This window comes from Clytia hemisphaerica, unplaced genomic scaffold (genome assembly GCF_902728285.1).
Source record: "Clytia hemisphaerica strain Z4C2 unplaced genomic scaffold, Clytia hemisphaerica genome assembly, whole genome shotgun sequence".
Classification (NCBI taxonomy): Eukaryota; Metazoa; Cnidaria; class Hydrozoa; order Leptothecata; family Clytiidae; genus Clytia; species Clytia hemisphaerica.
The window spans coordinates 56,652-200,830 of record NW_027104274.1 but is presented as its reverse complement, the minus strand read 5'-3'; the positions used below and the strand labels follow the sequence as shown (position 1 = coordinate 200,830).

Genomic DNA, 144,179 nt, shown 5'->3' with positions numbered 1-144,179 from the left:
AAAAGCAAAAATCCGTCAGACTAGTGTGATGTATCCAAAATTTCGAACTCATTGGATCCATTGGGATCCTGATAGGGACGTGGGGCTAAAAACTCATAAATGATCCCCGACAGGGTCTCACAGTCCCTGGCTCATAGTGTCCCTTAAACCACCAAAGTCCAAAGTTAGTCTCTCTCATACTCCCCTCATAGCTTTGAACTCTCAATCTCTGGCTCTTGGAAGTTACACTGAACTCTCAACATAATCGGTGGAAAAACGACATAATTTAGAAAGTAACTCAAGCAATAGGTTTTTTTAGCTTTGAGTATATTGAAATTCGAAATCCACAGAAGATTTACTTTTGTATATTGATTAATATTTTCCCCACTGGCTAAAAAATTCTTATAGGCTATTTTGATAAATAATGGAGGGATGGATTACACATTCTATAATTTTACTAAGTAGTATATTGCACTATAGTGGTCTTTTAAATCTAGAGTGCTGCGCTATGACTTCAATCAATTGCTGTAATGATTGGATTCTCTTTTCCTGTCAACACAAACTGAACATAATGTCGCAGGGGGTATTCCCATTTTAACAAGTCATTTAATTTTGTGTTGTCATGGTAATGAATTGGTAACTACTAAATTGACTAACATAAAGAAGATAGCAACTCTCGTATTTCTCGTATGAGAGTCTCGTTCATGTTATGAACTCTCATACATAAGTTCAGATCTTTTCTGAGAAACTTTGCTTGAATCAATGTCAATTGAATATTTCTAGTGACTATGCTTGAATCAAAACAAAATTTCCCGCTAACCTGTGACGTCATGGGCATGCCCGAAGCTTTCGTAAATAAAAAGTGCGCGAAAAACATTCGAATGATCGAACAGTCGAACGTGCGTTCGAAAATTAGAAAGTGGCCAATCAAAACGTTTGTTTTTATGAATGAACATGCCCACAATCCTTTGCTTTATTTACAAATCATACGATTTGAAGAAAAAAAACTGAATAAAAATAAAAATATAGACAGACAGGAATGGTCACAGCGACCGAATCATTGAAAAAATTTCAACGTAAACAAACCGAAGAAAACCGTCCTTCCTGTCAAGGGTATGTGATTGTTTGCGTTCTATACAGGGAACTTTTAAACAAATATTTTGCCAAATTCCTGTTTCGTCTTGCAAGGGAATTTTCTGTCTAAAGTCAAATGGATTTTCCCTGTCTAAATCCCTACTCTATATAAAGTGAATCTCGTACTGCTTGGCTTTGTCAGTCATCTTCTACAGGAAACTTAATACGGTGTTGAACACAAATATTCCAAAACATCTTGCTTAAGATGGCTGACTTCTTAGTCTATTTATTAAATGGGATTCTTTCACAATCTGGCTCAGCTAAAATCGAGAGCTGGAAAGAAGCAAGCTTATTTTGTAAGTTAATCATTTTTAAATAGTTTTTATGCTTTTTTTTGGAGACTCTCAGTGCACTCTGTAAAAATATGATAGGCTAGCCAAAGGCGGACATTGATTTCAAAGCCCGAGCTTCAAACTCGCGAAATCCTTAGCCTTTATGGCATGGTACTTTTCCGGTCATATGATAAGTTCATGGTCAAGTAATATATTCATTTCTTTGTCTTCAGGTAAATCAATCATACTGGAGGTTCAGTGTGTTCGTGGAAAATTGGTCAAGTGTTTACTGCCATTTGCTAAATTCGTGCTACCATGGCCTCTTGTGTTTTTAGCAATTTTTGCACCCAGAGTTTGTTCCTCTGACACAAGTTCTGATAAGGAGGTGAGCGAAGAAAAGAAGAGAAAGTGTCATTTTCTAGACGAACCCATCAGAAAAAAATCGTGCCAGTCCACATCACAGGAACTCCAAATTTGTCGACCTTCGAGTGATGGTTTCAACCTGCTGAGTTTTGACTTTGAGAATGACGAAGTGCTCTTTGAAGAAATAGCTTTAAAGCTTTGCCAAATTGGTGATGACATGATGGAGAAATACAATGCGAAAAGTTGGTACCAGTTTTGGTGATCGAATTAATCTTTTTAGATGCAAGTATAGTTAGAGTTTTTGTATATAGTTTATTTAGAGGAAGAGGTATATTTTAAAAGTTTATTTTATCGAACTAGCTAAATTTGAAATATGAATTTTATCAATTTTGTAACATATTTGAATTATTTTTGTCCTATGATACTCCATGAATTTTATTTTGCAACTCTCTGTTTGTCTTATGGATTTATAAAAAAATAAAGGGAAACATTTTTGCTTTCAAGCTTTTGATTTCTATGAAATTACACATTTTAAATTGTGTTTTTAGGTCTTTTTTAGGATCTGCACCAATCGAAGTAACGAAAGTGCCAAATGATTTTCAAATTTTGAAATTTAAAATGAAGTAAAAATTTTCAAATTTCAAAATTTGAAAAATGAAAAATGGAAAATTTTTAGTATTGCTTAAAATTGGACAAAGCTCGTTGTAATAAAAGTGCCAATTAAAGGTTTAAATTTTAAAAATTATATTTGTCACACTTTTTTCATTTATCTGAAATTTAAGAAGCAAACTAATAGAATTATCTTTGAAAAAACATATTCGTGAAATTGAAGGGACAAAATATCCACCTGTTTTTTGCCTATTGTCTCAGATATTAGGCTATATTAGTCGAAAGTAAACATCGTTCTAAACCCCCATAACGTGGTTTCTTTATTGCCTTATATGGTAAAGTTGATTACCTAAACGTTCTTAAGGTCAAATTATGATGTTACAGTGTGTGCAAATCACACTTCTGTATACTAGGAACAAAAAGTCTATTGACGGGTCACGTGACGTTAATCAACCAATCAATTCTCTCAAAGATAGAATCACTCGAATTGCAGGGCTTTAGGTGATTATTGCACTTTTAGTGTACCTCCTGTTGACGTCAACACAGATTGCTAACCTTCTAATGGGCTATTCTAAAAAAAATTATACAGGGGTATTGACGAACTTTTTTCACTAGCCCCCCTGGAAATATTGAATAGCAAATTATCCCCTGGAAATTGGGATACAAACCTCTGGAAAACTAAATTTTGTGAAAAAGGGCTGGAAAACAACTGATGTCAGTTTATGAGGGGAGAACCCCCTATAAACCTTGAATAACCCCCTTGGAAAAGCTGAAAAAGGAACAAAAACCCCTTGGAAAATCAAGGCTTAGACCCCCCTTGAAAATTTCGTCAATACCCCTGTACAGTTTAAAAATGGAATAGCTCAATTTATTCATACTTAAAATTTAAAAACCTCTTTTGGCACTTTTATTACGTCGATTGGGGTATAAACAATTTTTTTAATTTCAAAATTTGAAAATCAAAATTTTTTTGTATTCTTCATTTTTCAAATTTTGAAATTTGAAAATTTTTACTTCTTTTCAAATTTCTAAATTTGAAATTCATTTGGCACTTTCGTTACTTCGATTTGCACCATTGCCAGTCCTAGGTATTTTTAGTAAATGTTTATTATGCGTTGAATATTTTATTTTTATTCATGAAACACACGGTTCCATTGTTATTTTATTTATTAGACTTTTTATCTTTAAGATTTTACGGTAATGAAATATTTTATGAACTTTGAAAGCTAAAAAATTAAAAGATTTCATCAAAATTCATCAAATTCAATTTAATTCAAAAGCTCAGTAATCAAAACCCAGCCCAACTTGAACATGCAACATACCTTAAAGAAAAGAATATGGTTCTTAAATAGTTAGCATTACTGTCAGAATAATTGATAATTTAAGTAAAAATTCTATTAAAAAATCGGTATTCTTAGGCTCAGCTGCCAAATACTGTAATATCATATGGTAAGATGGTAATTCTTTGGGCATATTCTTGATTTTTTGGCCAGTTTTATCGTGAATAATCTTATAGAAAATACTGTCGTAGTCATTTTGAAACTGCGAGACAGACTTTAATTTGTTTTTTTGGTTTTGAACAATTTATTACCGATTTATTGTGAGGGTAAAGCTTTGAGGTTTTAAGTATTTGATTGAGGATCTATCCCAGCTAGCACACAACGTTCTTTTAACGTTTATCTAACGTTATTTGGACGTTATGAACATTAGAATAACGTTTAAAACAACGTTGTGGGCGGACGATGAAATTAAAGTATGAAATATAAAAGAAAAGATTAGTATCGTTTTTTAAACCACTCAACTAAATTCAAGCAATATAGATAGCAATTTTGTTCAAATAAGATTACTTTAATAGACCACCCACACATGATTTCTTCATCTCTATTCATTATCTATTGAGCGTGAGAAGCATCACGTAGATATTACATTTGATCATAATAAAAAACAGGCTGTATTTATACTGTGATATTAAATGCATTTTAGGTCGAACCCTTGCAACGCCTGTTACAAAAGGTACTCGATTTTTTTTAGATTGGAACAAAAGAAACACTCTTCATACCTGACGACCACTGATGTTAATATACCCTGGAAGAGGCCCCCCAGCGGCACCCCTAATCACGCCATCACGCAAAAAGATTTTCTCCATCACGCCTCACGAAAATCGCTAAAATTTGTCATCACGCAAAAAATAGTGAAAAATAGCCCAAATCACGCCTCAAATTTTTGCCCTATCACGCATCACGTCAAAAATTTGATCACGCCATCGCGCAAGAAAAAAGTCCCAATCACGCCATCATGCAAACCGCTGGGGGGGGGCCTCCTGGAATAAGTTTCTCAATCCTGGCCAAGCAAAATCTTTGATCGAGTTTTTTTGAAAAATGGTAACCTAATGGCGCTACTACTCTTCTCTAACTCTGAACCATAGTAACTCCCAACAAATACCCTTAAACTCCCTTACCCACAATAAAGAAAAGACACAGTGTTTTCTTTAAATGTTGGTGTTCGGGTTCTTTTGTCAGCACTGAGGATACTCTGGACAGCGAATAATATAAAATACAAGGCGTTTGCTCGTTGGGTACAGTATAAAAATTTTCTAGCTTGAATGTCATTGCTGTTTGCGAAGTGATTGCGAACCGGCCGGATGAGCCACAAACCCCTTCACTAGAAGAAAATACATATTCCTCGTCCCAATGCACGGTCGCGTCCTCGAGGGTTAAAGCACTGTTCTTAAGTCTCTTGTAATTACCAATATCTCAATACTTTGTTTAGTGGTAATATTGAACCTCAATTGTCCACATTCCGGTATATTATCGTATCGTTTGGTAAGTTCTGGTTCTTTCCTGGAGTATAAGTTCCGGTGATGACTCGCGTATCGTTTTGTCTCGTATATCCGATTCGCCCAATTTATCATTAGTCGTTTGCTGGATTGGTTACGGGTAGCGTGTCTTGTTGTCTCCGTTTATCGTCGTCACATCGCATGAAAGAAATTATAAAGTATAAGTAAGTAAGGTTACTGTCGGATATACGAGATATACGAGACAAAACGATACGCAAGTCTTCGACCCGAGATAGTAGAGGGCATTTTGTAAAATCGCTCGACTGTTTTGTTAGAACTAGAAGCACTTGTTATACATTTTTGGAAAGCTAAGGGGTAGGGGAATCGAAATTACTATGTTTCCAATCTTTTTTCGGACACTTTGGTGTGATTTTCGGACAAATATTACGGTCCCAGGCAAAAATCATAGGGTTAAAAATTAATGAAAATTTTAGCTCGAGAAAACGGAGACCTGTTGTATATTTTTGGAAAGCTCTCAAAAAATTAGGATTAGAGATATTTTATTATAGGTGATTTCAGTGCCTAACTCGAGATATTGAGCTTCAAAAAGCGCAAAAACTGGACAAAATAGGTGTTTCTGGCTGAAAAACACGGTTTTCAAGGGTTAATATCACGAGTTAGGTACAGAAATAGTTTGTTCTTATAAAAAACGTGTAAACCTTTGTTCCAAGGTGTTAAAAAACAGCGTGAATAACCCCCACATGAACAAATTACGTTACGAACATCACTTACGGTTGTGCCTCATCTTGAAATTATTGCCATGGTGATTAACTCCCAGTGGATTTTATTAAAACTATACTTCCTATTCATAAAATAATCATTTAATGTCTCAAGGAACACAATCACCATGGCAATCGTTTGAATACGAGGCAAGTGATGTTCGTGACGTAATTTATGAAAAGGTCCATTGGGAGTCATCAAATAGAAGTTCTAAGTATCGTTTGGTTTATTAACCTTTTTGTATTTTATAAGTGTCGTGGGGCTTCTTTTTGTGTTTTGATAACTTGTCACCTTACCTTCTAATTTTCGAGAGTATCTTTTTGTTTCAAAAGTTATGAAAAATTGGATTTCTCAAACAAACTAATGTGCACCTTTACATGAGTTGATTGAACTTGTCAAGGTTTGCTGCGGATTTTTTATCGCCTGAAACTTTTCATAGAGTTTCTCTATTTTTCTTCAATTTGTAAACATGGGTTATTTGCTAATGTTAACGAAATCGGACAAGACCAGCTTTGGATGGGTTTTGAGCTTCAAGCTTTCGTTTGAATTAACAAATCTGTGATTTTTGAACCAACACAATCTTATTACTTTTTCTAAAGAACACGTCATCTCTATCACATTAAATGACCAATTAGTGAAGTATCTTGTAAAAACTCCAGCTCATCCTAATTTTAACAGTGCTCCCTTACACAGGCGTTTTGGGGATGAATAAATTGGCATCTAATTTTTGCTAGTTTTGGATAAAATATGTAACTTGACACCGATTTTACTGCCTACTTCTTTGAAAATATAAAATTTTCTCCAGTGAAGTTGAGGGTTTAGGGCTCAGTGTTCTAGCTCTAATGGGTGTGAAAATTTATAAGAATTTATTTGATTTCATATAAAATACTGCTAAATTTTGCTAGCTTTTCCTAGCTTCGCTAAAAATCACTGTTTTAGTAAAAAAAGAAATGGGCGCTGAAATGAATCATCAGGGGAGCCTTAATGTGACCTAAAAATTTGACCCCTAGGGATAAGCCGAATATTTGGGCTGCACGCATCCTCTCTGATATGTTTTGATATAGTGGATGCGTAGCGTGTATAAAATTCCCGTCCGAGAGATGCCCAAAAATTTGGGGTAATTTTGATTTTCTTTAAAAAGGTTTAGAAATCCAATTTTTAATTCAAAGTTTAACTTACTAATCAAGCTAATCAAATTTCTTTTTCAAAAACACAAAGACGGGGGTAAGTACACATCCCCTATATCAAACCATTTCAGAGGGGATGCGGACAGGCGAGCAATTATCTAGTCTACGTCTGTTTTTCTTGTTAAAATATCTTTAAAAACACCGCAAATTTTAGTCGCTTTTGATCCTTAATCATGGAGTCCCTTCTTATTACAAAATTCCAAAATTAGTACAAACTTAACATTTTGTATCAACAAAATAAAACAATAATTTTTACATCATTTGCCAACCTAAAAAGTAGTGCTCTGTGTACGAGATTGCCTCTTTCAAATTTATGTCATCGAAGTTTAAACACAGCTTACTACAAGCAAAGCAAAATTCATATACATAGAGATACATTATTACAACCTTTCCTATACATAATTAATTGAATTTTATTAAAGATACGACTACTAAACTATAATGCGGTGACTACTTTCTATTAAATTAAAGCCTTTCTTCTGACATAGTCCGAGAGAGTCGCAAGGAAGGGAATTTTTTTCAAAAATTCAGATTTTTAGTTGTGCTCCATCAAAGTCATCAATAATTGGAACAGGAACAGGTACAAAAAAAATTTTATTTAGTTTTATACACCCCTGGTTCAGTGACGTTTTGGAGGGTTTCGCGGCAGATAGGGAAATCCAGGGAAATCCCCACAGCAAGGATGAATTTTTTATCAAATTCCCAATTGTGATAGAAATTCAACCTAAAAAATACAATGGTCGGGGTTTAAGTGAGCAATTTTTGCATTGAACTTTAAATGGGTGGACAATTGGGCTGAAATTGTATTTAATTAGGGTATTTTTCCTACTGGGGATGAAACTTTGGCTAAATTTCCCAGAGGGATGGGGGACCCGCTGTCTCTGTGACACATGTGTGTCTATACTTGGTGCCCGTACCAGGCTTATCTTGCATTTATATGGTAATTAATTTTAAAATATCATTATGTCATTATAAATAGGACACTGGCTTACCTCGTTATTTTCAAATTTAATTCTTTTCTATCATCTAGATACATTTTCAAAAATGAAGTTGATATTCTTGGCTGTATCGCTTATAGTGGTTACACTTGATGCTTTACCAAAACACGGTATAATATTATTTTTAGTATCTGTTCTCCTGTTTACCTACTTTAATAGTATAAAATTTCGCAGATATTGAATTTCATTGATTTCGCGGATTTGGGGGCGCCATCCGCGAGATTAAGTCTCAATGGAAATTTAGAAAGTCCTTATCCGCGAAGAATGTTTAAGCTAAACTCAAAACTTGTAAATTAAACTCCTTTTTAAATGTTTACTGGCTTCAATGAAGCGCTAACAATGCGTATTTTGACAACCAACATGCATGATTTGGCAGTAAAGCAACGAAATCATAAAAATATTGTTTTCCAATAATGCCATCCGCGAAATCATACTCCCGCGAAATCTTACGATATATCCCATCTCCTTTGATTTTGTAATACAGGGTCTTGAATAGAATGGTTTCTTTTTACAATAAGTAAGTCTGCGACTCTTTCGATAGCTATCTACCCAGAGGGGAGGGCGCCACTATTTCTCCCTCGATATCTCCACTTACCCTTGATCCATCTCTTAATTGCTGAGCATCAAGCAGAGAGACATCAAGTACCATTTTGAGAATCTTTGGTATGACCCAGCTGGGGGTTGAAACCACAACCTTGCGAACTGTAGCTGGATGCTCTACCACTGAACTACAGTCGCTTTCACAGTAGTACCCAAAATAGGGTAAAGGCTGTCGGTTCACTCTTTTTGTTTCCTAAAAAGGCATCGATCAATAAATATTAGATACACCTTTTTTATAAAAACAATTAATGTTTGATGAGGATCGGGTGCTCTTATCTGTTTTTGGCACTCAAATAATTCGTGTCCTTTTCTTATTTAAAGAACCAAAATGAAGTAATTTAGGTTTAATACCCTATTTGTACTATTTTGACCCTTAATTTGAATAAAAATTTACTCAGCATTGTTCTTAGATTGTTCTTTATTTTGGTGCCTTGCTGTTCTTATAAAATTATTCTTATAAAAAAGGCTATATTTTACTAAATTAGTTTTTTAATCACAGCAGAACCAGTGAGTAATCCTCCGTTTTATGCTGGATACTTCTAAACTTTTGATGAAAATCAAAACGCGGCTTAAAACGCCTAATTTATACTTCATCTTATCTTCGGCCAGACATTTGTTTATACACTTTAAAGGGCGGTTTAACAAGACCCTTTTTAGACTATGACTTTTTTCCATTGTTCAGCGATATTGCAATCTTTTTTCCAGGCGTCTTTCGACCCCCGACGGAAATTGAAGTCAACGAGAATTTTTATCGTAAGTGATAGTACATATGTTTTACACAATGTTATATAAAAAGGTTATTCCCATTTCTTAACCCTTTAAGTACCAAGCCCTCCTGTAATGCCCAGTTTGTGTTAGAAATCGTCATTCTTGGTCTAACTCGTAGGAATTGGATTGGGTTTCATGGTCAAGCAAAAAAAAAATCAAAAGTAAGTCTTTCCAATGAGAAAAAAGAAAGTAAGAAAAATGCAAAGATTTGACAAAAATCAACTTTTTTAAGATTTTGACCGTTTTTGACTATTTTCGGTCAACGAGTAATCCAAGAACTTCCAAAATTAGCCCTGCTGTACTTGATTCTGTCCTCTAGCGAATTAATTTGAATTTTTACTACTGGGCTCCTTTTTATCATTCAGGCAGGTCCGCCTAAATCTCTTAAGCTATCCAACGAACTATAAACGAGCTACAAACTCCTTCTAGATCCGGAGACATAAGCCTTTAAAGTTTGAACTAGCAATTTTCTTCTTGAAAAATTACCGTGGTACTTAAAGGGTTAAGCTGTTAAATTCTTTCTTGATTTAAGTCCACTCAGCCTTTTTCCTTGACACATTTTTTAAACTGAATGATCACGAAATACTATATGATTTATGCTGATATATCCAACTATATCTTAATCTTAATCTATCTTAATCTTCTAAACAGGCCTTTTATTTAATTTTTCTGTTTACTTTAGATCGACATGGAGATATTGAGCGAATCCAACATAATGATGGTAAGACTTTATTCCGGGAGGTTTACGATTTTATTGCAGCCGTTGCAGCTTGGCCTAATTAAGCCCTATTTACATTCTGATTTAGAAGTTGATCAAATTATCTTGGTAACCATGGCTTTGTATACATCTTTAGACATGCCCAGTATTGTCCACATAATCAATAGTTGACTTAAACTATGATTTGAAACTGGACTTCATGGCGTCTCCGTCCCAATCTTCGATCGAAATTAATCTATAGTATTAGGTCTTTTTATGACTCCTTTTAACCACTATCCTAATTTCCTATTCTTCTTTCTCTCCAAACTGTAGTGTCCAACTTCAAACGCCTTGCAAAGAAATTGAAACACATCATTGGAGAGACGAAAGTGTTGAAACGAGTACTTGATACAAGGAAGAAATTTGGTACGTTTCAAAGCTTAACCCGCTTTTTATCAGGGGAGGGGTGATTTCCACCACCTTGGTGGTTGGTGGTTTTTTGTTAATAGCTCACAGAAAAAAACTTTTTTTGACACTGAAACTTTTTGACATTTAACATAATCCTAATATGTATACCAAATGTTATCATCATACACCCACTAGATCAGGTTTTATGACTGAGTATTTTGATTTTGTGTGGGCGTGTCATAAAGTCCAACTAAAACCCTGTAAAATCTCAAAGTTGAAATTTTCGGTAAAAACCGACACTAATTTCATTGTTTTTTAACTTGTCCCCAGGTCACTTGAAAAGCGTAGCTGACGTCAACTACCATAGATACGGTATAATTCTTAGTTTTGATATTTAAATATTTTATATATGTTAACGATTTGACATAAAAAATTTGCACCTTGGGTAGGCTGCTGGCATCTACTAAAGGATATACTACCTGGGGTTTTGTAGAGGTAGGCTATTCAGACTATGCAAGTTGGGTGGAGTGGAAAAACTCAATTTAGTTACCATTCCTGAGTGTTTTTATAAGGTCAGACCATTTCATTCTTATCAATCTTGTTCCTAGGTTATGAAGTCAGTAAGCAAATTAAAGCGGTGCCGGCGGCGTTACTTAATTTTTTTTTCTAACTCGCTTTGACAGGCCGAAAGAACGATATAATAGAAAGTGAAAATCGTAAACGAAACAGCGTCAAAATCAACCTTTGGAATCCAACACAACCCGGAGAACGATTAGTCATACCATACTCTTTCAGGTAAGATGAAATCTTTCTCGTTAATTTTGCATTTAGCTGCAGTCTTTGTTGTGGTATTCTCAAAGTGTTCTCATAATTCAAGACCAATTGTAATTTATTAATGATTTTGTGCCAAGTGCTAATACTTTTTAACGCATTTCCATTTGTAATTTATTAATGATTTTGTGCCAAGTGCTAATACTTTTTAACGCATTTCCATTGGCATCAGACTATATCAAGTTCTTGCTAACCCAATAAAAAACGGATATTCGAACATCTCGTTCTAACCAGGTTATTTTTTCCGCTTTAGATCTGACTATCCAAATAGACTTCGACCATACGTTGAGAAAGCCATAAAATCCATGAATCAACATTTGAGATGTGGTTACGATGTTTGGGTACCTTACAGTAACCAAGCTCATCGTGTTGAGTTTATCAAGGATGGAGGGTTTGTTAATCGATTTACTATTATTAATTTCCGAGTAGATAGAATAGAATAGGAATAAGCAGGGGGGTTTGTACTCTGGGAGAAAATCTATAAAATGGGGGGTCAATATTAAGTGATTTTGGGGTGATTTTCCCAAAACCCCTAGGAAAATTTATGGTCATTTTAAAGTTCTATTGGAGTGTGTTTTCCGACAAAAATGCAAAGTGACAAATAAGGAGTTAGCGCACCGCTTTGATTTTTTCCAGTCAAATTTGGGATGAATATTAAATAAGTTGAAGTTTTCCTTGGAGCAAAATATTTTTATGGGACCCTAAGAGATTTTCCTGAAATTGTGATCAATGCTTAAGCAAATACTAGTGAAACTTCTCGGGATATTTATTTTTGAATGACGGGGGATTTTTCAATTGTCGAAACAAAAAGTTTTTTCTCTTTTCAGTTGTTACAGTTTATTGGGCAAAGACACCAGTGAAGGGAATAAACAACCAATCAGTATCGATGATGGATGCGAAGCAAAACGTGAGTGATATGCACTTTTTTCGACTGTAACCACCAATTGCATTTTATTTTTCGTTTTTTTCCACTAAAACCGTCCCAGTCCTTTTTTCGCACCTATAAACAATAGAAAAATGTATCAAAAAAGGATTGGATCGAGTTTAGGGGGTAATTAAAGGGACATTAAAGTAGTAAAATGTAAACATTGCGCGAACCACGTGTCATTAAAAAAAACAATTAAAATCACGTGTCCAAAACAAACTTGTAAAACAATTGAACAATCAAAATTAGCCATATTTGGTTTGATTTTTTATTTTGACATGTGACATTTGTTTTGATTTTGTATCCGCTGCATACAGTTTGTTTACAAATTTCGCAAGTACTGTTATGTCCCTTTAAATACGCGCGACTACGGTCGAAAAGGTGTATTTTTATGTTATCGTATTTTTCTGATTTACAGTCGAGAAGTAAGCTTGTTACTCTTCACTTTTTACTCACAGACCCGGTGGGGGTAAATATAACAGACCAAAACTAGATGCTTTTTTTATGGCTTGGGATTTGGATTTGTTTTCGAATTTAGAATATGATTTTGATATTTTGATACCAATTTTTCCAATCGGAAGGAGTCGAATCTATGAGAAAGGGGTGTATAATTCTCTTGTGGTGATGGTGAAAGATGCATTGAAACGGGATTGACACATTCACATTGTTTACTGGTTCAAAAGATTTACAGTCGACATTCAACAACTCGAACATGAAAGGGGAAAGAGGAAAAAATCATTCGAGTAAGGAGGGTTATATCATAGTCACTAGAATTGACATTGGTTAAATTTATAGATAAACTAAATAGCCCTAAGACTTTTTTCATGAGTTCAGGTTCTTCTGTATAAACGTCAAATGAACGTTAAAAAATATTACGTACCAGCACGACTGCTATATCATCATAAAACTTCTTTTCTTTTGCTAGATATTGTTTTGCACGAAATGATGCATGCAATGGGATTCTATCATGAACAGAATCGCTTCGATCGTGATCAATTCATCAAAATCAACTGGAACAATATTCAAGACGGTAAGTTTCTTATCTCTAAATAACTTTTATCCCTGAGGTGATTATTCTGTCCAAAGAGCCTGTGCAGGTTTATCTTTAGGGACATGTCGTAAATACATGGAGGACGAAAAACTAGTCTCTTGTAGGTTGTATTTAATGGAGAAATCATCAGGAAAACATGTAATTTTAGTCCTATCCTCAGGGGTACCTTTGATCACTAATTTTTACAACAAACGATACTATATTGGTTTTATGGATATTCAATACTGTTTTTTCCCGGTAAACTCAAAACCCATCAAAAATAGATAATTAAGAAAATTAGATATCTGAACTGAGTTTTCTCTATTTAGGTATGGCAAGTCAGTTCGACAAAGCATCAAATAACAACATCTTCCAAACTAGCGTGGTAAGAGTTCTCTTTCTTATTGTTCTACGGTTAACTCAAATTCTTTGATTGGATTTCACTTCGCAAATCTTAAACTTTAAAAATTTCATATCTTCATATCGACTGTTTAGCGAATCAACTGAGCATGAGTTCATCTCATTTCATCTCTTTGACTAGTGTTATTTTAATTCATTTTTGGGACTGGAAAAGTTTTTCTCAAAAGGCGAAAATCGGCAAGTCATAAGCAGATATTATACATTTTATACAATTAAATTTAAAATAAATCCGGGTTATGTTAAGGAACATTTCACATTATTATATACCTGTAGGCAAAAACAGCCATTGAATAATTCCTGATATACCATGGCTATTATACCACGGTAGAATTTTTTTTCAAATTTTGCTTTCAAAGTTTGAGTTTTTTTGTTGCTCTTGTTGTTATCAAAGAAATTCATTAAAATAAATCTATTGTCAATTTCATAAACAAATTTTATGACTTAAAGTAATTAAGAAAATCATTAAGAAAGAAAAACATTCGAACGTTCGATTATGGCTGCGTTTAGACAAACTGGCATTTGTAATTTTGCATTTGCTCATGAGGGATTCGATTTTAATAGCTTTTCCATTGTATTTTCTGTCATTGCATTTAAGGAATCGTCTTTTTAGAGTCATTACTGAAAAGGTGATTCCCTCAAGTTCAACTTTGACAGATCAAACAATGAAAAGCATGGAATTTCTCAAAAACTGCAGTCATTAAGACTGAAACTTTTTGCCGTAGGGCTAGGCTATGGCAAATCTTGCAAATTTTACAATCTATAGAAAGAACTGAATAAAAAACGTGCAAATACTTTAAAAAATCAAAAATGTCATTTTTTCTCTTTGTTTTGGTTCCTTTGTTTGATTTGAAATGCCAGAAAAGGGGATTCCTTTGCTCAAAATGGCATTTCAAATGTCAACGAAATGCCAACACGCTGGCATCATTAGGCGTTTGACAAACCGAACAATTGCGCGGAAAAATAGAATTCAAAAGAATACTGCAAGCAATTACAAATGCCAGGCTGGTCTAAACGCAGCCAATGGGAGTGTTTTAAAAGTGAAACGTTTAGCTATTGACATAATTAATGTTTTATTTTTGCCTCTGGGTATATAATAAAACATATATTCAATAGGTTTTCGTTGGTTATTGGATTTATTAACCCTCGGTGATGTATATTTAACTCGGCTTCGCCTGTTGAATATTACATCACCTCGGGTTAATAAATCTCAATAACCAACTTTTACCCATTGAATATCTGCTAATTATCATATATCACCTATAGTAGTGTGTAGTAGCACTTATTATGTCCATCTGCTGACACGTGTTTTGTCCTATTCAGAACTGGCAATGCAGCTCGGTGGATGAATATAGACTACTGACTAAACTCTAAATATTAACTAATGTCTTATCGCTTTTGGTGAACGAACTAGCGTAGCCTTGCTCCTCAACATAATCCAATAATAAGCACTATACATGTTTTTTATAAGCATTGCACTTGTGTAAGCATGTCTAGGCTCAGATATGGTAAAAATTTAAGTCTAATTTAAGCATCACCTTAAGCCTACGAATAAATGTATTTTCCAGATTTTTGCTGTTTTTGGCTGAGATTTTACGGATCTTCGGAATTTCCCTAAAATTTTGCTTGTGATATTAGCATCCTTATAAGCTGTTTTTAGCCTTGTCAAGCCCTCGACCTAAGCATCTTCGAGCCTGTTTTCGAATTTATGCTTATTAAAAAAACATATAAATGCCTCATTTTTTTTGCTATACATTACAGCCATATGATTACATGAGTGTTATGCAATACTCTTTGTCATCATTCTCTAAAAATGGTCAAAACACCATGACGATCTTGAAAAATGCTCAGAGTGCAAAGTTAACGGCGCAGGACTTACGAATCCTTGGAGACGTTCCCGATTTATCTGCAGAGGATTTACAAGAAGTTAGAGCTTATTTCAACTGTAAGTATCTAACACCCCTGTGTCACAGACCCGCTGGGACCCCACCCCAATGAAACTTTCCCACAGCGAAGATAAAATTTTAGAAATCTTTGAAAAGTTAGAGCTTACTTCAAATGTAAGTATCTTTCAAAAAGTTTGTCTAATAGGCCCCGATCCCCGATGAAACTTTCAATCGAAATCCCAATGGTGATAAAAATTCTATTATTCTTCTAAGTCGAAAAATCCAGTGGGGATGTGTTAAGAGTGCAATTTTTTATATTGGGTTTTGGATGGGGTTGAAATCAAAGTCAATTTCCCATTGGGGCCAGGGTTTCAACACGTCTGTGACACAGGGGTGTTATCTTTCAAAAGTTTGTCAAATCTATTCATATTGATATGGAATACCCATGTTTCATTCTGTACTTCAACAAATGTGTTATAATCTCCGACTTTTCTCCCTCATTTTTTCCGAAAGTATTCTTTATCATCCCTCTCTAAATCGATCTTTAAGTGGCCAAGAATTGTCTTCGAAATAGAGAAAGATTCAAATTACAAAGACTGTTTTACACTAATTTCAACCTGAGGGATCAATATTTTAGTTCGAATTACAAAAAGATTTGAATAGGAGAGACTCGAATAAGAGAGTTGACAGTATTTCATTTTTGAAAACGATAACCATTAGGTAATTCTGCCGGTGGCCGAACAACAGCACGACCAGCGCCACGAACAACAGCACGACCAGCGCCACGAACAACCCGAAGACCTGCAACGAATCGTCCACGAACAACCCGAGGAACAACAGAAACAGGAGGTGAAGCTACATGGTCATGGGTATCTGACGGATCAACAGAATCATATGGTACTGATGCTACAGAATCATATGGCACAGAATCATATGGTACGGAGGCTACAGAAATTTATGGTACAGAGGCTACAGATATTTATGGTTCTGAGGGTACAGAATTTTATTGAGGCTCTAAAGGTCCAGAACTCGTCTGGAACTGATAATGGAGCTAATGATGACGCTATATACTGAATGCTCTAAAGAATATTTCATATAAAGATATCTTTCAAAGTAGGGAACAATGGATTTGATGGTTAAAATCTATATATTGCTATTTACTAATTTGAGATATGGATTTTATATAATTTTTTTTTTCAAGCCGAAAATATTTTCAGTTTGTATTTCTATATTTTTGTATCGATCTATTTATTCGCTAATTTATGTAACCTTTTTTTACACGTTATATTTTGAAATTCATTTTTTTTATATTTACATATTCAAACTCAGATTCACTTTTCAAACCTTTTTGCAAATGGACCTTTATTTTTTCGAAAATTGGAAAGGTCCTCTTATAAAAATGCAAAGTATAATTATGTCTGCGACCCGAAAGCTTCTCTTTGTTAGCTAACTGGAGGTAGGGGAGGGTGCCACTTTCTCCCTGGATTGCTCTGATTACCCTTGATCCTTCTCTTTAATCAAACAGTGAGGCACTAAATGCTATTTTTGTATCAAATCAGAAAACAATTGATATACAGGCTTTGTCCGCAAAGGACAACTGTCATGCGGCTCGAGGGACTCTAATTTAGCAAAATTATTAACACTCTTTTTTCTAAAAAGTTCTTTAACTTTCTCTATTTTTGCTTTTGGCTGGCCAAAAGTTTGAAAATAAATGCTAGAATACCAAACGGTTGCATTTATGAAATCTGGTGTGATCAAAAGCATCATTAGACGAATTAGTTCCCGCAAAAATTATTCAAGGTAAAACATTTACTCTTGCTCTTTTTTCTCCTCAAAATGGAAACTGATAACATTTGAAGTTTATTTTTCAAAGTGTTTATTCTTAAAGATTCATTTCAACATTCAATAAATGTTAATCAATCTGACAAATCGATAAGCTCGAACTCTCCAACAGTAGTTTCAGCTTTCGTGGTTTCTCCGAAAGTGATAGAACGAGTTTTTGGTTGGTTTTGTTTATCTGCTGCTTTTCTTTGTCGTGCCGACCGTCTTCGGCTAGCCGACCTTTTTCGTTTTGCCGATGTTGATCGTTTTCGGGAAGAAGATATCTTACGGGAGGTAGAACGTTTTCGTTTTGCCGAGGCTGATCGTTTTCGTGTCGGTGTAGCAGACTTTTGTCGTCTAGCACGTCGCTTTTTGGAAACCGATCTTTTCAGTGTGCAGTATGTTTCTTGGGGAACGTCGGTGGTGGGGGTCGATGTTTTTGCCGACACAAGACTTTTTCGAGAAGCGGACCTTTTTCTCGAGGCTGACCTCTTTCGGGATCCTGATCTTTTCCGGGAGTTCAATTTTTTTGTAGAAGCTGTTGATTGACTTTTCGTTAAAGTTTGAACCAACTTTTTCGTTTCTTGGTTTGTTTGCTTATTAACAACAGCCGCCGACTGGCTTCGTTTGGCAGAACGAGAACGTTTCCGTTTTACCGAACGACTTTTGCGTGCCGATGGTGATCGTCGTCGTGCAATACTCGGTGAACTCTTTCTTCCATAAGTTCTACGTCGACGATTCGATCCCGATCGTTTTCGAGATGTCGAACGTTTTCGGGACACTGCTCTCGGGTTTTGTGAACGAGCACGTTGTCGTGAGATTGAGCGTTGGTTACGTGAGCGGGATCGTTGTTTACGAGACAGGGGACTACGTCTTCGTGATAAAGATCGTAACCTACTACCTGGAGATCGTCCGCGCCGTCCTAAAGATTAACAATAACAAAAAACTTTGTTTAGTTTTATGGTGGAAGATGATAAACTATACTATTATGTATCCGGCATGCATTAACATTAGAATATTTTCAACATCTTCAACATAAGTTTTATACTTACTTAATGCTCTACTTCTGGTTCGCATCTTGAAAAATGTCGGTGCTTTGTGCTTGTGTATGTACTAGATAGCCGGTGTCTCGTTGAATACAGTTGTTAGAAAGTTGTACAAAATTATTTGAACTCTACTGAAATTGACGTCAAAAAGTGTTTAATCTTTCATTTGACGTCAAATTCTTCACACCAAAAAAAACAGGTTTTAAACAGGTTTTGAATTTTGTTTTTGAAATAATGAAAATCATCTTTCTACACCCCCGTCTCACAGAGCCGTAGTTTGTCCCTTGTTATATCGGTAAACATTGAACTAAGAACATTGTAAAACTAATTTAGCTCTTGTTTGGAAAGTAATATTATATTACTTGGAACTTATTTGGAAAATCCCTATCAGATGATGTGGTATGGTGGTGATTGACAACACTTTGAATCGATTTCCACTCACAACGGTTCATTTTTGGTAAATTAACGAACGTCCACCCGGGTCACGGTAGTCAGTACAAGGCTGACGGGGGTGCTCATTGAAAGCGTCTATAGTTGCAATAATGGACATGAGCCTCTTGCCACTCAATAAAATAGAAATAAAAAATAGATTAAAAAAATTTCGAATCTCCACTCATTCAAATAGCTATTAATTTTCCATCCCGATACCTTCTCCCTGACCCATCTAAATTACGTGTCATTATTCTGATACAAGAGTGTATATGAGTATACCGTAGATTGTCGTTGGAGTGGTCATGATGCTTACATTAGTTTCAAAGATTATAATTGTCGATACGCCATTCTCTATGTGATGTGAACTAGGGTTAATGGTGGTAAAATTTTGTAGTTTATTGGTCATTGACCTTCGGGTGCTGCACAGGTGACTAAGGTTCGAAAAAAATTTCTTATAGGCTGGGAGAACAGATCAAAATTTTGATTCTGAAAACTGTGGAAACAGACCAAATTTTCTAGGGAAGATACTTTGAGATTAAAAATCTAGGTTTTGAGGAGAAACAGATCTTAATTTCTAGGAATAAGATTTTTGAAACTTTTGACCAACAGATCAAATTTTCCAGTAAGGCTATGCCTGGGAAACAGATGTTTATAAAAAGGTCCTCGTTGGATGCTTTCGGTAATTAACTACACTAGATGAGTTTGAGTCTCGGAGGAGCGCTTAAAGTCTCATTTTGGAATTGGACAAGTGTATATTGATGAGAAATGCCATTAAATGCTATGAAGAATCATTTTAATGGTACAATCAAAGACATAAATGTTCGAGGAAACCACTTGAAATTACTGAGAAAACATTGGATAAAGGCCCCCCTCCCCCCCCCCCAAGGGCAATGTTCATTGTGTACGGCCGTCTCATCGTTCAGTGAACATTGCCAATGGGGGGGGGGGGGGGGGGAGACAGCTTGTAATCCTTTCTGTCTTACAATTTTTGACCTTGATTGTAGAAGGGCTTGAACATGAGAAATCGGTAAAAATCAGTCAGCTGTTAATCCAGTGTCTATAATAATTTCATGGTCTGAATTGCAACCTCCATGGAGATGCTTTCTATTAGAAACTCTTTTCTCTAGTCTTGAGGATGAGCAGATGGAACACCAGTCTATAAAATCATAGCCGTATGTTTTTGAAGCCTTTTTGTAGTGTTTTTCTTTCGTTAGCGATTTTAACTCTCGCGGAACTTTTATCTCAATTAAAAACAACCCATTCTGGTCCCTGTTATAAATCATCCACGCATCCCAAAGTTAATGAAAAACAGCATTTTCTCCAAACACGTCTTTTTATCATTCTAAACGTGACAAAATCAATATACGTTGTAGCTGTAGGAATAAATGAAATTTTCCCGACTATATTCTACGACCTAATTCTTTTTGTTACTCGAATGGGTACTTAGTAAAAGTCGACGAATGGTGAGAAATACAAATCAGTAAAACGGGTGGTTCGAAAAACTTTAATGATATTGTTTCATTATCTTATTATCTACCCTTATTAAAAAAATCAATGCGTACAAATTAGAAAAATAAAAAATGTTATCTTATAGAGTTATAGAGCATATACTTAATATATCTAAATACATAACATAACCCACATACACATGGCGTTTGGCGTTTGATTACAGAATTATATTTCAACACTTACGAGGAAGGAATAGACATTTTTTGTTTGTCTTTAACCCTTTAATATCTTATTAGTGTCTAATGATTGTTGTCTTTTAGCTATCGTTTTCCAACAAAACGCGAAACAAACAGTAAAAAAAAGTGAGTCATCATTTCCATGAAAGATTATTTCCTCTTTCTTACTTTTTCAGTCTGTTTTTTTGGCTTTCCCGATGGTAAATTGCTTTTATTTTCATTATTCAGTCCTGCTGCAACATTTTCCTCTCGCTCTTTTTCCATTTTACGAAGATAACTGGTAGGTACAAAAATTAGGGCAAGAATACACATTAATTGAAATATAGCAGCAAAGAAAAGTCCATACTTCATGAAAGTGTCGAAATATGTGGTTTTCTCGTCGATTGTTAGCATATTAAGGGTTTTACAACAATTACAAGCAAATGAAAACCAAAAATCAACAGCAAAGAATCGTAAAAAAATACTCGAAAAATAAAATTAGTCACCGAAATCGAAAACGAAAGCGATAACAATAACAAACATGTTCCGATTCGGTATTTATCGGATCTGATTTGAAATCGGGATAATCGGCGTTTTAGGTTTTAAAAACGAAAGTGAAAAAAGTAAAATATTCCAAAATGGCGGATTCATTTTGGAAAATTTTTAAAAATTACAAAATCTGAAGATGCAAATGAACAAGGACAAACAGCCGGAACAACAGCCAAGTTATAATGTTCGATCAATGGTAGTATTAGTCCCGCTGCTGAGGTCGAAAATTGTTTCGTTTCGTGATACATCTCTTAGATCTAACTTTTTTTGGTGGAAACTCGCGAATTAGTATGTGTAGATTACAAAATCGAAAAGTTTCCGCGATTTTCTAGTGCAAGTGTCGAGAAAATCGACTTAAAAGTTGACTTTTATCGAGTTAATCGATTTTAATCGATTTTCATGAACTTAACAGTTTCTAGGTCATGAGTTTTCACTTTTATGATGCATTTTGCTTGTAAATACTAAAAGCCATCAAAATATTACACTAATAATTAATTCAAGCGATGAAAATGTAGGAAAAACGGCTAAAATCGATAAAATCATCGATAAAACATCGAATGTCAACTGAAAAACTCCGAATGAGTCTGTAGACTTCAAAAATTGTCTGATTTGGCTGAAATTTTGCACACTTGGCCCTTGGGTGAATATCTGCAGATCTAAGTTTTCATTTTTTGAAAATTTTGATTTTTGGGGTCTGGGGACGAGTTTTTCGTCAAAACGAGGCTGAAACTTAGGGGCGGCTTGCAGACCTCAACAATGGTCAGATTTTGCTGAAACGTTGCACACTTGGCCCTTGGGTGAATATCTACAGATATAATTTGCCATTTTTTGAAAGTTTGGATTTTTGGGGTCTGGGGACGAGTTCTTCGTCAAAACGAGGCTGAAACTTTAGGGCATACTGTAGACTTAAAAAATGGTCTGATTTGACTGAAATTTCGCATATTTGCTGCGTTAGTGAATATCTGCAAATCTAAACATCCAGTTTTTTAAAAATATTTATATTTGGGGTCCGGAGACGAGTTTCTTGTGAAAACGAGGCTTTGCGTGGGCAGCCTGTAGACTGGACAGGGTTAAATGGATGAAATTTTGCAAACTTTTCCATACTGATTTTCCTTTTTTGAAATTGTTTTGAAAGACCAGAAACATGTTTTCCGTCGACGACACTTAATCCATGGGAAAATTTTTACGTTAGCTCCAAAGAAAATAAAAGTTACTTTGCTGGATCATCTTCAGTTAGCGAAATTTGTAGACGAATGAACAAACAAACTTTGACACGAGGAACAAACACTTAAAAAGATCTTCAAGATCTTTATGTGGAGTTATGATATGAGCGTATAGTGATTGTGTCACTGCCAGGACTGTCTAGAAGCAGCCGGCGAAGCAATTTTTTAGAAATATGTGTTCTTATTTGGGGCCAAATTGAAAAGTCCCGTTCCTGTCACGGAAGGAAATCAGAGCCTTTTTTGGTCTTTTTTTGAAAAATGGTAAAATGAATGAAAATAGTATTAGTCCTGAATTAAAGCCTTCATAGTACTACTACTTCCAAAGCAAAATAAATTTCATAAAAGTTTTTCCTCGTTGAATAATTGAACTTTGAAGGTTCTGTCACGGAAGGAACGCAGCGAAGACATTAAAAAAGACAAAAGTATGCTGACTCAGATTCCTGTGAATTTAAAGAGAATTTTAAAACCAAAATACCACCAGAAGAAACTTATGTCTATCTGCTTGTCATTGAAAAAAGAACTGAGTAAAAAAAATTAATTTCAATGGCTACAGGCCTTTGCAACTGAGAAAGGTCAGTGTCACGGAAGGACACCGTCACGGAAGGAAAAAATTCCTATTTTTCAAAATCAGCAATAGCGTAAGAAATGTTGACTGAAACTAGTGAAGTGACACATCATATCATGAATCATAGCCATTTTTACTATTCAGCTCATTTCAAAACCTTGGAACTGTATTTTTATTGTTCAATTATAATGGTGATAATAATTAGGAAATTTTACAGGAAAGATTATATTTTTTTAAGCAAAAAAACGTAAAAACGCAACCTTGCAAGCCAGTGAGCTACTTCCAAAGGCTCTAATTAGCATATTTCCATGGTGCTGAAGCGATTTTGAGCGTTTAGAACCCGCTGGGAACAGTAGTTTTGCCAGAAAACAGGTTTTTAGGCCTCCAGAGCCGCCTGGGCCTACACTGTAAGCTTACAGCATTGTACTGGAGCCTTAGTTAAGCTTATTCTGAGCTCCATACAGGGTTGAGCTGGTTCCCAATGGTTCTAAACCTTGTAGGACACTCTCCTGCAATAAATTAGACTCATTGAAGTCCAAGATTTCTAAAAATAACAAGATATTTTTAATCCGTCACGGAAGGACAAGGTGAAAGTGTCACGGAAGGACAATAATTTCAGACCTTGTAAGTGAATATGAAGGAGGTTGCTTTGGAATGTAATTTCATTTTTTGTTAGGGGGTACCAATAGTTAGAACTTGCAATAATATCAAGAATAGTGGACTTGCACAAAACTGGTGAAAAAACTTTTTGTCTTGAAATTGTCACGGAAGGAATTCGATATTTGAAAAAAAGTTTCTGCTTGCAGTACTTTTTTGTTGTTCGACTTATTTCAAAATGAATAAACCTATTAAACTAACTAGGGTATGTACTTGTTTTAAAACAACATTTCATTTTTGATTAATCATTTTATTATTCAAAAGAAGGTCCATTATATTTTAACACTTGTCCTTCCGTGACAAACCTCACTAGTTGTGTCTCGATAAAATCACCTGCTTACAGAGTCTAAAAGTGCGACTCGGTTGATTTAAAAGTTGAAATTGGAAAATTTAAGGGTTATTTAAATAAAAAATCACAGTTACTTATTTTGTTTGTAAGATTTTTGATTTTGTCTTTTGGTTGACGACTTTTCAATTTGGCCCTTTGCTAGGAGGGAGCTTTTTATGGTCTTCAAGTTTTTTTATTCAAATGATGTGTTCTAATTTCTAGGAAACCTATGTAGCTATGTCTCCCAAAATTTATCATTATTCCATGGAGGATGTGTTCTGAAATTAAAGGAGAAACCTTTTGCCTACAAATGTCTAATTATTTCCTTGAAAGATGTGTTCTGAAACCTTCTTTAGCTTTCTTTAGCTTTCTAGGGTTACCAGGCAACAAGAACACACCAATTTTTCATAATTTTTCGATACCCCTGTCTCATTGCATCTCAGAACACATCAAGTTTTCTAGCTCCTACATGTGTTCAGAACACCTCCTAAAAAAGATCGCCTCGTCGGCTGCTTTTGACTGTCGTATATATTACTAATCTATAGTCTGAGTAGGTTTAAACGCCGTAGGATTTGTAGATGAGAACAAACGAGCACTCGTTTTAGACCAATATCGCCTTAATCTTGTATATTTCTTGATAGTGGTTGAAGCCTAGTTTTTTATGATGGATTATATTGATATACCTATCTCGTATTGCAATATGAGGGGACCTGGTTCTTTGAGTAAAATAGATCTCAATCGCTTTCTTCACTCTTGAGGTTGAATCAAGGTTGATAAACGTCTTTAAACATTTCTTCATTTTTTATCAGCTCGATAAGACGTAATTAATCCAGGAATATTGAAAAAGTGAAAAAGAATCACCAGAAAACAAAATTGATTTTGTAGATAATGTTTATAATAGCAAGCCTTTAGTTATTACCTCACTTTGTCTCCTTTATTATTCTACACGGGACCAACGTTCGGTATTCTCTATTCAGGAAAGATTCCTAGAGTAATCAGTGCACTACTTTTAATAGCAGCCTAATAAAACCTCCCGTTTCCTGTTCTTCCCCTCAATGAAAGACTGGTTCTAGGTCAGAGATCTCTGCCACTGAATCAAGGGATGGGGAAGTTGATGTTCAAATTATCGACCCTTTTTACGCCGGCTCTTATTGGCGTTATTTTAGAGCTCGCGGCCTAACGGACCGGCGTTAAAAAGGCTGACGTAAAAAGAGCCAAAATTATACATTTTAATCCTAAAAGCGGTGTTTCTTTTTTTTGAACCATTTTTTCGCAATCCAAGTGGCTTTCTGAACAAATTCAAGGTGGAAATTACCGAAATTCTTGCCTCGTATCCAAATAAGTGAATTTCGACGATAAAAATTTTACGCAAATTTTCCTACTCACAGATGGCATTTTGATGAAATATTCTGTCATAATTTTCTGTTTTGAAGCCTAAATTAAATTGCAGTTTTTGCAGGTTTTGGTGTTATTTGCAGCCCTTATTGGCGTAGGCCCAAAAATGGGCAGTGGCGTAAAAAGTACCGATGAGGTAATATGAATTGTCACTGCACTGAATAAAACGAGATATAAATCTTTCTTGAGAGAGAGAGGTACATCCCTGTGTCACGATCTGGTGGGACCACTCTACTCATTGAAAATAGTTGCCGTAAAATCGTCCCCGCTAAGAAAGATATGCTGAAATTCCAATGAAGTACAGTAGTTCATGAGATTTATCTCCAGAAGGAAAAACTAAACTTTTGGGGCTGAATCTCCATCTCTACTTTCAAAGTAGAAACAGTAGGATTTTGCATTATATTTCGCCACATTAAAAATCTTTACCCAGTTATTGAGACAGAGGTGCAATTTTCGATAGATTTTTAATCATCGGGATTGATATATCATCTCAAAAATGGACTTCATTGCTCGTGGTGAGTGCAGGAAATGGTTGTCAAGATCAAGAATTTTCTTCAAGGCAGTAGCATGTTTATTTATTTCTTCAAAACAAAGCTAGGATGCGCGACATTTTAAATAACTGCGGCGGTAGCTAAAGCTTAAGGAATTTAGCAAATCAGAAAAATGAGATTTTCCCTTGAATTTTTAGCATACCTGCCGTACGACTTCTATACCTTTTAAGTTTTACTTTATTTGACACGAAATTCGATCATGATGAAGTTTCAGTCAAATAAAAGACAATTTCATCAAAAAAAGTGAAGACCTTAAAAACATCGCAATCAATATCTTTGAAGAAAAGAAGTTGCATCTGCCCTTTAAAAATTGCGAATTTTTCTTTTAGGACGCTTGCTTTCAGGCCCTTTGTGCCAGAGTTTATGTAATATAAAATGTAAACTGTTGCCCCAAAACATTCAGCCAAGGGAACAAGTCTGCTTCAAAATACTGCCACGCTGCCCCAAAGTTTCAGCCTCGTTTTGACGAGAAACTCGTCCCAAACTCGTCCCCAGGCCCCAAAAATACAAATTTTCAAAAAAAGAAAAATTGGATCTGCAGATATTCACCCAAGGGCCAAGTGTGCAAAATTTTAGACAAATCCAACCATTTTTTAAGTCTGCAGTGTGCCTTAAAGTTTCAGCCTCGTTTTGACGAAGAACTCGTCCCCAGACCCCAAAAATCCAAACTTTCAAAAAATGACAAATTATATCTGTAGATGTTCACCCAAGGGCCAAGTGTGCAAAATTTCAGCAATTCTGACCATTGTTGAGGTCTGCGCAGGCCGCCCCTAAGTTTCAGCCTCGTTTTGACGAAAAACTCGTCCCCAGACCCCAAAAATCAAAATTTTCAAAAAATGAAAACTTAGATCTGCAGATATTCACCCAAGGGCCAAGTGTGCAAAATTTCAGCCAAATCAGACAATTTTTGAAGTCTACAGACTCATTCGGAGTTTTTCAGTTGACATTCGATGTTTTATCGATGATTTTATCGATTTTAGCCGTTTTTCCTACATTTTCATCGCTTGAATTAATTATTAGTGTAATATTTTGATGGCTTTTAGTATTTACAAGCAAAATGCATCATAAAAGTGAAAACTCATGACCTAGAAACTGTTAAGTTCATGAAAATCGATTAAAATCGATTAACTCGATAAAAGTCAACTTTTAAGTCGATTTTCTCGACACTTGCACTAGAAAATCGCGGAAACTTTTCGATTTTGTAATCTACACATACTAATTCGCGAGTTTCCACCAAAAAAAGTTAGATCTAAGAGATGTATCACGAAAATCGTTTTCTAGCCACTTTTTTCGATCTCAGCAGCGGGACTATATAGCTCAAACTATCATACTGGAACAAAAGATTTTTTTTACTGTTTTTTATCTCTTCTATCTCTTCCTGGTTTATAGTCAAAGTAAAGTGAACCACCACGAGAGTGGGTTTTACTTGCATCAGTGGAGGCTAACATGCATACCCCTCAAATTAATGACCTGTCTGGTCATTAAAATAGACCTTTTTTCAAAGAGGCAACCCTGTTGAATAATTATGTAAGCCAGCCATACAAACAATGATACAGCAAAGCATAATTACTGTTTCATGCATATTGCATGCCCCAGCAGAGATCAGACGGTGTCAATCGTACAACTTCGAACAAAAATCGCAATCAAACCAATTGAACGTAATCGAACGTGATCAAATAATTGTGATTCGATTGTCGAGCGTAATTTCCAAAGTTATTCCATAATCAAAACACAAAAAATCACCTTTTCAAAGTTTAATAGTCCAGAATATCTGCTTACTCCCCCCCCCGGCCCAGCGAGAAATATATAATCTTTTGAAAGCACCAAAAATAGCAGATTAAATCTAGCCTTTCACGTGATAGCTAAAAACGAATTTTAGCACTAGAAAGCTGAAAACCTCAGCTTTCAGATGGTGTATACTGCTAACATGAAAAAATCGCAATTTCTTTTATTTTCCAAACAACCTGTAGATTTTCAAATAAAGCAGCATGTGATACCGTGAGTGGTCCTAAATCCGACAGCCCTGCCTAAATCCGATGGGGTCTTTCAAAGATACAAACTAAAAAAAACGAACAACTTCGCTGTGACGCAATGAAGATACCAAAGTGTCAACTAAACTGAGAGATTTGATACACTGAACCAATTGAACCAAAACAATAATTGCTTCTTATACAAAAAATAATTTTTTATTACAAAATTGTTAAACGTTTTAAACACGAACAAAGGATTCAGAAAAATATAAAAGAGGTAATTATTTTTACAACTCACACTTTTTTGATCACATTAATTGACATCTTGACATTATAGTCATCTTGCGTCTTGTTAGATGTTTTGTTTCGAGAGTTCTTTCAATAGTTTATTGTTCAACTTGGAGAGGGAATGTTTGTACACATAGAATTTTTTTTCACAACAGTTATTTGGGGGGTCGAATTTAGGCAGGGCTGTCGGATTTAGGACCACACTCACGATATAGCCTGGGAATCCAAGCTCATAATTTTAGAAAAAACAAAAAATACCTCACCTCACAAAGTTCTAAAATCATAGAGCTTGGTGCAGGTAGATTAGTCAGACACAGAATGTTATAAACAGTCTGTGTGTGAACCCAGGCAAACACACATAATCAACTTACCATAAAACTCCTCCACAATCTATAAAGACTTTCAAAGCTACTAAAAACCAAATAAAAACATCAGCCACATGTATTTAGACTTCCAGCCAACAGCCATTTTGTTTTGAAATGAATCTATTTTTCTATTTTCATTTGGTTTCCTTTTTTCTGCAGAGTCAGCTTTTTCCATAAATTATGCGCGCGCATCGAAATAATCAAAATGCGTGCGAAAGTACTGCTAAGTAATACGCCGAAAGCTGGCCAATCAGGTCGAACCTGCATTGCAGGGAAAAATCTCCCTGCAGGCGAGTTACCTGCGCCAAGCGTTAAACCAGCAGCAAAAATATCATAAACTAGACTGTGAAAAAAGTTTAACGCTTGGATTCCCAGGCTACATGTGATAGATTGTAGCCTAATCCTACCCTTGGTTTACTAAAAAAACTGTGATTGAAAAGATGAACCAGCTCATTAGCGACAGCCATTTGTTTCCATGCAGGTCAGGAATTTTCCGGTGCCGTAAGTCAGCGCTTAGTCATGTTTTCACCTTGACGTCAAAAAACATCAATATCTTTGGAAAGATTCAGTTTTTTTATTTGTTTCCCTGATATGTAATTTCTGATTGATTTAAAAAAAGAATGAAAAGATTTGAACGATTTAAAGGTAAGTATCAGGTAATGCATTGTTAAGTTTATTTTGGTGAATTCTTCCTTGTTCAGCGCCAAAAATCCCGATAAGTGGGCACCCTACCAAATGCTTTAACTGATAACACATCCTTTTGTGTGCCTATTGCCTGATGTGATGAACAAATAACCATTATTGATTTGCTCCGTCGTGTTGCCACCAATTTATTCTTCTTCCTCTCAGTCTGATGATCGAGTGTGCAATCAGAGTGCGCAGGCAGTCCACTATATACAAAGTTTTTTTAACATATTGGGTCATTCAAGATAATTTTCGTTACCCCCGTCAGACGACGTACATTTTAAATTTTTTTCTAGCCTCGGAAATAATTTTTTTTCCTTTGGTTGAATTGCCTTTTCTTCTCTCGCCTTGGAAATTTTGAATTTTGATGAAAACATGTCCTAGTAAATCTCGTGTTGTCCGCCCCCTGTTATAGACAAATTCTGGAATGGCCCATTTTGATTTGAAGCCCACTTGGTGCAAAAGCAAATTTGCTTATTTCATAATTTGCTGTTTGCATTTGATAATCAAATTAAATGACTTTAGTGTTTCGGTAAAATTGTGGCCGAATTGCCATCCCATGTTTTGTCAGGTAGTCCCAAGTTAGAGCCGTTGACGGTAGGAGTTTTAGTCTAATCTGTATGTAGCTACTGCTAAATGTTTGTATTTGGACTTTTAATCTCAACATGCATACGCTTAGTTATTAGTTATATGAAATACAGTATTTGATAAAAATAAAACAGGTTGAAATTGATCTACTATTTAGGCTATTGTGTAGAGTCATTGCGTAATGATGTATTCACCTTTGAAGTCAAAATGGTATAGCGACTAGCTAAAGTCTTTTAGCTATGTCTGCTCATCTAGCCCTTCAAAAAACTATAACATTTGGCAAAATATTCTAAATAAAAAATTAAAAAAGTTAATGTCTTTGAAACTTCTTTCTAGGGTCCTTTGCAAAAGTTTATGCTCACAAAAAATTATTGACAAAATAGAAAATCTAAACGTCTACAATTATGGGATGGAGACCTTATTCAAATCATTTTTGACCAGGGGTTGTTTTTCATAGGGATTTTTTGCTGTCAGATTATAAGAGGCCCCCCCAGCGGACCCTCAATTCACACAATCACGCAATTTTCTTTTGAAATTCATGCATTCACGCAGATTTTCTTCCAGTTTCACGCAATCACCCAATTTTTCAGAAAATCAGAAAATTTTCGGGAAAAATCGGGAAACATTGGAAAATCGGAAACATTGCACACAATCAGTGGGAAAAAAGGGAAAATTCACGTATTCATGCACAAAATAGCCCAGATTCACGCATTCACGCAGTCAAAAAGTGGATTTTCACATTCACGCAAGTTTTTTCAATTTTCACGCATTCGCGCAACCAAAAATGGCCATTCACGCATTCACGCAAACCGCTGGGGGGGGCTTATAATAATATTCTTTCTATCCTTTGCAATTTAGATCACATAAAATCAGGAGTGACCTGTTATCAAGTGATGTTTTTGATTTTTTTGCTATTTACAATTCTGCCAACACTGGATACAACTACATTAATTGAACGTGGTAATCAGAAAGACAATTATGTTACACGCTTTAAAAGCACTGATGAAGCTTGTAGACATACCACATGTTACTCTTATGCAGCTGGATGTGCGATGTATGGTTCTCTACCAGATTGCTGCTTTTGTGTTTGTACAGCAGATTTCACATTTCTAAGCTATAGTGATGGATGTGTATCGCAAGGTTATATATACAGATCTTTCAACATTAAAGGATTCACAGCATGGCAAATTCAATTTGTCAATCATCATGGACCAAGAATACCAACTCTTTTCAACCTTCAATCATTCGAACAATACATGTTCAATATATATAATATACATAATGAAGATAGTTGTAAAGCAGGACCTATCTATTTTGTGGATAATGAAGGAAACATGAAGTCTTATCATCAAAATTATTGTCAAGTTTTACTCAGAGTATTGACTGTTATCAGTAATGGCAAAGAAATGTTGTTGTTTAAGGTATGATTGAGATCATTTTCAAGTAGGCAATTTAGCCGTGTTATGATAAAATAACGGTATGACCCGGGAGGCCACTCAAGGTAAATGACCTACCAGACTATGGCCCTTAAGGGTAGGTTTTTCATAGTTCAGCTAGTGCACTATAAGGGTAGGAAATTACAATTAACTGCACTGAACTGTATGTAAGGGTAGGAAATTGTATTAAAAGGCCAATTTTTTGGTAAAATTGGCACAAAATTGGTCAATTTTGGAGGAAAAATTCCACATTTTCTTGGAAAATTGCTAAACTTTTTCCCATTACGGGCGAGAAATTTTGAAAAAGTGCACTGTAAGGGTATGATTTTTCATGGAAATTCACTGCACTGTAAGGGTCCGATTTTAGAAGCCAAATTTTGGGCCGAACGTATGGTCGTTTTCAGATCGAGTGCCCCCCTCCCGGGCAGTATGAGTAATAATTCCCGAAAGTTTGAGATCTTTAATTATGCTGAGGCTGTCTGAGGGGATTGAGTTGTTTAACTTGAGATTTAGCATTGCCTTTTCAAAAAAAAAGTGCTAAAATTTAGTTGGGGATTTGGGTGTCATCTGTAAAATTAGGTCCCAATGGAAATTTGGAAAGGCCTTATCTGTGAAATATTTTTGGACAAAACTCAAAAAATGTCAAATACACTACTGTTAAATGTTTACTGACATCAAAGATGCACAAATAATGTGTATTTCAAAAACCAATTTGCATGATTTGATAGTATTATATAAAAAGGCACAAAAGTGTGAAAATATTGTCTCTCAGTAGTGCTAACCCCGAAATTAAGTTCCCTCGAAATCTTAAAATTAAAGTAACCCAACATAATGCATTTTTATTAAATTATTAATTTTACTTTAGTGGTCAGAAAAGTATCAAACAAGCTGGAGTAAATTAGCCGGACAGATGATGGTGTTTACTGTGACTTGCAACAAAAACACATATCCAGTATTCTTTCAAATATTTGGTAGCCAAACAGGTAAATTATTCATTCTTTTTGGTGAAATTATGTGACATTTTCCCCTGTCTTGTATTGGAATCCATAAAGAAAGTGCTTTTGATTGTTTTCATGAAATGAAGTTAAACACTCTCTCTGTAAAGTTAATTATAAACGGGAGCCTACATGTTTTTTTTTTATAAGAAAGTGTATGCCCCTTGGTCAGGCTCGTGTATGCTTAAGTTCTCAAAGCATCCAGGCATAGTTTATGCTTATTATATGCTTAAGAATTATGCTTATGATTCACCCCGAGCCAAGTTTTTTAATGAATTCAGAAATTTTGTAAAAAATTTGTTCAGATTTTGGGAGCAGTAGAATGTAGCTAGCCGTGGAATGTCTTATTTTTTACTTGGCCTCTACCAAACCAGATAAAAATGAAACAAAAACAGATAAAAATGACCACTTGAAAAATATTTTAGGCTGACATATATGCTCATGTTATGCTTAGGAATTCTGCAAATCTGAGCCTTCATATGCTTATAAGCGTTATGCTTATAAAAAAAAACATGTAATTGGGTGACCTTAGACCAGAGCTTCACTTCAAGAAAACTTGATCCTGAATATCCTAAAATATTGCAAAGAAAAAACAAACCTGTGAAAAAAGGTGATAGATATTCAAGACAAGAGTAAGAAAATTTCTATAAGAAAAGAGATGATGTGGTTTCCCTGATTGACCCAAAAGCAAAAAGAATTTTCCTTTGCCGCGCTACTCTGTACCAGAATGTATATCATGTTTATCGGTATCGCTTCGTAGTACGGCAACTATTTTTGAAATTAGCTGTAGATACTGGGTCTATGTACAGACAATTGACGCACGTGATGGTGTCTTCTTATTTTTGACAGGTTCTCCAGCAGCCATTGATACAAGATTAGAGGAAAAAAAATCGAATTGTATGAAGGTGAACTATTTTTTTTACTGTTGAGTACTTTTTTACTTATTAGCATGATCAATAGACCTTTTTATAAAGTACGTCACGAACATCACTTGCCTCGTATTCAAAAGATTTCCATGGTGATTATGTCCCTTGAGACATTAAATTATTTTATTATGAATAGGAAGTAGTTTTAATAAAATCCGTTGGGAGTTAATCACCATGGCAATAATTTCAAAACGAGCTAGGTGAACTATTTTTTTTACTGTAGAGCACTTTTTTACTCATAGTGTCAGCCTGGGTTTAGGTCTCAGGCAAAAATTAGGTCCCCCCTGAATTTTAAGTCCCCCCAAAGATTTATGAATTTTTCGTTAGCCTCCAGGATTTTTGACCCTAGACACTTTCAAAAAATTGATGCAGTAAAAAATATTTTTCCAATGTAAATTGCGTTCAGTTCTAAGTTTAAGATAAATAATTTAGCACACTTTCTAAAAAAATATTGGGCCGGAGGCGAAAATTTTTCAGATTCATGAGTTTCAATTTGAGTAATTGAAGCCAACTATTAAGCTGAATTATTTTAGCCCCCACGTTAAGTGATAAGATTTTAGCTCCCCCCAAGTACATAGGTCCCCCCAAAAAAGTGGTGTACTTCCAGCCCCCTCCTCTTTTGGATAAAATTTAGGGTGTAACAGGGGGGGGGGCTGACGCTATGTTACTTATTAGCATGATCAATCGAGGATCATAGGTTTTCGATGACGATATGATTCTGTATGATAGTATATTAGCAAGCGTCTGCCTTGCCTGAGACATAGGAAAGTGAGAATATTACTTATAAAGAGTTCTTTAAAAAGATGATAAATTTTGCCGCATTATAAATTATAGGCTGAAATCAGCCTCAGCCATTCGAATTTTTTTCCAAACTGAACCACAGCACAAAGCCTCAATCACTTCAGGAAAGTTCATCCAATTAAGGTTCAGTTGAAAATCTGATGGGAAAAGAAAACTTTCAGTTATTTCAACTCCCGGTTATTCAAAATAAACTTTTATCCCCCTTGGAGCTTCGAACAACCGGGAGTCTATTGTAGTTAGTTTTATTCAGCAAACGTAGTGAGTCTAATGCAAGCATAAGCTGCTGCTAAATATAACGACCTGATTTACTTGTTTTGTTTGATAGCATCTTAATGTAATTAACTTATTAAAACTACTGACCTTTATATACCCTGGACCAATCCCGGCCAAGCAAAATCTTTGATCGGAGTTTTTTGAAAAGTTGTGGTGGCACCATAGTATAAGAAAGCCGCGGCTGGAATGATAACATCTGAACTTCTGTTGTTCTATCTCTGTCGTATTTGATGACTATTTTTTGATCAAGAGATCAGTAATGTAGCATCTTTAATGGTAAATTTTATTAGTTTGTCGTTAATACTTACTTCTCAGTGTGTTTTAGACATTAATGATATACCCTTGATAATACACTTGCATTATAAAATATTGTAAAGGAAAGATCGACAATAAAAAATTTAAACAAGCACAAAATGGAAAAGAATTGAAAGAACTCAAAAATAAACAAAGTGCCTCGAATGCCTTCGCAATATTTCAGTGAAATCTTTTAGAAATCAATGAAAAAGTACATCTAGATAATACTGTGAAAGTTTCATGCCAGCACCTTCAAAATTTATCATTCAAACTGACAAGAAAGTTGTCATCTTGAATATAGTTCTTATAATTTCAATTTTGGCGAAAAACTATTTTTTCCTCAAAATACCCCTAAAATATGTCCAAATTAGTTCAAGTGTTCTATTGGGTACAGATTCAAAGATACCTAACAATAAAAAAACTTTTTGTGAAGGAAAATAAGAGTAAAATTTCAAAAACTATCTACCAATAATAAACTGAGCATCTTGATGTTCTTATAAAGCTCGGAGACAGAGATAGAACAGCAATTAACTGAGAAGACAATGTGGTACATATTCCAGCCGCGGTTTTCTTATACTATAGTGGTACTACTCAATAGCGGTGTAAATACATCGAGAGCGCTAGATCTACTTTCCCTCCAAAACTTTTGATGATGTAGCGCCGTTAGGCATTAATTTTTAACAATGCAATGGCTTCTTTACGGGTACCAATTCAAAAAAAAACTTCGATCAAAGATGGCGAATATAGCTTGGCCCAGGGATATATAAAAATCAGTGATTAAAACTTACCCAATTTCTCTCAACGCCAGAAGCCTGTCGACAAGCAAAATATCATTGTTATCGTTCTTTGTGTGTTCGGTGCTGTTGGCTTGCTTATATTCATCGCTAAGTTGTATTGCTTTTTCAAGAAGAATAAAAAGTAAGCTTTACCAATATTTTTCTGTCTTAATAGCGCTCCGCAACGCATACGTCATAATTACTACTTTTCACTTTTTTGACGATTGTACGAGTTGCAATCCCACAATTCAAAGCGGCTCAATTAAAGATACGTGCAAGTTGTTATATTTCTTTTGTCAAATGATGCAATTAACATGCAAAAGAGATTAACGCAAAGGTTGATGGGATTGGAACTTGTACAAACACATCGAGAGTAATGATTATGTCAAAAATAAAATCTATTTTTAGACTCAGTGCGGTGCGCTATTTAAAATATTTGCCAAATTAACTAGTTTAAAGTTATTCCTTATGAGGGAAAACTCAATTGCAAATCTAATCTGTCTCCTTTATATTCACAATATGTTTCAAAACTGACTTAAAAATAAAAAAGATTTTTCAAATTTTTTTTTGCAATTTATTTCTACAGGTTTCGAGAAAGTGTAACTTTACGACTTCAACGACAACCTAGAGCACCAGGTATCTATTATAAGCTTGAATCCTCTCTAATGAGAATCGGTTCAAATTACAATTTTGAATCTAGAAAGTATTACACAAGGGCTTTAAGGGATTTGAAGTTTATGGCCTTGTTTTCCAGTGTATCCAGCTTTTTGATGTTCACTAATAGCGTCCGTCCAGCATTAACGTGAATAAAGTATGAGATACACGGGGAATCTGCACCTGATCCTTGTGAACCGTCATCTGCTTCAATCTTCAATCCCTACCATTTTTCTTTCATTTCTAGACAACGATTATGTTCAAGAATCAATGATAAGAAAGCCAACGCCAAACGAAGCAAACGGTATGATTCAAGACTTTTTAATGTTAAGTTAGGTATTGGTGGACCGAATTCTGAAATAGAAATAGAACGACATGATATCTATATTATAATACGCTTAAATCGGAACTCTCCCATTCTCGCATGAGGCTTTTTTTGAATACACGGCAATTTTTTTCGCGCCTTTTTGATTGTATATTCAATTCTATTCGCCAAGTGCACTTCCATTCAAGAGAGCACATTTCTCCTTGATGGAGAAACACAACTGACTGTGCAATAGCACTATTAGCATAATTTATAGTTTTTTAAAAAAAAGTTTATGTCGGTTATGAAATAATTTTGATTCACATGGGAATACGTCGAAGATAAAATTTGAGTTTTCAAAAAGACATCATATTTATGATTACCCTTGAGATTAATAAAGCTCCGATGACATTTCCCTTATATTTGATACTCTGATAAAAACATTTCAATTTAATGGACTTGACAATATGAGAAAAGTTGATGACTTATTCCCAATTCAATTATGAAATTTTTTAATCAATGTTTGCTATTTTTTGTTCTATTGAGATAGCAAAATGAAAACGCTTACGCTTACTTACGCATTGAGTTTAATTGTTAAATAATTGTTGACTCTGTTAAGAGGTATTGAAAAAAGGCACTCTTTATATTCCACCGTAAAGCACTGTGGTCTTTGGAGTGATCGGTGTTGCCAAGTACCTCTAATACTGAATTTGAATTTCTATTTGTTTTTTATCTTCATCCTTGCGTGAGGAAAATAATAGTCTTTCCTCTCCCAAAAACCCAAAAAAAAGCACGTTTAAAGTATGACCGATTTCTCGCGAGAAATTTTTAACTCAATTTTCACCAATATTTACATGAGCATTATTTTTAGCGAGTCAAGAACATTATTGTTTGAAGGTTTTCAACAAAAGAAATTATGACAAATTTATACAATTTAATAAGGAGAAGAAAAATCAAAATTCAACTAAAAATACTTTCACCATATTTTTTAATGTGCATTAATTTTAGTGTCCCCTTAAAAATTTTAAACATCAATTTTTACGAAAAAGGCCTAAATTTAAGAACATTTCTTCTCGCAAAATAAGTACATTTGTATACAAATCCCTACAAGTTTCTGAAAAATAGAAAAGCGAGCGAAGCGAGCGTATTAAAAGGAGTAAGAAGTCGTCTCGGACGACGCCGGGACGGCTAGTTGTAATGAAAGCACAATTTAAATTCTACAAAACAGTCTGGTTGCAATTTAGCTCGGGGGCCACTTAAACTGATAAAAATTTAGATTGAAATCTCAATGGGGAATAAAAATTATATTGTTCCAAGGTTAAAAAATCCAGTGGAGATGGTTTTGGAGTACAGATTCTAAACAAAGAATTTCTCAGTGGGGCTGAAATTCTAGGGTATCTTTCGCACCGGGGACGAAATCTTTGCCTAATTTTCTAGTGGGGCTGGGGCCCCAGCGGGCCTGTGACACAGGGGTGTATGGATTTTATTTAATCTTTCCGTGTTTATTTTTGAACAGGTGATACGTCAGGTGATATGGTTATGGTTCAAGTGGTGTACGATGAAGAGGGTACTGCACCAAGAGTCGTCTTCAGTAACTCAAGAAGGTGATTCTTTCACGCAATATGCTGTGATGACGTTCTATGGTCAAACGGTTGTTTATAAGCTGCATAAAGTGAGGACTTTCAACTGCTTTCAATAGTACTTTCACTCTCCAAAAAAATATCTGTTTGGAAATAGACAAGACTCAAGAAAGAGACTTTTGTGATATGCGTTAAACAGTTGTTGATGAATTACCATTGGTCGTCGACCATGATATTGGACGTATATGTGTTGACGAGATGCATAAAGGAAGGACTTTAATAAGTACTTTCACTCTCCAAATATATATCTGCGTTATTTAGCAATAGACAATAGATTTCAAATCAACCGAAGATCGCGAAGACTATAGCTACACCAAAATAGAAGGGATTCGTGAAAAGGTCTAAGAAACCTCAGGGAAAAGTCTAACGATTCTACGAGATATTCTAATTTCGAATTTTATGACGTTCTCAATAATGACGTCACATCCTATTTTCTCCCTAATTTCTCAAAAGAAGCTAAAGCATGAAAACAAAACTGTCCGTTGAAACATTAATATACTCCAGTGAATTGGGTCCAAACGAGTGTTTGGGGTACAGGGTGTCCCGAAAAAAGAACTTTATCAGACCACTTCCATGAGTAGTAAAAAATGTTTCTTTTTAAATACAACGGCAATTAATATCATTTACAATTCACAATAATGCAATAACCGATAGTCCAAAAATGTTTCTATGAATATTTTTAGTCAAACAATCAAGTAATTAAAAACAGTGCTATTTAGATTTCGTGATACCGGCACATTTTTTTTTTACTTATGGAAGTGGCCTGACACAGGACTTTTTTTCGGGGCACCCTGCTTCATAAATGACGCTTGTTCTCTAGATGAAGGATTTATTGTATATATTTTATTGCATTATCTTCAGTTCTTCTTATTGATATTATGTAAATATTTTTAAAGACATTTAGTTTTTTCCATACATCTTTTGTAAAATACAACAACATTTATATAATGTAAATACTATACTATACAGCATACGTACGAATAGAAAACAAAGAAATTCGTACAAATGTTCATACACAATTTAATTAAAACCAGATTTTTTTGTCCACTTTTTATAATCCTCTCAATTCATACAACTCAACTCCCACATTATTGTATTTCTGATAAATTTTATTCAAATTATGGCGTTTTATATGAAATATTTTTGGGCCAATTTTTTAAAGTTTACTGCAATTTTAAGCTTATAAGGTGATATACACCCCCTTCTTACAGACCCGGTAGGATTTTTTCAGCCAGTGGAGATAAAAATAGCGGACTCAAACTCGATAGGCATGGGAATTATTGATATTCCCATATTTCTTATGACTGGGGATATCAATTCTTTAGTGTTCAAGTCAGAAAATTCAGCGGAGATAGGAAAAATATAAAATATTTTGCAGTGAGGATAGGTTCATTTGATTATTTACAATAGGGGCGAAAATTGGAGGATAATTTTCCAAACGGGGATGATATGTTGGCCAATTTTTTCAGTTGGAAGGGTTCCCAGTGGGTCTGTGAGAAGGGGGTGTCGATTAGGCTGCTGGCATCCACTAACGGATTCGTATGCTCCTTATAGATATATGTATTTTGTAGAGGTCTGCGATTCAGACTAGGTGTCGATATGTTACGTCTTTTACCGTAGCCTAAAGGTGGACGACTCGTACAAAACAAAACAAGCCAGGAAGGAAGGAAGCATCAGTTCTTTAGTCTGAATCGCAGACCTCTACAAAATACATATATCTATAAGGAGCACGAATCCGTTAGTGGATGCCAGCAGCCTACCAGTTCTTAAGTTTGGTTTATCGAACATCCATTTTCTGTTTTTTGGGGATTTGATCGAAATTGTATTTGACGGTTAGAAATTTGCTGAATAAACTCTTCATTCCACATTCAATCTGTCGTTTCTCGATTCTGTCGAAATTCGTTAATCTGCTCCTCGGTCATTTGTGCCGCGTACCACAAACATTAGGAAAGAGTCCTTTTGTTATATCCACGTACCGACATAGAGTTTGCTCATTGTTGCTCATCTAGCCATATTCAATTGGTGATGCTCACTCTACAATCATGGTCGAAATCTATTGAGAATAAAGCTTATTTCCTCGTTTTTCAAAATTTGGAGTTCGGGCGAGAAAGTCGATTTTCTGGATTTTGGGCCATCTCTCAAATTTAATTGGTTATTTCAATTTGGCTCGGGTTTATAGACCTCCAGGCTATATTATGAGCCTTATTGGACCATTTTTGAACATTTTGATCCACAAATCCTAAGGTCCTAAGCTTAGGGTTAAAACTCTACCCTTCCAACCTATTTTAGAGCACTTACAAACCGATAGTGGTTTCAAAACTTCCCGGTGGATTTCCCTTTTTTCTCAAATATTACGACCATGACCATGATTGTAGAGCGGAGGATGTCCGATTTAATCGAACTCAAGTTACATTGCACAATTACAAAATTGAGTTCAGAAATGGCATAAGAATAGGAAATTAATGAAAGTCATAGAAAGTTAACTTGGGTTTTTCCGGACCTTATGAATTCCCACTACCGACATATTTACGGGTCCCTCCGATATACGGTAGGCCCTCTTTCTCATTGCAAGTCCAGTTGGAAGAATTTAATGTAGTGTAAAACCAATTCACTCGAACATTGACTCCCGCTGAGTCTCTAATTGACTTCTTAATTCTCAGTTTTGATATAGCACTGTCGGAAATATGAGCATGAATATGTCATGATGTGTTTACCTAAATATTTAGATATCATTTGATGCTTTGATGCTATTATTTAGTAGAAATAAAGTTTTTTTTAGCCATTTCTGCATTCCACAAACGGAAAGTTGACAGCTCTGAAAAGGTTTTATACTAACCTTTTGAATTGCAAGGTACATCGCAGAGCAAAATAAATATGCAGAAATTCAGAGTAACACTTGGAAAAGAGTTTTTTTAAATGAAATACCATTCTCACAATTGTTCTCACAAATCTCTAGTTTGCCTCTATATTTAGAATCTTACCAGGAAAATCAGGCCATATTTTAGAAAGGCAAGGCAGCATCCATTGTTTGTTGGCCAAAAGGCGCAAGAAGGGCACTTTTATATTTTTCCTCCGTGTGTTGTTATTACCAATATTTTAGTAGGTAATTTCAGGAGGGGCAGCGTCCGATAACAATCATCCAATTTGAGAAATTCGATGATGGACCATGACTTTGATGCGGAAAAAGTATTCGGCAGTAGTGGCTTCTTGTCAGGTACCGTAAGTAGGTCTAATGTCGACATCCGTCTTCTAATTTCGACATCCTTCTTTATAGATAGGAATAATAAGAAGGTCGAAATCACTGATAGACTAGAGATTTTTCCTCTCATCGCGCTAATCAAAGTCAATCAGCGATTCCGACCTTCCTCAGTTTCTATTGTTCCTATCTCTAAAGAAGGGTGTCGAAATTAGAAGACGGATGTCGACATTAGACCAACTTACGGTAGTGAATTGTGAGATAATTGACCAACCAATTGATGTTTAAAATTAGTTTAGTTTTGGTGCATTTTAGTCTAGGACCTTCTTTTGAAAGGAAGTCTCTCCACTTACTTGGAATAATTGGAAGTAGTTCGACGCTCTGTGGCATCCACTCATCTTGTTGATGTCAATCGAACGGAAATCAAACGAAAATTCCAATCGAATCAATCGAACGCAATCGAACGCAATCGAATGATTGCGATTCGATTGCCGAACGCAATCAAATATCAATCGAACGTAAAATTCTGGGTAAAATTCGATTGATATTCGATTACGTTTGATTGATATTCGATTACGTTCCATTGATATTCGATTACGTTTGATTGATATTCGATTACGTTCGATTGATGTTCGATTACGTTCGATTGATGTTTGATTACGTTCGATTGATGTTCGATTACGTTCAACTGCGTTCGACGTGGGCCTGTATGATCTGCATTTTCTAGAATCCAGGCTAAAATGTCTCTATAATATGAAATATCGTGAAATCTTCGTTGTTGAACAAAGTAGATACCGTAAGTTGGTCTAATCTTGACATACATCTTCCAATCTATACACCGGATCCGTAAAATAATCAAAACAAACCTTGAATGAAATTCTTGGTATCATTCTTATCGAACAAGTTCATCCATCAAACTAGAAGTTCAGTAAACATTGCAATCCTTTCAATTAAAAAAAACAGCCAAATTATAAGCAGTTTTACACAACACACGAAACGCATGCAAACTTCCTCGTAACTTTCTCGTGTCCATCATTAAAATTTTACAACTTTATTACGCTTCAAGTCACGTGATAAAAATAATTCGCGCGCCTAGTCGACCTGGTTTCCGTTTCCTTATTATTTATTGCAAGCACGCGCTCTAGGCACTAGGAAGCCGCGTTAAACTTCTAGGCGCCGCACCTAGCACACCCGGTCCCTTTTCAAATTCATAAGGAAACCGGGTTCTTTTAATTATTTTCGGTTCACGGTAAAAAGGTCTACTAAAGAATTCCTCGCGTGCAAAATGTTGTTGTGATTTGGGCATCTTCGTTGAAAGCATGCTAATTAGTTTTTTAGTGATTACTACATCGTTAAAGTGTTCTTTTCAAATTTAAGTAATAACAGTTCACGTTTCTCATATTATATTAACAATCTGTGACGTGATAGAGAGAGAGTACAATTTAGTGATTGATTGATAACTTTGGTATGTATTTGTTTATGTTTGATTTTTTATTTCGAAGACCAGCCTACAGCTATGTCGAGATTGGAAGACGTATGTCAAGATTAGACCAACTTACGGTATAACATCTACTTTGCTACCCTTACTATCTTGCAGAGAAAAGCCCGTTCGTCGCGTTGATTTGTCTTCAATACTTTTAACCTCCTTATTTTCAAACCTCTAATTCTAAGACCTTTAATTTTCGCGCACCTTCTAAAATTTCCGTGTCATGTACGCTTTAATTTTCGCGCGCCTTTGATTTTATCATTTTATCAAAGTAGTGTCATTCTTTCAAATTTTTAAATAAAAAAAGATGAAAGTTAAATTCAGCAAAAACACTTAAAGTGTTTGAAATGGTTTGACTAAACAAAACGATAGGAGAAAGCAAAAAAAAGAGATGGAAAGGATAGAAATCTATATATTAATACGCTTTAAACGTGTGTGTTTACAACATTTTGTAAAAAGTTTTCGAAAATCTAACAAAGCTCTACAAAGTCTCCTCTTCATGGCGTTGAACTATCATCTTTTTGCACCTTAAAGTAGATTTCCTACCACTAGACTAACTTTGAGATCCCAAGATACTATTTTCTATTCACAAAGTTTGGAGCTTGATGGGTTAAAATCAACCTTCATCCCAATCTTTTTTTGTCATTTTAAAGAATTCTTATTCAGATGCTCTTTAAAACTTTCTGTTTACAATAGCGGCTCCCTTTCACTTTCATAACTTTATAAAGTCTTTCAAAGTCACCCTCGAATGTCCAACCACAATGGCCAGCCACAATGGCTAAGAAGATCTAAAATAAACTTTTGCTAAGCCATTTATTTAATTGTGGTTAAAAATTGCAATGCAATGTTATCTTTTTTATCCTTTATTTCCTATTAAACCAAAATCATCAATCGGCGGCTATCTTTCTTCCTTTAGAATTTTTTAGATGTGTAGTGATTCACTGGATCGGGACACGCAGCGTGCGACGCTGCGCATACAGCTAATTAATGTTATTTCATTTGACTTTCTTGTCTCCAAAAGTTTGGTTCTTCTTAAAAGGTATATCATACAATGTATCTACAACATGAAGTTTATAATAGGTGAATGATAAAATCGTTTCAACAAAAAAATAAGCTGGCCGACGATGGCAATATTAGCATAAAAGATGACTCGTCATGAGGGTATGAAGAGAGGGCGTTGATCAAGTCCGCTGATCAAGTCCGCCGCCGCAACCCTTGTCCCGCAAAATCTAGTAGGACACTCAATAAGCTGTTTGAATTGAGTGTTCTCGTTTACATTTCACTGCCGTTCCTCGACTCCCCTTAAAATGTATAGTAACATCACAACAGCCGAAGCTATAATTAGCGAACACCATTGGGAAATCGACTTGGTTTACAATACTTAATTTGAGCAATCCGCCTTGAATGTCACTGACACTGTCAACAGAATCAATTAGTCGAACCAGTCGAATGCATAAGCCAATCGAACATAGTCGAATCAATCGAATACATTAGTCAATCGAATCAATCAAATCAATCGAATCCAGGCACTAATCGAACGCAATCGAATCAATCGAGAAAATCGCGGTAATATTCGATTGGCATTCGATTGCGTTCGGCAATCGAATTTCAATCATTCGATTGCGTGCGATTGCGTTCGATTGATTCAGCGTTCGATTCGTTCAATTGACATCGTCTGGCCATGTGTGCGATACTGTTCTTCTCAGCTCTCCTCAACAAGTTATAGCCTGAAACAAAAGGTTCATCCCGGCAGTTACATCAATATGCCAAAAACATTTTGTTCAACCACCTTCACTTCAAGATAGGCCACCATAGAATGAACTTCCTTTTATAGGATGAACCATATTCATGTGGCTTTCAGCCTTGCACTCCATCGCAGAGGCTAATCAATTTTAATGACTTTTTTGACAAATGACCAAGTTAAAAATTTTTAATTTTTTTATATTTGAGTATTAAAAAGGCATGCATTCAAATAATAAAGGTTTAAAATTTTTCTCTGGGCTAGTTAGTGAAATATCTCAAATAGGCTCTGTGATAGAGTGCAAGGCTAAAAGCCACATGAATATGGTTCATCCTATAAAAGGAAGTTCATTCTATGGTGGCCTATCTTGAAGTGAAGGTGGTTGAACAAAATGTTTTTGGCATATTGATGTAACTGCCGGGACAGTACGCAAGTAACGATCAAGTTGTTTTTTGAAATCAGCTTTTTTACATTTTGTAAGATTCCTCAAATCTTTCAGTTATAGTCACACTAGGAAATTAAGCTTTCAGAAAAAACACCATCAGTCATCTACAGGATGTATTTCAACAACAAGGATGAGAGTTACCTGAATCAAGTTCAAGATCCGAAGACAATCAATTAAAACTTGAAAACTTAAAATGAGACAAAATTACCGATTGCGAACGTGCAGCAGCCAAATATCAACCAACCAAATTTTGTCATTCAATTCCCGAGACAGCGCTTCAATTTTTAAGGCCTTAAGTAAAAATAATTCCGCACATGTAAATGGGTCATTGTTTGAGGTCCGGCAAAATTTCCGGGAAAAAGCCTATCCGGCGGTGCGCAGATCTAGGTGGGTTCCGCCTCCCCCGTAGATCTTTTTCTAGGGAAGTTACTCTTCAAATTAGTTTTCAAGGTTGGCTTGGCTCAAACTTTTTCATCTATGGCTCAAATTTTAGGCAATTTCTCAAAGTTTTTGAAAATGTTATTTTCATTAAAAAGCGCTGGGTTATTTTTTCATGAATCCCTTTAGAAGTTTTGCGGCGCATTTTTTGGTTGAGAGTCAAGTAAACAATATAGCGCTTTCGTAGCATTAATCTTTGATATGCATTTTGGCGGGACGCTAGTGTGACTAACTGTCTTTGAGTAAGCAATTGAACAAGTTTGGTCCCTGCATACGAATGGATGCAAAATAGACTTGGCGTTGAAAGGGAATTCTCCTTATCAGGGGGATGAAGCACTTCCTTCCTTGTCTCTCATTGAAATAGCTGAAGATGCCTCTACTGTCAGTGTAGCTGGAACCTCGATATTCCAGGATTAGAAAAAGCTATACCTGTTATCTTTTTTCTTTAAAGAATCAACAAGCCATCAACATCGATAAATTACAGGTACATTTCCTCAGAAACTTTTAAAATTATCTGCCATTATGACCTTCTTGAAGCCGTTCCGAAATTAACCAATCAGGTTATGTATCGGAATTCCTATGGGAGTTCTTTTCCGAGATTTGTAAAATAGCTAGTAGGCAAAAAAACTTTTCCCGGGGGTTTGAGGAATAAACAGAACTGCCATCATTTGTTTTTTATTTAACCATATATTTAAATTTGCGCTCAAAAATACATAAATAAATGAGTTAATAATATTCAATATACTATTTGTATCTCTCAGAAAAAAAACACAAACAGAATGACATAGTTTATCATTTGAAATACTCCCGTGTTTGGACCATTCTATCGTGGGCGCAAAATAGGGCGGTAACTGAGTAGCACCCTCAGTGCAAGATTCACGCCTCATCTTTATCTAATCTTTTTTTTCTCGCGCGCTCAAGGGGAAAAGGAAAGTGATCGATATTTTTTGAAGGAAAAACGTCAGGAACAAACCCAAAGACCAAAAGATGTATTGTTGTTGAGAATCAATCCTGTGAAGATGAAAAAATTTCTGCTATGCGTTTTTTTCGGAACGCTGAAAAACTCTAATTTCGATCTTCCTTAAGGTAAAGAAGTTGCGAGATTTGGGTTATCGCGGCAAAAATCGCTAAAAAGCTGGTAAAATCGTAATCCTCAAAAATCGAAGTTCCAGCCTCACTGACTGTATTCTCTGTTTCATAATCAATTGCAACTGAAACTAAGCCTTCTAGGATACTCCAAGTATAGATGATAATATATCTTTCCCTCTTTCGTTGCAATGAATACATTCCAAGCTCCTTCAATCTTTCCCAGTAGCTCAATGCTTTGACATTGGTGATTTGCCGTGTAAATGATCTTTAAACAGCCTCAATTCCTTGGATCAGGCCCTTTTCCTGTGGGTTCCAAAGCTGGGGATGGTCCAAATGGAGGATGATTTTTTAAAACGACTTCAGTGTTGTCATCACAAGTTCTGTTGATCATACCATTGATATGCGGCTTGAAGTTGGTATCACACTACACCAAGGTCTTTCACAGCAGATTTTTCATCAATGATTTTCGAGTGATCAATAAAGTAGCTATTGCTAGTAGCTATCTGTTTGTCATAATGAATGTGCTCAAATTTCTTACTTAACCATTTAACATCATGTTGTTATCTAATGCCTATTTATAGACTCTGTTTAAATCTTCTTGAAGTTTGAAGGTGGCTAGCAGGTTCTGGATAGCTTTTTCCATTCTTGTGTCGTCTGCAAAGCTTGACAGTGTTGAATACTCCACATTTTCATCAATGTCACCGATCATGATAATAAACATAATGGACCCAAAACTGAGCCTTGAGGGACACCAGAAATTGTCTCAGCTGCTTCAGAGGTTTCACCATCAACTACAACTACCTGTTTGCGTTTGGTTAGAAAAGACTTTATCCATGTCAGAAGTTTTCGATTTACCCCATCTGCTTTCAGTTTATTCATTAAAATGATGTGGTCCACTTTATCGAAAGCTTTACTGAAGTCAATGTAAATCACGTCAACATCCTTGCCATCCTTCAGTTCTTTCGAGACACTATCAAAAAGTGTAAGAAGTTGGTTCAAACATGTTGAGAAGAATTGAAAAGATTGTTTTCCATTTAAGTGTTAGATGATCGATTTCCTAACAATTTTCTCAAATATTTTGGTTGGGTGAGATGTTAGGGAAACTGGTCGGTAGTTGGATGCTTCTCCTTGGTCTCCTCCTTTGAAGATGGGGGTTATGTTAGTTTGTTTTGTGTAGGTTGATTGTTGTCCCACAATCAATTAAATTATCGATCTTTTTCTTTAGAGAATTCAATAATTCTTTAAATTCTTTATTGGTGGATGGATTTCCATCTGCTTTGTCGTCAGGTTGTGGTTATGGTATTACTTGTTTCAGAATAGATCAACAGTAGTTCATTAACTCCATTAGAAAATGAAAGTTGCTGCAAAGGTTTCTTTCATGTAGATTGCTACTCCTCCACTTGAACGACCAAATCTTGACTTGTGTCCTTTCTTTGTCTGCTCAGAAGATCTTCTATCCATCTATTTGAATTTCTGCGTTTTCGTGCTCTCTGAGCCATGTTTCTGTCAGGATTCCAAAAAGGTTGGTTTTGATTGATAAAAGATCCTTTACATATGATACTTTTGACTGTACAGTTTTTGGTTTTAGTACCTGAACATTAAAAATTGAAAAATAATTTAACATGTTTGAATCAGGTTTTGTCTCATTTCCCAATGTTCCTGTTGGGATTGGATCCACTCTTGTTGTTGTTTTTGAAAAGGGTAAGGTGGATTGTATTGGTATAGCTGATTTTTTTTATTGTGATTTGCTTTGTAGTTGTCGGGGGAGTCATCCGTGCTATTCGTACGTCCATTTCCTGTAGGATGTCTGATTTGAACTTTCCTAACCTGAGATTAGATTGTGGTTGTTTTCTGCACACCACGCTGAAGCTCTAAAGGGATGTGTGAAAACAAACAATCTGACAAATATACAATCTCAAAATCGTAAGGACCGCGTTCGTCTAAAAGGACTGGGAATGACAACAAAGTTGCGCGATTGTGTTTATGAATAGGGCGCCGTATCAGTTTTTATTTTTCCGGCGCACAACAAGATTCTTGTTGTAGAATTTTCCACGGGAGGACTATTTTCCTCAGATGTATAATTTTCAAGAGGTTTACCGTGCGCGTGAGAAAATTATTAACATCTGTTATCAGGTTAAACTTTCCAGAATGGATAAAAAATCCCTCTCCTTGTTTTGGAAATTTTGGAGATGGTGCATTTGAGATTACAGCTCCTTGCCTTTCTTGTAGTAGTATTTGCAAACTAATTATGTTACTTTTTGAGTTCCGATTTTCTTTGATAAAGCTTCAGGTTTATTTGATCTGATTTCTGTAATTCGTCTTCCTTACTCGTTGTGTCCTCTGATGTGAGTTTAGAATGACTATCTAATTTGGAATCTTTTTTTCATGAAGTCAGTTCTCCCAACATATTCAGGTAAAGATTTCTTTTTCTCATTGATGATGACTTTCGGAGTTAGAGGAAGTGCTTTATGAGGTGTAAGGTTGGCTGTTGTTTCTTGGCACGGGTATTTGTCTATGTGGAAAGATACAGCATCAATCTTTACAGGAAAGTTCATAGTCTCTTGTTGGCAAGCAGAACATAAATGACAGATCCCTGGTATATTGAAGTATAATATCTTCTTTTTCCTTATGTTTACCCTTTAGATGACATTTTCTGCCCAGTCTCTTGTTATGGTAACTGAAATACCACAATTGTTCTCAGCATAGTTAAAATTTGGGACAAGCTGTTCTAACAAGGTGTTCTAAGATGCTGCAGGTGTAGATAATCCTGTATCTTCTCTTCACCGCTCCAGGCTGTATTAGTTTAAGCTCTTTTTCTCAAGCGAAGATTACGCAAAGCAATTCTAGCTTTACAATGGTGCCGCATATCATCAGTGGATGTATTAAATGTATATATCATTATCCCTATTATTTTCATTCCTAGAACTTTTGCAAAAAAAGGAAAAATAGAAAAGTTGCATTTTTTACTGTCAGCATTATGTCCTTTTCCAGCCTTTTCAACGTTATGTCCTTTTTCAATGTGATGAATGAGTCGTTCTGTGTGTGATAGTAGTTGGCTAAGACATATCTTCCAGACCTGAATCCATGTTGGTTATCGTTGAAGAGGTTGTTTTCTTCAAGGTGATTTTGTAGCAAGTTATGCAAAGTTAATGTAGCCTTTGTCGAGTATACCTCTCTAATCTGGAGAAACACCAGGTGGCTTCCCTGAAATTTTCTTAAAACAAGTCAAGTCACAGATTGCTGCCCCTCTCTCTCTAATCTGGAGAAATACTATACCTCTCTAATCTGGAAAAATACTTTCTCCAGATTAGAGAGAGAGGGGCTGCAATCTGTGACTTGACATGTCATAGTTGGGTAGTGGTTTCGTAACAAAAGAGGTTTATTGATCTTGCAGAATGTTTGCCATTTTTTGTCTGTAATTTTTCAGTTGATTGTTTTTTTGGCATAATAGGAATTGGGAAGGCACCAGTATTCCAGTATTTTGAAATTTGTACCCCCTAAAGCCCCCTCAATTGGGGTCATCTTAGTTTGGCTTCTGGTACCCCCTCTTTTAATAAAATATAGGGAAAATCATTAAGAGTCATTGTTTTTCTAAGAGTCTTCAGGGTGTGATACCTCACCCTCTTGTATTTTGCTGGAATTTGGACCAAATGATCTATCACACAAGAAAATAAGACTCTGAAAATTTCACCTTGGTATCTCAAGTAGTTTTGAAGATGCAGTGTCTCAAAGATAGGCTACTAAATAAAAATAATTGACCCCTAACATCATAAACTCTGGTGGAGAGCAGATTTTGAAAGCCAATGAATTTTCATTCAAGTACATTAGAAAGCTGATACAGTGGATTTCAATAACTTTTTGTAGGGAATCAAATTGAGTCTCCAAAATGTTCCCCGAAAACCTCTAGCACCTCCTGTAGAGGGATTCAAACTTTGCGTAATCTTGGTTTGGAAGCACTTTTAGCTGTCTGCTGATGGTCCTTGTGACTTTTTTGAAGCAAGTTTTGAGCAAAATCTTAAAAGAGGGTGAGGTATCACACTTTCTTTATTCTGAAGATTTAAAAAAAAAGGCTCTTAATAATTCTTAACCAGAACTCCAAAACTAATTTTAAACAGCTTGCTTTGGTTTTTATAACCCTTAGTTTTTTTTAACAGTAGTTTTTTTTAACAGTAGTTTCAATCTTATGGACTCTGAAGTCATTTCTATCCTTTGGATTTTTATACCATAACAAAATTTTTTATTTTTAGTAACGTGATTTTTGCTACTTTTTGTTCAATCAAATACTTGATTGTTTTATAATTTTCAAAGTGTAAAACTTTTTCAATTCTTTTTTTTTTGTCTCAGTTTGTATCACTTTGTGAATCACTTTCTTTGATAGAGCAATATCAATATTGGGTTTAGTAGAACATTTTTTATAGTTACAGATTCTGTCTCAGTTTCTCTAGAGAGAAAGAAGAAAAACTTGAAACTGATTCAATTATAAAACAGCTATGCAAACATTGTTAAAGGAGTATGTAATCTATTGAGGTTTTAAAAGCACTTTTCTGTAAAAATTAAGTTTTTGCCTTGTCTAAAAAGATATAAGGCTTTAATGGTTAAAAAACACTTTGAGAAAATTGATTTCTTTGAAAAATCGCAGTGTAAAATAACCTTTAGATCTGTCCATGAAAAATGACATCATTTCTAGAATTTGTCAGGAATGAAAAACTCAATTCAATATAATTTATTTGGATAAATTAATAATTACTTGAAAAGGATTTTAACAAAGTGACTTTTTAAAGAACGAAGAACTCATGAAACTTTAAGTTCTGCTTTTGAATTTTTGATTTTTTTTGAAATTATATGAAGCTTTGCAACAATGTCTTTGGATGTTTGCTGCATATTTGTTTATTGATACTTGCACTTATAATTGCAGGGGCCGCGGCTCCACTTTGAAAGTGGTAGGGCCATGGTTTAGTGTCTAAGGAGGTGCCACCATGGTTGGCGCCGACGGGAGAAATCTTCGAAAATTAGCCCTTCTAGACTGCCTAAAACAGGTCTTTTTCAAGGTTTTTACGCAGAATTTAGCGGAATCAGTATATTTTCTTTTTGCTTTGAAAAAATGTGGTCGGGCCAATGCCCGGGTGGCCCCCCCGCTGCCGCGGCCCCTGAATTGAGATTATTGTTTTTTTGCTTCTGTGCTTTTGCTTCTGTGCTTTTGCTTCATGTGCTTTTGCTTCATGTGCTTTTTATTTATTTACATAACATAGCTAGAATTTGCTAGAAACAAAAAGATTATTAAAAATATAATTTGACTATTCTAAGCACTAGTTTATTTGGTTATTAATTATCACTCACATATTACGATTATAAAAGAGTGACCAATTCAAAAGGACTTTTAAAAGAGTAAAGAATGGGGTTTTTAAATTTAAAATTCATTGTTTTTTTATACTTTCACTTCTATTGCAATTATTGTTTTTGTTTCATGTGTTTTTTTAGATCATAGATAAAAATATGATTAACTCAGATTCTTCTTCGGACGAGGAAGAAGTTGACCAGCCTGATCAAAGCCCATCCACCCCTGTTGTCAGTATATCACATGAGAGTTCACCTAAGTCAATCAGAAGTGCTCACGGTACAATCACTGCTAGCCCTACAACAACTACCAATGATAATCAGAATAAAAAGCTATCTACACACAAGCGAAATGGCTCTTTAGATACTGTTAGTATAAGCTCACAAGGATCTCCCAAAATATCATCAAAATTAAGTTTGACGAGACCGTTTAAAGGGAAAAGTAAACAACCAGATACTACACCTACATTTGCTTCTGTATCTCAAAGTACAGACTCACAAAATGGTGACTATCCTGAAGACTCCGAACACAAGCGTAGACTGCAGCTTTATGTATTTGTATCCAGATGTATTGCATATCCTTTCAACGCTAAACAACCAACAGACATGGCTAGAAGACAATCTAAAGTAACTAAGCAAAATTTAGCATCTATTAAAGACAGATTTCTTTCATTTTTGAATGGGAAAACAAGTATAGTGGCTGATGAAGCTTTTAAAAATGCTGTTCAATCATATTATGATACTTTCTTATGTTGTGATAGAGTGCATAAAATGGTCAATTCTGGTGGTTACTCCAGTAATGATTTTCGTGAAATATTTAAAGCAAATATCGAGAAACGTGTTAGAATTTTACCCGATATTGAAGGATTAAGTAAAGAGACTGTTTTAAGTTCTTGGATGGCAAAATTTGATGCTATCTACAGGGGAGATGATGACCAGAAGCGCACACCAGGTGGAAGGCTTGCGGCAACTGCTGCTTCAGAGTTGATTTTATCAAAAGAGCAACTTTATGAAATGTTCCAAACTATACTTGGTGTGAAACATTATGAACATCAAATTCTTTTCAATGCTTGCCAGGTAGGTCATTTTTGAAAAAATAATATCACTTTTACGTGCTTTTACGTGGATACTGTTGATCTGTTAGAGGACATAGCAGTGGTAACTGATTAATGTAAACAAAAGCAAAACGAAAGTTGTCGTCAAATTATCGACAGATACTTCTCTGTCTGCGTTGTTTGGTTTTCACCATATATCAAGAATCTTAAGGAATAATCTTTTGCTTGTAGTACTGCATTGATGAAATATAGAAAGTATCAACAAATTGGAATCTAAAACTGCAATACAGTTGACGCTCTCTAATTCGACGTTCTATAATTTAATAGGCTCCCTTTATATTCGATGAAATTTAAAGTCCCAGTCAACGTCAAAAAGAAACTCTCATAAACAATGCTCGCTTATTTTTTTTAATAAGCTCCCTTATTCAATGAAAATCCAATTCTTCTTGAAGATCGAATTAGAAAGCATCAACTGTATATCTCAATCCTTCTCCTTTCTGAAGAGTTTAATTACTGATAACAATTTTTGATATAAAATTTGTTTATTAATATTTTTAAAGATATTTGTACACATTTTGTACTTATAGTTGGATAATGCAGACGAACAGTCAGCTTTCATTCGAAGAGAACTACATTCAAGGCAAAAGATTTTAACACAACTATCTAAAGAGGTAGGTTTTGAAAATTGCAGCCTGTAAGTAAATCAAGGGCTATCTGGGGAAATCACTCCTAAAAAAAGAGGAAATTTTTTTGACTGCGTTTATAAAAATTGCCCGCACTCTTGGAACTCTGTTTTCACACACTTTGTATAAGTTATAGATTTTTCTCCTGTGCGCAAAATAAAATTTACATTATTAAGCTGTAAAAGGCAAATTCACTTTTCATGTGGACAATCAACACCACAAACTGAACGACTTCATTCATATTTTTGTCTTTTTTTTGTTATGTAGAATATGCCTCGTTTTATTCACAAAAACATGGAAGAAATTTACGTGGAAGAACAGAAAACAATGATCAAACAGTTGATGTCAATCCATTTAGAAGCTTTCCCTGTCACCAAGGGTGGCTTAGACGCCAAATCAGCTTTGTATAAAATGAAAAGGTATACACACTTTCTTATAAGATAAAATATCAGGATGAGGGTTCAGAGTTCAACACAATACACGTTTTTTTTATTAGAACCCAGTTTATAAGAACATTCAGGCTGAAATTCGTCGAAAAATTAATAACATCTTAAGAACATGCCCAGCCTCAGTGTGGAAAAAAATAACAAGGAACTACTATTTTTTCCTCTTTTCAAGCAGTTTTAACCGAACTTAGGGATGGATTTTCTAAAATCGAGAGTCAAATATTGTCCAAATTTTACCAATTACCAATTACCAATTTTATTGTCGATTTAGAGTATAAGAACATAGGCTGAAAATTGCTAAAAAAATAAGCACATCCAGACTCAGCCAAATTTTAGGGGTTCTAATAAAAAACAAACGTGTAGGTCGATTGTGAAAACATAAGACAGTTATAAGAATAATACAAACGCTAGCTCACTCCCTTAGATAAAAACAGTTTGAATTGTGGTTATTATCGTGATGGTCAGATAAAAGTGTATCTTTTTTAATGTACTTTATTTAACCCTATTGATGGAATCTGTGGAACTTTAATTCTAAGGTAAAAGTCAATTCGCCTACCAATCCATCACGGTAATATGTCTGTGTAGGTCTAAAGGAAACCTTTCCCGTCCTCTTGACTTTTGATATGGTAATGTAAAATGAATCAGAAAATAACACTAATGTTCTTTTTGTTTAGAGCACAAAATAATCAAATTTCCATAATGTGAAAAAACTCCCTTAGATAGGTAACAGACAATTTGCATATAATTGTGGCAATTTGTCTGTGTAGCTCTAAGGGAAACCTTCCCCTTTCTCTTGACTTTTGATACGGTAATGTAAAATGAATCAGAAAATAACACCAGTGTTTTCTTTTTAGAGCACAAAACAATCAAATCTCAATAATGGATGTGAATGATGATAATGATGCCATACTAAACAAAGCACTTTCTGGACTCACTTATGAACTAAAGGTTTGCTTAAATTGGTTTCAAAATCTGCTCTTAATTTTCAATAAATTCAATCTAAAATATTTCATCAGTACACTCAATTCAAAATGTGAAAGTTTTGTAAGCCTTGTTCGTTTGCAAACAGAATAGTTATTCAGCATTATTTTTGGACATAAATATGGTATTCCCAATTAGAAAATTTGAATCAAATCGCTAACGTACTAAAATGCTAATTAAGTATAATGATGTGTACAGTAATGTGGCAACTATGTTTTAAAATGAGGCCTGCTGCACTTTTATCAGATTCTGTTGCAGGTCATCTGTTTTTTATCAGATAATCACCTATGATGCAAGTCCTGGCAAGTCATTACATTTAAGTGTATTTGTTTTTGATAATCTCTTTCAGGTGACTGTTGTTGAAGCTTCAGGATTGAAAGTTTTGCCACACAATCGTATCGTCTTCGTTGTCATGGAGGTGAAGCAAATTATATTTGGATTTTTTTATCATACATGAATGAATCAAGCATTTGACATCCATAACAATTGTTTGGAATGTTTCACTTTGTTAGCAACTTAGCTACCTAGGTCACCCGCCAGGGTGCCCTAAATAGATTAAAAAATTAGCCCTAATAGATTCAATGTCTCGATGAAGTGGTTCAATTGAATATTAAACTGCTTTGAAAGGCCATATAGATTCCATAAGGCTGAATATATAAACCTGTTTTATTTTGTTTATATTTTTTAGCTGGATGGAGGTGAAAAACTATCAACCGATCAAGCTGAAGCTGGAAGACCCTTGTAAGTTCAAACAGTACTTATTCCAAAAAGAAATTGTATAAAGATGTCGATATGTCATTTTTTTAAAGCTTTACCCCCTGGAGACACAAATTTAGCTTCCCCTTGGATTTTGACAAGAACAGACCCCTCTGATTATTACTTTATTTATTTGAATTATGGCTCCTGGATTTCACTACCTTGACCAAAATATCCCTTTTTAATGGTTTCCAATATATAGCTCACTTTTCGAAATATCGTTGGCTATTCTTTGATTTTCAGATGGGAAACTCAAGGAGAGTGGGCTACTAATCAGCCTTTATGTTTATTGAAATTACGTTTGATGGCTGAACAGACTGGTATGCTGCATATCTCGGACGATAAAGAGCTGGCATCTGTGAGTATAAAGATTCTAAGATACCCTTCCAAGGCTCGAAATAACGATTTCAAGTGGGTCGGACAAAATGTCCGATCAGGGTTGCTTTAGCTCGAGAATTATGATTTTTGGGTCGGACAAGGAGCAATTTGGCTCGGACAGTGTCTGACGTCCGACCGTTATACGCAAATATTTTATACCGATTTATCATTTTCCACCATAGTTTGTTGGACCTACCTGGAGACGTCCTATAAATTAACCTTTGTCCGTCCGTCCATTCGTCCGTCCGTCTGTTACCAGCTTTTCTCGAGATTGGCTCATTAGTTTTTTCTGATTTTTGGCACAAAGATGAAAAATTTCAATACCTAAAATGTGACGGAGCCTGATTTTCGAAAAACATATTTTTCCGGCCGAAAATGCCGGAAATATGCCGGAAAACCGTTTTTTTGGCATTTTCTCGAGATTTGATCATTAGTTTTTTCTGATTTTTTGCATATAGATGCGTAATAGCAATGCCCAAAACATGGCCGAGTTCGATTTTTGAGAAAAATTCTTTTCTGGTCGAAAATGCCAGAAACATACCGGAAATCGCCGTTTTTGCAGATTTTCATTGGACTTTTTCCTATTATTTCTTTGTTTTTTCACGCAAAATCATTATTGATAACAATGCCAACCATCAAGTATGGTTCAATTGTCAATAAAACTAATTTTTCTTGATGCCGGGACTTTCTAAAAATCGCCGGAACAGCCGAATATCGCCGGAATAACGAATTTTCTTGAATTTCTCGAGCTGTACTTTATATTTTTTCATGAAATTTTGCACACTGATGCCTAAAATGTGACCGAGCCTGATTTTTGAAGAAAAAAAATTTCGGCCAAAAATGCCGATAATATGCCGTCAAAACCGGTTTGTTTTTATTTTCTCGAGATTTCATTAATCATTTTCCCGATTTTTGCACAAAGATGTGTATCAGCAATGCCCTAAGTGTGGCCGATTCGGATTTTTGAGAATCATGTTTTCCGGCCGAAAATGACGGAAGTATGCCGGAAATCGCCGCTTTTGCAGATTTGAATTGGGCTTTTTCCATATATTTCTTTGTTTTTACACTTAAAAAGATATTGATAACAATGCCACCATCAAGCATGATTCAATTGTCAATAAAACTTTTGCAATTTGGCAACCGGAACTTTCTATTTCTTTTTCCCTAAACCCCTCCCCCCATCAAAGATCAATGATGAAATTTAATGCAAAAACATGACATTACAATGTCCAGAGTAAGAGCACAGAAAAGAACATTTTTCTCATACTCTGCACATTTTTTTGTTTATGTTTTTGCTTTTAGCCAATGGAATGGCTTGTTTACTCGAAATTTTGGTGACTTTTTATACGAAACGGCTAACCAGAAAAAGGTGTATTATTTCTAAATATGTATAAAAAGGCGCAAAAATACCGAATTTCGAAATTCACCTTCCCATGTTCTCCCAATTTGCTCGACCCACCAACGCTCCTGCTTTAACTTCTCTATATATTTTTCAGGTTACACTAACACCGTTCTGTGGAATGAGTGAGAACAAATGGTACAAGATGACTCCAAACAAGGGCTGGAATAACAACGAAGAAATCAAACTCAAACTGTCACTTTCTATGGATAAACCGACTAACGTCAAAAAGAGCGGGTAAGAATATTAAATTTTTGAGATTGACTTCATAGGCGTAGTTAGCCTGTACCAGACGACCACGGCTTTTTCCTCGACACCGTATCGTCTGTAACTTTTTACATTTATTCCCCCAGAGATTCGTGGGGGAATAAAAATCCTCGGCTTCAAGCCAAAGGACCGTAGCTTTTGACTGCAGCAAAAACTCTACCAATAAAATTTGTCACCGCGAAGGAGTGTTTTTGTAAACAAAGCTCAAAAACAGAGGCGGGAAGAGTAGGAACTGATGTTTTGCTACATTTCGAACAAAAAACATTCGAAAATGGGGGTCAGTGTACTAGAAGGCGGCATGTATGTGTACTACAAGGTATTTTTCAAAACTTGACACCCACCCACCCCTGAAGTACACCATACTACATGGAAAAATCCCAAAACCACCCCATACCCCCTATTTACTACCCAGGTAGTACCTGGTAAAAAACCAAAACCACCCCATACGCCCCATTTACTACCGGGTACTACCTTGAAAAATCCGGAAAATAGAGAAAGTTTTTTCTCGAAAATCGGAAAATCGGGTAAACATTTTTCCAAAAATCGGGAAATCGGGAAATCAGGAAATTGGGAAAACTTTTTTCCAAAAATCGGAAAAACAGGAAAATTTTTCTCAAAAATCCAAAATGGGTGAGAAATCAAACTTTTCAAAAATTACGTGAGACCATGTAGAAATGCATGAGTCTCACACCCAATGCGTGAGAGTTGGCACCTCTAATGTACGAATGTTGAATGTTTGAATTCAAATGTTCAAATGTTTACATTGACTCGATAAACCTTCATTTCAGTGGGATCTGGTTGGATTTCAATTCATTCCAAGAAGTTTGGAAGAATGATCTTGGACAAACTTGGCTTGATCAATTTATAATAGAACAACTTTACATTTCTATTTTAGCAGATAATTTCTTAACCTTTTTGTTTCCACACTGTTAACATCGATTTTGGACCCAACACCCCTATTTTGGTACACAGGTAGTAAAAATCAAAATCGATTTTGGACCCAACACCCCTATTTTGGTACACAGGTAGTAAAAATCAAAATCAATTTTGGACCCAACACCCCTATTTTGGTACACACTTAGTAAAAATCAAAATCAATTTTGGACCCAACACCCCTATTTTGGTACACAGGTAGTAAAAATCAAAATCGAGTTTGGACCCAACACCCCAATTATAGTACACAGGTAGTACATAACAAATTTTTTCTCAAACACCCACCCACCCCAGGATACATGCCACCTTCTGGTACACTGACCCCCCCCTGGGCTTTTTAGAAACATTCTAAAACGTACCAAGAGAGTTCGAAATGTTGCAGAATGTTGTGTTTTTATTTATTTTGTGCTTTGAACTTTGAAGAGTCACTCTTCAAAAAGTTTTTGGAATGGCTAGTCACTAGTTGTCTAGAATTATCCAGAAATTAATAGATACGAATTTATAAAGGGAAAGAGCAGAAAGATGACTACAAGAAACTTTCTCTGGAGCACTGCTTATGTTGGATTATTTTTGTTACATAAAGACTTTAATTTTGGTAAAATGGGCAAAGATTGACGAATGGTTTTATGAATTTGTCGAAGAATGGACAGTGGTGTGGTGAGACACACAAATTGATCAAACATATCTGTATGCTGGAATGATAGTGGTTGGATTTTTGTTAAAGATTGCTCCATGGATCATCCCTGCTTCGAACAAACTTGGAAGTACTGGAGTATATACTTGGGCTCCTTGTTTTTGTTACCAAAATAAAGCTATTTTTTCATTTCGAAAGATTTGAGTAACATTGTTTTTAATCACTTGTCAGATCGTTTCTATCGTGGACATTTCTATTTCTATTCAGACAGTGGACATACAGAATGCATGGTAGTGTATTTCATAATGAGAAATGTTAACAAAGAGAATATATGTTACGTGGTGTGTGGTGGCAAGCCCAATTCGAGAGGTCCACCAAATAATTTTGATGATGGTCTACAGCTGTGGATTATTTTATTTATAATTTTTAACAGAATTCCTCGAGATAGGAGACCTTTAAAAGATACCTTTTCTTTCCTTTTGTGGATTCTACCGGAGACCACTATGAGTATAGAAATAATTATTTGAAAGTTTCGAAATAATCAAAACATGTTTCAGCTTGATAAATGCGAAGTACAAATCCAGAAATCAAAGTAAATCTTATTTATATATTTTATTATACTCTTTTTACTCTTTTCAAAGGAATTTTGCATATTTTTTTACAAAGTGGTAGGAATCTTTTGTCGTTTTAGGTGCATAACTTTTTTTTTAATTCGTTTTTATGTATGGTGGTAAGCTTTATATTTTCTATTTCAAAAAATTTGAGCAATTTATTTTCAATGCTTTTATTGATAGAGTAGAGGGTTGTTACTTTATCTGCTTTTTACTTTTTAGGCAGTGAAATTTTATAAACAACACTCAATACATTTTTTGTTGTGTTTAATTTTTGTAACATTTTGTACAATCAACACAGCGACACACCTCACAATATTTAAAAAAAATTCTGCCATAAGTCTTAACATTCAAGTTTTTTCTTTTCCTTTCCACCCGCCCTTCTTTGTTTATGTTTTCGGCCGCCATCTTTTTTCGTCGCTAGTGACGTCGAATTTTATAAAAAAAACACGGCGTCGACAAATTCGGTCAGGTTCTCCATCGTACACGCAAAAGTGGTAACAAGTGATAGACCAACAGAGTGATCAAAAAATCGCGTGTTGGGATAGAGATAGGCTAAGGCGTAGTGAGATACCCTGCAAAATTTATGAGGGAGTGCAGACGTTTATGACATATTCATTGTTTTTTGATAAAACAAAGACAATAATTACAGTGTCGTAAAAACCGCTCTCATCCATAAATTTTGCAGGGTATCTCGCTACCCCTATGTTTTCCTTGCCACATTTAATGTTTTTTTTCTTTAAGTAAAAAGTTACCTTAAAAACAGTCCAATAGTCCTGGCCGGCTGAGGACGGTATTTAATTAGCGCTTTTACCGTCCTCGATCGTGGATTGAAATTAACTGGGTTGTCCAAATCGTTTCAATCGTACTTTGTCCTGAAAAGTTTAGCTACAGAAAAAAAGTTAACAGTTTCTTAAATGAGAATGAGAAGTGCCTATTCAGATTCATTTATTTCACTAGACGTTATCTTTATTGAAAAATATTCATCTCTTGAAAATTACGTGTCTGTTTAAACCTTGACCCATCAAACATGACAATACAGGCTTAAATTTATTGACTTTTTTTCGTTTCCTCTTTAGGTTCCTTTACGCTAAAGGTTTGACGTTCTGGAAAACTTGGAAACGGAGATTCTTTATGCTTATACAGGTAAACTTGTTATATAAATTCTTTACATATGAAAAGGTGTTATTTGTGTGATTAGTTGTTTTACGGGCCCAACTGACCCTGAAACTCTAAAAATCAAGATCAAAATAAAATTCATTTCATTTCTATTTTCATTGCTTTACAGACTGCCAAATTTTCAAAACTTTGGTAGTTTTCCAAGGTTTTGAGAATTTTATGTTTAATTTTATCCATGCATTCGAGCTTTTTGTGTCTTTTTATTTTCTACCATGCAGTTTCTACTCCCCATTTTTGGGATTTTATCGGTAAAATTCTACTTTTATTTTTATTTTTTCGCCAACCGATCGACCCTCTTTTTTGGGTAGCTTAGCCCGTAAAACAACAAATTGGATTGGCCTTGCCTTACAAACTATTTTATAAAAACGTATCGTATATCTGAATGGAATATTCCAGAACAGATTTGTTCAGGGTGGTCGAAGAGGCTCGATTTTTATTTTGAATAAACTATTTTTAACTTGAAAATCTCTTTTCAACCAACTCCCTCCGAATTTTTCTCCCTAAAGGTAGACCCCTAAACCAAGGGTTGATGTTGATACAGTAAAATCTCTCTAAATGCCAGTCTCCACTTTCGCGCGACATGAGCGAAAACTTTTGACGTTTTTGTAAGGTCATTGGTCGGTTGAAAAATGAAGCGATTCCATTGGTCGAAATTGATGTAACTGATGAAAAAGGTAGAATTTCCTTCAACTTTTTTTTGTTCGCGCGAAACTTTTTTGTGACGTTATCTTTCCTCCAGGCAAAAAAGGTTAAGAAAAAACTGTCGCCCATTTCGTGCGAAAGTGGAGGCCGGCCTCGAATCTTTCTGTAATTCGATTAAATAAGATTCCCTGTTCGAGTTTGGATTAGCAAGAGTCAAACATCTGTATGTATATTTAGTCTTTTGTGTTATTTTTCAGGTCAGCCAGTATAAGTTTGTTTTGTGTTCATATCGTGTAAAGAAACAATCGCCCAAAGAAGTGATGGTTGTTGAAGGATACACTGCTGATTTTGCCGACAAAATTCGTAAGTGGTCATTTTTTGACATCTCTTTTATTTTTACAGTCTGTTCATTCTTCTAATCCTTATCAGGACCTGTGTAGCTTACAGCTCCCTGTTAGCCGGAAATTTATAATATTCTGAGTCTGACAGGGTTACTTTATTCCTTGCTCGTCTTCATTGTTCAGTGCCCTGAAATAGCCAAAAATACTACCAAAACAAATGGTTAGATCGAAATTAAAATTTAATAGGATCTCGGCTTTTGGCTGTCGAATTTTTTTTAATTTTCCTCTTTAATCGTCTTTTGGTTTTCTGGTTTGCATAAACCTCGAGATTGGTGTTTATCATTAATAATATTATCATCTCATTAGCCGTGTATTCCTTTTGTGAAATACACACTGAAAGTGAGTAAAACTCACTTAAAATCGTCAAAAACACTCAGAAAATATCCCAGAAATTGCAAGATGCGCGAAAATTAAAGGATGCGTGAACGTTCTTTTTTACGAGCTGCGTGAAAATTAAGGGAATTAAGCTAGTCGATTTCGCAACGTATTTGGAGAAAATTGACGAAAAAGTTGCGTTTTGACGTCATTTTGATATTGACTTTCTTTTTTTCCCAGCTGAACTTGAGGGAGGTCGTTTCTTTTTCAATATGGTGAAAGCAGGAGATGAAGTGATGTTTGCTGCTGAAGAAGACCACGACCAAATGAATTGGATTTACAAATTATATACCGCCACTGGTCAATCATACCGCCCTGCCCTCCCTACCAAGATGGGCGGTTCTTCAGGCATTGTTGGCACTGACCCAAGCATTCAAAAAGTCAAAGGAGGTCAGTACATATTTTTAATCCATTAGAATTAGTGTTTTACTTGGAAAATATTTAGATCTCAGATTCTTGAGCCCTTTCATTGATGATTTTATTTTTGCTCGTTAATAAGAAAAATTGAGCATGTACTCTTGAAATTGAAATTGATCCTTTGGCATGTACAAAAGATTCGAAACGATTCGAATTACAATCTTTGTCAATTTCATATTTTGTTCACCCTTTCTTTCTTTTTCTCTCGTTGTTTTGATTTTGTTAATTTATGTATTCTTTGTGCTATCATTTGATTGACTGATTTTTTGTTTTGTTTTTAAACATCCTATTTAATTTTTCGAATTGAAGTAATCTGATTGGCTAAAAGGGTTCTGTAGATTACGTGTACGCTTCTGATTGGTGGATGGTTTTCGAACGTACACGTGGCGGGAATATATCTGAAAGTTTTAGAAACAACTTTCTTTTCCCTTTGTCTCTTGCTTGAAGATGGATCAAGAGATGCACGAAGAAAAGTTGAATTTATGGCTTTTGATTTTAGAAAACAGTGTGCAATGGATTTGGTCTTCTTTAATAAAGAAAGGAGTTTGCCTGCACATACGGTGGTTTTCAGACGAGTCCCTTCCGGGAGACTATGTTAGATTTTTAGAGAACCATTTTTTCGAGAAGTTTCACTAGCCCTTTTTTATCATACAGGGTTTAATATGTATTTTTTTTTACTTTATTCACTCTATAGTTCACAGAAAATCTACTCAAGTACGCTCGATTCGTCGTCTTTTTCATGGCTGTTCTTTCATACAGAAACAGCTGAAAAGGACCGTTTTTTTTGGTAAATAAACAGCAAACTAGCGGCAAACAACGGTTGACATCGAGGTGTTCCCGTAAAAAAAAAATACAGTTCCTAAGTTATGGCTAAAGGCATACATCGATATTCTTTATATTTAGGTCAGTATTAATTATTTTTTCTATTTTTTCTCTCTCCAGACATGGATCGAGCCTTGAAACATGGTTTGGGTGGTATTGTTCAAGCTGATCCTTTCGAACTAAACCAAGCTGCTGATACGTTTTCTACACTCCAACGATTGACTTTGTTGCATCGACTCAATGATTCCTACACTTGTCTGGTAAGAAAGCATATTTTTCCCACCATTTTTCCGGGGGGGGGGACTTACTAATTGAATATGTACGGGTATGTCCCGCCCTTAAGGGTGCCTTTTTGGAACCTGGCAGTCCCTGTAAGGGTCTGAAATTTTTGTTTCATTTTTTTTGAAATAGACACGATACCATGAAATTAAATGAAATTGTCAGTCTGCAGTGGTCGTTCCTGTAGAGGTTTTTCGATTAGAATACGAGGTAGTTTTCGTTCACAAATACTGAATTTTTTTAGGATTGAGTCTGAATTCTCCTTTACTTGCGAATACCTCAGAAATTTGATAAATCCTTTTCATGGTACAGGGTTGGTTCTCACCTGGTCAAGTTTTTGTTTTGGATGAATATTGCGCCCGTTATGGCGTTCGAGGGTGTCACCGCCATTTATGCTATTTGACCGATCTTCTAGAGAGGGCGGAAGCTGGAATTATGATTGACCCAACGTTGCTGCATTACAGTTATGCGTTCTGCTCATCTCACGTTGTTGGTAACAGGTAAGAACATCTGAGAATTGTTAAAAGCACACACATCATGGCTCTACTCATGATATGCACCACTGTAATTATTAAAATGAAATTATCTAACTTTTCTGTTTTTCCTACCCTATTTGAAACTTTTGTCGTGATGTAATCCTGACTTTGCAGATGTGTATTCTTCTAAATTCTGATTCTGAATAATATTTCGAAACGAAATGAAGCTATTCTATTGGTTAGGATTAACGTCAATAAAAATATTTGATTAAACTATATCGGCTGCTAAGATTTTTACATGCTTTTCTCATTTTTTAGCTTGTCCTTGACTTTCGTATAATACTTCTGGGGAGTTGTAAAATTTTAAATGAAACATATATAGACTGCGTTTTCTTTCTATTTTCTTTTTTATTGCTTGTGAGTTAGAACAATGTATGGGTCCATAAATGAATTTGAACCCTTTCTGTGCCGCTGTCGGCATCGCTGTCGGCATATGCCGACAAGAGCATTTTCGATTTCTTTGCCGGTGTCGGCATTTACTGACAAGAGATCTCTCTCATGTGATTGCTCATGTCGGCATATGCTGACATCTGGCAAATAATAGGTCGAGCCTTCACGGCAGTAAAAGGGTTAATAAGCGTTTAATTCGTTTAACTTTCAGACCAGACGGTGTGAATACAGTTACGGTAGACGAGAAAGAACGCTTCGAAGAAATCAAAGACCGGTTACGAGCGTATTTGTCCAATCAAATCACGCATTTCAGATACTGTTTTCCTTTTGGTCGTCCAGAAGGTGCATTGAAAAGCACACTGACTCTCTTTGAAAGGGTAATTCATTTCACCTTATTTTTAATTCATGATATTCATGACGTAATGTTTTCTACGGAAAGACCCCGGCTTTTACCAGTGGCAAATTTTATACAACTCTTGTCTAGTTTGAATTTGCCACTACTGACATGAATATCATAAATGTCAGGAAAATGAAAGCAGCTAGGTGAAAAAAGATGCTGATTCGAGAAACTTTGTCCACGCAAAAATTTTAAAATTTCGATTCGCGAAAAAAGTCCACCTGATAATTTATCCTCTTAATGTATCTTTCATTCGGAAAAACTTGAAAAAATACGCAATTTATAATATTAGTGAAAATACAAGAAAAGTACATTATATTTGGTTTAAAACGCAAAAAGTAAAAACAATCTGACGGTCTTATAAAAGACGTATACATCTTTCATTCTCAAAAGGTCTTATCAAAAGACACCACAATGCCGTCAGCCGACCCTGAAGACAGCGATGACGTCAAAGAAGCCATTCGAACCTGCCTACGGAAAGCCGCTCTGGTCAACTACACAAGGCTGTCAAACTATGCAAAAGTCCCAGGTAATTAATTCAAAGCGGTTTCATTAGATATTTAAACTTCTCAATTCCGCAACTTTTCCGTCAGTAAATGAAGTTCCAAAAAGTGAAAATCATTCCAAGGACTTCCATCAAAAGGGGAAGCATATCGTTGACTGTATAAGTAAAGCATACAGACTAAAGATGAAACTTCTTCTTCTAAATTAGAGAAATTCTTGACATGTTTAATTCAGAAATGTCTTAAATAAATACATTGATTTTAAGGCCTCGATAAGAAGAGGTGTCAATATTTTAGATTTTGAAAAAGAATAGAAAATTGTATTTCAATATTTAATCTATTTGAAATCAGCTCATCGAGAGCGTCATTTTGGTACTTAATACATAAAAGGGTATCTACTGAGAAGTCACACGGTTTTTTTATAAGAACATCCAAAATTTTTATTTGAGTTTTAAAGCCTAAAAATGTTCTTAACATGCTCTTATTTTGACCATTTTGTGAATATTTTTGGCTATTTTCCTAAAAGGAACGTAGTTTTTGAGATAACAAAACCGTAAAATTATTCTTAACTTGTTCTTAACATTTTGGCCATCGAATGTTCTTATAATAGTTTTTTCTTATAAAAAAACATGTATTATGGTTAAATTTTTAACTGTTTTTAATAAGAAATGGTTATCCAAAAATAGTTTTCGAGACTGCGTAGTAATACCAAGCTAGAAAATTCCAACCCATTTCAAGTCCGTCCAAAAAGTACTCCCAGCAATCAAATAAACTTATCAAAAGTAAAGCAATACAACAGACAATTATTAGTTCAGTACGATGTAGCTCCGGTGAATTCCAGACGTGGTACCAATAGTATGATAAATTCTTCTCCTGTTCAACGCAGCATGCCTTTAAGTTCTCAATAGCATGTCCATTATATTTCAGACCCAATAATGCTTTCTTTAGAATCCGCCATTTTGATTCGAATTCGTTTTCGTCCAATCGTGACTGCTCTCTCATTTCCAAATCTAAAAGACTTAACCTGACAACGTGGCTCACTTGGCTATCGTCTGTCTCTTTAGGCCATACTTCCCAACCACTGCTCGGTAGTTTCAACTCGCCGATTTTCCGTAATAAAACCACATACAAACTGAGATCAACATCTTTGAATTGTATTTTATCATCTGGGAGGATTGGGTACAAGACTGCCCATTGTTGATTGGTTATCGTTTTCTTTTGTCTGATTTTCTCCATCTTTCTTTTGATGCTTGGTCTATTCAGTGCTTTTTGTATTTTTTCTTCTGTTTGATATTGTTGAAGTAAAATTTTTCGGACCACATACTTTCCTATGGGGTGTAGAGATAAAAAGTTGATATCACCCTAAACTACCTGTTTGAAACTTTTGTTAAACGTTTTAAAATCTAATAACATCTACAGATATCGTTTCTTGATCTAGAACACATGAAAATGTCCATCGATCTCAACCATTTGTTTATCAGCAAACACGTGTTTTGTTTACTTTCTGGATTAATTTCCACCGTCTACAATCGAAAACTTTTGAAATTTCCGCCCTCTCATTCGTGAAATTCCAAAAATTCTTAAAGCAATTTCAGGAAATGAATCCCCAACATCCCTCAAAACCACGAGATTACTAGTACAAATTCCATGGAATTTCATTACAGTATTTGAACACCCTTACAGGGTATCTATGGGACCTTGAAAACCTTGAAAGCCTTGAAATTGGACTAAGCAACCTTGAAAACATTAAAAGTGAATGTAATGTAAAAGAATTCCTTGAAGACCTTGAAAAAGCATGCTTGTCACAGTATAGTTGTCTTGTTTTGGCTTGGGTCCTCACTGAGGTTTTGGTTAATGCTAAATCTCAAAATATTTTCTTGCTCGCATTGCTAACAATCATTTAGCCTCTCACGCACCACCTCGTCAAGAACGGTGATATCGTACTATTTAAATCAATTTCAGTTCTGAAAACCTTGAAAATACCCAATAAATGGTCCAAAAAACCTTGAAAAATCGCTAAAATATTGCCTAAAAAACCTTAAAAAAGGTGAGAGAAAAAAATCCGTAGACACCCTGCCTTAGGTTATAGATTGCTTGTATCAACTAACAAATTCAGAATTTACCTGCAGTGCGTAAAACCAATTTGATTCTTTTTGCGTTTTCAATGTCTTTCTTCATTTTTACTTTGATGTCACTTTAATCAATATTTTTGTGACTTCAAAAACTCTTGCATTTCAACTACACCAAAGTATGGCTCTTTCTCTCTCTTTCAATTCGAATACCTGTTTGAAGCCATGAAGTATTTACATTATTCAGATTTGAATTATCTACTACTACTTGAATATAGTTATATTGAATAATTAAGGGGTATGAGTATGGACTGAAGATTTTTCAAATTTTGATTGTAAATATTACTTCCCATCTTGCGTTTGTATGAAAATCACGCGGCCGCGCAACTTATTCAGGAAACAAGTGGCTTCAAATCCTACTATATCTTAAAGGCTTGGGGACACGAGAAGTTTTTTTCGCCTTGGTGCTATGCAATATGCTCCATCCCACCAACCTGAGACTGTTTCTCGTGTCTCCGCCCCATTCTTTTTTCTACTAAAAAAAGTGAAATCGACAACACTTTTAATAACATTTGTGTCTCTCACTTTTGTCCCTGGGACAAAATCAGCGTGTCTTTTTGGTATTTCCCTCACTTTTTGTCCTATGAAACAAAAAAAATAAACCATGAAACGCGCACTTTTTTTCTTGTGTTGGTGAGATGGAGCATGTTGCATTGCACCATCGCGAAAAAAATTCTTGTGTACCCAAGCCTTAACTCTAGCTTTTGGTGTTATACTTTATTGACTCAGCCCTATAGTAGAGGCCACTATGTCTTCCCATGTGCAGCAGCTTGTGCAAAGGGATTTTATGATTGAATATTGTTCCTTGAATGTAGAAGATCAAAATTTGAGAGGTGGGGCCGGGTGTGACTACCCGTTGCCATGGAAACTGACGTCATTGGTTACTATGGCAACCAAAATAAAAATTCGTCAAAATTGAAAATTTTTTGTTTCATTCGAAAGAGCATGAAAAACTGATAAAGAAAAAGGTCACAACCTATATCTGAAAATGAATATATCAGGAGATATTAACGAAATAGGGCAAAATGACGTCATAAAACGATGACGTCATCGAAAAATAAAAATTTGCCAAAATTCGAAAATTTTTGTTTTTTTGGAAAGAAGATCCTCCAGTGAACATAAAATATTATTACGAGAACGTTTGAAAATTCGTTAAAAAAAGTCTATTGGCCAAAATTGACAATTTAATTTTTTGCCTTTCGAAGGTTGGAGCTTGCCCAAGCACATTACAGGCAAAATTAAAAAATATCAATTTTGGTTCATAGACTTCTTAAAAAGGATTTTCAGACTTTTTCATAATAATATTTTTTGTTCACTGGAAGGTATTCTTTCCAAAAAACCAAAAATTTTTGAATTTTGGCAAATTTTTATTTTTCGATGACGTCATCGTTTTATGACGTCATTTTGCCTTATTTCCTTAATATCTCCTGATATATTCAATTTCAGATATAGGTTGTGACCTTTTTCTTTATCAGTATTTCATGCTCTTTCGAATGAAACAAAAATTTTTCAATTTTGACGACTTTTTATTTTGGTTGCCATAGTAACCAATGACGTCAGTTTCCATGGCAACGGGTGGTCACTCCCGGCCCCACCTCTCAAATTTTGATCTTCTACATTCAAGGAACAATATTCAATCATAAAATCCCTTTGCACAAGCTGCTGCACACGGGAAGCTTTTTTGCGACATAGTGGCCTCTACTACTAGCTGTGACTACCAATGTAATTTAATATCAAAATATATCAAAGCTGAAACGTTCCGAAATAGAAGGGATACGAAACCGCGACATCTGAACTTGGTCTTAGCAGAGAAATGGAAGGTATAGAAAAAGTGCTTCTCTGATTACCCAAAATTCTCTGATTGTTATTAAAAACTCCTTTGTTTTAGCTTTAATTTCTTTAATTAGGTAGTTTAAGTTCAAAAAAAGGGCTCGTCATGCGAAGGAGGGCTTGTTTACCGTGACGTCTGAACTTGGTCTTAGACTGGATACTTTACATCATTTCCCATCATTTTTCTTTGACTTTCATTTTCAGACATGTTCCATGATACTTCACCGAAAGAGAAGTTGGAGATCATTTTACAACTGGCTGAACTTTGTATTGAACTTATCCAACAAAATGAAGAACACCATGCTGAGGTGAGTGCCACACGTTTTTTATAAGAACAAACTGTATAAGAACATAATGCTTCGATGGCCATGATGTTAAGAACAAGTTAAGAACATGTTAAGGATTTCTATAACTTAAACACGCACTGGGAAAACAAATTTGTTCGAGTTATTGACTTTTCGAGATAAGACGGTAGTGTTATGGAGATTCAAATAATGGAAGTTGTACAAGTTTTCTTTTCTTTCATTTACTAAGGGTTTACAATATTATTTTTTTTACATTTAAGAGAAGTGTAGGGTGTGGTGTCCTGCGACGAAAACCCGTTTGCTGAATCTGATCGTTCTTATTTTTATGGTAACAATGGCTTCATTAACGGGTTAGGTCGCCACGACCCTTTCTGTGCTCGTGCAGTGTATTGATAGATTTAAAAATCGCGAGAAAACAATTGTCACGTCGAAAGGCAAAGAATGTGAGAGATGAAAAAAAAACATTAAAAAAGATTAAAATTATAATTATAACTGTATTACTTCCACGATGTTATGACAAGGGTGTGTACCATAGATTTAAAAAGCCCGAAGGGCTAGATGCCTTGCTTTAAGCCATTGCAGGCAAAAAACATTGAATATCGGAAAAAATATTGTTGCTATTGTTTTCGAAAAACCCGCGAAGCTTTTGATTGGTTAAGCGCTAAAATTCTATTGTAATGTCACGTGACTTAGGTAGGATTTCCTACCTAGCCACGGCACACTTTTCAGCAAAAGTACGCCATTTAGCCCTACTGGCTTTACAAATCTATGGTCTGTAGGTGTAATTTGGCTTTCTCGGCAACAGTATAGCAGAAAAGCGTCAAGAGTCGGATCTTCTATAGTAGAAACGAGAGAAAAGTAGAGTTATTATATCATTTTGCCATTTTTACACGCTTTTCTTTATAAGAATGGTGTTTTTCCATTTCATTATGGATATTCTGAAATTGTTAGGGATAATCACCCTAAATTATTTTTCCTTTATTCTGACCAAGATTAGGATCCAAACCCAACCTTAATCTAACATGTAATACATACATCAGCGAAAATTTGGCTTTTTGTGAATCCTTTTAGCATTGCTAGAGGGTAATTGACAATTTACAGGTAAGATGCTCTAAAAATCGGCATTGATTCTTAGGTTCAGTTGTAAAATTCCATGATGGTGGTATCCTTTCCTAGCATAGTCTTAATTTATTGGCCAATTTTATCATATCATATTTTATCTTATCATAAATATTCTTATAAAGTATATCCTTAAATAAAAAAACGTGTACTAGGACTCAAAAGTGCTCAAAAAATAAAAACTGTGTCATATAATTTCACACTAGCGTCTACAAAAAATTTGTAATTTTTAGATGACTAACGGTTCCATCACATACCGGGTGCCAGGGATCTCCGGCGTAAATCTTAACGTCGTAGAACTGTGTTGCGTTGAAGTTGTTATGATATTGCTCTTCAATCCCGTCTACGGAGACGCTATATCTGTACAACCCTCCGCTTACGTATCTTTGACGTATCTCTACGTCGTACGCTTTGTTCATCTGAATATCATATTTGCTGTAAGCAAGCATAGTTGGTACGTTTCCGTGAATGGCCAGGCCGGTGGTAGTTGTGGCGTCCCCAGAGTGAATATACACTCCTGGTATCCGGGTTCCTGGTGCTCCGATATTTTCACCTTCCGTAAAATGAATGAGAGAGCACCATATTTTCGTCGGATCAACAGTATTGACTGAATTCAGCTTGAACGTGAATTGGACAATGTATTCGGGTGATATGACGGGGATCACTCCTTTTAAGTTGCCAACTGTTAATACTTCTTCTGTGAACAAAAAATGCGAAGTGAATAAAAACGCTGCTGTATCTCTCAGATGTTTTTTTGTAAGGACAACTATATAAGAACATAAGGCTTCGAGTACCAAAATGTTGAGCATAAGTTAAGAACATTTTATGAACATCCTATGAACATTTTTAGGCTTGAGAATTTATGAACAGGCTTCGAAAATCTAAGATGTTCTTGTAAAAAAGTCTAAACCATCCTAATGGGAAACTGTCTAATGTTTTGAGTTCCTATTGTGTTTCGGTAAACACAATGGTACTGTTTGAGATTATATACGAACTTTATGGAAAGAAACCTGCTACCTTGAATGATTGTTTGAGGCATGACTCCGTGGTTGTTCGGTGGTATCTAGAAATAACATACATGCATGCAACTTCTTGTTAGACTTGTATTCTTGTATTCTTGTAAATTGTCAATTCACAATTAAAAGAAACAGTACTTTTTTACCAATACTGCTTGTTTCATATATCATTGTTGCATTCTGCATGAGTTAGATTATTAAAAAGGAAACTTAGATATCCGAGCTATAAAATGATGTGAACTTCACAAAGTGAGAAGAACTCTAACATAGTTGCACGTAAACTTTCTCTTCTGTTCAAACCTTCTTATATTCAAAGGTTTTGTTTTTAAATAAGAGTGATATCGTTTGCTTACTCATCAACTTTAATTTACAAGCTTTTTGGACCTACCCCGGTGGGGTAGAGGTCCTATAAATTAACCTGTGTTCGTTCGTCCGTCCGTCCGTTCGTTCGTTCGTTCGTTCGTTCGTTCGTCTGTTACCAACTTTTCTCAGGATTGAATCATAGGAATCCTTTGATTTTTGGTACAAAGGTGCAAAAAATTTTTGGGGAAATTTGGGCCAAAAAACGGGTTTTTTTGACTTTGTGAAAAATGGAATAATTAATTTTTTCTGATTTTTTGTATGAAAGTAGGGTACCATCATAGGTAAAAGATGGCTCAAGCTGATTTTTGTAAAAAAAGAATTTTTCAGCTCAAAAAACGCATGTTTATCTATAAGAATCACTATCAATAAGCATACATCAATGTTCTTAGCCAAATTACTGTCACTATTTGTGTTTTGAATGATTTTTTAATGGTCACGCTCACATAGATATCAATTATATATGTGTTAAATGCATAACCAGGTATGTCCATAAAAGCATCACTTGTTCACATTGGATTGACACGGATGTGGAGCAAGATTGGTCAGAAAGAGGAAAAGAAAAACATCTTTTTGCTTATATCCGCATAAAATAACAATAGGCAGACACTGTCCTGATATGAAATATGTGTCTGATGAAACGGGAACACTTATGTAAAAATAAAACCTTTAAGAAAAAGAGGAGGATTAAAAATTAGAAGCCAAGCTTTTTCCTTTTATCAGTATGAGGGATTGATGTGGTTTAGGTGCAGAAAATATTTCTCTTTTTACCTTCTTTTTGCATTTTGTGGACAAAACTTCAATACCATTTGTCAAAAGCCCAAACATCAGCCACCAAATAAATGTTTTAATCCAATTTTCTTTGACTTGTTGAAACACCATTTTTACAGTATATTCACTTTTATCCTTACTTGAATCAAAAATTTATATATTTCTTCATTTGTGAAATACATACCCTGTCCAGGAGATAAAATTTTGATTTAAAACATCTTTTTAAGGGAATTAATATCGGACCCAGCATCGGATCCATTGAAATAATTTCACGAACAGACGAATCGTTTCTTTTGATAAGAAATCGTGGAAAAAGCTATCAGAAACTATAAGAATTTTACAGACTTTTATCAAACTCCACCCTGCAATATTTTCACCCATCGTTATTTTCTTGCGTGTTGTAAGAAAATTCCAACATTTTGACTGTTAATACTGTCTGGCGTGCTGATTGAACTAGAGAGACATTTTCTGAATTTTTGTTTCCAATATGAATGTCGGATACAACGTTTGAAGTCAAAAAGTTATTTTGATATTTTCGATTCATATATTTGAACGATATACTGTATAGAATCAATAATCTTCAATATGTTGATATGAATTCATAATACAACGTCTAAGATTTTGCGATTTGAATGCTCGTTTCTTCATCAATATCGATAGCTATAATTCTGGCCTGTTTTTCTGATCAAACTATTCACCTTTTTCAATTTCTTTCACTTGGCAACCAAGTCCTAATTCTATCAGGTTAAACAATTTTGATTATATTCGGGAAAAACAAATAATTTAACACCAAAGTTAACATTAATGTATTACTTGTACCAACTTTTTATCCTGGTTTTTAACTAAGTGAAACTTTTTCATATCTGTCGTAAAAAGTTATAACGCGACATGCATATCCCCTTAAAGTTTTGGTAGTTTTACTTATGATTTAACCTTGGTATAACTTGTTTCCCTTAAGTTTCTATATCCTCATTAGTGAAAGTTTGTTCCAAAACTAATGTCAGTCCGTATTTTCAAATAACCCTCTTGAGGGGAAAAGATATAAAAGAAGGAACACTAATTTTAAGGTAAAAACATCGTGACATTTGAAGTTAAGTGACATTTGAAGCCAACAACTTTTAATTTTTCAAGATATATTTCGAAACTCTAGGTTTCATCATCAGTTTTATTAATCTAAAATTGAAATAAAAACAAGTTAAAACAGGTTAAAATACTTTAAACAAGCATTAGCAAAAATTCAGAAATCTCTGAAAAAGTAACACCTTGAATTCTGAAATCTCTAAAATGTAACACCACGTTGGAATGATAAATTTGTGTGGCTTTATGTAATCTTTGTAGAATTTTCTAAAAATTTGAAAATTAAAAAAAAAGAACATTTCTACTTTCCTGAAACATTGAGCCCCGTCGGGAAACATGTATTCAGATTTCCATATTTCTTTCCGGTCAAAAGTTACTTTGAGCTATTATCTTTATCCTCCCATAAGGAATGTTTGAAAAAGTATGAACTGCCAATTTTTTGGAGGAGAAATTAATTTATCAAGATGGGTTTATTCTTTTCCCTTCTAAATCTCGTATTTTGATTGAAAGAAGAGACTCATTCGGGTCGAATCAATGATATGCAAAATTCAAAAGTTCAAAAACCGTCGAAAATCTTTTTTGTTTCTATTATTATCCGTGGTTTGATTTTAGATTTGTGGCTTGTTTTTACCAAACTGGTCGAGTTGGTCATTGTCTTATTCTATTTCAAGATTCTTTCAAAATCATGAGGATATTTATCTAACATTCTGACCGTGTACTGGCGGCCGCTTACGTCAAAACTCTAGCGGGAGTAATGGAAGCCGCCGATATTACCAGGACTCAACTGTCCTTATTGTGGTCTCCTATAAAATTGCGGCTCTTACAAAACGGGGTTTAGTCACCCAGTTCTTTTTTTTTTCGTTGCGCGGTCAGGCCAAATTTGGTTAAGCCGAACCTTTTCTATGTTGACAATTTTCTCAACTTTCAGAGCTTAAAAAGAGCTTCATGCAGCACCCCATCTCTCTGAGATCGTCACATTTAAATTAAGCGTTTAACAATTTCTTATTTTCTTGTCCAGGCCTTGGCATGGTACAACGAGTTGATGATGGAACACACAGAGATCTTTTGGTCATTGTTTGCAGTCGATATGGATGATTCTTTGGATGTTCAACCACGCGATACGTGGGATAGTTTCGCACTTTTCCAAATGCTCAATAATTACCTGAGAATGGAATGTAAGGTTTTTATTCACGATATCCACCATTGCAATGTTTTCCACGGACCCAACAGCTGACGTATTGACTGATTTTACGTCACTACAACCAATCAGCTGTTTGGGTCCGTGATGTAATGTCAGAAGACATTAAAATGGTGCATATCATGAATTAATTATTTTTGTCCACCAAGTCTACACCTTTATACGTTTAATACTCCTTTGCTAATTGTTTTTCCATCAAAATAGAGAGTCTCCTTTGGCTTATTACAAACCTTAAAACTTTTCTCAAAACTAAAAAATAGAGTCAAGGCATGCTTACTTTGATGCGACCATGTAACTTTGGACGAATTAAAAACTTATAGACCAAGCGCTTTTTTTCAGAGAGGTGTGTTTTAGATTGGGCTATACTGTACACAACGTCACAAAAGTTTTAATTCACTGACTGCCGAAATAAGTTTTCACATGGTAATTCGTTAGAAAATCACCTGTAACTCACTCCTCTTTTTCTTCCAGCTCCATTACGCGGCGGGAAGTTCCATGAACATTTGACGGAGAAATTTGCACCGCTTGTTGTTCGTTACATCGATCTTATGGAATCTTCCATCGCGCGGTCTGTCGATAAAGGATTTCAAAGGGAAAATTACCATCCTGTAGGGTAAGAAATATGATACTTTCTCCAATCAGAAACTGATTAAAGGATAAAAACATTCATTGAAGAGAGGTGACCTGTGTTACCATTTAGAAATAGCTCAGTTTATTGTTTATCTAAATAAATAGTACACATATTACCCTCATCTGTCGAGATGGCAAAATCACGTATATAAATCGCGACTTTCATGCAACCCCTTTCAAAGATCAGACTCCTTTTTCAAGAAAAATCGGTGTAGCTTATAAATTTAAAAGAATGGCGGTAGTCAATTGTTAGTAAGCAATGGCTAAAATCAGAGTATACCAGATCATTTTCATTATAAATCTTCTCAAATGACTTCCACGATTTTGTTATTCAGACATGGTTGTGCGACAAGTGAAGATATCTTTTGGAAACTTCGGTCATTACAAACGTTCATACACGACCTTCATTGGCCAGACGAAGTGTTCGCTGACCATATGATGAATCGCTTGAAACTGATGGCTGCTGATATGACCACGGCTTGTCTTGATAGGTAAAGGGAGAATTTAAGACTTTTTCTCCTAAATGTAGTTTCGAGCTCAGTCTAGTTTTTTAGTCATCCGGTACCTCTGCGTGAACAAAAGACGGTTGACGACTGGCATAATACAAACATAAGAATAGTCCCTTCCTCCGCCTAATATTTTTCAAACCCTAGAGGTAGATTTCTCCCAATAACCATTATTTTATTCATACTTTTGTTCTTAGGATTTTAATTGACATGGGAAGGGCGTTGATTGGTGGTGTGAATTTGGATTATATTGTACCGCCCTCAGTCTGTGTTATGATCAACGTTATTGATTATGCTGATGAGCAGGTGACATTTTAATTTTAATTTTAAAGAAAGGTTAACCTTTCACTCGACTCGCAATGAACTAAAGGATTAAACAGAATTAAATAAAATTATTTCTTGCTTAATTTATTTACACAAGAATATCTCAAAGAGCTCCTGGATACACTAATCACCACACTGTTCCTAATTCTTTCAGTCCATGCTTTGTAAAAAACTTTGATACTTTTGGAATAAAAAACTGTGATACTTTTGGAATAAAAAATTAACATTTTTCGGAAGTCTAAGCGAACAGTTATCCCCATTTCCCTTACAAAGCAAAGATTTTGCTAGGATTGGAGGGTTTAACTCTTGTTACTTTCGATCATTTCAGTCGACGATTTTATGCACCAGTGAACAAAATGGAACAGAAGAGGTAAATGGCGACGCTCCACACGTTTTTTATAAGAACTTGAAGATTCTTAAATCCTTGTCTTTATCCATGCCCTCCTTTTAATTTTGAACTCAATTTTCAAAGACTTAGATCTGCAACAGAAACGATTTGCTCAATAACACTACTTGACGTGTACGACTTTTACTTTTAGTACAAATACCATGGCAACATCAATGAAGTCGTTGAAAATGCAAAGCAAGCCAGCATCAAGATGGTCGTCGATAAGGTATGTCAATAGAGCCTATATGATTGAGCTGGCTAAACCTACTGGAGAGATGGTTGAAGAGACTTTTCCTTTCATACTATGTATTTCACTCTTCATTCCACTCAACATATAACAGTTAGAATTGTCACTCTTATGACAGTGTCTTATAACAGTTAGGAAGAAAAAGAAAGAAAACGAATTTTGTATCCTTTGGAAAAATAGATCTGTCATAAAATGTATTTGCCAGAAAAGAATGTGCTGGTTTTATTTCGTTGTTAAAAAGATTCAATATAAGTATATGCACTATTTTGATCTTTACAAGCTCTTCTTTGGGTCCTAAGTAAGTAAGCTCCTCTTTCGATAGCTATCTACCCGAAGGTAGGGGAGGGCGCCACCCTTTCTCCCTGGATTGCTCCACTTACCCTTGATCATTCTCTTAATTGCTTGACATCAAGCAGAGATGCATCAAAATACCACTTTTGTACTGAGTACGAATCTTTGGAATGACCCGGTAGATGATTGAACCCACGACCTTGCGCACCGTAGCCGGATGCTCTACCACTGCACTACGGGCGGGTCCTAATTCAATAATAATAAAAACGATTTAACAACAAATCTAAATCACTTTTTCAAAAGTAAAACTTAACGTTTCTCTTTCATTTCAATTTCCAGTTGAGTGTATGCTTGAACGATTTATTGAAGAAACTTTCGCGATACGATCAAGGAACCATTTCATCCAAATTTTTCAATCTTCTGGTAAGTTTGTAACTGGCACCCGACGCTGTTTCATAATCCATTTGCTGGATGTTAAATGAACATAGTTTTGACGTTATGTGCCAGTGGAATGGCTAAAACTCGTTACTTTCGTTATACGTGTCTTTCGCTAGCCCCAAAGAAAGTCGAAATACCAACCCATACCTAGTCCCGGAAAGGCGTCGGCACTTCACTTCGGAAGAGTTTGTTCCTTTATAGACCTTTTTAAAGAAAATATTAAAACTTAAGCAGTATGGTATTAAATTGGGCTTTAATATCATGAAAGCTTTCATTTAGCCGTCGGCAATTAGGTGTAAAAACAGTGTAAAAACAGAGTGCATTTCTCGGATGCAGAATTGTTTAGTTCTTATTTAGAATAGAATAAAGAAACCATACGCCTCCTGCTGTAATTTAGCTTTTCAGGAAAATCATACTCTTGCGAAGATATTGAAAGCTTACTTTGGATTTCTTTCGAACATTAAATATCTAGATAAGAAGACCCTTCTCCCCTTACGTAAAAGGGAAAACCCCGTGGGGAGGGGTACTTAGGCAAAAATGAGCGCTTGTATATGCGGGCGGTAAGGGTCGGTTTTTTCACTTCAAAGTCGTAACATCAGAAAACTTTACATCAGTCTATTTAAGGGAAAGTTCACATTTTTTAGGAATTTTTTTGAAAAAATCTAACTAAGGGTCGATTTTTGGAGGTCCCATCCGCACATACCCCTCATCCGCCAATCCTAGTACCCCCCCCCCGCTTCCCGGGTGGAAAAACCGATGTTGTTCTCGACTGGTGGTTGGGGTTTTCTTTTGTTCCATGATCTAATTCATTTTCTTCATATAAACACAGGGTCCACGAGAAGAAACAGCTAACGACTTTGTGCAATTCATTTGTAACAATATTGATCAATTTCATGATGAGAGTACTGGGATTAATGAAATGCCTTACATCAACAGCCTCGAAAAGGTATTGCAGTTTTTTATGAGATCCTTCATTTTTAAAGCTTTTGGTCTCCCTTTAAATTAGATATAGTTGACGCTCTCTAATTCGACGTTCTACTATTCGATAGGCTCCCTTATTCGATGAAATTTAAAGTCCCCATCAACAAGAAACTTTCATAAAAGACGTTCCCTTATTCGATGAAAATCCAATTCCCCCTGAAGATCGAATTGAGAGAGTCGACTACTTACCTTCATAATATGTTCGTAAAGGCTTATTTTCTTTATTCAAAGGCTTATTAAAAATGGCTTAAAAATGAGTTTTTTTAGTAATTCCTGCGATGTAAGATCTTTAGCTTGTTCTTAGGTTTTGGCCAAATTCTAGCTTTACGTTGTCAGGGTTGTCTTGATTGGTCAGATAAAATCTAGTGATAGTAACGACAATGAATATGTCATTTCACAGTCGAAATGGATCATGGGTAATCAGGACTGATTGCGCCTCCATAACAGCTTCCCGTTGGCTAGACGCAAAAATCTTCAAAATTTCTCAAAACTTACCAATAGTAAGTCGTCATTAGTGCGCAGTGTTCCTGATTACCCATTACGCTTTGCGACTGTGAAATGGCCTATTCATTGACTCTTTTCCATCTATGTTAGGCATTATGGGAGAGGATGTGTGAGCCACTCTGTCAATGGCTTGTGGAAAGACCAGAGATGGCAGTTTACCAATACACCGTTCTTTCAACCATTATTGAGGTAAATCTTTTGTTAGACCTTTGACAAGTTTCGGATTTCTCCTAAAATCAATTTCAAAAAAACATTATGGCTATAGAACACAGGGTATTTTCCAAGCATTTTTTCTTACCACCGTTTTGGTCGAAAAATTGAGTTTCTATACAGTGGTATAAAATATCACTCACCAAGGTTGGGCGACGAAGAAAATGTTCGCCCTCTTAATGATGCATCTAAAAATTTCTAACTTGATTTTGAAGAAACAACCTGCTACTTATTAGACTCATTGCAATACGATACAGTTGTTATTTTCAAGTTTTTGTACCGTCATTTCTCAGGGGGGGGGGTCGATAGTAAAATCTCAGACATATATGAGTAGTAAAAGGATTTTTACGAATTTTTACATACAACCACCCAGACTTTTGGTTGCTTTTCGGACTTATTTTACAACAAAAGCTAAGAAATTATCATTTCTGCGACACATTTTTCACTTAGTGCAAAATCTAATGTTTTGCACTTAGAATTAAAATCTTTTTTATATCAACAGAAAATTTTTCAAATCATAAATTTTTTCAGATTTTTTCAGAAAAGTCATCCAAAAAATTAAAAGAATTACAAAAAAAGCTAAAATTTGCTAATTTTACCAGTTTTAACTACCCAGGTAGTAAAAATATTTCAAAATTTAACACATAGATACCACCCATTTTAGTATTTAACTACCCTGGGTAGTAAATTTTTTTTCGATTTTTCGTCACACCACCACCGTAGTAAACGTCATTATGTCTGAGATTTTACTACCGACCCCCCCCTACATTTCTCCATTTAAAAAAATTGAGTCTGAAAAATCACTTTGAAATTGAGTTTTTGCCACCGAATAACGGTGGTAAAAAAACCTCTTCTATTTTAATTTTTGAGTGTAACAAATTATCCCTCAAAGTAACTGATTCACATTACCGTTATCTCAGTACCGTCAACTGCTCTAACTTGGGACGATTAGTCGAAACATGGGACTGGTTGATATCTGGCCTGTATTTTCACTTACTGTTAAATCTCATTGACAACAAATGTGTTTTGATAACTCCACCAAGTTTGTTTTGATAACTCCACCAAGTTTATCAACTTCTTCGTTCCTCTTAGAGTGCACAGACACTCGTATGTGTTCCACTACGGATTCTTTTCATATTTCGATTTAAAAGCCTACTCAGTGCGAAAGAGAAATCGTGTATTTTCGTTCGATAACTCAAATCAAATGACTTTAGAGGTTCGGTGAAATGGTTGCCGAATTTCCGTCCCGTGTCAGATAGTCCCAAGTTAGAGCAGTTGACGGTAGTGTTTTAAAAGCCTCATAACCACATTCCAATTGCTTTTTAATGGTATTATTTTCACATAAGTGTTCCTGTTTCATATCAGACACATATTTCATATGAGAACAGTGTCTTCCTATTGTTATATTGTTCTGATATAAACAAAAAGTGTTTTTCTTTTCCTCTTTCCGACCAATCTTGCTCCACATCCGTGTCAATTTAATGTGAAAAAGCTTGTAAATTAAATTGATGATTAAGCAAACGATGTCACTCTTCTTTAAAAACAAAACCTTTAATTTTATTTAATGTAGCCTTCAATGTAACCTCAAGACTGAATCCAGCAGAATACTATGTTTCATAACCAATTTCCTTATTTATTTTAGCTAGTGCGAACAGAGTTAGAAAAAGAAGGTTTAACCACGGATGATTTAGAAAATGCCAATTACAAAGCAGCTTATAATAAACTACAAGTGGAAGAAGCTATGCTGAATATCGAATCCAGTTCATCCATTCTCACTCCCAGAGATAACATGCAGGTTGCAAGTTATGAAAGTAAAATTCAAAGACGTGATTCAGATGATTATTATGATGATTAAGGAAATGTCTCTCCGTGATGGAGAGCGTATTATGGGCTTGTTTGGTTATTGTACAGTAGTGCACCCTTCTTCACATATGCTGTTTTGGTTTCATGAAATTGAATGGTCTTTCTGGTAAAGAGTTGGATGATTTTGGCACTCTTTGATTCTTAAGCATGACGGATTTGTTACACTTAGGTAAATCTATAATTCCTCTTCTTTGCAATATGAAATCAATTTCCTCCTCTAAAAAAATGTTAAACGAGCTTGGACGATCGTTGTCGACCATTTTCTCTTTTCACCCAAGACAACGTATTTTTCTTGAAATCGCTATCTTTGATCAATGAAAGCAATTCTAACTCTTGTAATATGAACACTCATTCTAATGGACGCTCAAACAACATTACTCTCTTTGAACTTTAGTTTGAGCTCCTGTTGAATCATTGACAACAATTTGCTCTTGAAAGTTTAGGACTTGAATAACAAGAGGATTAGATGAAATAGTCAATGTTATTCTTTTTTGCACTTTTTAGATTTTAAATCTTTTTATGCACCTCAAATATACTCACGCAATTATTTTGCAAGATTTAAATATTTTTTATACTGTTTTGAAGAAAATTATCTTAAAAAATTATGGCACAGTATGTAATAAACTTTTGTTGTTGTTATTTTTGTACAAAATTATATCTTATCTTATCTTATAATTAAGTGTATAGTTTTAATATTTATTTTGGATTATCTGTGTATTAGTTTTGTTACCATCATATTATGTTATTTTTTTGAATTATGGAAATTAATTTTTGTCTGATGCTACACCCATTGCTTGAATTTGTAAATTTTGTTTCTCTGGTCCGTCAAAAGCTACATTTTCTGAAAAGCATTTTACTTCAAGTCAAAAATATTTTCCATTCGGTGTTATTGTATGTATTTAAAAGTAATATGAAACAAAATATTTTTGTAGCGTATATGCGGGTAGGGAGTAGGTAGTTTGTGATTGCAGGGGAAAATTTTATCAAAATATTGAATATAATCAATAGTGTCGAATTATTTATTTAATGAATTTAATATAGTAATCAAATACACGATTAAAAAATAGCTAAATAAGCCACTAAAATTTAGCTTTGCCTTTGCTGTTCACGACTTGTATGCTATATGCTTAAATGTTCTTAAGATATTCTTGGTACGCTATTGAGTTGTTATCGAAAAAGCTTTGTCACAATCTTCTTCGTATCTTTTCCAAACCATTTAAAGAATATCCTATGGAATCGCACAAGAACTTCTTAATTTATTCACAATTATAATTTATAGAAAATTTATTTTGTATTTTTGGAGGAAAACTATCTTTCTTTTGATAAGGAGAACCTTTTGAAATGGACTTTACTGTTCTTTTCAGGAGAAACTTAAAAATAGTTTGACAATGTCTGACCGTTTCTGAACGTACCCTAATTTATGGTAACTAGAACTGAATTGTTTATTTTAATACTGTCGTTTTTTATAAGTTTCCCATTTCTTCACTAAGATTCCTTTGCCATTTTACTAGCGGAAAAAGACCAGGACTTCGGGTAGTTCAAAAAGTTAGGCAGTTTCGTGAGTAAACACAAGATTTTCCATACCCTTAGAAACAAACCCTGTCCAATCTCATGCCGCTTATCCTGGGAGAAATAGCGGAAAGATATCGGAAAAGTGACCAAAATCTTAGTGCAAAAATGGGGAACTTTTAAAAAACGACGGTAGTACGTCTGATAAGATTTGGATATTGCGGATGTAATAAAACTGTATTTCGCAGGGAAAATAACTTCACCTTTTGTTTAACATTGTTGAAATGAAAATTGAAGAAATAAAAATTGTTAATGAATAGTTGGTTTATTTGCTTTTCTCGACTGAGAACTATCGTTGTTTTTTTCAGTTAACAAAAATATTTAAAATATTGACAATTGCAAATTCAGGATGGAGGAGGGAACCACTCGAAAGACATATTTGGAAGTATCAATCATTGGGCTCCCATTACTATCAGAGTTTGTCATCAACAGTTTGGCAGCTACTCAAGATCTACTTCAGTGTTTGAAACGGGCAGTTTATTAACCAAACGTCATGTTAGAGGTACGTAAGGAATTTACCCTTTTAATACTAACAAAGAGGACTTTTTTACCAGGGGGTGATATCTCATTCATCTGCTTACAACTTTCCTGTGAGAGAGTGCAAATAATGTCAATTAAATATTCCCCTGGGCGAAATTAGATTTTTGAAGATGTGAATTTCGATATTTTTTTTACCATCGTTTTTAAGTAATGCCTTCTTAGTTTGGAGTAATCTCTCCATAGAAAAACCATAATTCTTAAAATTTGTTTCGAAGTTGGAATTTTTTATTTGGGTTTGTTCAAATTTGTTCCCGTCTTCTTTTGTGTTTTTGTGGATGGAATACCCCATGCTTAGACATCTAGAGGTGGGGTAATGGAAGTCTCCCACATAAAAGAAAATGACTGACATCTTTTATCTTCAGATATTTCATTTCCATGTTTTTCAAATGGTTTTAAATGTTAAAATTCCACCTGTTTCAGATAAATTTCCTACCGTTTTATATTTAAAACTATCAATAAAATCTTAGTTTAAAATCATAGTCGCTCACTGTTTTTGTTTAATTATTAGATTAGTTTTGAATTATAGCAAATTATTGATATATTAGCATGCTTTGTTATTTCTAAATTTATTTCTAAAATAAAAAATTTCACACCTAGACTATCAAAATAATTTTATGATATGATATTTTAGAAATTTTTCCTATTTCCCAGAATCCTAACATAAAAAAAACTAACGTAATGAAATTCCTTTGAAAATAAAAAGAACAGAAATAGTGCTAAAGAAAATTGGTACATGGACCTCTTATATTCAAGATATATTTTCTTTTAATGGTTAGAACTATAACCGTCTTTTTATCAAAATTTCCCTCCTAGGAGCTACTGATGTCTGCTAAGAAGTCAATATTTCGGATGGTCGCCAGTTCTTGCCAAGGAATAATGAATGATAGCAGATATGGTGGGACTAATTAACGTCACATGCAACTGGAATTATGTAAGTTTGTTAATCCCGTCACAGTTGAGTTCGTATAACTCGAATTCGCAAGAGGGGACAAAAATTTGATCAATTTATGGAATTTCGAGATATAGAAATTGGTTTATAAGGAACCAGAAAACTTGTTCGAGTTATAGAGGTTCGAGTTATGAAGACTGTATTTCCAACAAAGATGTCGGGGAGACTGTCCACTATGTCAAAAATTCCTTAGAATCATCCGTAAAGAAATTTTCCGGAAAACAAGCGATTCATCCTAGGACCTACCCCGGTGGGGTGGAGGTCCTATAAATTAACCTGTGTTCGTTCGTCCGTTCGTCTGTTACCAACTTTTCTCGGGATTGAATCATAGGAATCTTTTGATTTTTGGTACAAAGGTGCAAAATAGTGGTGGCTAAATGTGACGGAGCCCGATTTTCGAAAAAAAAAATTTGGGGACAAATTTGGGCCAAAAAACGGCTAAAAAACGGGTTTTTTGGACTTTGTGAAAAATTGGTTCATCAATTTTTTCTGATTTTTTACATGAAAGTAAGTTACCATCATAGGTAAAAGATGGCTCAAGCAGATTTTTGCAAAAAAAAATTTGTTGGCTCAAAAAACACATATTTATCTATAAGAATCACTATTAATCAAATGAGGTGAAATCATATTCAAAGAGTGCTCGATAAAACCAACCAGGATTAGAGCTTCTTTAATCAAAAATATATTTCAAAACCAAAAAATGGATTTTTAAATTTAAATTTTTTGGTTTTGAAATATATTTTTGATTAAGAATCACTATTAATAAGCATACATCAATGTTCTTAGCCATATTATTGTTATTATTTTTATTAGTTTTTTTTAAGATGAAAATGTCACGGTGGAGGGCAATGGTTTGAGTTTTCTAGAAACACTTATTATTTTTTTGGCTGAAAAACGAATCTCTTTATATATAAGAATCACTATTTATAAGCATAGATCAATGTTCTTAGCCGAATTATTATTTTTATTATTATTTTTTCTAAAAGAAGAAAATGTCACGGTAGAGCGTAGCTGGGAGACCCGTCTACTCTGTTTGTGTGGTTTCGAAATATAACATTTAGTTAAAACTAATAATAATATAGAAACAAAATAGTATCCGGGTATTTTTGTAGATGCCAAATCTGGTCGCAGAATTCTATTGGATGCTAAACAATTGTTGAAATCACGTGATATTATTGTTTTGATTGGAAGTGCGTGAATCTGATAGGCCAACCTTATCAACGGCTTTTTTGGCACGAAATTCAAACCAAATGTAAACAAATTCAAACTGGGTCAAAAATACCATACTCTCGATGAGTAGCTTCTGATGAGATTTTTGCTTATGTGGTGTAAGTTTGAATAGAGAGTATGGATAGCTTTTTTATTTCCTTTTCAAAAATCTTTTTCAATAGTGTTGATAGTTTCTCTCAATAGATATGCTTTCATTTTCTTTATTTTTTTGTATTTTGACCAGTTATGTCTTATGTGTTTCATTGTTTCAATGTTCATTGATTAGTTTGATAATCACTTGTTTCCATATTATTGACATGCATCAACTGTTAGGTCGTGATGTTTTTCCAGACGAAAGAACATTTGATTTAGGGGGTGTTCATATGGAGGTGGAGTCAGATTAGATAGATTTCCGAACGTCGAAAACTGTGACGTAACGTTCGAAATATCCATCATACCTCAGCTAGCCGGACCAATCCACCTCCATATAAATAACCCCTTAAAAATTTTTTTGAAATTTAGATCTCGAGATATTTTGGTTTAAATATTGAAAATTATCGATTTTTTCTGCTGAGTCGGCAGTTTTTAGCATATTTCAGATATTTACCCACCTTACAAATGAAATATCTCAAGATCGCAACATCAAAAGCTAACAAACCATACGGCCATTTTCGGATACTACTAGTTCAGGGCTATCCAGCTGTGGGAATGATTTTTTCTGAAAATGCCCCCAAAAAAAGCTGACGTCATCGGAAAACGCCCAAAACGTCGATTTTTCGCCTTAAAAATCCATTTCTCAGCACCAGGTGGTCGAAAATTAACAAATAACCCCATTTTCTTTATTTATTTTTCACGCTGAATCCGTTGGCAGCCACAGATATTTGATTTTCAGACTTCGAAAAAACCGTTACCCTTGATAAGTTCTATCGATTAACTAAAAATCGATTCACTCGAAAACTGAAGGAGATTCGAAGGGCAAATTTTTTTATTAATTCTACACCCTATTAGGAGCATAATATCAAAAATTTGCCCTGATCTAAGGGGTGCCCTACGAAAACCATTTTAAAGGCCTTTTCTGAATCTCGGACGCTGGTCTATCATTGATTCGTGGGAAATTGATTTTGATGAGGACTCGTGGAAAGGAAAGACCTACCACCAACATGAATTGTTATAAAGATTTTCTTCTAATCAAGCTCAATACTCTTAATTCTTAATCAATACTTTTCTCAAAACAAATCAATGATTTAAATATTATTCGATTCTTCATTTTTTCGGCATATAATTCACAATTCAACCAAATGTTACTGCTTATTTATTTCAATGCTCAATACAACTTCAGAAGAATACTCAGAAAAAATGATGCATACGATGCATTAAAATAATATAGGTATCGCATAAGATATAAAATCAGGAGTAGTTCATTTTCACTCACTGCGTAGAAACATTATTTGACTTTCCAATAATTACCGTGAAGTTTGAGTGCTGTGTGTTTTTAGTGATGGATAAGTATCACTGGTTTTTTAGTTTGTTATTGGAGAACCATTCATAAATCTTTTGAGAAATATTTTTTATTTGTGGGTTTGGATAAAGAATATAAACTCACATACAAAATGTAAAGGGGAATAAAAAGTTTTTGGTTGGTTTTCGTTATGATTTATCCCTCAAGAACTCTATGAAAGTGATGGACGGTCACGGTAATATTTTTAATCGAATTCATTTTAACGTTCCCGCGAAATCAAATCTCGTAAAAGTGCGTAAAATTGATGACTTGTGAAATTAATACAAGTAAAATTTTATGAAATATGCTATTTTTTAATATTTACGATCGATTGTGTTGCTTTAGCCTCCGATGACATGCAACGGCCCGATACCAGCATTGATTCATATTAAATAGCAAGCATATAGCTTTCACAGGAAATGATGCTTAGTCTGTAAACTGTACCCTGAAAAAAAAAACAGGGTTTGATTTGTTTACTTGATGGCACTTTCATCCTCTTGAATTTCTTTCTGATTTTTATTCATAGGCCTACCACCGTCATCAAGAGAGCGTTGTTCAGCGTTAAAATGGTATGACCTGGTTTCTACGAACCAACCACTCACTAAAACATGATCGAATCTTCAACAGATACATCCAGCTCAGAGGATGAAGAAACCAGTCTCCTTAAAAATAACAAACGAGATAGCATTTTATCGTACGGTGGAGACTCGACCGATGGATCGGAATCACGTAGACAGAGTGCATCTTCCGCAAATACACTACGTAGCTGTAATGCCGTACCACGTAAACCGAGCGCTGTTTCCGCGAGCTCTATGCACGACCCGCGTTTCCGTCTATCGTCAATGCTCGAAGAGGAAGCGTGTATCATACGAGAAGATGTAAATCTAGACAAGGACCATAATACGTTGCTCCATATTTACATGTTTGTCGCGCGGTGTATAGCGTACGATAATTGTATCGCTTTCAAAAACACTAGCGTCCAGTCTATCCCACCAAAAGTTAATCAAGAAGGATATAAAAAGATTTGTGAAGATTTCGTTGATTATTTTTCGGTTGGTGGTGATAGTGTTTTGGGGGATTACGTTTTCGCATTGAACAAGAAGTATTATACGGAATTTCTTTGTGATCCACGGATAGGTCGTATTGTTCGAGCGAACGGAATAAGTTTCCACATCTTGTGTAACATCTATGAAAGGTAAGTGTATAAGTTTTCGTCCTGATTTATTATTTATGAATAATATTGGAGATTCTATAATACACCCCTGTCTCAGTGCCCCGGTGGCATGATTTCAGTACATGATTTTTTTCAGTACATGGTTTCAGTACATGATTTTTTCCTACGTCACTGCAGTAATCAAATTTTTATTGCACTCATTTGTGAATTGAGATATAAATTGAATAAAGACAGCGACAATAAAAAACAGTTCTTGAATTCCCAAGCCATTTAGGATGATTACAAATGAGTGCAATAAAAATTTGATTACTGCAGTGACGTAGGAAAAAATCATGTACTGAAACCATGTACTGAAAAAAATCATGTACTGAAATCATGCCACCGGGGCACTGAGACAGGGGTGTTATAATGCTTCCAGCTCACCGACCTTAATATATCCCTGGACCAAGCTATATCCGCCATCTTTGATCAAAGTTTTTTAAAAGTTAGTACCCACAAAGAAGCCATTGTAGTGTTTGAAACTTTGCCTAACGACAAACGGCGCTACATCATTGGTGTATAAGCGAAACTAGATCTAGCGCTCTCTCTCTGCGGCTACTAATTTCAAAAAAACTCCGATCATAATATTTTGCTTGGCCAGCATTGAGTAACTTGGTCCAAGGATATATAAAGGTCAGTGTTCCAGCTATCTCATGGCTGGAACCCCCCCCCCTGGCCTGAGGGGGGGGCTAAAAGGTCGAGCAGCAATTGGTACCTGATTTTAGCCTGTGGCTAGGGGGGGGGACTAACCATGTTAGACTTTTAAACTTAAACTTTTTAAGATGGACCTGGGGGCTAGATTCTATGTTTTATTCTATGAATTATAAGCAGCCTACCAGACCATAGGTTGGCACTTTCTCATCTTATATTTTAATCTAAGCAATGCTCAAAAACTGACAATTTGGTATCTAATATATTATCTGCAGTGACGTAGCAACTGGGGGGGGGCAAGGGGGGCTATGCCCCCAATTATTTTTTCAAAAATGGTTATTTTCAAAATGCAAAGTTTTTCTTTTTTAATTTGTCATAATTGTCTTATAAGTGCATGTTTTGAGTGCATTTTCAAGCAATCTAGAGCTCAAATTTTTAAAATTTTCCCCCTCGGGCCAAACCATGGTTGGCCCTTGCGGTGTTACTAAACTTCAGCCCCCCTAATATAAAAATGCTTCCTACGGCACTGATCTGTAAAAATTCTTTAATCCTGTTGCATTTACTTAGATAAAAAATCTGTCTGGCAAGGGATTTGCACCCTGACTTACAAAACCTTGATAATCTGGCATGAACCTTCAGTACTTAGCTTATCTCTTATTTCTTAGGACATTTATTCTATTTAGCAATAAGATAAACTAACTGCTGTATTTGTTTGATTGTTTGAAAAGGATTTTCGAAAAAATTTGACGTTTTAATTGGCTTAGGGGTCACCTGAAATATTTGGCAACCAGGGGTTACCTAAATCTTAGGGGTCACCTGAACTCTTAGGGGGCACCTAAAACCTGCTGCCAAGCCATGTATCTACTACAATCTTGCTCGAAATATATTGAGACTTAAGTGTATTTTAACGTTTTTCAGAATTTAAAGTTCGGGCGAGCATTGCTACCTTAAAGGAAGAAATTTTGGCGGAAAGAAAATTTGGCGGATTTGGTGGATTTGACTGAAATCCGCCAAATTAAGTTCCCGCCAAGATTTCTTTTTTCCGCCATCCGCCAAATAAATTCCCGCCAAATTAAAAATTTTGAAAATATGATCTCTTTTAAGGTGTTTTTGCTATTTTTTCGCTGTTTTGACACCATCTTAAGGTTAAATTTTTAAGCGACCGCCAAATTAAATTCCCGCCAAATTTAGTTTTTTCGTCCATCCGCCAAATTAAATTCCCTCTGAAAAAACTTTTTTGGCCATCCGCCAAATTAAATTCCCGCCAAAATTTCTTCCTTTAAGGGTAGCACTTTCTTCCATTGAATATTTTGAATTTTAAGGGGTTCGTTGTTGAGCTTTTAAATCCTAAATCTTAAGTCTCATGTTAAAATTCTACTTTCCAACTCTAGTTTAACGCGCTTTAAAATCATTTGTGGTGTTTAAAATTTCACAGGGAAATCCCTTTTGTCTCAAATATTTTGTGTGGGATTGTAGGTATTTAACATATAATTGAGTAAATTTCCTCGAAAAGTATTTTAATAAACAAAGGATCCATCATATCTTCCCTACCGATCACAAATTGTCCGTCTTCACCAAATATTGGAGATTTCGCTATGATCTCTCCGTCAACAATGATTCTGATTGTGTTATTGAATGTGAAAGGTAGCTGGTTAAGGTCAGGTTCAAAGTGTTTAAAATAGATTATAATATGAATTTGAGCATTTCCTCCGATGTCATTTAAATGTTTGATTAAACCAATGGTGTTTGTCACGATTGCTGATTTAAGAGATGCTCGGTTTAGATCTTTGTATTGCAGTGTCAAAAAAGGTTTTTTATCAGTATTTCTAGAAAATGGGATTTCTAACACTTTAAAACCAAGATGTATTGTTGTGTTGATAAAAAGGTCATTGAGCAAATCCTGTAGAAACAGAGCATCTCTGATGTTATGGTATCGGTTTAGGTCATTGAGAGTCCATACGAAAATCTTTGTATTCCTTGATGTTTGGCACTCATTTTGTATATCTCGAATTAGACGATCAAGGTCAAGCAAGATCCGATGCAAGTTAGTATTGAAAATTGTAGAGAATGATAATCCATAAATCACATTGTGAGCGGGCAACCATTTTTTACTTTCCACACAAAGTTCGGAAAATATTAGTGACATGCATAGGATAACAATGTTATACTTTCCCTTCATTTCTCTCAGTTCAGTTAAGATTGAAGATGCCTCTTTCATATTTTCCATTCCTGATAAGTGTTGGTAGCTCACGAAGAGCAGGGTTTGTTCGATTTCGTCATTACTGTAAGGAATGTTTTATAAAAAGTTCAAGATGTCATTATCGTTCGTGCTTGCTAAAGCCATCCACTCGGTCCCAAGGAAAGGAACGTAATTTTCTTCCGTCTGACGAACGCAACAATTTCGAATGGGTGAATAAAACCATACTTCAAAACAAGCTTTTCCAGTAAAGAATTGATTAAGTTTTCCAGCTGCGCTACAAAATTCTTCAAAAAGTTTTCTATTGGTTTTTCCCCTATTTTTCCATAGTCATTCTGGATATGAGGCATGACGGTAATGTTTTTCCTTCCGTTACATAAAAATAGTTCTCCGGAAACATCGAGTATTGAATTTGAAATGATAGAAATCAAAACTAGAGTTATGATGTATAAAAACTTACCCATCATAACTTCAATGATAAAAGGCGTTTAAACAAGTCGTGATATTTTGGTTTAAATATTGAAAATTATCGATATTTTTTGCTGAGTCAGCAGTTTTTCAGCATATTTATCCACCTTAAAAATGAATTATCTCGAGATCTAGACATCGAAAGTTAACAAACCATACCATTTTTGGATACTACTAATTCAGGGCTATCCAGCTGTGGGAATGATCTTTTCTGAAAATGCTCCTAGGAAAATGCTGACGTCATCGGAAAACGCCAAAAACGTCGATTTTTCGCCTTAAAAATGCCATTTTTCGGCACCAGGTGGTCGAAACTTAACAAATAACCCCATTTTCTTTATCTACTTTTCACGCTGAATCCGTTGGTAGTCTCAGATATTTAATTTTCAGACTTCGAAAAAACCGTTAGTAAAGGGGGGACCCTTGATAAGTTCTATCGATTAACTAAAAATCGATTCACTCGAAAACTGCAGGAGATTCGAAGGGCAAATTTTTTTTGTCAATTCTACACCCTATTAGGAGCATAATATCAAAAATTTGCCCTGATCTAAGGGGTGCCCTACGAAAACCATTTTTAAGGCCTTTTTTGAATCTCGGACGCTGGTCTAAAAGGACTTTTTCCAAGAAAGAATTGAATAACTTTTTGTACTTTTCTTTTGGATAAGCGAGACAAAGTAAATAGACAACACTGTCCTCTTGTGGTTTCAAAAATGTATAACAACATAGGGGTTGGACGAAGCGCTCGCCTGGCTAAAATCCATTTTTTGTTGCTAGGTCGTCTGCCATTCTTAATTTTAGAAAATTGCTCATAATTTTTGATCTAGTATTAAGCGAAAGTAAAGAGGATAGCATAAAGATTAACAACCTTTAACTTTTGCACTTTCTTTAATAGCCACAACCCAATAATTCGCCAATCCTTAAAACTTTGGTATGCTTTGTAGTCAGAGTTAGATTTCATTTTCAAATTGTCGTGATGCAAAATATGTTGCAAAAACATAATGTGAGATTGAAATCCCAGAACAGTCAACCAGCATTATACACACTGATATATACACGCCCATATATACACGCCCATCAGATCTTATAGTGGTGCGATCTGTTAAAAGGGTATCGCATATAGAGTCATCTACAATCATGGTCAAAATCTATTGAGAATTAAGCTTATTTCCTCGTTTTCGAAATTATTTCGAGTTCGGGCGAGAAAATCGATTTTGGGCCATCTCTTAAATATAATCGGATATTTCAATTTGGCTCGAGTTTATAGACTTCCAGGCTATATTATGAGCCTTATTGGACCATTTTTCAACTTTTGGATCCTCAGATCCTAAGGTTCTAAATGTTAAGTCTCATGTTAAAACTCAGTGTTAAAACTCTACCCTTCCAACCTACTTTAGAGCACTTACAAATCGATTGTGGTTTCAAAACTTCCCGGTGGATTTCCCTTTTTTCTCAAATATTACGACCATGATTGTAGTTAAGATGAAACATATCCAGAATTTACATCAAATAGTAGGGCGCAAACCCCTAGGACCTTTGACATCTACCGGAAAATGACGTCAACATAATTTTGATTTGACGTGAATTTTCTCGAGATAGGTTGAGAAATCGACTATATCCACTTAAAAGTCCTCTATATCATTTTTTGTGAACTTTCGATTGGTATAAGCGGTTTTGAGTTTTGTTGACTTTCAAATTTCGTCAAATTTTAGGGGTTAAGGGATTTTGCTTGTGACGTCAGTTTTTGAGTCAAAAGAAAATTTCGTAAGCCTTAGCTAAAACCCCTCCTCGCGAAAAACTCTTTAAATACTTCATTCTTTGAAATTGACCAGGTTTAGTTGCGTTGTATCAAAGATGTTACGGGTTCTAAGGGTTTGAACCCTACTACAAAGTCCATTCGTTTTAAAAACTCTATCATGTAGAAACCACTCTCAATTAGTCTAATTACGCTGACATGGTTTCCACAAGTCCTTTGTAATATGTAGTCAAAATGACGATAAAACAGTTCCATTGAACTTTCTTGCCATGGTCTACTGTATTGAATGTATCGCAAACCTGAAATTTAAAATGTATAATGAGACATGAATTTTATTTCCTTGAAACGCTATAGTTTAAGACAAATCTTTATCTAAAAAATAAGCCCAAAGCCGAAGAAAATTCCGAAAAGATCTTACAGTCTGTAGAGTTTGCCAGTCTTTCTTTGACACTCTCCCGCCGATCTACCATAACGCCATACCGCCATATTTTCCCGCCTTTACTATCACTGTAACGGACAATAACATCGTCTAATTAAGATTTTACGATTTTCATTACATCTAGTCTCTAATCTCTACCTCTGTTTTTCAGTTTCTTATCAGAGTTTATCCAGCGTGGTTGCATTACGGAAGACGAGAAGACGTTTATTTTGGACAATTTCACGTTGCGTTGCCAAACTTCCGGCAACCGAATAGAACATACACGTGAATTACATAAATTGAGTAAAGACAAATTGTATGAGATGTTTCAAAAGATTTTATCGATCAATCAGAATGAAGCGTTGACTGTTTATAATGCTGCAAGGGTAACGGTTTCTTCAATTTAACAGTTTTAGTATAGAAGCCCTATTACACTTATTAGGGAGACATTAGAATCATTTCGGGCCTCGTTTTCAAACAGAGTAATTGTTTCAAACATCATTTACGTATTTACTAATGTAAACCAAGGGACCATTATCAATTTCGATGCAAAAGTGCACACGCTTCACAAAGTATTTCTACGTACCATAAAGCGTTGAAAACGAGACTCTAAATGAAATGGTTATCATGTGATCTATAAATGAGTGATAGTTTTTTTATAAGAACATCCAAGATTTTTGATGCCTTCGGATGCTCTTCACCTTTTTTGTTTTAAGCCTAAAAATGTTCTTAACATGTTCTTAACATGTTCTTATTTTGGCCATTTTGTGAGTATTTTTGCCCATTTTCCTAAGAGATCGGTTGTTCTAGAGTAATTTGTTCTTATAAAAAAAGTGTAATTGGTTCAATTACAGGTTGAACCCACAACCTTAGATCATGAGCCAAGTGCGCTATCACACGCCTATCACCTCGACTATTGCTCCCCTCTAGAAGTTTTTCGTGAATTTGCCTAGATAGATAGATTCGATATTTTACGTGGATAACCGAGTAATCTAAGTCTTTGGATTGTTTTCACAAGGTCAACGACCTACCTACCTACCTACCTTTGGAACACACAGGTTGCGAAATTATATCAATGCGGTCAAAACATGTGATTACTCGAAAAAGTTCACGTGATTGTTTTTAAACCCATGTTACTTGCTTTACAACTTACAGCTGATAACCTTATTAGTGTTAATAAATTCGAACCAATCAGAAATAAATGGGATGTAACAAGCACATAAAAATTTTGAGTAAAAGCGTGATTTATCTTCAGTCTTTAATTTTACAACTTGTGTATTATAGAGAGCATTTTACAAAGGTTCTCCCTTGATTGGAACTTAGGACTAGTTCGGGCTATAGAAAGATTCGAACAAATAAAAGTTCGAATTAGCGAGAGTTCACTATACGGCGTACAAAATGACCCGAAAGTTAATCTTGTGACATATATTTTCGATTTTCTATGAACAGCTTGATAATGAAGACGAGCAACTGGCTTGTTTGAAAAGAGAATTGAATATCCAAGCTGATAATTTAGCTAGCAAATGTGTAAGTATTTAACCTGGTTGTTTGTTAAACTCAATTAAATAGGTCAATTAGGTTCCCGTTATCATAACTCATCTAACGTTTGGAGTTTAGGTTGACGAGCCTACGAGCCTATGACCATATGTTACTGGAAATTTCTATCTTTATCAGACCGAAATCTATTGGAATTTCAAGCTTCATTGCCTGACTTTAAATTTCTGTTGTAGGTCTCTGTTCTGGTTTAAGATTTGTGTAAAAGAAACACCTCTCGCTCCGCTAGCACGACTTTCAGAGGAACAAAGTCAGTTCACTTATAGTGAACTAGCGTCAGCGAAATACTCATTGATGCATTGTTAACCGATTTCTTTATTGACGCAGTCTGTACGATTTTTTACGCAATCAAATTTTTTCTTTGCGCATGACGACGGGCTAACACAGCACGGAGTTGCCCATCGTTATAAAAATATTCTTAGTCAACGCACAACCTCGCAAGCTCCGTCGTTATTTGACTTCGGGCAATATTTCTCAGTACAGCTCTCAATAACCGGTCATTATTGTATTAAAGTAAATGCACCCAAAAGAATTTGAGGTGCATGCTACTTTATCGTTTCCTTCATCGTAGGCGAAGTTGGAATTTGTTCACAAAGCAATGCCAGAGGTCTACATCGAAGAATCGAAAGATCGCTTCAAGAGTATGGGTACAGAACGAATCAACAATACCATTCTCAAAATTAATAAAAGTGGCTCGGATGGAAAGTTTATGGACGAAGCTGCTCATAAAATAGGTGTCATAAAGTATGAACTTTTTAACCCTTCAAACCCGAGTGACGTGTGTACACATTCTAAATTTGCCAATATACCAAGTCCCAGACTTAATAAGGCTATAAATCCTGACCACTTGATTTAAAAAGGCATATTATGCTTTTAGTAAGAGTATAATAATACCTTTCTTATGGTACTAAAAACATTGTTTAACTCTCAAGTTACAAGCTTGAAATTTTCATTCCATTCCCCTGAAATTTTCCATTGGAAAAACACTCCATTTGACTACTTGGAAATTCTTCTCAGATTATCCTCTTGAAATGTTCGTCCATCCCCCCCTGAATATGGATAGAAAAAATGAAATGGCCCATTGTCAAATTTGTCCCAATTCTAACAAATCATTTCAGTAGACACTCTCTAAAAAGATGAACGCTTCGATTGATGGACATCTCAATCACTCTACAGTACTAGTGCAACTACACTAACGGGTACTATGCACTATGAGGTATCACGTCCACATTAGAACAGTGGTTTTGACTTTGATGCTTTGGACTCTTAACACGGAGTTGATTACGATCCTAAAGAAATACTAAGCATCTTCTGTATCATGACACTACACAGGATAGATATCCAAGCTGGCACACAACGTTGTTTCAACGTTCATTTAACGTTATATGGACGTTGTGAACGTTAGATGAACGTTGAAACAACGTTGTGTGCCAGCTGGGATAGGAGATTGAATAGGTACTAGCAGATAACTTACTCTAAAACGAGCGGTCACGATTAAAGCCTAGTTATCTCCCTTCGTTTCGAGCGTAAAACTCATTCTTTTAGTAAGGCCTAAACGCCTGGTGCTGTCTATTGTGTAGACTAAATATTCACTTTTTGAAGAATTTTTTATTGGTGTTTTTCCGTATCACAGAAAACGTTTAAGTTTTGGTGGTGACAATAGCAACCTGTTCATCAAAGTGTTTGGAGATTGTTCATACAACATCAAATTGACCGTGCACGATATCAAAGGGATGGAATCACTGGGTGACCACGACATCTTTGTTGTCATGCATGTAAGTTGAACATTTCTTATGCATGGCCTCATTTCTCAAAGTTTTTTTACTACAGTAGAGTCTCCTTTAGCTCGAAACTCCTTAACTCGAACAAGTTTTCATGCCCCTTCAGTTTAAAATTGCTTATCAGCCTTACTCGAACAAATTTGTGTTCCCCGTACGTATTTGAGTTATGGAGACTTGATCTTCTTGTAGAATTATCTGCTTACAAAACCTTATGGTGATCAAAACTCTCCCGATCGCAACTGTTTGCTCTGCAATCAACTTTAAACTTCGTTCCCGTTCGCTTTTAGCTTGGCGGACATCCTGAAGAAGATTGTCGAACACAAAACTGCCCTGCAAAAGAAGCAAAGTAAAGAACTATTTATTTTATAGTGTGAGACATTTCTTGAATTATCTTTTTACCTATCTTATCTTTACCTACCTCGGAGGTCGCGATTGGCTTGGTATTTTTTTTCTGATTTTTTTAGTTTACATGTTCAGATGTTAGGGTTTTGTATCACAGTTTCATACAGATTTCGAAACGTTTTGGACCAACGAAAGCGGAACAGTTTCGTTACGACGAAAATAGTGGAGCGAAAGCATTTGATTTGTTTTGCTTTGTAACTTTTTTTTTTTTTTAATGTTTGGGAACGTTTCGTTTCCGAACGATACAAACCCGTAATGTCTGAGCATGATTTATCTGATATTCTACCCACGCTAAAGCTTTAAAGGAGCGGGCCAATTTCCCATCGGTTTCAACTACCCTTGCGCGTAAACCTAAAAATATTTCGGTTAGACCTGCCAATCCCCGAAAACGAGAGCTGGCCAGGAGTTACCAGGCTGCGAAATCCTTGATGCGGACTTGCAAAATTCCGTAATCTAAACCTTCCAGATGGTGAAAACCTTTCCGACCTTCAGAGATTTAGCGTGTCGGGTGAAAATTTCTACATCTGGGTACCAGACAAGAATATGTTTCCGAAGGCGCGATCAACGGTTTAGTGGTTGCCACATTTAATGAAACTATTTAATTAGCCTAATATCAGGCGGCCATTTATAGTAATTATTCTTTATATCTTTCAGGTTTCAAATCGCAGGCACGTGGACAGTGCCGTACCCTTTAACGCATTTGAAGTTGACAGTAATGGGTGTTCGAACGAGTCGTTTGAAGCTGGAACATGAAACTGCTCTTACGGAGGTAAATGACACAAATAACTCAAATCTTCTTAACAAATATTGGTCTTGTGTGTGGCTTAAACCTGATTTATGTTTTTGGTCTTCAATGGAAACCAAGGGAACCTGAGATCTGGGTCAGTAATTACACGATAAAGCAACTCAATCAGTAAAATGATAAAATTTCAGGAGTTTCTCATTTGAAAGGAACGAACATTTTGATACTCCAAGTTATTTTAGAGAAAAAGTCTCGTAATCTTATAAACAATGGACCCCGGTGAGCTGTTTGAAGTGAGGGGAGATTCGGGGAAAGTTTGGCGCGGATTTGTTTTTCATTTTGTGCTTTTTATACACTATAAAACTCTATTTAATTAGATAAAAACGAAAAAAACAGAAAGAAAAATCTAATTCTTTTTCACCGTTCAACACATAATTAGATAAAAAAAGGTTTTAAATTTGGTTATAAATTATTTGATAAACGCCCCTCCCCGCCCCTTTGAATAAACACCCTCCTAAAAAACTTAATGAGCGTTTATTTTGAAGTAATACGATACTTAAAGTCTTGCTTGGTTTAACAATGATCGTTTTTATCCGTAATTTCTAGTGTACAATCAATATTCACGCCGGCACGTGCATACGTAACAAATGGTTTACGTTAAAGCCTTTCCTTCATCGACGCCATTCGTTCATCAAATCCAAATGGCATTTCGATGAAGCCAAAATCAAACTATCTTACGAAATGAATGGTCATAAATCTATCAAACGTGCAGGGTGAGAATTCGACTCCCTCTTTTCTGCCCAACTGTTACGCAGATTGTTCTAAAAGTTTTCATTTTATGATAAATATTCCACTCTTGAATATCTTTTGAACGAGCACAAAACAGCTGTCTACTTCGAATTCTATCAAAGTTTTATGACCCTTTTTTGTCTCCGCTACAGATTATATTGAGACAGATTTAAGAACATTCAGACGATAATTCTGTCACCAGTGATGAGGTATTGAAATAGGTGACCAGGCCATTGATTAGGGGTTTTATGGCAATTTGGGATCGCCAAAGTCTTTATATTCGTGTCTTGCTATGATAAATGAAACAATCGATTTGAAATTCCCTTATAGCAAGAATAGTTTAGGGGCTGTCCATGTATAGGTGAGCTGGCCCGGCTAGGTGAGTTGAGAGAGATTTTCGAACGTCACTTGATATATTTTTAGCCATTTGATTCGTCAAAAATGTGACCAATCCATCCTGCTTCACCTAGCCGGGCCAACTCGCCTCCATATAAAACAATTGATACAAGTTTAGCCTTATCTATTCCAGTTTTCTTTTATTCTAGATTTCTTGAGTGTGAAGGACAATCTCATTGGAGGACGTTGAAAGAAAGATTTTTCATGGTAGTCAAGGTATTTTCTTAGTCCTATTCATTATATGCACCACTACAATGCCTTCTGACATAATTACGTGATGTAATGTCAGAAGAAATTGCAATGTCGCATATTATGAATACTGTTTGCCTGTACCAGACGACCACAGCTTTTTCTCGACATCCGAGTGATAAGATCGCGTGTTGGGATAGCGATAGGCTACTAAATACTGTTAAATGTAATTTAGGTTGCCCATATTCTGTATTACTTTACTTCAAAGGTTAGCAGAAAAGTGATGTCTTCGTTTAGCGTCTGCGCAATGAAAGCTTTTAATTGTTATGCACATATCAAGCCAGCGTAGGGTTGAGTTATAAGGAAACTACACTTTTTATCAAACTTGTTGTTTGAAATTTCACTTCGATTTTTCAGTTGTTCTCACCCCCCTGTTTAGCTTTTAGACAATGACATGGCGTTATGTACGTATGTCTCGAATGCATTGGTACCAAAACACTTCATCATGTTAAGTAATTATGCTGTGGATTTCGCAAACACTGATGCACTTGAAGGTAAAGGTAAAGGTTTTTCGTGCACAAAGATCGTATTTAGAATAACAGATTAAATTCAGCCCTTTCTTTGTTTTTGAGCAGCATATTTTTCGAATTATGGCGATAAGGTCAGGTCAAAGGAAGATATCTGCCTTTTAAATGAAGGATACCGTTTCTTATCGCGAGGAAGGAAAAAAAATTGACAAAGAAATGTCTGGTCTCTAGAAATGTCAGGGTAAGCAAGACCAAGTATTTTCACACCAATGTACCATAGTTCGGATCCCCCCTTTTCTTAAGGGGGGATGACACCTTCCAAAAAAGTGAAGAAGGGGAGATCAGAAATTTTCATTAAAAAGGAGGGTAGCAAAGAGGGGGATCGTTTAAGAAGGGGGGGGGGGCTTACATATAATTGCCTACTGTTTCCCTTCCCTTTTTACCATAAACAAATAGACAGAGAAAACAAGGCGATTGATTTTTAGAGGAGGTAGTAGCGAGAAGGGGATTATCGGATCGCACTATACACTATATATTTTCGAAAATTTAGCCCAAAACCCTTGGGGGATAGGCATTTTTAAAGGACGGGGAGGGGATGCCAAGAAGGGGGGACCATTTAACAAGGGAGGGATCAGACCCCTTCTCGCACTATGAATGTCAAGTTTTTAACAAACCTATAGTTCATTCGCTTTAAATGTGCACTAAATATTGTCTTGCTTGCTATTCATTCTAAAACAACTTATTTATATACCTATTTCAAAGCATTTTGATATTTGAGAAAAAAATAATTTCAAAAATTTTTGAAAATGAGTTACCGAGACAGCGACAGTGTAATAATGGTTCTTTTAGAAACCAATGTACAAAGAAAGTTCTTCCGGTTTCAGCGAGGTCTCAAAGCGGGTTTTCCGGCTCTCAAAATTTAAGGGATTTGAGTTAATTTGTGGCAATAAACGCCTCAAAAAACACAAAGACGGGGGTAACCCTCGGAAGGAATTTATAAACGACAAGCATCCCTTATATTAGACTATCCTATAGTCTAAGACAAATCATTATTTAAGAAATGAGCCAAAAGCCAAAGAAAATTGGCAAACGTTTTTTTCATGAAAAAAGTTACAGCTGGTTGAGTTTGCCAGCCTTTTATATTGAAATGCTCTTAAACCCTTTATTTTAGATAAGACGGAAGGTCGCTTTTACTTCAAACTCCAATCGAAAGGCGAGCGTATGGTTTTCTCATCGGCGTCCGAAAATGACCAGCTGAATTGGATCAAAGTCTTATACTTAGCAACCGGACAATCAGTGAAACCGTATGGTGTCGATGACTGGAATTCCATTTCGTTGAATAATGCCGAACAGAAACGCAAAAGAGAAGGTGCGTCATTCCTAGAAACTAAGAAGGTAAACTAGCAAACTATAGTCTGTTAATTAATCATGTCAGAGGGCGGAAACATGAAGGCGATGGGCGTTTGCTAGGATAGGAGCTGCGTAGGAGAACGAGAAAAGGTTGGTGAGAGGCTGCTGATTAACAATTTCAGTCGTTGTCGCCGACAAAATTTCTTTTTACGCTTACCTAGCTCCTACGCTCACTTTTCCCGCGTGATGCCGTTCCAGCCCGACTGGCGTGCCAGTCTACTAAGACGGAACTAAGGAGCGATTGCCGAACGGTCAAGGTGTCAGGGGTTCGTGGTTCGTGTCCCCACTCCTTCCAATACTCTGTCCAGTTTATCCATAGCCGAGCCGGCCGGCCGTAGACCCCGTGAAAACAAGTGAAAGATTATCTAAAAGTCTTAGATTACTGGGCTATTCACGTAAAATATCGACTGTATTCTCGTTTCTTCGTGATTTGCTGGCTCATATCTGTTTTCATTCACTTTTATTGGCTTGAAAAAAGCCTAAGATCGCTAAGTTAGTAAGTTAGTAACTGTTCCTAATTCGTCCTTCAGTCTTATTTTCTATAACAATGTGTTTATAAAAGAATTTTAATTTTTTATATAGTCGAAGCTGAAGCATTCAAGAAAGGACTTTCCAATGTTATTGGTGCAGATCCTGGTGAATTCAACCAGAAGCAACTATTCTCCATTTTACAGAAATTAACACTATCCTATCAATTGAAAGAACAGGCTTTAATGGTAGGTAGATCTAGACTGTCGTTTATAATCCGTATAATACGGTAATATCGGTGTTATATGATAATACCATAATTTTTAAATATGTAATTGAGTTTTTTTACTACCATAACCCACTTTTAAATCTAGTCGTCTAATATGTTACGGGTATGCCCGTGCCAAAATTCTAAAATCGACCCTTAGAGAGAAAAAAAATTGGCATTTTTGGGACCCTTAAAGAGATTTTTGTCCAATGTTTTTGAAAATCACGACCCTTTGAGGGAGAAAATTTAGATTTTCGTGAATTTAAGACCCTTACAGAGACTCAGTTTGCTTTTTAATAATTTTTGTAGAGACTTTCGAGGGTCCCTTTATGGCTCGCACATACCCGGCACCCATTTTGCCTAAGTACCCGCCCCCTCCCCCGGGGTTAGACTATGGAACTTGTATTTTTATATCTCGAATAATATACGATGACTGTTATTCGTATTCTAAGCTTGTCTACTTCTTTTTTGTAAATATATGGCGAAGCTAGTAATAGACGAAATGATAAGATCTTGAATCTCAATTAAATGAATGGCCGCAATTTTATCTACAAAGAGACTATATATTTCTTCTTTCTCCAGAAGATTCTGAAATCCATTTTAAAGCGTTCCTTTATGCAAGCAAGCTTTGTATTTGAAGATTTATTTTATTTTGTAAAATTCACATCATACTTTATCTGAATCAAGATAAGATAGAAATGAACATTCAATAATTTTACATTAGATATAACAACGTCTGTGTTGAGAGATTTTGAAAAACTTTCTGCAGAAAACTTGTTGATATATTACTATCGTATACAGTTGATCCTCACTTATTCGAAATTCTATTTAATCGAAACTTTCTATAATTCGAACAAATTTTCATTCCCCGTCCAGAAGAAACCTTCGTAAAATGCTTTCTTTGATTTGAGTTTTTTTATAGTTAGTTAGATTCCTCATTCGAGCTCGAATTAGCGAGGGTCAACTGTAAATTATTCAGTCTTTCGGGATTTCAAGCTTCTAACCATTCTAAAGATCTAGAGCAGATTTTATAGCGACACAGTATGCCTAGAAAAAATAAAACGATATTTTTTTAACGTTCACTTGACTTGAATGTTAGATAGACGTTGGTTTGATGTTTTATACAAGCTTGGTGGTTTCAATATTTTATTTTCCTTCTAATATTTTTAGGGTCGGTTGACACGAAATCAGAAATACGTTTTGAGAGGATACCGTCAACGATATGATATTCACGTCATCTTCGCTAAATTGGATACATTGAAACATTTGATTTGTTTATCATCAGATGAACAATATACAGTGGATCCTCGATATGTCAGATCGGTGTTCCGCTTCTTGTCTCTAGAAATGTCAGGGTAGGCGAGACCAAACGAATCCCACGCTTTCTACTTTCTAATAAACCTCAGGCGTGTGCCAATTAATTATTTAATTATCCCACTAAACTCGATCCAATCTTTTTTTGACATCTTTTTCTATAGTCTAGATCTAGATGCGAAAAAAAGACTGGGGCAGTTTTAGTTTAGTAAAACGGATAAAAATGCCTGCGTGGTCATTGGCGGTCACGGTTGAAAAGATGTATTACCTTATCGGGGGAAAAAATGTCAGAGTTTTATTTAGTCGAGGTTTTTATTTCGTCGGGGAAAAATTTCGTAACCTAGAGGTACTTTTCCCCGACCAAAATTTCAAATTCGTCACTTACACCCGACTAAATTGTCCAAAAGAAATGATTTCCTTTACTAGCTCGAAAATGGATCTTGTAATTCGACGTTTAAAGCACTAATTTCGGTAAATAAAGGTGTAAAAAAATTAGATTTAAATTTTGGTTGCGGTATAAAATTTTGGGTAAATGTTTTGGTCGGGGATAAAAAAATCTGGTATAAGTTTTGGTCGGGTGATAAAATGTCGGGGAAATATTTCGTCGGGGAAAAATTTCGTCACCCTCTCAAAATTTTCGTCACTTTCCCCGACATTTTTTTCCCCGATATAAGGTAGTGGGTTAGAATGACGCAATAACCAAAATTGTTTTGTCTCACGAAAGTTCAGATTAAGTTCATTCAGATTTATTTTCAAATTCTATTGGTCAGGAAATGTCAGTGTAAGGAGGTGCAAAACATATGGATTATTGTAAAAAAACTTCCAAAAAGAGAACTGTAATGATCTTAGCAGATTCTCAAACAGTCATTAAAGGCTAGAATTTACAAAAAAGTCGACACCAACTTTCTGGGCCCCTTTTTTAGGTTTTGTAATATTTATCAAACTCCTGGTATAAGTGATTCCTGTGTAGACAAATGTTCTTTACTTTACCAGGAGAGGTTCAATAAAGTATGGATACACCAAAGAAGAAAATCAAGAATTTCTCGACCTTCACGCACCGCTTTATGACTATGTAAGAAGATCAATCATCTATTTCAGGTGAGACGAAGATTGATAATAATATCAAACGTTTGGAAAACTTCTTACCCCTTTAACTGCCGATGTCGGCATATGCCGACATGAGCATTTTCGATTTCTTTGCCGATGTCGGGATTTGCCGACATGGGCACTTTCCTTTTTTTTGCCGCAAAATTTAACACTTCTACAAAGATTTTTTATTAGATGGTTTGCAATGAAAAAAGATAATAGTTAAAAGCTTTTCTATGTTGAAAAATAACTATTCAACAATGTTCAACTCAAAATTATAGTCCTTGGCTGATACTTCATATATTTTTCAGAAAATGAAGTCAAAATCGATACCTTTTGCCCATGTCGGCATATGCCGACATTTGGCAAATAGGTCGAACCTTCTTTTTTTCCCGTGGCAAATAGGTCGAATCTTAAAAAATACGAACGGCAGTTAAAGGGTTTAAGTTTGTTTTGTACCTTTGGATAATTCCTTTTGATTACGGCAATGTTTTGAAATCTTTGTAATTTGTGAATCTGGTGTAGATAACTTAACCATGAAAGCTCAGCCGAACTTGGGCACATTTTTAGTTTTTCTTTAAATAGATTTTTTTATTACAGCCGGCTAAAGAATTATACGACAAGTCGCTGAAAAAAAGTTTAAAAATTGTGTTTAACACCTTGAGAACCAGAAGTTTTGTACGCTTACTTTCCCTACCGAATTCTTGGATTTTGACCTCGTTTGAATCTCATGTTCTTAAAATTGTTACTTTTATCACAGAGAGATGTTTCCTTTCAACCAACCAAAGTTGAGAAATGATGACGACAATGTGGAAAGCTTCGGCGAAGAAAAGGGATTCTTATCACATCATCTGGAGCTACTGCAAGAAATCTTTGTAAGTTTTGCCCGCTTCTCTTCATTACTTTACTAATAAGTCAAATTATTCCTTTTAACCTAGGTCTTGTGCGACAATAATAATCTCGAATTGTAAATGATTTTCAAAAACTTCCCTTTTGTATTGAGAGTACTGTATATGTTATTATGGCTAGTTCGGCGAATATTTAATTCAAATTCATTTAAAATGGCTTGGTATTTATACTTGGTAAGTATGATAGATGAAGTAGTGAAAATTATTGTTTCAATACTGACAGTTTCATGTCTTATTCAAACAATCCTCAGTTGAAAATCATACTTGGTAAGTATAAATTTTCAGCAAAACCGAACATTTGTCTTTCATCTTTATAAGATATTGGAATGCTTAACATATATCTAGCCTGAATAACTTGCTTTCTTTTTTAATTCTCAGGCTAATTCACCACATCACAGTATGTTGCGGCTAGGTTCAAAAGAAGAACGGAACGAACAGTTTCATCAGAACTTACAAATATTATTGAGGGAGACCATCATCCATACTTATAATAAAATTACTGACCATCTAAAAGGTATGTTCATTCTGGCATTTTTCGATCCCTTAGACATAATCAAAAATGAAAATAAATAAATTCGTGGCAAAGTAAAATACTTTTTCCGATGTTTTTTATCAATTTACACGCTTTTTTTATGTCAGAATATCTATAATGAAATTGGTCAAAAAAATTAAGAATATGTGAAGAATAACACCATCATTGATTTAGGGAACTGAACCTAAAGAATGCCACTTTAAGAGGATCTTAGACTGTCAATTGCTAATTATCCCCCATTAAAGGCTCAAAACATTTTTAGAAAGATGCCATTTTTTGCTTCAAATTTAGATTGAGTTTGGATCCTAATCTAAGAATATTGAGATAATTTTCCCCAAAAAGTTAAGAATACCCATGATGAAATGAAAAAATACCATCCTCATAGAAAAAGCGTGTAATTTAGCATAATCCAAACAGTTCAAAGTGGCGTACTTTTTCTTCTTTTTAGATATATTGGAATCAAATAAAGAACCTTTTCAAGTCAAGATTGAAGCAACCATCATCTGTGTGGATAAATGTTCTCGGATAATTGATGAACTCAAAACGTATTTCATAGATGTAAGACCTTTCCTCCGACTTAAATTAACCAAAGTTTTTAGTAAGGAAAGTCAAGCATACCCTTCCCCCTAACCCGGAGGCTACTAGTGGCTTCTGATAGACTGAATGGGGCGAATAAGCGGCCCGGTGAAATATGGCAAACTTCATTTATCTGCTTTGCTTAAGCACGCAACTATTCGATACCACCAGAACCAGTCCCTTTATTTGAATAATTTGAAAGGTCGGAAGATTTCAAAATTACGATATCCTCTAGTCTACTTCACTATGGCCTCGACATCATCAAAAGTCATCAAAAAGCAAAGTTTTGTCAGAAAGTAGGCTTTAGTCTAGCCGTCCCAAACTTTCATACATGCTAGATTGTCATTTTTTCTAGGAGATATGAAAATGAGTAAATATTGATTTTTCTTGTTTTAGATCCCTTACCATTTCACGGACATATATCAAACCCATCTAGCTGAGGTTTTGAGCTATGACATTGAGTGGTTGCTGCGAATGGAAAGCAAATATTCTTGGGAAAGTTTACTTCTCTATGAGAAATTACATTATTTCATCAAATCGAATGGTAGGTGGTTCATTGTATTTCAACATGTGTATTGATTTCAACTAACGTCTGCAAAAATTGTCCCGAAAAACTTAACAAAATCTTCATCAAGCTCGAGTAAGGTGCTGTTTTTAGAAAAGTCGATTAAAGAATTTCAGAATTTTACTGAGAGTAAAAAGGGTGCAAAACCTTTGAAGGAGTATATCCTCATTAACATGGAGCCATAAGGCATGAATAAGATCTATCACATGTATATTTTTCTTTCCTATGTTTCTCTGTACTATTAAGAGTGTTCGATACTTGATTTTCTAATCATTCGATGAATAGTATTGAAAAGAAGTAAACCCTTTCTTTAACACATGCTTATTTTCCCTGTAGACGTTTTGCGGCGTAACGGTTTCGACGTACGTATGGAACATTTGTTCGCGCCCATAGCTTTACGTAATATACAATTCATGGAAGATGAACTTGAAGGTGACTTGCAAAGATTGGATGTATTGACCCCTAAAAGGTATTCAAAATTGAGACATCTTAAAGGTTTTTGGACCTACCCCGGTGGAGGTCCTATAAATTAACCTTTGTCCGTTCGTTCGTTCGTCTGTTCGTTCGTTCGTTATTAGCTTTCCTCATGATTGGCTCGTTAGTTTTTTCTGATTTTTTGCACAAAGATGCATAACTATAAACCCTCGAATGTGACGGAGCCCGATTTTCAAAAAAAAAAATTTTGGGGCAAATTTGGGCCAAAAACGGCTAAAAAACGGGTTTTTTGGACTTTGTGAAAAATTAGGTCGTTAATTTTTTCTGATTTTTTGCATGAAAGTAGGGTACCATCGTAGGTGAAAGATGGCTTAAGCGAATTTTTACAAAAAAATTTTGTTGGCTCAAAAAACGTATGTTTATCTATAAGAATCACTATTGATAAGCATACATCAATGTTCTTAGTCAAATTACTCAATTTTTCATGAGATTTTTGCTCAGGAGGGCTTACTTTTAAAGAATATGTGTGTTTCGACATGAAATTTTGGTTGCTTGGCGTGTTTTTATAGAATAACTGGCCAAATTCGATATTTTTTTATAAGCACATTATCAATTACTTAGGTATTAGCTTTTCTCGAGATTGGCTCTTTCATTCTTTACGATTTTTTGAACAAAGATGCATAACTATAAACACTCGAATGTGACGGAGCCAGATTTTCAAAAAAAAATTTTGGGCAAATATGGGCCAAAAAACGGCTAAAAAACGGGTTTTTTTGGACTTTGTGGAAAATTGGATCATTAATTTTTTCTGATTTTTTGCAGGAAAGTAGGGTACCATCATAGGTAAAATACGGTTCTAGCAGATTTTTGCAAAGAAATTTAGTTGGCTCAAAAAACGCATGTTTATCTATAAGAATCACTATTAATAAGCATACATCAATGTTCTTATTCAAATTACTCAATTTTTTTACGAGATTTTTGCTCAGGAGGGCTTACTTTTAAAGAATATGTGTGTTTCGACATGAAATTTTGGTTGCTTGACTTGTTTTTATAGAAAAACTGGCCAAATTCGATATTTTTTTATAAGCACACTATCAATTACTTAGGTATAAGCTTTTCTCAAGATTGGCTCTTTCAATCTTTATGATTTTTTGCACAAAGATGCATAACTATAAACCCTCGAATGTGACGGAGCTCGATTTTTGGAAAAAAAATTTTGGGGTGAGTTTCAGCTAAAAAATGGCTAAAAAAAGTGTTTTTTGGACTTGTTATTTTCTGACTTTTTGCATGAAAGTAGGTAAAAGATGGCTCAAGCAGATTTTTGTAACAAAAGAATTTTTCAGCTCAAAAAACACATTAATTTATCTATAAGAATCACTATTAATAAGCATACATCAATGTTCTTAAAATTACTGAATTTTTTGATGAGATGTTTTTTTTTGCTCTCGAAGTCTTGAATATGAAAGAATATTTTAAGAGCATGAAATTTTGGTTTCTAAACGTGTTTTTTTTTAAAGAAACAAACGACTAATTTTAATAGATCGTCACTATTTGTGTTCTGAATGATTGTTTAACGGTCACGCTTACGTAGATATCAATTATATATGTTGATCATTCAAGTCAGTAAAGAATTAGACACGAAAGTTTTTTATTTAAAAATTTTTAGCATAAGCTTTTCGACATAGTCATCTTCAGTGCAAATGATTTAAATAAAACGTTAAAAATGCTGTACAGTTTATACAAGAAATGTTTTTGAGAAATCACTGCTAATTCCCATGGGCTATAGTAGATATTAGATATCTACGATAGTTAGAGAATTAACAATGATTTCTCAAGGGTAATAAAAACATAAAATATTAAAATGTTTTGCTATTAAAATCAAGTTATGCCATTCCGAAAAAGTAGTAAAGTTTTTGTTTCGGTTTGATTGTTCAATGAAGGGGCATTCAAGGCAATTAAAAACGCTTCCAGGCTCTTTCTTTCTTTTTTGTTGATTGGAGCAGGCGATAGGATTTTCCACGTGAAAGCATGATCAGGGTTATTAAGGAGGTGTTTTGAAGGTTCAGATGTCCCACTTGATGACGTATGTTCACCCCACCTGACTTCAACATTTCTTTCCGTTTCACCAATATATGTTTCCCCGCATATACAATCTCCTTGGTAGATTTTGCAAGACGGATGTGGATTTTGGCTTTTCAATTTGAACAAGTTTCTAACTTTCTTAGTGTTCCATTTTATTGAAACGTTATACCGATTATTTGTAAAGGCTTTGAATTTTTCTAGGAATTTTGATGATATTTCTTCATTTTTCTCGCAATAAGGAATTTCGATTTTGATATTCTTTTCTTTTTGCTCATCAAAGAAATTTTGTGGAATGATAACCTCGTCTTCATATTTTTCTGTATACTGACGAAATACACTATCAATAAATCTTGGTGGGAAACCAGCTCGTTGAAATTTATCCTTTATCAATTTCTTTTCGTTGTCAAAATTCGATGATATTTTGGCTGCCCGGTGGATATCTGTGTTGATCGCATTTCGTTTGTATCGTTTTGGAACTCTCGACTTCCAATGATTAGGTAATTTATATTCACTACGATAAACGGATGTTTCTATCGTTTCGTTATATTTGATTTTTGTGTCCAAGAACTTTGTTGGCGAAACTTCAATTGTGAATTTGATTTTTTCCGGTTTAAAATTGTTTAATGCTGTGAAAAGTACATCTGGTTTGTTTTTCTTTCGTCGATTTATAGAGTCGTCGACATATCGGCGATAGAACAAAGGCTTCAGGGGTACAACAACTTGTTGTTCTAATTTAGTCATAAAAATGTTAGAAAACACTACGGATAACGGACCTCCCATGGTGCATCCATCGGTTTGTTTGTAGAACTTTCCGTCAAACATAAAGGTGTTTTCTTTGGATAATTTTTTTTTTTTTAAATAAAATAATAAAATGGAACACTAAGAAAGTTAGAAACTTGTTCAAATTGAAAAGCCAAAATCCACATCCGTCTTGCAAAATCTACCAAGGAGATTGTATATGCGGGGAAACATATATTGGTGAAACAGAAAGAAATGTTGAAGTCAGGTGGGGTGAACATACGTCATCAAGTGGGACATCTGAACCTTCAAAACACCTCCTTAATAACCCTGATCATGCTTTCACGTGGAAAATCCTATCGCCTGCTCCAATCAACAAAAAAGAAAGAAAGAGCCTGGAAGCGTTTTTAATTGCCTTGAATGCCCCTTCATTGAACAATCAAACCGAAACAAAACTTTACTACTTTTTCGGAATGGCATAACTTGATTTTAATAGCAAAACATTTTAATATTTTATGTTTTTATTACCCTTGAGAAATCATTGTTAATTCTCTAACTATCGTAGATATCTAATATCTACTATAGCCCATGGGAATTAGCAGTGATTTCTCAAAAACATTTCTTGTATAAACTGCACAGCATTTTTAACGTTTTATTTAAATCATTTGCACTGAAGATGACTATGTCGAAAAGCTTATGCTAAAATTTTTAAATAAAAAACTTTCGTGTCTAATTCTTTACTGACTTGAATGATCAACTAATGCCTGGCAAAACTTTCGTCAACAATTATATATGTGTTAAATGCATAACCAGGTAGGTCCATAAAAGTATCACTTGTTTATTTTTACATAAGTGTTTTCGTTTCATATTAGACACATATTTCGTATCAGGACAGTATCTGATTATTGTTATATTATGGTGATATAAGCAATCTTTTTTTTCCTCTTTCTGACCAATCTTGCTCCACATCCGTGTCAATCCAATGTGAAAAAGCTTGTAAATGAAATTGACGAGTAAGCAGACGATATCACTCTTATTTAAAAACAAAACCTTTAAGAACTCAAAATCTTAAGAATATTCAAAAGCTTCAAAAATTTTTGGATGTCTAGCCAAAGTCCTTCCTAATTACCTAGAATTTTAGTAACAGATGTAGATATTACTAATGGTTGAACATATATACAATGACTGAACAATCAGACATATGATTGATTAACAAACTGACTTCCAATCAAACATTTTTAGCATTATATTGATGACAATACTTAACACTGACAAACACTGACAGAAAAGAACTTCAACGAGAAACGGTTAACTGGCCCCCTTAACTGTAAGTTTGGAAATTTTCCGCCCTGTACGTGATGATACAACGCCCTTCAGTTTTCTATCTACTATCAGTTTTCAACGTAGACAAAACACATTCTAAATACTGAAATTTGACTAACCTATAGCGAAAACTTCAGGCTATAAAATACCAAAATGGGGGTAATTTTTTTATAAAATACCGGCAAATAATTTTCCTAATCAGCCCTAATGCCGGTCAAAAATATTCCGACGCGTAACCAGAATACCGAGAATTCGGCCATTTATTATCAGAATACCGATCATTTTTTTGTCAAATACCGGATTACTGGTCAATACCGGATCCTGGGAAGCCCCCCCCCCAGTAGCAAATTAAATGTTTTCAATCCCTAGGTTAGACTATGCTATAATAGTCTAAGACAAATCACTATCTAAGAAATAAGCCCTAAGCCGAAGAAAATTCGCAAACGGGTTTTTTGCCGAAAAGAGTTTACAGTCGGTAGAGTTTGCCTGTTTACTTCGAAACTCTCCCGCCGATTTTTTTTTCAGTATACCGCCATAAGGCCATACCGCCATATTTTGTAACGGACGATAACATCGTCTAATTAAGACTCTCTTCTTTCTTTAGGAGTGATGAGTTTTACTTCAGCGTGACGCACCATTTGGAGACTTCGTTTCGTAGATTCATTGAATACATAAACACTATGACTAGGATGTGGTCGCCATCTTTAGTTCACCATTTGGAACATAGGCTGCGTTGCTATGCAGCAAATGTTATGGAAGAATTCTGTAATAGGTGAGTAGCGGAGAATGGGCTTGATCTAGTGACGTGATCTTTTTTAAATTTGAAGTCCAAAGCAACTAACAATTATTTTTTTCGAGTGTCTCTGTATGTCGTGATTTACCTTAACAGAAGAGATTTACCTTAACAGAAGAGATTTACCTTAACAGAAGAAAGGTGCAATTTGGTGGAATTTATTTTGGCGATTTAATGAAATTTCTAAATTTGGCGAGAATTAATTTTGGCGAACGATCCATTTTTTGTTGAATATGCAAGCTTAAAAAGGATGAAAAGGGGGTTTTTAGGTGAAATAGAGACTAGTGTGTAAAAATTTAGTGAGAATTAATTTTGGAGAATGGTCTATAAATCTAAATTGGCGGGAAGAAATTTTGGCGAATTTGGCAATTTTTTTAGGTAATTCGCCAAATTCGTTTCTTTCCGACAAAATTTCTTCTCTTAAGGTATATAACCTTAACGAGGCCCCTTTGGATTTCTGTTCCTAATCCTAAAAGATATGGGATGTTTTGATCTTCTCAACGGACTTTTTCTTGTATCTAATCCTATGGACACCTGGAATCTGAAGAGTTTTGTGACAATTTGGTCTACATTGTAGACAGCTCCCAATCTTTATGATTTGTTTACTTAGATAAGTTATGGCATGTCTCAAAAACATGAAAATTACCATGAGCAAACCAATGATTTACTACGAAGGGTACCATGATGAAGTTTCCCTGTAGAGGTGTTACCTAATTGTTTACGCCCTCATTTTCGTGAAAAACCACATAAACCAAAAAGTGCTGACAACATGCTACAACTTACCTGAGTATTAAAATGTTGCAGAATTCCCTAATTTATTAGGTGAATGATATGATAGGATAGTATTACGCCAACAACGTACATTTCGTTTTGATGCAACGATTTTCAATTTTTTTTCTTACAATATTAGAATGTATGACGATTATATGGATTGGTTTCAGCCGAAGAAAATGAAGAAAAAATCAGTCGTACCACAGAAATGTCTGAAACTTATTGCGGTCCTCTATGAAACTAAAGAATGGGTAAGATGAGGGTATATTCATCCTCCTTGAACTCTGAAGTGAACCAAAAAAGCCTTTTAAAAAGGGTTGGGACTTGAAATTGAATCTAATTAGTCCGAAAAGGGTGTAAAAAGTCGATTGACTCCAAAATAAGGGATCATCCTGTTAACCCTTGATAGTGTTTTCTCGAAATTCAGTACCCTCAGGAGCCTAATAATAAACGGAGTGGTCGGAACAAAAGGGGAGGTTTGAGAAATCCTCAAATTTTAATAAACGGGGGTCTGAATAAACAGGGGGTTGGAAATTGCACCTCTAAATACTTCCAAAATAAGGTAATAGACTAAATTAGAGCAAAATAAGGGCCACTCGTCTTTTACAGCTGAAAATATTTTCAAAAATTTATAAACAAGGGGTCCTAATAAGGTTCGGGGTGGAGATAAATCGAAAAATTAAAAAGCGGTGGAGGGGGCGTTTATTAGGCACCTGAGACTAATCGGTCTTGAGCCTTGGGGTAAGAGTATTTGTTGGAAAATCGACAAACGAAAGTGGTGAAACAACCTTCCTTTCCCTTCTTTTCCCTGGTCTCGGCTAAACCATCGATTATTCTTACTCTCGGGTACCTACCTAATAGCCGGGGGGTTTGGAATAAGCGGGGGGTTTGAAAAAATCTCAAAACTTAATAATCGGGGGGGGGGATTGGAATAAAAATGTCCTGGGTAGGAAATTTTCGGAAAATTAACTAGCGGGCCCCCCCCCCGGCTATTAGGTACCCGAGAGTAAGTTAACTTAAACACTTGATTTTTATTTTTCCAGCTTGAAGAATTAGGTTTGTTTAAAGAACCGCAGCAAGACCAAAAGGTAACACTACCACGTCAATCCTTTTGCCAAATACCGTATCTAAAACGTTCGCTCGATTTTGAATGAAGCGGCCCTCCCATTAGACTAGAGTCTACTCCTGGCTGAACTTTGCTTTTTGACAATTTTTTATGACGCTGAGTCCAGTGAATTTCCAGGAGCATTTGACTAGGTCGCCATTTAACAAAAAAGACTGGACCCCGGGCTACCCTCCCATCGACCCCATGAATAAACTCCTCATATTTTATTTGATTTAACAGCATTTTTATCAAGTGGAACTCCGTGAATTTATGTCCCGCAAGAGTGATAAAATGATTCAAGAAATCTCCAATAACGTAAGCAAATTCGTATATATTTACTTTTTATCAAAACATAATATATTTTCCTTGATAATATTGTCAGTTTTTAATTGTGAGCAGCTCCGGCTTCGGTTATATGTATAAGCGAGAAAGTGCTGAGAAAGAATGGTCCGAAAAATGAGCTGTTCCATTAAATTTCCAGACAAGGGGACGAACCTTTTCAAGGTGAAAAAAGATTCTTAGAAATGCGTGGATACCAAGGGGAGTATGATGAAATTAGCGTAAAAACCCTTAGAAAAATTCTTTTCATACCTTATAATCGAGGGTGGACGAACTAAAACCAGTTTTTTACCCCCTGAAAAATTTTAGAATAACCTTTTACCCGCTGGAAAATAAAAAAATTCTCCTTTATACCCCTTGGAAATTCTTCTTGGAAAAACAACTGGAAAATGTTCGTCCACCCCCCTCCTGTATCATAGGCAGTTTTAGGCCCTCCCAAACTTTTCAGATGAAGAGATTTGTAATTGTAATTTCATTTTTTTTAACGAGCGTTGCACTCATTCGCATGTTTCCGACGTAGTTGCTCTATTGTTTTAAATCCGCCAGTGTGCATGGATATAAAATAGAATGGCCAAATATCGCAAAGTCTTTTCACCGTCATAATTTTTAAAGCTATTCTAAGTTGTTTCTCATTTTCAGAGCATAAGAATACTCACGTCAGTTTTATGGCGCATCTCGTTGCTGGATGTGGGTGGCTTACCAGCCAAGCTATTGGGAAAAATTGTAAGTTTTGAATATTTTTGTGGAAGTTTTTGCAAGCGTTCTAGTCATTCTTTTCCGAAAGTTTTTGAAGTTATTTTTCTAAAAAATTATAATCTTATTAACGGTTTATAATTCGTCGTTAGGATTAAACTTTCGTTGAAATTGGTAAGCAAAACAAGAATAATGCGAGACCGATTTGATTAGTGGTTTTACTGGCCCGACCGACCCTGAAATTCCAAAAATCGAAACGAATTTTAGTAGTTTTTCCAAGGTTTTGAGAATTTTATGTTCAATTTTTCATTTTATCCATGAATTCTACCTTTTTGTGACTTTTTATTTTCTATTTTGCACTTTTGTCGAGATGTTGTAGTTTTTGCTGCCTTTTTAGGTGATTTTATAGGTGAAGTTTTACTTCACTACTACTTTTAACTTTATTTTTTTCGCTGACCGACCGACCGACCCTCTTTTTTGGGCAGCCTCGCCTAAGGTGCACTTAGGCGAGGCATAATCGAATAGGCTTTAGTAAGCAGCATATTTTCATGGCGTCTTATGTCAATAAATTTGCGTTTTTTTTTATTTCTTCAGTTTTCAAAGCAAGACTTAGCGAAACCATATTTTGATCTGATGACTGAGAATTATTCAGAAATACGTCAATGCGTCGGACATTATAATGAAGCTATTTATTTGATGGAGAAGGTCAGTAAAAAAAAGTGATAACGAAACTAGTTCCCACCCTAGCAACATTCTTACGGTTGTGAGAATTTTACATCCAGACATTGGGCTGTTCCATAGCGGGACTGAAAGGGATGGAAAATTTGGATATTTTGTGAATTTTACTACCCTTATTGGGACTAATTCGATCAAATTTCGATGTTTTTACGGGCAAAAATTGAATTTTTTATATTTTTTTCAACCCTTAATGGGACTGAGATTTAACTTTCTGATTTTTCCAAACCTTACAGGGACTGCCAAGGTCCCAAAAGGCACGCCCTTAAGGGCGACACATACCCGTAACCTTCGCTTGCCTAGGTACCCCCCCCCCGGACCTTTTTAACAGCCTTCTTATTGATGTCTACAGGCTTGTTGGTATGATATTTGCAAGCATATTTATGATTGGTTGGAGAATCATTCAGACACCGAATTGTTACACCCTGAACAAATATCTGTCATCAAAAATCTTACACAGGTATATGTATAATTAATACGTTCAAATACAACCTGCAGGTTTAATTTTAAAATAATCTGAAATTTACCTTCAATATTACAAGTGGGAATAAGGAAATTAAAAACTCTAATCCTTAGAAATCAAAAATGTTACCAAGGGCCAACCATATTTTTGGGTTAAAAGTGTAAGCGATCTGGGATGTATGGACAAACTGAAGGGGAAAAATTCCTTATTTGTTATGAATGGGCCGAAACTTCGTTTCCCGTGGCAGAAATGCCAAACAATTAACAGTCCCGCAAAAAATTGACTTTGATTGCATCCCTATTTGAAATTCAATGGAAAGATTTTACTTCTTAAACCATTCCCACTTGATTTTTCGAGCGGAGAATAATAGAATCTTTATCTCCAATAGAAATTTTCATCCTTACCCACTATGGAAAATGTTTCATGATTATTCTCATTCCCGTCTGTGATGCAGAAGTGTAACCAAACTATCGCTTTATTCTATTTATTTTCTTCTAATGCCATGGAGATGAAACATTTGGGGATTTTCCTCATTTTTATACGTGGGGTCATCAAATTCTCACTTTACTCTATGTACGACTTTTGCCATTTACAGGGCGCCAAAGGAATTTTGAGCTTTCTTTCCGAAGAAGAAATATCATTTGAACTCTATCAAAAAGTGGAACAGCGAATGCGTATTCAAACAGTTTTGCAGGACGAAGAATTTCGAGGGGAAGAACAAGGACTGTTTTCTTTTGGTTGAAGAAGCAAGGATTTGGAAGATGTTAAACAGGGAAACTGACTTAAACTTCGCTTTCGTGCAACCCGACAAAAGTAATACTCGAAAATTACAATTGTTGAAATCGTACCGACTTTATTTTAGACAAGACCGCTAAAGCTTTAAAATATTTCAGTTGACCTGGACAATTTCAAAAACAAAGATTGTAAGAAAATCTAGATGTAACATGTAAAATAGATTTTTTTGGAATTATATTGAATTGTAATAGTTATTTTTTTGAAATTATTAGCAATATATATTTTTACACTGTAATAAACCTTTGGCTTTGTTCTCTTTCTTTCGAAATTTTGATCATTGTGATTGTTCTAAAGTTGTGAAATGCCTGAACTAGTACAGTAATTGAGCCAAACAAAATATAACAGATCATATTATTACCGTCATTTGGCATAAGATTCAACTTTTCTAGCGGAAAAAGACCAGGACTCTGGGTAGTTGAAAAATGAGCTTCGGAAAGTTAGACAGTTTCAAAAGTAAACAAAAGATTTTTAAAAAACCGTTTCCAATCTCACGCCGGTTCTCGTGGGTAAAATAGCGGAAAAATCCCGGAAAGTCAGGAAAATCTTAGAGCGGGAAGTGGAATATTATGCAAAACGACGTTAGAAACGTTAGTCACTTAGAATTTAACTGATAAACTGTATTTCACTTCTAACTATTAAAGTAAGGTACGTTGTAGTTTGATTATTTACAAAAAAAAACATCTAAAAACGATGAATAAGTTTAAAAATAAATAAATTTGTTCACATTTATGTGGCAAAATAATAACGCAAAATAGGTGGGCATGTAAATTACTGCGGACAGCTTGAACCTTTTGATTTGTATTCTATATGGATCTTGAGATTTTTAAAAAATCCGGAGCGTCCGAGAAAAACCTAGAAATATCTACGTGGGCATAAATATTTGTTACTTGGGCGATTCTGCCAGGATCTATACTATATTTCACGTGGACTAACTTCCTTCTAAAAATGTCCGACATACGTCAAGTTGACAATTGGACACACAACATATTGTTTTTGGGACCTGAAGACATAAAGTTGTTATGATGATAATCGAGTCTTGCTTAAAGCTAGCTTTTGTTGTAAAGCTTTGACACGTTAACCATCCTCCATCCATATCAAACACAACAACCCCCTTGTGGCAACTTCACTGCAAATATCCCCAAACTGGTAGCTTCTCTGTGATTGATCCAAATTTACATGTTCATAGATTTTCCTTGTCACGTGTTGAATTGAATCTGGAAACAAAATTAAATAAGAATTTCGTACACGTTTTGTTACAAAATAATATATCAACGGTTTCTTTCATTTTTCCAAAATTTTCCTGAAAAGTACAACAGCAGTTTCATTACTTCAACCTGCAATTCTCAGCATGTCGAAAAAGGTTGGGTTTGGCTAAATCTACTCACGTATGTTCCTTGTATGGATCGGGGGTTTTTTATCTTTAACTTTATGGCATAGGCAGAAGAGGATTATTTTATAATTTTCAAACCTTGAGTGTTAGAAATACTACTCTTGTGTGCTTAATTGCAGGGGGGTGGAATAAGCAGGGGTGGGTACTCCAGATAAAAATCAACAAAATAGGGGGGGGGGCATAATTAATTAAGTGCTATTGACCTGATTTTGCTAAAAATCCCTAGTAAAATGAAGGTTTTTGGCCAATTTTGGCACTGCGTAGCATGAAGGTCATGAAAATGGGGGGGGGGGGGGTCATTATAAAGTGATATGGGAGTGATTTTTTTCCAAGAATAGCAAAATGACCCCCCTACAATTAAGCACACAAGAGTAAGTTGAAATGAAAGATCAAATCATCCGGGATTCTTACCTGTGAATTGACTTGATTAATTTGAGCTTGAGTGTACGCAGCATACGGTGTTCCATCAGCAGAAACCATGCTCGGATGAAGGTTGCTACCAGCGATTTGATATTGTATAGCCGATAATCCACTGGCTTGTTCTTCGCTATCTACATGGTGAGCATATTCCGCAACGTTCAAAACTTTCTCGCCTTTCAAACTCTGGTAAAATTTAAAATAAGTTAAACATAAAAATTTAGCTGAGATTGCTGAGAATACCCTCAATTTAGGACCTCGCTAACCTTACAGAGGAAGAGGGAAACTGTAAATTCGAGTATATAGCACAATCTGAAATGATAGCACTTTTTGAGAAAAGAAATATTAGTTAAATCTTGTATTTCATCAACTTAGTAAAAAGCTACGAATACTTTAGACAACATGTTTTTAGACCGGATGTTTTAAAAACGATAAGTGAAGTTAGTAACGTAACGTAGAAATAAGAAGTAAAACGTAAGAATCAGATTTTGGTGTCTTTTGGAATGAAAAAAAACTTTAAAAATTAAAAAGACAAACCTCTCGATATTTGGTCAAGTAAACTTTCAAAGGCTCAACGTAATTATCGAAACCTAGGGTGGTCATTGCAAACAAGATGTCTTCTCCATTAATTGTTTTTCGTTTTTCTTGTTGACATCGTTCGCTTGCTCTAGGTTGTGAAAAGTCACAAAAATTAAGGAATTATTTTGAGGACTTTTTGAAGATTTAGTATCTTTTTATTTTTTGTAAAAATTTATTTCATAGCCAAATGTGTAGATAATGGGTCTCAATAGACCTTTGAAAGATTATTGTTCCCGATGTAGCAGCCTATTTTGGCACCGATCTACCTTAAAGGAAGAAATTTTGGCGGAAAGAAAATTTGGCGGATTTGGCAAGAATCCGCCAAATTAAGTTCCCGCCAAAATTTCTTTTTTTTTAATTTTTTGAAAATATGCTCTTTTAAGGAGTTTTTGCATTTTTTTGTAGCTGTTTTTACGTCAGTTTAAGAATAAATTTTTCAGCAAACGCCAAATTAAATTCCCGCCAAATTTAGTTTTTTCGTCCATCCGCCAAATTAAATTCCCTCTAAAAAACTTTTTCGGCCATTCGCCAAATTAAATTCCCGCCAAAATTTCTTCCTTTAAGGTACTGGAAAATCTTCCCAGGAATCACCACTAGATTTCTATTTGATAGTACAAGTAGTAGGGGGAATTTTGTTCGATTTTTTGGAATCGCTTGACTGTTTTGTTAGAAGCACTTGTTATACATTTTTGGAAAGCTAAGGGGTAGGGGAATCGAAATTACTATGTTTCCAATTTTTTTTCGGACACTTTGGTGTGATTTTCGGACAAATATGACGGTCTCAGGCAAAAATCATAGGGTTAAAAATTTATGAAAATTTTAGCTCGAGAAAACGCAGACCTGTTGTATATTTTTGGAAAGCTCTCAAAAAATTAAGATTAGAGATATATTGCAAGTACAGGTGATTTCTGTACCTAACTCGAGATATTAACCCTTGAAAACCGTGTTTTTCAGCCAGAAACAGCTATTTTGTCCAGTTTTTGCGCTTTTTGAAGCTCAGTATCTCGAGTTAGGTACTGAAATCACCTATACTTGCAATATATCTCTAATCCTAATTTTTTGAGAGCTTTCCAAAAATATACAACAGGTCTCCGTTTTCTCGAGCTAAAATTTTCATAAATTTTTAACCCTATGATTTTTGCCTGAGACCGTCATATTTGTCCGAAAATCACACCAAAGTGTCCGAAAAAAAATTGGAAACATAGTAATTTCGATTCCCCTACCCCTTAGCTTTCCAAAAATGTATAACAAGTGCTTCTAACAAAACAGTCGAGCGATTTTACAAAATGCCCTCTACTAAAGGTCTTCTTTATTATTATACAGATTTACAAGCTAGGCTCACAGTGGGCCTCTAACCGATCTTATTTTACACTATTCTTGAATCGTATTTTGAGGGATGGTTTTCCCATGCATCGTTGAGGTTTTCTTTGAAGGTCTTTATAGACTTTGCTGAAACGACATTTCTCGGCAGTCTATTCCAGGTTGGCACACATCTGTAATAAAAGGATTTCGTTTGAGGTCCGTGGAAACCGTCATTTGCGAAGTTAGGTAGAAGCTCATGAGGGTGTCTTCGATTTGGACGCGGACGTTTACTCAACTTGTCAGGTATTGTTGTTTTATCGTAGTAGTGGAGGTGTTTGTAAACCTGTACCATATCACAAAAACGTCTTCGAAATTCGAGTGTTGGTAAGCCGAGAATTTTGAGCCTATCACTATATGAAAGGCTGCGGTACGTTGGGACCAATCTTGTTGCACGTCTTTGCACTCCCTCGAGTAGGTTGACGTGTTTACGTAATCTTGGTGACCAAACTGATTGTGCGTACTCAAGGTGTGGTCGGACAAATGTTGAGTATAGTGTACGGAGGATCTCTGGAGTTAAGTTGGTGAAACCTCGTTTGATGACACCAAGCATTGAGTTGGCTTTTTTTACTTGATTGGCTATATGGTCTTCAAATGTCAATTCAGCATCAACCAATATACCCAGGTCTTTTTGTTCAAATACGTGCTCAAGCTGAATATCACCAAGACGATACGGATGAGCGTGTTTTATATTTACGAATTTGCCGATTGTAAGAACGTGACATTTATCCGGATGGAACTGTAATAGCCAATCAATGGACCATTTTTCGAGTGTGTCTATATCACTTTGTATGGCAAGGGAGTCATGGACTGAAACTACCTCTTTGAAGATCTTTGTATCATCTGCGAAAAGTAATAGATCCGAAATCACCTTGTCAGGCAGATCATTTATGTACAGTACAAAGAGTAGAGGGCCCAAGACACTTCCTTGTGGTATTCCACTTAATACACTATCCATGTTGGATTTTGCTTGGTTTACTTTGACCAACTGCTTCCTTCTACTCAGAAACGATGAAATCCAGTTCTTTATTGATCCAACTATGCCATACCCTTCTAGCTTTTTGCAAAGCCTACGATGAGGCACTGTATCAAATGCTTTAGCGAAATCAAAATAGATGCAGTCTACAACTTTTCCGTCTGATATACTTTCACAGCACCTGTCGACATATTTCAATAGTTGAGTAACAGTGGAACGTCTACTGATGAAGCCATACTGCTTATCGGATAAAAGGTTTAAGTTTGTCAGGTGGTTTGTGATATGTTCTCGTAATATCGACTCCATCAGCTTGCAAACCACGGATGTTAAACTCACTGGTCTGTAATTGATGGCCAAGTTATGCGCGCCTTTGTTCTTGAAGATGGGCGTGACGTGAGCAACCTTCCAATCCTCAGGTAGTACCCCTTCAACCAGTGTCTTATTCATAAGCCTTGAAAGGGGCTCGGAAATTTCGTCGGCAAGTTCTTTCAGCATTCTTGGATGTATTTCATCAGGACCAAAAGATTTGTTTGTATCCAGATCTTTGATCTTCTTACTTATCATATCTTTAGTTATGATGATGTCTGCAATATCTTGTTCTGTTCTTCGTGGAAATTCCGGAAGTTCTCCCTCAGGCTCGATGGTAAAGACACTGCAGAATTGTTTTTGGAGAATGTTTGCTTTCTCGTGGTCTTCGTGACGTAGCGACGACTTGTCTTTAGGTGACTCGAGAAGTGACGAAACACCTGTCGCAGCTTTCATCTTACTTCTTACATGCGACCAAAAGACCTTTGGTTTCGTTTTGGCTTTAGTGCATATGTTTCGTTCGTATGTTCTATGTGCTTGCGATATCATCCGGTTTACCCTGTTACGTGATGTAACATATGTAAGCCGATAGCGACTCTTTTCCTCTGGACACAAGGCTCGGGCCCATTTCCTGTGCAATCGATTTTTTTCGCTTACTTCTCTTTGAAGATCATTTCCTATTGGTATAGACCCCTTGCTCCTCCAGCTCTGACAATCAAATTCTTTCAATGGAACAAATTGATTTCTAAGCTCTAATAATTTGTTTTTAAATGATTGCCAAATTATTTCCTCTACAGATTTTATGTCCATTGCATTGAGTAATCCCTCTTGCCATTGATGTGCTACAAGAGACTGTTTCATTGCAGCATAATTACCATCGTTGAAGACGTATCGCTTTGAGTTAACTTTGCGCTCAGTGTAGCAAGCAAAGGTGAAAGCCAAAACACTATGATCGCTCTTCCCTAGTGGGCTTAGATATTGTAAGTCACATATTTGATTCTCCTCGCCCGTGAAGATTAAATCAATCTTAGATGGGTCATCAGTTCCTCGACAACGTGTTGGCTCATTCACGTGTTGATTTAGAAAGGAGTCACGGATTGCATCTAAAAAATGCTCTTCCTTACTCTGCTCGATGTGCGGTGTGGTCCAATTTTCCCAGTTAATTGTTGGGAAATTGAAATCACCAATCAAACATTTGAGAGAGTATTTCTTGTCTGCGGCAATAGTCTTCATGAACGAGTTGAGCTTTGCATTGTTTTCTTCAGATGAATCTGTTTTCGTTGGGCTACGACATGCAAAAGCTAACAAATCTCTGTCGGCGAGACGGACTTCGATAGTACAAGCTTCCTCAAACTGCACCGGTGAGATTTTAACAATCAGATGCTTGATGGAGTTGTGTGCCAATATTATAATACCACGTCCTATGTACGTATCTGCATTTGTATGGTTGACTAGTGTGTACTCGCAGAATTCGTATTCGTGTATGCGTTTTAGCCCACCTACCTTTGTTTTGACTTCACAGATTGCAATGATATGCGGCTTCTCTTTCTGCGCGTGGATTTTTAGTTCGTTTATCTTCTCAGGTGTAAGTTGGTCTGCGTTGGCATACATGATTTTTATGTCCTTCACAAGTTTCTTTTTCTCTTTGGATTTGTTGGACACCATACGATTCAGTGGAATATTGTCGATTTTTTTCTTTTTTCGCTTTTGTTGTGTTTCGTTATTGTTTTCGAATTTTTCTTCTTTTTCGTTGTTTTTACCAGTTGCATTTACTGGTGTTGTTGAAGGTTGGAGGCCTTCACCTTCCTGATGCCAAACCCGTTTTTTGAAGACCCACGGACTCTAAATATTCCATCTGTTTTCCCTTTGTTATTTTCGTTTAAGTCTTTTGCTTGTGCAACCAGGTCTTTATACTTTTTCATCTGATCTGGAGTCAGGTCTTCACATACACTCATTCCTTTGTACGTGTTGTTACCCTTGAGAGCGGTGAGGTTCCCAAAGATGTTCTCTTTTTCTTTCTCGCTACCCATTGTTACCAGTATTGGACGAGTCTTTCCTTCAGATTTCGAACCAAGTCTAAACAATTGTTTGATGCTCACTTTTGCCCGGAGGTTTTGAATGAGCGTCTTCACATACTCTTCATCATACTTGGGTGCATCTTCAGCTGGTTCTTCAGCCCCGTGGATTATGATGTTTTTCGATCTTTTTACTTTCTCTCTTTGTTCTGTCTCTTCTTCTTCATATACTTCTTTAACGGCAGTCTTAATACATTCGTTGGATGAGACAGTCTCTCTATTGGCAGTTACTGCAGCTGCGTACGATTTCGTACACTCCTCTTTGATGGTGGAAAGAATCTGTGTACGAAAATCATCCAGTTTTTTCTCCAGCTTATTTTCTACGTATTCCACGGTATGGAATGCTGGATCGTTAGACAGCTGTTTCTTTAAGTCTGAAATTTCTTCTTTTTGAGACTCTACTATCTCCAGAAGGCGGTGTTCTGTGTTTTTCAACTTCTTGATCATTTTCTCATTCTCTTTTATTGTCTCCTTTAGTTTAGCAAGTTCGGCAGCCGTTTTTATTGATTGCCTAGGTCCAGGATTGATAGCCATCAAATCTCTTGATACAACCACACAATTTGGACAAATATAATTGCAGCCATTTCTTCTGCCATCTTTACATACCGATATCATATAAGGAGGTAACCTTGTACAGATGTAGTGAACGAGTCGGTTGCATTTGGAACAAGCCAGGCTTTCTTTGTTCTGATCGTCAGAACAAAGAAATTATTCAATTGACTGTAGTTTTCCAAATTTTTGAAGTAATCTACCATCTTTTTTATACATAAAAGAAATACATTGTTCGTACCCGGCTTTCAAATAGGGGGGGGGTTCATTTAGAAGGAGGGTTGAGCTGCGTTGGTGCTTTTTTGTATCAAATTGTCCCAAATTAGAAGTTTGATTTTTTATTTACAATGCAATATCTTCTTTCTTTGTTATACCGGGTGTGTCAAAAAAAAACGCCCCTATTTTACAATCTTTGACGTACATTTTTCTATTTAGTTGAACTGCTTGAATTTTTTTGTGAGTATTGTACATTCTAATTCCAAACATTTCTAAAATTTTGGCAGAGTTACCTCAAATGAATTTAAAGTTATGAATATTCTCGCAAGATCACTACTTTTTGTGTTGTTTACAGTAGCAATTAATTGGCGTCAAAGAAGACGTCAAACCTTTACATTCTAGCTTTCCTATCAGCTGTAAAAACCGTTTTAAAGTGAAATTGAAGTTTAAGCTAGATGTAGAAGGGAATATTCCTACTAAACCAAACATTTTTAATGTCAAACTTATCTTGTTTTCAAATTAAAGGGGTTTTGGGAAGCTTTTCGCAGTGTTATCGTAACATCTCAAGGTGTTCAAGGCAATGTAAAGCATTTCTTAGCAAAACAAATTTTCATCAATTTGTTACATTTCCATTATTTAATCGATCATATTTATATTATACAAGCTCTGTTCTGCTTCTTTAACATTCTGCAAAACAGTTGAACTGAAAACCTAAGGATTTTGATGTACAAAAGGTAATAACATCGGTTCATTTCTGCACCATTGACGATTTGAAAGTATTTTTTTGTCGTCGCAATTGACGTTAAAAAATGGCTTGGTTGGAACTAGCTAGAATCTATCAAATATTGACCTTGGAACAAAACTTAACCTATGAAATGAAAAAATGATGCCCGTAGCGAGTAGTAGCGAGACAAAATAAGAGCGTAAAAACGAAGCATAGTTTAGTACCTTGTTCCATAAGGGAAAATTTAACTATGAAAATGAAAAATTGACCTAAGTCAGCGGAATTATCATAAAGTCACTTTAAATGAACATACAAATGTATAATTTCCACCAAGGGTAAAAAATAAAATTTTAAATCTTCCCTAAAAATTTCATTTGTCTTTGTCCAATAGAAATTTGTACGCCAAAAATCGAAAAATAGGCGCGTTTTTTTTGACACACCCGGTACACCAAATTTGAGGGGGGGGGGGGTAGCACCACATATTAAAAGGGGATAGAACCCCTAGGGTAGGGGAGGTAGTGCCCCCTTTCGAACTATGAAATTATTTATTATGAATTTATGCTATACTCTTTCAAACATAAGAGGAAAAGGATACTTACTCGCTAGTGATGAAACTGATGAACTCTGATACACATTCTTGAACACACTCCTTGGCATCTTTTGCAATCTAAAAAGTATCGAAAAGAAGATTAGTTGTTAGCTTTTTGATCAGACTGACAGCATTGGGTGATAAAATTTTTAAATGTGACTGAACATTACACCTATAAAGCCTGACACTAACGTCAAAGGACTTTGTTCTAAAGGGCTACATACACTACACAATATATTGTCAGGCAATATATTGATTGATGATATACTGCTGAGTGCCGGCAATATATTGAAAAGGTGTCCGCAATACATTGTCAGCTTGATTTGCAATTTTCCTTCAATATAGGGGGATTATTCACAGAAAGAAAATTCCTTTTTATAAAAGAGCACCTGTTATTTACTTTGTACATTACGGTCCGAAAACAATATTGTCAAATATTGTTCGTCAGTTTATTGTGTAGTCTTTTAAGTAGCCCCTAAACGACGTCAGAAAAACTGAGTATGTGTGAATAAAATGACTTCAGAAAAACTTCCCAGTTATTTGACACCTCTTTAAAATGATTGTATTATTGACGTTGAGTAACAAGTAACAAACAAAAATCACAAATTGTAGTTTAAACTAAAGCCCTTTTCCAAAAGAAATGTTCGTTTTATCAGCATATTTTTTTTGGAAAACAGGCTCAGTTATGCCTAGCTAAATTTTGGAATCAAGCTCAAATTATGTTTGTGATATGCTTATTTTTCCGAAAAAATATTTTTCTCTTTTTTATAAGAATAACGTTTATAAACAAAGTATTATTACTGAGAATTTTCATCATTAAAATTTTGTTTTGAAAATGGGATCAATGAAACAGGGAAGAAGAAAACGAATATTTTAACTTATACACATTCAACCATAATGTAAGAATATCAACAATCAGAGAGAAAAAATAGAAATGAGAATGAAAATCAGCCAAAACTGACAATGTTTTGAAAAAACTAATGAGCCTCGACCCGAATGGTTATAAAGTAAAATGAGCATACTGTATAACTTATAAATGTACTGTATAAACACCCTTCTAAAATCCAAAAAAAAGAGAAATGCCCAAACATACTGTATAACTGTTATTACTTTAGCAACAAACCTTTCCTGTCTCAGGGACACCACGTTTCATAATTCGAGCCACATTGGCGATGGGTAGAAAACGGTCTTGTTCCCTTAATTCTTGTTCTCTCATTTCACGTGGGCTGTCATCGTATGAACCAGCACCATCTCCATCATCTACAGGTGGAAAAAAAATTACTCTTTTGAACATGACAAATCTGTCTAAACTTCTTATTTTGGAACATTTTTTTTAAACATAGACTATAGAAAGAGCCTTTTTAAAATCAAAAGTAAATAAATCACTGCCAAAACTCTGACAGTGAGAATAGCTGTTAAACTTAATTATTAATAAGCTGAATAACTTTGAATTACTAAAACATTCTGAGTTAAAACTTTCTTCATTTCTCCTAATAGAAAAAAAACAGAATATTTACCAAAGAACTAACAAAACACAGGAAAAAAAGCTCTGTATAACCTTTGCAATATATACCTGTATTATTTTGTTGGTTCATGACTGTAGATGGTAAATGGTGGTACATAGTGTACTCTGTCAAAGGTGTGGCAGTATTTGTTTGCTGTTGTTGTTGCTGTTGTTGTGTATCAGTGGCCCCTGGTTGTGTTGATGATGCTGGTCAAAAATGAGAAATATTATAGGCACAAAATTGAGTTTTATCCAAATTTCTTTCTTTAGAAATTCAAAGTAAAAAGAGATAGATTGTATATATCATTTTGAAATTATAGGTTAGAAAACTTAACTTAAATTTAATTTAATTTTTAATTTTGGTTGTCAAGTAAGATAAAAAAAAAGAAAATTAAAAAACATACAAGTCGCTGTTGTTGCAGTTCCAGTGATATTGGACATTTGTGTTGCGTGCTGAAGTTGCATAACCAAAGATTGATTTGATGACATGCCAGGATTCCTTAAAGATGATGTAGATGCTTTATCTTGTCCAAGGACTGACATTGGTGTCACTTTAGAAGGTGCCTCGTCTCCCAATGTTTTCATTTTAGGTTTCTCTTCCATTTTGATAAATATCTTTGAAAAATTGATCTAATATTAATGAGGTTTAAAACAAAACAATGAAATTGGAGAACTTTTTATAAAGAAGAAACTTTGGTAAATCCCATAAATCGCCTTAAAAATGACAAAATTTTTTTAATTTTTTTGGTCAACTGACAAAATTATTCCTCAACAAGTTTCATTGTTTTTTGATTTGGCCCTATAGTTTGTATAAAATGAATCCTGGACATTTTTTGCCTATCTTAACACCCCCTCCCATAAAAACTGTACTTCAAACTAAATACTGAGCTTGACCAATAGAGCTTGACCAATAGAGCTTTCATAGGATGTCATGTTGAGTAATAAACTCCAGAATCACACAATAACACCCAGAATCGTAACTAGTGAATGAACATACTAAGTATTTTTATCATTGATGCTTGAGGAGGCTCCCCAGCGGTAACTCTGATCACGATATCACACAATTATTTAACCTCAGGCAATCACAAACAGGCAAATCAGCAAAAGAAAATTGGACAATCATGCATCCCTTTGAAAAAGTCCAATTCACGTATCACGCAGCTTAAAATCTTTCAAATCACACGTTTTGACCTCTCATCACGCAATCACAAAGAAAAAATTTCTAAATCACATAATCACGCTGCAAAAAGTCCCTATCACGTCATCCCGAAAAGCGCTTGTGGAGGCCTCCTTGAGGCATTGGAATTTTTAAAAATTATTATACACAAAATGGCATTGCATTTTTCTAACAACATCTACATTTCTAGTCTGTTCTGTCATCTGATTTTTGGCTGGGTGAAAATATCTTTTCATTTTGAAAAAAGTTAACTTGTTCTGCTTGAAAAATTATCTGGAACAGCCTATGGTAATACAACAAAAAAAATTCTTAAAAGTTGAGTTTCAATGCTGTTATTTCAAATTTCGCCTGCCATTGTTTAAGCTGGATTTCCAGAACGTGAACCTATATCACTCGTATGCATATGCAATCGTGTCTGATTGGTCATTTTATGCCCAGTTACTAATCAAAACTTTTTTCCTTTTTTTTTTTTTAAGGGGGAGGGGGGTTCAATATTTTTCTATGTGTGTATAATTCATGGAAATAATATGATATCTCAGCAATTTCTCAGGGCTTTCTCTCTAGAGAGCCCTCTTCATAAAATGACATCAATAGTTGTTTTCCAGCCCCTTTTTCACAAAATTTCAACTTCCACAGGACTGACAGGATACTACCATGAAGTTGGGTAACTTGCATCAGTGGAGGTTCACATGATGCATAGCCCTCAAATGACTAACCAATCAAAGCAGCAAAATTTCAAAACAACAAGAACTACGCAGTTTCGCTTCCAGCTTTACTCTACCATTTTTCTTTAGATTTAACTTTGTATTTTAAGGACCAGACAGGTCATTCATTTGAGGGCTATGCATGTTAGCCTCCACTGATGCAAGTTACCCGACTTCATGGTATATCCTAGATTTCAAGGCGGGATAATTTGTCATTCAAAATTTCAGGGGGAGGGCAGGTGAAAAAAGTTTGCCAATACTCTTGTATATATATCATTTTGGAATAGCCCAAAACATCTACTTGAGTTGATTTTTCTTCAAAATTTTGTACCATCAATTTGAAATTGGGTTTCAGTTTCCCACCACCAAATTAACGTTGGGTGAAAAAGTATGTAAGTGCTGAACACCCTGAATAGACCTTAGCAGTCTTATAGCAGTCTCTGCTGTTTTGGGGAGAAGAGGTTTGGATTTCTGCAGGTCATCAGTCATGAGAAAGACATGTCAGAGATGGATTGAACTAATGGGGTGAACTTGTTCAGGGTTAGGCAATGAAGTAAACATGTGTTTAACATGTGCTTGTTTATTATTTCCGAGAAATCATAAAAAAGAATTTAAATTTACCCACAACCTGCTCAGCCACTCACTTTCATCCACTAAGTTGATTAGCCAACCATCGCTCAGACATTTTGAATTGAAAGATTTCATTTGCTGCAAATTTTGATTTGTTACTTAACCAAGTGCAACATTTGGGAGATAACTTTGTTCCAGTACTTTTCTGGTCCTAAACTGTTTACCTCCATCATAGCAAGACTAGTATGTAAAATTATTATAATGGCACTCCATAGGTTTTGTATTCTTTTACTTATTGCACCTCATACTTTAGATGGACATATTGAAGATGGTAGATTAGTTGCGGAGAGGAAAGCCAGGTGAATTCATTTTTCCACACTTTTTTCTATTTTTTTTCTTCAGCTGTTCAACTTTAATCTATTTTACCCTGAGATTTTCGTAAATGAACTACAGCCTCAATTGGGGCTACTTATTTGCAATAGACCTTTTTTCAAAGAGCTGTGTCAATCGAACTGTTCGACTAGCCGTATTGTATAAGGATAAGGGTTGCGAAGAAGCGATCATCCAGACTCCACCTCAATTCGCAAGTTGCTAGCAAAATAAGAGACACTCTAAAAATCCCTCTAATAAAGCCGCTATAGAGACGGGGTCGTAAGAGCCTTAATGCCAAACACACCACATAAACAACCCTCGACATGGCCCGAGAATTCTCGGGCCAAAACTTTTATTGGAATTCGCGTAAAGCCCGAGTATGGCCCGAGCTGGCCCGAGAATTCGGGCTACACGCAGGCCACGCACAGGCCACACTCGGGCCAATTTTTGAAAACATGATTTAAACAGGCGTGCAATTTCATGACTGAATTTTCTTAACATTTTCTTTGAGAAAAACTTGGTTGATCTCTTAATTATATTAAATATATCAGTTAGGGAAACCATCCAGGATTCTGCCATTCTATAAGCCAGCAAAAACTAAATGACACTTGTAAACTTAAGTTTCTTACCATTTTCCATTGAAAACAACCAAAAACATTGCAACTTGCCAAAGCCGGAGACCAAAACAAATTATCTTCCAAGATTATGGCGCCCTTTTGGATCTATTGTTAAGGCCATATAAAATAGTGGAAAGAGTTGCGGAAAGACAAAGGCGCTCGCTGCGTCGAGGGTGGTAACGCCAAAACGCCCAATATGATCTTCAAACAGAAGGCGAGTTAGTCAGTTAGTCACACTAGCGTCCCGCCAAAATGTGTATAAAAAATTAATGCTGCGAAAGCGCCATATTGTTTACTTGACTCTCAAGCAAAAAAAATGCGCCGCAAAACTTCTAAAGGGATTCATGAAAAAATAACCTGGCGCTTTTTAATGAAATTAACATTTTCAAAAAATTTGAGAAATTGCCTAAAATTTGAGCCATAGATGAAAAAGTTTGAGCCAAGCCAACCTTGAAAACTAATTTGAAGATCAACTTCCCAAGAAAAAGATCTACGGGGGAGGCGGAACCCACCTAGATCCGTGCACCTCCGGATAGGCTATCTCCCAGAAATTTTGCCGGGCCTCAAACAATGACCCATTTACATGTGCGGAATTGTTTTTACTTTAGCGTATAAACAAGGCCTTAAAAATCGAAGCGCTGTCTCGGGAATTGAATGACAAATTTTGGTTGGCTGATTTTGACTGCTGCACGTTTTATTTTGTTTCCAACTTTCAAGTTTTAATTAATATTGTGTTGCGAAATTGAATCAGGTAACTCTCATCCTTGTTGTTGAAATGTATCCTGTAGATGACTGATGTTGTTTTTTCTGAAAACTTAATTTCCTAGTGTGACTAACTGTTAGTTGCCGCGCGAGTTACGTCATGCACTCCACCGCAGCGCATAACGAAGCGTGTTTAAATGAATATCATTAATTATAAGAATATCTCATGCGCTTACTTTCAGTAAACTTCGAGTGCTTCATTAAAGATGAAGAAGGTAAGAAGATAAAAAATGCGCTGGATAATTTTCATTATATCAGTTTGATCAATCATCGCTGAAAGTTTGAAAAAGTTTTTCCGACGCAAAAGAAATTGTCAGCCAATTAAAAGCACAGTGTGCTTATACTTACTATGTTTGCTACATCGTCTAGCCTAAAAAAAGTGCGAAAAGACACGAACGTCATTTTTTATTGAGTGACGTTATGATTTTTTTGATTGCGGCCGCGTACAGGAACTTGCCAAATGTTCCTAACTGTATATGAATGTTGTAAATTCATATAAATATTAAATGTCTTATTTGGTATGAAAACATAGTTATAAATATACTTAGGGTGGAAATATTTGCTAGTAAACTGGTCCTGGTTTTAAACTGAAGCGTGTCCACGGGAAGCTTGTAAAGTTTTTTTGAGCGATATAAACAAAACAGACAACATCTGTAGTGCGAAATTAAAATTAAATCTCTGTTCTAGATACCGTATTTCCTCTTTTTAGCTCCGCCCTCTAATGAGCACCGCCCCTAAAACCTCAAAAATTTTATAGAAAAAAGATAAAGAAAACAGAATTCTATAGTTTTCTTGTTAATAAACTCTTCCACATCTAATTTTAAAATAAGAATGTTCTTTAGCGGAAGATAATGTCTAAAAATCAAAAGAATAGTTGTCAATTTCATGGCATGGGTTGTTTCTTGATTTCTTGAGTCTTTAAAAGGTAGGAAATAAAAAACTTGAAAAGAGCGCCGCCCTCTAAAGAGCGCCGCACCTAAAATTACGAAAATTTTAAGAGCACCGTGGCGGTTAGTTGAGGAAATACGGTACCTAACTTAGGAGTTTACTAGGCTGCTGGCACCCATTACAGTAACAGATTCGATTTGAACGATTTGATAACGATTAGAATCTAGATCAAAACATTCGAAGGAGAATTCGTCACTGTAATGTCTTCAATTTTTCTCAATCGAATGCGAGAAGACAGGATACCGTCTATATCGCACCTCAACGTCTTTTGACCAATTACAAATCGCTAGAATCTTACTGACGCGCTGTCTTAATTTTTCATCTATAATCTGCTCTTCCGCAATCGACTGAACTCATCGTTAATCTATAAGAGAAAAGATTTATAGGATTCAGTACTTCGCCCCTACTCCGTACTTAGATTAGGCTCAATGGACCCAGCCAGACAGGCTTAAGAGCATTATGAAAAAGGAGGCCCGAACATGGCCCGAATGACTCGGGTCATGTTCGGGCCAAAAGAATTGATAGGGTCTCTCGGCCCAAACATGGCCCGAAGAGGCCCGAGAATTCTCGGGCCATGTCGAGGGTCGTCCACATAATCCACGGCGGCACAACACCCGCTGCCGATCACTCCTCCTTTTTTCCTTCTAGTTATTCTAGTGTAAATGGTGCCTTAATAAAATTGAACGATATTCGTCGAATGATCGAACATTTTTAATCAAAACACTAATCGTCTGTCGAAATCATCAAAACATAAAAATAAAATAAAAACAAAAATGTACAAAGATGGTTTGTTGGTTCTTGGGTAGTTTTGATTTAATTCTTTGACAAATTTGACAAATTTGATTACTTCCGTACTTCTTTATCGAAGAATATCCACTTGATTTTGCAAGGTAAGTTTTGTTCTTATTTGATATTCTGATGGCGGATTAGCGGCCACCCACGCTAAAGCTCTAAAGGGAGCAGGCCAAATTCCCATCAGAGAGGAATGATAGTCAGCCTTTGATGTGCCACATCCTCAGTCGGGTTCAACAGTCCTTGCCNTCACTGCTAGGGTACACCATTTTAAAACGGCATTTTTCGCAGTCCTAGCTACCAAACTGAGAAAGTTTTCGTGGCTTTAAGCCAAACCATTCAAGGTCATTTTGATAAAATCATCGGTTTGAAGATGTGATTTATATAGCAAATTTTATAGCAAATTTTCGCTTGGGATGGAAGTTTTAAAGGTACGTGCACAATATAGCAAAACTGCTTCGCTCATAAATTCGCTTCGCAATTATCGAACTAATCAAACTTCATCAAACCCTATCGAACGATAGCTGTTCGATTACCGAACCCAATCGAACACCTATCGAACCGGGAAAACTTTCGTAAAGTTCGATGATGACTGTTCGATTATACGATTATAGTTCGATCGCAGTTCGATGAATACGATTGAGGTTCGATCAGTTCGATTAAGATCGATGAAGTTCGATTGGTTCAATTAAATCGATTTATACCTTGCCGCAGAATTTTTTATTTATATTCAGAGGGCGTATTGGCGGCCGCCCACGGGCCATTCTCACGGGCTATCCTATATCTATCACAAGCTGGAGCTTTAACAAGCTCTTTGGTCGTTAATTTGTACAAAAAAAGATTTCAATTTTTATTACTTTCTTTTTAAAGAAAGTGTCATTGGTCGTTAATTTGTACAAAAAAAGATTTCAATTTTTATTACTTTCTTTTTAAAGAAAGTGTCATCTCTATTATTTCAAATGAGCAATAATAAGTGAAGCATACGGTGCCTGTGTTTTGATTAAACAACCTTGTAATTTTCTGAAAGGTAAAGAAAAGTAGAATCAATCCGACACAATCATCGAACCACATCGAACTTTCATCGAACCACATCGAACTTAAATGGAACTCATCGAACATCAATCGAATTTCATCGAACAAAGAACACTCATCGAACTAAATCGAACTTATCAAGAAATTTTCGTAAAGTTCGATAGCAGTTCAATCGGGTTCGGTAATCGAACGGCCAGTGAAGTCAAGTTTGAAGATATTCTTTATTAGAAAAACAGTTAAAAGCGGTCAAAACGCAATTTACTTTACCTCCTGAGTTTGTCTTTGTTATGCTAAAATATAACAAACCTTTGTCATGCTGTTTAATTACAAAAACCTCCAATCACTACTTCTCCGCCATCTTGTTTCACTTCAAATGCCTTAGCTACATTATATATGTACGGATATGTATTTTTCTTTTGGCGTTGAGCACCCCGGGGATACTTAACAATAAAAGAGATTTTAAGATTAATGTTGAAAAGCATATTTTTTCGATAAATTTAGGCGATACTCAACAAAAAATAAGGTGGTTTTAAACAAATCTTTGACAAATTGGCGTTTCTTTCTGTTTTAATATATGCAAATCACATCGAAAAAAGAATATATTTCCGCCTTTACTTTCACTTTCGCTTTCGTGTTACGCGATTCCAATTGGATGAATACCGCTCGCTAACAAATTCTGATTGGCTGTAAGTCTTTAGCTTCGGGATTCTGATTGGATCATTTCCCGTGTCACGGTTGAATTTTGATTGGTTGAATACCTGAAAAGTAAACAATAGTATGTAAGTAATTTGCTTATCAAAACCTAAAGATTTCCAGGGGGTTTTATTTACTTTGCATGACGATAATTAAGCCTACAAAACACCGAGAAAAAAACCCAACATAGAACAGGTGTATTTTGTAATGTAGAATATGATAGCGTGAATCTTTTTGAAATTTTATGTCAGGATTTTTCTCAATGCCCCGTAACTATGCCCGGGGTACCCGTTGCTAAGACCTTATGTTAAAAACAAAAGCGATTACGGCAAAAAGTAGCGATTTTTGTAATACCTCAAATATTGATACTTGACTGTACTGACAGCTATCGTTCGATAAAGTTTGGTGGTTCGATAACGAAAATGATAGGGTTCGGTTGACACCGCCTGGCTTAAAGCGTCATTCTGACGCTATGCCAGACGTCCGTGCTCGATAGGATCGATCATCGGAACAGCTCGATGACGGATCGATATGTGATCGATGGATTACTTAACGATCCGGATAGGAGATTGATGGAAGATTCGGCCATTAAAAAGTCTTGAGTATCAATCCTTCGTTGATCTATTATCGAGCTAGTATTTCAATCGAGTATGCCGATTCGTCATCAATCGTTAATCGATTCGTCATCAATCGTTAATCGATTCGTCATCAATCGTTAATCGATTTGTTATCGATCGTAAATTGAGTATGAGTCGATAGGGTCGATAAGATCGATAAAATCGATAACTAATCATAAGCTTAAAAAAATCTTGAGTATCGATCCTCTATCAATCTCCTATCCGGATCGTTAAGTAATCCATCGATCACATATCGATCCGTCATCGAGCCGTTCCGATGATCAATCCTATCGAGCGCGGACGTCTGGGCTATGGCAAGGGTGGGGGTGGGTTAGATCGAGTAACGCTAAGAAAATCTATTAGAGATATCAATTTTCGAGGCCCAACAACAGATGTTGAAATTTCCAGAAAACTTTAACAGTTCTGGTAGCAGCCTCTTCAGGTTTTCATCAATTTTCAGTATTATATAATATGACGCTATAAGGAGGATAGGACCCTGCCAACGCACTGGACTGGACAAAAATTTTTGATTCAAAATTTTCACTTACTTTTTACTTTTTTGAAAATTTTCTTCGACCAATGGTTAGACAACTTTTAACATGCTCTTTGTGTTTGTTTTGATTTTTTATCTGAGGCAATCTTCTTAGGTTAAAAAACTTTCAAAGCGAGCGGTACTAGTGCCCAGTACCCGACCGACGTACCAGTCTGCGACCGATCGCAAAAATTCTCCCAAATATCAAAACGTCAAACTTTTACTCAATCAGATAAAAAAGCAACAAAATTTTGTCAAAAAAATCACCAATAAGTGCTTACAATAAAATCGTAAAACACGTGTCAAAAGTTAAAAGTATGCAAAAAGACTCAGAAATATCACGTGATTAAATTTTCTCAAAATGTCCACCCGGCTCTGCCCGGCTCAAAAACAACCGGTAAAAAATTTCACACACAAATGAAAATGGTAAAAACAATAAACAACAAGTGGACAGTTGTGCTTGATATCAATTATAGTCAAAGCTTCCGAAAAAGGAAAATTTTCACACTAAATTGTAGCACTCAAATAAAGACGGCTGAAAAATTCAATTCATAAAATAATCACACAGAGCTTTTGGCAATTGAAAAAATTTATTCACCAAAATGTCTCTCACTCAAAAGACAGCTGCTGAACCAATTCATCAAAAAAAGCACGCTATGACAATTCCTTGTCAACACTAACTTGTGCACAAGGGCAACAAATAAAAACTATAAAAATTCCGTAAATCACAAAAAATGCATGAAGAAACCAAATTTCAGCAACAACACTATCATTCAAAAAGAACTCTCCCCTACCACAGACGTTGAAAATTTATATGAGAAATACTTTTAAAAATCCTTCGACTAATTCAAAAGAACGACTATTAAGCCAAGACCATCACAGCGAAAAAAACATGCAAAGAAGAAAATGTAAAAAATTTTGAAAAGAAAGACTCAATAAAAACAAAAGCAATAACCTTTACATAGGGTGCATACCATTTAGCCAAAAACCCAAAAAAGTGAAACAGAGGGTTTAGCGAACACATTGATTCATTTAAAAGTTTACCTAAACAGACGATCAAAGCCAACAGTGTTTTTTCTGTGTTTTCTTCGTTTGCTAAACCGAGGGTTTAGCCAACAAACTGGGGAAGCAATAATTACAAGGTCTCAAAGGAAGGTTGTCTATTGCTCATTCCGACATTGACTATTCATTTCTGCCTATCTTCTCTGAGGCTTCTTTCTGACCCACTGGGTACTTTTCTAGCTTATTTACTATGTTTTCTGACTATTCTAAAGTGTTTTAACTTACCTTGAATTATCGACCCGACCGGGGTTCGAACCCACCAAATGAAAGAACTTCTGATCAGAAACCGAGCGCGCTATCCGTTGAGCCACACTCGCACAGCAACACAAAATTTGAAAATACTTATAGAATGACAAAAAAGACGGGGGTAATGTTATTATAATATGAGTAAAATTGCCCCTTTTTTAACCTGACTGAAATTCGAGCCGTTACTAGCAACCCTGCGGGGCCCAAGGCTCGGTGTATGCACCCGGCACAGTGACAAGCCGTTACTAGCAATCCTGACCTAAGCAATTCCAAAAAACAAAACCCCCGGAAAATTTAAAATGTCGGAATGAGCATTAGACAACCTTCTTTTGAGACCTTGTAATTATTGTTTCCCAACAAACTGCACCATTTGATTTTTTGTTTTGCTAAACCATTTTTCTAACCAAGCACTACACCTTGCTCACGCTAGTTCACTAAGCGCACGTATGCATAAGGCCTAAGCTTTAATGTTTTCTCCGCTGGGCTACCATTTTGAAATTCCTTGCTGTGACTTCAGGCAAGATCCTAGAAATCGAATTAGCAATGCAATGCAATGCAAGGGCTTCTTTGTTTATGTAAACAAACCCAAACCATTTGCAGTTTAGTGAAACGGTTTGAGTTTTTTGGTTTTGAACAGTAAAAGGTATGCAACCTTAGCCTATGGCCTTCAATACCGCTAAGACTCAAAGATTAATATCAAAACTGATGAAGGAAACGCGATACCTCAACTCCTGACGTTTTTTTCCAGTTTGATCTGCTTCCGTTCCAATGATCTTTAGATGGGTTCTGTATCACCAAATCGGTGCGCCATGTAAAAACCTGATGTCCCTAGGTTTCAGAGGGTTGTATTTTAGCTGGTCGGTCTTTAGCAATAATAGTTGAATCTTGATTTATTAGTTTACATGCTTCTTCCGTTCACTTTAGATAATTATGATAAGTAACCACTCAAAAACTTGAGTTCACAAGTTTAAATACATGGAAGACCACGAGATAATCACGTAATCTAGAAATAATAAAAATATACAAAGAAAGAAAAGATAAAAGATAATTATGCGAAATATGCTAATTATGCAAAAATTATGTAATATATTTTACAGACCGCGGACATGCCCTTTGAATGTTTTGATCGCAATGTAAAGTCTTCTTTTTTTCTCTTCGCGTCTGGAATGTTTTGATCGCAATTTAGAGTATTCTTTTTCATTTTTTGAGTTTGGTCGGTCGCAGACTGGACGTCAAATTTCGAAGCTGATTGCATCAACTTTTTTATCAATATTTCGCACAAAGGAAACTGTATCGTTATCGAGCTGATTATTACAGAGATGCTTTCTAACATACTCATCGTTTTGGACAAGTATTTTTTGGAGTGGGAGTTGAAGCGTTTTTTCTTATGAAGCTTTTTTGTCCACAGGACTGGTAGCCATTTTTTATTTTGGAAAAAAATCCTTCTCCGACACCGGACATCCGACTTCCTTAAGTCCGGTGTAGAAATTGTCCGGTGGTAAAAGAAATTCTCATTTTACACCGGACTTTCGCTTGTCTGGTGTTCGTTAAGTCCGGTGCGTCGGCAGGGTCCTAGGAGATTAGGAGATTGGTGGGTTTTTTTAATTAGCGTTGTCAGAATGACGCTAAGTGTGGGAAAAATCAATATGTGAGTGGCCCCTAAGGGACTGTGGCTGGGGTAACTTTCATAAATTCTCTTGTATTACTACCGTGTGAGAGATCGGGCAGGTAAACAAACTGCACTGCAAATAAGGAAATTTCATTTGACCGGTAATTTTTCAAGCGCAACAAGAATGATTTGAACATGGGTCTGACAGAACCCCCTTAGAAAATTTTGTCTGAAATGACCTTTAGACAGTACCGTAGAATCGTCTAATATCGACATGCGTCTTCTAAAGTCGACACAGGATCTGTAAAATAATCAAAACAAACCTTGAATGAAATTCTTGGTATCATTTTTATCAAACAAGTTCATCCATCAAACTAGAAGTTCAATAAACATTGCAATCCTTTCAATTAAAAAAACAGCCAAATTATAAGCAGTTTTACACAGCACACGAAACGCATGCAGCAAACTTCCTTGTAACTTTCTCGTGTCCATCATTAAAATTTTACAACTTTATTACGCTTCAAGTCACGTGATAAAAATAATTCGCGCGCATAGCCTGGTTTCCCTTTCCTTATTTATAAAAAACACACGCTCTAGGCGCTAAGAGGCCGCACGCCGTGATGGCCAGTATGGCATTCACATTAAATTCAAAAGGAAACCGGGCTCTTTTTATTATTTTTGGTTCACGGTAAAAAGGTCTACTAAAAAATTCTTCGCGTGCAAAATGTTGTTTTGATTTGGATATCTTTGTTCCGTTGAATGAAAGCATGCTAATTAGTTTTTAGTGACTACATCGTTAAAGTTTTCTTTTCGAAAAAAACCCACTTCAAATTTCTTACATTTCAACAATCTGTAACGTGATAGGGAGAGTACAATTTAGTGATTGATTGATAACTTTGGTATGTATTTGTTTATGTTTGATTTTTTATTTCGAAGACCAGCCTACAGCTATGTCGAAATAACAAGACGCATGTCAATATTAAACGACTCTACGGTATAGACCTAACTCCTCATACAAAAATTACGGGAAATGCATTTTTGGACTTTGTACCCTATGCTGCACACACAAGCACTTAAGATAAAGTCCCGCAAAAGCGGGACAACAAAATCAGTTTTTTGAAGTTTGCAAAAAAACGTCACCTAGGAGATTTTTTTAATTCAGTATGTGAATAGAGCAGTAAAAAATACAACCTTTGTATTTTTCCTTTTTTTTGCAAAAGTTCTAGGAATGAAAATAAAGCATTAAATAAAGAGATAATGATAATTGAATATTATCCACTGATGACCCGCAGCACTATTGTAAAGCTAGAATCGCTTCGTGTCTCTTCGCTTGAGAAGATGATTGACAGATTAAAGTTTTTCACCCTTGCAGTGACAGATCATTTCGATGGAAGTTGTTGGAATGTTTACAAGACTTTTGACAGAAAATTCTTTGTTTTATTGTCAATAATGACGTGCCGTTATTAATTTTGTTAGATCTGACATATTGATGTTTGTAAGTGCACTTTATAGTTTTGATTCCCATTGAAGAATCATATTCTGGTTTTTATGTTATTAGTTGCTGTTTTAGAGCTTTAGAGCTAGCCTGTTAGATTGGCTAAATACCTACCATATGTATTATATACTTTGAATAAGCGTAAAGGCCCTCTTTTTTTAAACACCCCCCTCGAATAAACGCCCCTCCTATAAAGGAAAATTATTTATTAAATGCCCCTCTAGGGGAGGGGCGTTTATTAGAAACTTGTGACTTTAATACTTCAATACCAGTGTTGATTGGGTTTGAAAAGGAAGATTAGTCATTTCTTGTATAACCAGAGCAGTTTTCGATGCAATTTTAATCGTTGAACCAAAGCAATTTTGCACTAAAATCCTGATAAAAAACTAAAAAAAGAGTATATTTGCTCTAAATATTTGACTTTAGACTAAAATAATTCAATAAACGCCCCCTTCTAAAATCGCCACCTCAAAATAAACGCCCCTCCTAAAATCGAGAAAATTAAATAAACGCTCCAGGCGTTTATTCGAAGTAATACGGGTATTTCAATTTAAAATCTATTCCTCTTTAAAAATTAGAATAATAATCTAAAAGCCTCTAGTCTTGAAATGAACAACTGAGCTTCAGAATGGCAGTAGAAACTACGAAATGACTGGTATTTTACTGGTCACCAGCCATTATTTGCAGCACTGCGCAAATCAGCGCTAAGCAGCTAAGTTGTGTTTTCACCTTGACGTCGAAAACATCAATATCTTTGGAAAGAAAAAAGATACCGGGTGACCCACGAAAAAGTTCAGACGTTTCCCGACATCTTGAGGCCGAACAAATGTCCCAAAGTGCTTGGAGTTTTGATATTTAGAACGTAGATATCCTAACTTAAAATTTGAGCTATCACTTTTTAAATTTGACTAACTTGTTCTCTACTTATGAGCTTTTAAAGTCAAAATTCACTTTTCGGAAAGTGTAAAAAACACGTAAAAAAGAGGTATTAAATTTATGCAATCAATTAGAAAATCATTTACAATTGACTTATTTAACGAGTTTTATGACATTAATAATTAATAAAAACACCTTTAAAAGTAATTCTTGTTTAAAACAAGACTAGTTTTTATAAAATAATTGGCGCTTTTGTAGATTTTTCAGATTTTTTTTAAAAATGTATATCAAAAACGTCTAAAAATACCAAATTTGATACCCCTTTTTTACGTGTTTTTTACACTTTCCGTAAAGTGAATTTTGACTTTAAAAGCTCATAAGTAGAGAACTAATTGGTCAAATTTAAAAAGTGATAGCTCAAATTTTAAGTTAAGATATCTACTTTCTAAATATCTAAACTCCAAGCACTTTGGGACATTTGTTCGGCCTCAAGAAGTCGAGAAACGTCTGAACTTTTTCGTGGGTCACCCGGTATTAAGATAAAAAATTTTTTTATTAGTTTCCCTGATAATTCCTGATTGATTTAAAAAAAATTAAAAGATTTGAATGATTTATTAAAGGTATGTACTAATGCATTGAAGTTCATTTTGGTGAATTCTTCCTTGTTCCATGCCGAAAATCCTGACAAGTGCGCACCCTATCACTAGTGATGTCATGCATAATTATGTTTAATATCATTATTAAATTTGAGATTGCACATCCAGCAGCCATCGAGAAACATCTGAATTCCTGCTATCTTAAAATTTATGATCTTTATGTTTTATTATCCAACCACACTGTTTTATTTACCCGGGATTCTGTCAACGAGTAACTCGCCAAAAATACCTGCACAGCAAAATGTAGAAGTAGAGCTAGGAGTGGAGCTGCGTAGTTCTTGCATCAGCTTGCATTGTTATATTTGTTTTGACATTTTGCTGCTGTGCTCAAAAGAATTGGAAAATTAAGAAAAATTTCAGTCGGTCGGAAGATGTGAACACAAGTTATTTATGATAATAATAGACAATACTAGACAATATTAGTTTAAGTTAAGTTTCTGATAAGAGATCCTCTTTTGTGATCCTTCTCAAATCAGGTGGCATATAATTTGTTCCACAATTTTGTGGCTGCTGGGAATTTATATTGTATTGTATGCAAGAATTCTGCAAGAATTCTGCTGGAATTTGACACCGTCTCTAAATGATTTGTTAGCCATATTGAGAGGAAAA

General features: G+C 35.4%; 7 protein-coding genes across 9 annotated transcripts; 4 read left to right on the top strand and 3 right to left on the bottom strand.

Moving 5' to 3' along the window:
- The first annotated feature begins 7,596 nt into the window (after window positions 1–7,596).
- LOC136816732 (zinc metalloproteinase nas-13-like) lies at window positions 7,597–16,761 on the top strand. Its single transcript, XM_067073052.1, has 13 exons — window positions 7,597–7,680; window positions 8,131–8,208; window positions 9,404–9,451; window positions 10,149–10,187; window positions 10,497–10,589; window positions 10,902–10,943; window positions 11,255–11,366; window positions 11,656–11,793; window positions 12,230–12,309; window positions 13,253–13,357; window positions 13,687–13,742; window positions 15,536–15,719; window positions 16,381–16,761. Exons 2-13 carry the CDS (start codon window positions 8,145–8,147, stop codon window positions 16,668–16,670), a joined length of 1,251 nt encoding a protein of 416 aa, XP_066929153.1. The 5' UTR covers window positions 7,597–7,680; window positions 8,131–8,144; the 3' UTR covers window positions 16,671–16,761.
- Window positions 16,762–17,576: 815 nt separating this feature from the next.
- Window positions 17,577–18,558, bottom strand: LOC136816794 (serine/arginine-rich splicing factor 4-like). Its single transcript, XM_067073121.1, has 2 exons — window positions 18,534–18,558; window positions 17,577–18,403 (listed from the first exon to the last, which is right to left on the bottom strand). The coding sequence occupies exons 1-2, from the start codon at window positions 18,556–18,558 to the stop codon at window positions 17,577–17,579; spliced, it is 852 nt and encodes a 283-aa protein (XP_066929222.1).
- Window positions 18,559–21,254: 2,696 nt separating this feature from the next.
- LOC136816731 (uncharacterized) lies at window positions 21,255–38,904 on the top strand. Of its 2 annotated transcripts, XM_067073051.1 has the most exons (8): window positions 21,255–21,368; window positions 30,645–31,207; window positions 32,088–32,205; window positions 33,067–33,122; window positions 35,320–35,429; window positions 35,874–35,923; window positions 36,189–36,245; window positions 37,762–38,904. In XM_067073051.1, the coding sequence occupies exons 2-8, from the start codon at window positions 30,680–30,682 to the stop codon at window positions 37,851–37,853; spliced, it is 1,011 nt and encodes a 336-aa protein (XP_066929152.1). In that variant the 5' UTR covers window positions 21,255–21,368; window positions 30,645–30,679; the 3' UTR covers window positions 37,854–38,904. The 2 variants fall into 2 exon arrangements, with proteins under 2 accessions (XP_066929152.1, XP_066929150.1); XM_067073049.1 differs by lacking the exon at window positions 21,255–21,368 and having other exon boundaries at window positions 30,086–31,207.
- A 12,858-nt stretch (window positions 38,905–51,762) lies between these two features.
- LOC136816729 (calcium-dependent secretion activator 1-like) lies at window positions 51,763–83,243 on the top strand. The gene is made up of 26 exons (XM_067073047.1): window positions 51,763–52,691; window positions 53,257–53,340; window positions 53,620–53,771; window positions 54,653–54,746; window positions 55,129–55,197; window positions 55,468–55,520; window positions 55,779–55,893; window positions 57,410–57,549; window positions 60,837–60,903; window positions 61,836–61,941; window positions 62,535–62,744; window positions 63,714–63,853; window positions 64,185–64,372; window positions 65,010–65,175; window positions 65,589–65,724; window positions 69,862–69,965; window positions 75,324–75,480; window positions 75,975–76,116; window positions 76,469–76,624; window positions 76,837–76,945; window positions 77,292–77,333; window positions 77,503–77,577; window positions 78,229–78,312; window positions 79,157–79,273; window positions 79,903–80,001; window positions 81,665–83,243. Exons 1-26 carry the CDS (start codon window positions 51,774–51,776, stop codon window positions 81,875–81,877), a joined length of 3,936 nt encoding a protein of 1,311 aa, XP_066929148.1. The 5' UTR covers window positions 51,763–51,773; the 3' UTR covers window positions 81,878–83,243.
- On the bottom strand, window positions 71,037–73,409 carry LOC136816730 (uncharacterized). Its single transcript, XM_067073048.1, has 3 exons — window positions 73,229–73,409; window positions 72,099–72,144; window positions 71,037–71,778 (listed from the first exon to the last, which is right to left on the bottom strand). Exons 1-3 carry the CDS (start codon window positions 73,337–73,339, stop codon window positions 71,291–71,293), a joined length of 645 nt encoding a protein of 214 aa, XP_066929149.1. The 5' UTR covers window positions 73,340–73,409; the 3' UTR covers window positions 71,037–71,290.
- A 517-nt stretch (window positions 83,244–83,760) lies between the features above and the next one.
- LOC136816726 (calcium-dependent secretion activator 1-like) lies at window positions 83,761–118,359 on the top strand. Of its 2 annotated transcripts, XM_067073045.1 has the most exons (29): window positions 83,761–83,956; window positions 84,808–84,925; window positions 88,177–88,845; window positions 94,520–94,733; window positions 95,797–95,874; window positions 96,473–96,645; window positions 97,535–97,676; window positions 97,970–98,028; window positions 98,739–98,853; window positions 99,433–99,599; window positions 100,161–100,227; window positions 100,640–100,754; window positions 101,899–102,096; window positions 102,720–102,853; window positions 104,044–104,228; window positions 105,181–105,285; window positions 106,034–106,148; window positions 106,560–106,695; window positions 107,162–107,271; window positions 107,686–107,833; window positions 108,191–108,323; window positions 113,037–113,204; window positions 114,136–114,247; window positions 115,040–115,084; window positions 115,342–115,416; window positions 116,080–116,163; window positions 116,728–116,838; window positions 117,221–117,328; window positions 117,927–118,359. In XM_067073045.1, the coding sequence occupies exons 3-29, from the start codon at window positions 88,259–88,261 to the stop codon at window positions 118,071–118,073; spliced, it is 3,831 nt and encodes a 1,276-aa protein (XP_066929146.1). In that variant the 5' UTR covers window positions 83,761–83,956; window positions 84,808–84,925; window positions 88,177–88,258; the 3' UTR covers window positions 118,074–118,359. The 2 variants fall into 2 exon arrangements, with proteins under 2 accessions (XP_066929146.1, XP_066929145.1); XM_067073044.1 differs by lacking the exons at window positions 83,761–83,956; window positions 84,808–84,925 and adding an exon at window positions 87,490–87,846.
- Window positions 118,360–118,919: 560 nt separating this feature from the next.
- LOC136816727 (uncharacterized) lies at window positions 118,920–129,440 on the bottom strand. Its single transcript, XM_067073046.1, has 7 exons — window positions 129,215–129,440; window positions 128,880–129,017; window positions 128,430–128,566; window positions 127,317–127,384; window positions 120,471–120,600; window positions 119,928–120,119; window positions 118,920–119,340 (listed from the first exon to the last, which is right to left on the bottom strand). Exons 1-7 carry the CDS (start codon window positions 129,411–129,413, stop codon window positions 119,323–119,325), a joined length of 882 nt encoding a protein of 293 aa, XP_066929147.1. The 5' UTR covers window positions 129,414–129,440; the 3' UTR covers window positions 118,920–119,322.
- Between the last annotated feature and the right edge of the window lie 14,739 nt (window positions 129,441–144,179).

Coding starts and splice junctions, on each gene's coding strand:
- LOC136816794 (XM_067073121.1), bottom strand. CDS start 18,558: ATGCGAACCAGAAGTAGAGCATTAA. Junction 18,404..18,533: donor AACCAGAAGTAGAGCATTAA/GTAAGTATAAAA, acceptor GTTAATCTTTAG/GACGGCGCGGACGATCTCCA.
- LOC136816731 (XM_067073051.1), top strand. CDS start 30,680: ATGTTTTTGATTTTTTTGCTATTTACAATTCTGCCAACACTGGATACA. Junction 31,208..32,087: donor AAGAAATGTTGTTGTTTAAG/GTATGATTGAGA, acceptor ATTTTACTTTAG/TGGTCAGAAAAGTATCAAAC. Junction 35,924..36,188: donor ACGACAACCTAGAGCACCAG/GTATCTATTATA, acceptor TTTCATTTCTAG/ACAACGATTATGTTCAAGAA.
- LOC136816730 (XM_067073048.1), bottom strand. CDS start 73,339: ATGGTGTTTCAACAAGTCAAAGAAAATTGGATTAAAACATTTATTTGG. Junction 72,145..73,228: donor CCACAAAATGCAAAAAGAAG/GTAAAAAGAGAA, acceptor TGTTATTTCTAG/ATACCACCGAACAACCACGG. Junction 71,779..72,098: donor GCCTCAAACAATCATTCAAG/GTAGCAGGTTTC, acceptor TTTTGTTCACAG/AAGAAGTATTAACAGTTGGC.
- LOC136816732 (XM_067073052.1), top strand. CDS start 8,145: ATGAAGTTGATATTCTTGGCTGTATCGCTTATAGTGGTTACACTTGAT. Junction 10,944..11,254: donor CGTCAACTACCATAGATACG/GTATAATTCTTA, acceptor TCGCTTTGACAG/GCCGAAAGAACGATATAATA. Junction 11,367..11,655: donor GTCATACCATACTCTTTCAG/GTAAGATGAAAT, acceptor TTTCCGCTTTAG/ATCTGACTATCCAAATAGAC.
- LOC136816726 (XM_067073045.1), top strand. CDS start 88,259: ATGATCGAATCTTCAACAGATACATCCAGCTCAGAGGATGAAGAAACC. Junction 100,755..101,898: donor AAACACTGATGCACTTGAAG/GTAAAGGTAAAG, acceptor CCTTTATTTTAG/ATAAGACGGAAGGTCGCTTT. Junction 107,834..108,190: donor TTATTTCATCAAATCGAATG/GTAGGTGGTTCA, acceptor TTTTCCCTGTAG/ACGTTTTGCGGCGTAACGGT.
- LOC136816729 (XM_067073047.1), top strand. CDS start 51,774: ATGATTAACTCAGATTCTTCTTCGGACGAGGAAGAAGTTGACCAGCCT. Junction 63,854..64,184: donor ATGATTCCTACACTTGTCTG/GTAAGAAAGCAT, acceptor TTCATGGTACAG/GGTTGGTTCTCACCTGGTCA. Junction 65,176..65,588: donor CACTGACTCTCTTTGAAAGG/GTAATTCATTTC, acceptor CATTCTCAAAAG/GTCTTATCAAAAGACACCAC.
- LOC136816727 (XM_067073046.1), bottom strand. CDS start 129,413: ATGGAAGAGAAACCTAAAATGAAAACATTGGGAGACGAGGCACCTTCT. Junction 129,018..129,214: donor AACTGCAACAACAGCGACTT/GTATGTTTTTTA, acceptor ATTTTTGACCAG/CATCATCAACACAACCAGGG. Junction 128,567..128,879: donor GAACCAACAAAATAATACAG/GTATATATTGCA, acceptor TTCCACCTGTAG/ATGATGGAGATGGTGCTGGT.